General features: G+C 45.8%; 2 protein-coding genes across 4 annotated transcripts; both read left to right on the top strand.

Moving 5' to 3' along the window:
* Window positions 1-37050: 37050 nt before the first annotated feature.
* Window positions 37051-66180, top strand: LOC132396364 (uncharacterized). The gene is made up of 5 exons (XM_059973877.1): window positions 37051-37116; window positions 38345-38701; window positions 39842-40216; window positions 59113-59247; window positions 65688-66180. Exons 1-5 carry the CDS (start codon window positions 37074-37076, stop codon window positions 65738-65740), a joined length of 963 nt encoding a protein of 320 aa, XP_059829860.1. The 5' UTR covers window positions 37051-37073; the 3' UTR covers window positions 65741-66180.
* A 7483-nt stretch (window positions 66181-73663) lies between these two features.
* Window positions 73664-111887, top strand: LOC132396977 (uncharacterized). 3 transcript variants are annotated; one of them, XM_059975141.1, is made up of 8 exons: window positions 73664-73765; window positions 75036-75392; window positions 76511-76885; window positions 79761-79889; window positions 85155-85182; window positions 98399-98445; window positions 104651-104703; window positions 110276-111887. In XM_059975141.1, the coding sequence occupies exons 1-8, from the start codon at window positions 73723-73725 to the stop codon at window positions 110405-110407; spliced, it is 1164 nt and encodes a 387-aa protein (XP_059831124.1). In that variant the 5' UTR covers window positions 73664-73722; the 3' UTR covers window positions 110408-111887. The 3 variants fall into 3 exon arrangements, with proteins under 3 accessions (XP_059831124.1, XP_059831126.1, XP_059831125.1); XM_059975143.1 differs by lacking the exon at window positions 76511-76885; XM_059975142.1 differs by lacking the exon at window positions 79761-79889.
* Window positions 111888-144179: the final 32292 nt, after the last annotated feature.

The following is a 144179-nucleotide window of genomic DNA, read 5'->3' as shown; positions in this document are numbered from 1 at the left end:
TAGGTCATGTTTAACAAATCTATTAGAGTTTTTTGAGGAGGTTACAAGAAAAGTGGATGAAGGGAAGGCAGTGGATGTTGTCTACATGGACTTCAGTAAGGCCTTTGGACAAGGTCCTGCATGGGAGCTTAGTTAGGAAGATTCAGTCATTAGGTATACATGGTGAGGTAGTAAATTGGATTAGACATTGGCTCAATTGGACAAGTCAGAGAGTGGTAGTGGAGGATAGCCTCTATGAGTGGAGACCTGTGACTTGTGGTGTGCCACTGGTATCAGTGCTGGGTCCATTGTTATTTGTCATCTATATCAATGATCTGGGTGATAATGTAGCAAATTAGATCAGCAAATTTGCTGATGATACAAAGATTGGAGGTGTAGTGGACAGTGAGGAAGGTTTTCAAAGCTTGCAGAGGGATTTGGACCAGCTGGAAAAATGGGCTGAAAAACGACAGATGGAGTTTAATACATACAATTGTGAGGTATTGCATTTGGAAGGAAAAATCAAGGTAGAACATACAAGGTAAATGGTAGAGCACTGAGGAATGCAGTAGAACGGAGGGATCAGGGAACAGCCACAAAATTCCCTAAAAGTGGAGTCACAAATAGAGGGTAGTAAAGAGAGCTTTTGGTACATTGGCCTTTATAACTCAAAGTATTGAGTATAACAGTTGGAATATTATGGTGAGGTTGTATAAGACATTGGTGAGACCGAATTTGGAGTATTGTGTGCAGTTTTGGTCACCGAATTACAGGAAGGATATTGATATGGTTGAAAGAGTGCTGTAGTGGTTTACAAAGATGTTGCCAGGACTTGAGAAACTGAGTGACAAAGAAATGTTGAATAGGTTAGGACTTTATTCCCTGGAGCGTGGAAAAATGATGGGAGGTTTGACAGGGGTGTATAAAATTATGATGGGTATAGATAGAGTGAATGCAAGCAGGCTTTTCCCACTAAGGCTAGCGGAGAAAAAAAATCAGAGGACATGGGTTAAGGGTGAAGAGGGGAAAGTTTAAAGGGAACATTAGGGGGGCTTCTTCACACAGAGAGTGTTGGGAGTGTGGAATGAGCTGCCAGGTGAAGTGGTGAATGCGGACTCACTTTTAAAATTTAAGAGAAACTTGGACAGGTACATGGATGAGAGGGGTATGGAGGGATATGGTCCAGGTGCAAGTCAGTGGGACAAGGCAGAAAAATGTTTCAGCACAGCCAAGAAGGGCCAAAAGGCCTGTTTCTGTGCTATAATGTTCTGTGGTTCTACTGTTCTATGGTTCTATGGTGCCATTTGTCCACCTTTGATTCAAGTTCAACACGTCCCTTTTGTACAGGTTGTACCTGCACCAGAAGAGGTCCCAATTATCCAGCAATCTAAACCCCTGCTCTCTGCTCAAATTCTTCAGTCATGTATTTGTCTTCTACTTCAGTCTATTCCTATCCTCACTGTGGCTTGGCACAGGCAGCAATCCAGAGATTACTACCCTTGAGGTCCTGCTTACCAGCTTCCTTCTGACCTCCCTAAATTCTTTTTTCAGGATACTTCCCTTTTTCTTCTTATGTTCCAATCTTCCAATGTTCTTATCTTCCAATATGTATCACGACCTCTGGCTGCGCAGGCCACCCTCCACCTTCTTAAGTTATGGTGGGCACGTGCAGAAACATCTCAGACTCTGGCACCTGGGAGGCAAATTACTATCTGTGTTTCCTTTTTGCGTCCACAGAATCAACTATCTGTCCTCCTGACTATAGAGCCCCTTATCAATGATGCCATCCTCTTCAGTTCCCTACCCTTCTGAGTCACAGGACCCGACTCAGTGCCAGAGGCTCTGCCATGGTAGTTTCCCCAGGTAGGTCATTCCCTCCCTCCCCCAACAGTATTCAACTGGGGTACTCAAAATGGAGACTGCATCCCTGTAGCTTCTGTCTATCACTGCTTCATTTTTCCCAACAAGCCGAAGGTCATTGAGATGTAGATCCAGTTCCCCAACACTGTCTCTAAGGAGCTGCATCTTGAGGTGGCAAACGAGAGACAGGGTGTCTGCTGGAAATCCCACATCTGATACTCAGGACAGAACACTGGCTCTGTAGATATGCCTCCTCTCTAGAATTAAATAAGGAATAGGTTATGAACTTATTTAGATTCCATCTGTTCTTGCCGAAGTCCTGTTTGGATCAAAGCCTTCATCTCTGACTCAGACTGCTCCCATGATGACTGCTTGGCTAGGTGGTACTTCTCCTTTATAGAGACTGGGTTTCCCGTCGAAATTCTTTGTTGGACCTGTGCAAGAACGCTCCAGTCACGTCTGCACAGTCTTCAATCAACGACTCCGATCTGTGTTCCCTGGAGTGCTGCTCAGCGCCATATTCTCAGCACCACAGTGATGTGTATAGATCATTGCTCCCCAAGTCCATCTGTTTGTCACCAATCAGTGTGTACACCAGCAGTCTGTGTACAGCATTGTGCCCAAGACCTTTGCACAGTACTTTAGTAGTTTTATGTATTATACTCTGCTGTGCCAAAAAAAAAATCAAAATTGATGATATAAGTGAGTAATAGACAATAATAGACAATAGGTGCAGAAGTAGACCATTCGGCCCTTCGAGCCTGCATCACCATTCTGAGATCATGGCTGATCATCTACTATCAATACCCGGTTCCTGCCTTGTCCCCATGTCCCTTGATTTCCCCTATCCATAAGATACCTATCTAGCTATAAGATATCTATCTATCTAATGGAATGATAAGCCTGATACTACTCTGTGTTTCTAATGTGGACCAAGAGTCAGAAGGGGGCAGGGAGAGGGGAATTATTGTTGGGAAAAGTGGAAGGCCAAAGGAAAGAGCAAGGAGCAGCAGTGAGACATTCCATAATGATCAATAAAGCAATTGTCTGGAATCAGACTGGACCTTCCCTGGCGTCTCATGGCTGGGTGTGCCTGCAACAGTGCTACCCAGCATTCCTCCTCTGCCACCTTTATTATGTCCCTCCTACAATGCTCCACTCTCAATATTCCATACATCCTTTGCTGCCAGTAGATTTACAAACTCCCGCTCTGCTCTATTTAGACAAACACAGTACTATGCAAAATTCTTAGGCACCCTAGCTACAGTACATGTATGAGCCTAAGACTTTTGCACAGTACTGTTCGGCTGTCACCTGCTTGGATAAGCAGATGTCCTGACTACCAGTCGCAACATCTCTGCCAGTTGAGTTTACACTCAAAAACCCATCTGCCTGTTTCCAGATGCCTACACACAGAGAGTGAAGAAGGAGACAGTCCAGGAGAACCAGCTCTGAGAAAGAATTCTGCCAGACAGTTTCCAGACAGACAGTGTATCCTTGGTCTGGGCACTAACTGATACGGGAGATCACTCATCAATGCAAAGTGAGATCACATCACAGTGACAGAGACTGAAGCAGCTGGAATGGAGGCCAATCTTAGCATCCTAGTGATACTACCTCTTCCAAGAATGTATGGATTATGTGCAACGTCTCAGTGTTATCTGTGTTAGAATAACCCAAAAACCAAATCCAAATATGTGGGATATTTTCATAGCTTGGGTGACCATTACTGTTTAATGATGTTGTCATCAATTTTGAAGTATTTCCTCTTTAGTTTGTGGTTGAATATATTCATAGTGCAATTCCATAAACACAGGGCATTTTAATGTCGCGGGAAATCCAGAAGAACTTGCATACACTGTTGGAGGAGCCCTGCCGGTCAAGCAGCATCAATCAAAATGAATGTACAGTTAGAATTTCAGGCTGAAAACCTTCTCCTACACTGGGGAGGAAGGGGATGACGCAAGAATAAAAAAGGATTCTTCATTTTGTAGCATATGGAGTAGGTCACATTCCTAGTGGCTCTCTCTCTTTTAATATATTTTATATCCCACTAACAGATCCCTTTTAGTTTTGATGATTTACTACTTCTACTGAAGGATTTACAACTTAATTACAATGGCCGAAAAAAGTCGTTCTGGTATTGAACTGAGAAGCGGCAAGACTTTTCCTGAAATGGAGCAAATGGAACAAACCAATAAAACAGAGGAATCTGTTACACTAGCAGGAATATTTTCTTCAATACAAGACACGAAATCGGAATTTGAATCGCTTAATATTAAAATTGATAAGCTGGCCGGTTCAAACGGGAAGCTCGAAAAAGCTATTTCTAAGATTCAAGACTCTTTGAAAAACTTGGACTACCAACTTCAAACACCTCAGCAGACTACAACCTGAATCGAGACTGAGCATGATCTATTCAAGCAAACTATTAAAGATCAAGGAATGAAGATATCTTCGATGGCAAAGAAAATCAATGAAATTACCTCGGAACTATCTAAAACGAAGAAAAGAATGGTTGATTTAAATAGCAGAGGGCATCGGATGAATTTGCGTAGTCTGGGTCTGCCTGAAAATACTGAAGCTGGCGATCTGTTAAAATTCTTTTCAGATATGCTGTACTCACTTTTCAATAAGACCCTTGAAGCTAGCCCCTTAATTGACAGAGCTCACAGAATTCCATTTTCTCGGCATTCAGCTTAATTACGTCCTCGAGCAGTTGTACTTTCTTTGCATTATTACACGACTAAAGAAGCTATTCTTCGAGAAGCCAGAAAGAAACGGAAATTATTATTTAATTCAACACAGATTCATATAGCCGAAGACTATCCTCACGAGATCTTTGCTGAAAGAAAGAAATATCGAGGTTATGAGTGAAATGTATAAATTAGATTAAAATCCCTCCCTTTGCTTTCCAGCAAAGCTGATAATTTTTCCTGAAAAATCTCAATCATTGAGAATCTACTCTCCTCAGGAGGGATGAGAGTACATTAAAAACCTTAAAGTTAAGTCTACTGAATAAAATATTAAAGTTATTCTGATTACTCAATAGGCAATTTTGAAGTATCTGCTGTATGAGTTGTTTATGGAGCTTTTGCGTTAAGTACATTCTATACCTTTTCATTCTTTGGTATGGGATGGGGCTGATTTAATTTTTTTCCCTTATTAATAATTAGTACATATATAACTGTCTTGTAGGTAACCTTTATAGTATTGTACTATTAATAGTCCGTGTAGGACCTGTTGTGTATTAATCTTTTTATTTATTTTATTTGTTTCAATACTTATAGTTTTAAGTCTGTTATATAAACTCATTTACTTTTCTTTTTCGAGAGAAAGATTATTGTTGGTAACATTATTTGCTCGGATTTATTCCTTTTTTTGAATATGTGTTTAAGCTACTTTAGCTGATTCTAAGATGGCCGTTGTTGATTATGTTTTTATTAATGTTAGACATAACATTATAGTAGTTGAATTCTGTTTGTGCCTTTCGTTATGGCTATTTTCAGTGGGATTTTTGCTTTTTTTATTATACGGAGCTGCAAGATGGAGAACGGGGAAAAAGGTTATTAGTTAGCATGGGACCAGCCTATTGGTTCCTTAATTTCTATCTATTGTGTGGGGAGAGGGGGAAGGGGTCTATTAGAGTAGGTTTTTTTTCTTGATTGTGCAATTCTGTTGATGGATTTCTCTTTCATAAATGCGTCACTCCTTCTGGTTGTACCCGCGCCTTTTGGTTTGATCCGTACTTGGGTTTCTATATTTCCTAGTCCCAAAATCCCTTTTGTATCTTTTAATACTACTACCGATTCTATTGGAAGATATTTAATTGTTACTGGTTCATTATGAGAGCAAAAGGTGGCTCTGGTGTGTGTACACGCGCCTAACGTAGATAATTCTGATTTTTTTAAAGAAACTTTTTTCAGTTACCTAATCTCAATGAATATAAGATGATCATGGGTGGTGACTTTACTTGTTGCTTAAATCCGGCGATTGACAGGTCTTCAACCAATCCGTCGCTTCCTAATAAAGCGGCGCTTGTATTAACTCTTTTTTATTAGAATATGGCTTTGTCGATATTTGGAGATATAAACACCCCAATGATAAAGATTTCTTTTTTTTTCTCACATGCCCATCACAAATATTCTCGAATTGATTATTTTTTTAGATACACGTCTGTTAAATTCCGTTGCTGAATGTGCGTATGACATCATTGCGCTCTCAGATCACGTGCCTTTAAAGATTTCGGATAGATTTTTGAAAATCCAGCTTTTGTTAATTTTATTAAGGAGCAAATTTCTATATTTTTTGAATTTAATACAACTGAAGGAATGTCAAATCTGGTTATATGGGACACCTTGAAATCTTTTCTTAGGTTAATCTCATATTCAGCAGCCTTGAGAAAGAAAACTAAAGCGGAATTGTCAGTGATTAATAATAAAATTAAACAGATAGATAAAGCGTATTCAGTTAAACCTACTGAAGACCTGTATAAAGAAAGGCCTATATAAAGAATAATGTTATCTCAAATGATCAAACAGGATTTATTAAAAATAGGTACTCACATTTTAATATTGGAAGATTGTTAAATATCATTTATTCCCCCTGAGCCAAAGAATCTGAATATATTGTATCTTTGGATGCAGAGAAAACCTTTGATAGGGTGGAGTGGCCTTACCTATTTTAGTTTTTGAAGAGGTTCAATTTTGGTCCAGGATTTATTTCCTGGATTAAATTGATTTATCATGCCACGGCAGCTGCGGTTCTAACTAATAATCAAAAGTCTCCTTACTTTAGATTATATAGAGGTACCCGTCAGGGTTGTCCCCTCAGTCCTTTATTATTTAAATTGGCTTTAGAACCACTTGCTATTGCTCTTAGCAATTCTAATTCTGTGCAGGGTATTAGGAGAGGGGATAAATTACATAAGGTTTCATTATGCGCAGATGATTTATTAGTTTACATTTCAAATCCTAAGAAATCTATTCCTTCTATGTTATCTATATTTATAAAATTTGGTATTTTTTCTGGATATAAACTAAATTTACATAAAAGTGAATTATTTCCTATTAATAATTATTCTGATTATAATGATCAAATACCTTTTAATATTGCCAAAAACCATTTTACTTACCTTGCTATCAAAATTACAAAAAATTTTAAAGACCTATCTAGGTATAATTTCTTCCTTTTAGTTGAGTGTACTGAACAGGCGCTCTCTAAATGGTCACCTATGTTGATGACATTGATAGGTCAAATAAATGCTATAAAAATGGTTATTCTACCAAAATTTTTATATATATTTCAAGCAATTCCCTCTTTAGTTCCAAAAAGATTTTTTTGATAAAATAGATTCTCTGATTTTGTCTTATGTTTGGATTAATAAAAGCTCTAGAGTGAATAAACTTCCATTGCAAAAATCAAAAAAAAAGATGGAGGACTGGCTTTATTATTGGGCAATTAATATTTGTTATATTACTTTTTGGATTTATGACAACCAAGATCGCCCTTCATGGTTACAGCTGGAAGAAAATTCAGTAATGGGGTTTTTGTTAGCTTCTTTATTAGGAGCTCCTCTTCCGTTTTCGCTCTCCAGACTAGGTAGATAAGCTCTTAACCCTATTGTTAAACATACTTTAAAAATTTAGTTTAAATTTCGTAGATTTTTTGAATTAAATGATTTTCTACTTTCTAGTAATATTTATTCTAATTTCTTTTTTAAACCATCAACTTTGGATAAGGCTTTTTTAACATGGAAAATTAAGGGAATAAAAACTTCTTTAGATTTGTTTTTACAAGACTGTTTAATGTTTCACAGTTAATGGATAAATATGATATCTCTAATACACATTTTTTAGATATTTACAAGTTAGGAATTTTTTATGTGACTTTTAACTGAATTACCCTGCTCTTTAAATTTGGCTTACGTTATTTTTCAGTTTAAACCTTTTCAAAAATGATTAATAGCAATCATTTATAAACAGTTAATGAATGCTGGCATGTCACCTAATGATAAGGTTCAATGCACCTGGGAAGTAGAACTTCAACATTCACTTTCAGATAATCAATGGAGTCAATTTTATTATTTAGTCAATAATTCATCTATCTGCGAAAGCCATATCTTAATTCAGTTTAAGATAGTACATAGGGCCCATATGTCCAAAGATAAATTGGCGCATATTTTTCCTAATATAAGCCCTATTTGTGACAGATGTAACACAGAAGTGGCTACTCTAACTCATATGTTTTGGTCATGTGTAAGCTTAAATAATTTTTGGAGGGATGTGTTTGGAATATTATCTGAAGTTATAGATATGGATGTTCAACCTAATCCACTTACAGCAATTTTTGGGATTATTCCAGTGGAAGCAAGCATAGTGTCTGCTTCCGCCCAACATGTGATAGCTTTTTCAACTTAACTGGCTAGGAGAGCTATTCTGATACACTGGAAAGAATCTAATCCTCCTACTGTTTTCTATTGGCTCTCCTCCATTATGTCATGTCTAAGCTTGGAGAAAATTTGAAGCCGGACATTTGATACATCCTTTAATTTTGAACAAGTCTGGTGACCCTTTATTCAATATTTTCACATAATTTATCTTATTTTTATATATTTGTTTTTCTTTATTCTCTTTGGGAAAATCCTTATCCATGAAGGTTCAGAGATGACTGGAAGGATGTGTTTTTTTCTCTCTCTCTCTCTCTCTTTTTTTCTAATTTTATCCTCAATTGGACTGCCCAATCTTTCTTTTTCTTTCCTTTTTTTCTTCTCTTTTTTTTTGTTTCAGCTTCGTTAGTGTTTTCGTTTTCTTTATCAATAAAATTTCCAAACTTGTTTTTATGATTGCTATGAGGAGTTGTAGATTTTTTTACCATTGTATATCTAACAGCATAATATTTTACCTATTTGATTTTGACATTATATACTTCCTGTTTTTATTATTGCTGTTTATATGTCTTTTGTATTATCTATTTGCTAAACTCCTCTGATTTGTATATTCTGTATTTGAAAATCAATAAAAAGATTGAAAAATGAAAAAAGGAGGGAGATGGGATTAGGACTAATTAGAAGGTGATAGTTGAATCCAGCAGTGTACGAAACTTATAGGGCTGGAGAACGTGGAATCTGATATAGGAGAGGAGTGTGGATCATGAGCGATAGGGAAGAAGCCTTGCACCAGAGGGAGTTGATTGGACTAGTTAGGAGAAGGGGTAAGAAGCCAGTCTGAGGAATGGAGGGAAAATACTTGAAGGAGAAATCGATGTTCATGCCATTAGTTTGGAGAACACCTCTCACCAACTGGTCTCATGTTAAAGTGCTATCCCGTTTCCTCAGTTCTTTCATCTATGCCATCTGCACTTCGTCCACCACACCTGTTCCCAGGAAGAGGCTTTCCTTTCCAGGACACCAGAGATATCATCATTCTCAAACTGGGTTTGAGTTGATGTTGCCATCACCCACATCCTGTGGATTTCCCGTATTTCCGCACTTGAAACATCTTCCAGTAGTTTTAGCTGGTATAGAGTTCCACATGTCCTCACTTATCACCACATTCGCCTCCACATCCAACACAAAGTTCTCCAGAGCTTCCACCATCTTCAACGGGATCCCGCCGCCATATGCATCTTTATCTCCACAGCCTCAATCTCCACACTTCGCAGTACTCACTCCCTCTATGATGGCCTGACTATTTGTCCCTCCCTATTAATATCCCTCCTGCTGTCCTGGCACATACCCTGAAAGTGAAAGAATTGCTACATCTGCCAATTCAACTTCCTCTCTAACCTCGAGTCAGGGCCCCAAGTAGTCCTCACAGTTGAGGCCACACTTCACCTGCGAATCTTCTGGGCTCTTCCATTCGATACAACTTCATCTACATCATGGTGAGACTGGGGGTAAATTTGCTGACCATTTTCACCAGCATCTCCACTCCATCTGTGATTAACCATTTTAATTCTGATCCCCATTCCTCTTCCAATTGTCATCATATTTGCTATAATGAGGCCACACTCAGGATGGGGGAGCAACACCTCCTATTCCATCTAGGAAGCTTCTAACTGAATATCATGGAGAAGGATTTCTCCATCTGATAAGTTATTCCTCTTCCTTTTCCATCTTCTATTCCCCACTGTGGCCTCCTCCCCCTTCTACACACCTGCCTATCAATTCCCCCTGTGTCCCTCCTCCTCCCCCTTTTCCAAGGTCCATTCTCCTCTCCTATTAGGTTGCTACTTCTCCAGCCTTTTACCTTTTCCACCCACCTAGCTTCACCATCCACCTTCCAGCTCGTTCTCCTTCCCCTACCCCCACCTGTCTACAGTGCAACGTCATACTCTACATCAGAGGCACATCCCTCCGCATCGTCGGTAAAGTCTACAGGAGGCGCCGCTTCAAGAAGGCAACATCCATCATTGAGTATCCGCAGCATCCAGGGCATGGAATCTGCTCACAGACAGGAGGTATAGAAGCCAAAGATCCAATATCACTGAGCTGAAGAAAACCTACTTCCATTCAACCATTAGCATCCTGAACCAACCGGCACAACCCTCATCACTAGAGCTCAGCGACATCTTGACAACTGTGACTATGTGCTGAAATAGACTTCACTTTCTAATGAATTGTATATTGTTTGTGTATAATAAATATTTCACCTGAGCATGCTGCTTATCTGATGCTATGTGTGTGATGCTGTTGTGAGTCAGTTTTTCATTGTATCTGTGCACACACATAAAATAGTTCCACGTTAACCCTCAACATTACATCCTTCCTTTTCTATTCTCAAGAGTGCTTCATCGCATTTGCCTTTCTCACCACAGATTAACGTGCAAATCAGCCTTTAGGAAATCCTGCACGAGGATTCCCAGTCTCTTTGCTGCTCAGATCTTTGAATTTTCTCATCAGTTAAAAATAGTGTCTGCTATTATTTCATCTATCAAAGTTCATGATCGTACACTTCCTGACATCATATTCTATCACCCAATACTTTCCCCATTTTCCTAGTCTGTCTAAAATGACTTAGCATCTCTGCTTCCTCAAACCTGCCTGCCCCTCTACCCATCTTCGTGCCACCTGCGAACTTAGGCACAAAGTCACCATTTCTGTCATCCAAATCATTGACGTTTAATGTAAAAATAAGTCATCCCAACACAGACTCCTGTGGAACGACATTAGTCTCTAGGCAGCAAACTTAAAAGGCTCCTTTTATTCCCAATGTTTGCCATCAGCGCATCAGCCAATGTTTTATCCATGCTAGTATATTTCCTGTAATAACATCCATTCTTAAATTGCTAGGCGTCCTCATGTATGGCACCTTGTTAAAGGCCTTCTGAAAATCTAAGTACACAACATCCATTGGTTCTCCTTTGTTTATCATGTTTGCTGTTTTCTCAAAGAATTTAAACAAGCAAAATTTACCCTGAAGTAAAACCATGCTAACTTTGGTCTATTACATCATGTGACATCAAATTCACTGAAACCATATCTTCAATAATTGACTGCAACATCTTCACAATCACTGAAGTCAGGCTAACTTGCCATTAAAGAAAATAAACTTGCCATTAATTTTCTTTCTTTTGTCTTTCTCCTTTCTTGAAGAGTGGAGTGTTACTTGCAGTTTTCCGGTCCAATGGAACCTTGACGGAGTCCATTGATTCTTGTAAGATTATTACAAAACCTCAACTATCTCTTCTGCCACCTCTTTCAGAACACTGGGATGAAGTTCATCTGGTCCAGGTGACTTATCTCACTTCAGAACTTTCAGTATCCCAAGAAGTGACTCCCTAGTAATGGCAAATTCACCCACCACTGCCCCAGAAACACTTGAACTTCCAGCGTACTGGTAGTGTCTTCCATACTCCCAGAATGGTCATTCTTCTTATTGTACTACTTCATCTTGTTAAGTTTGATGGCGGTGACAGACCAAAATAAGGTGCATTACTGTCACCTGCTGAATGGGAGTGTAAAACAAAGAGACAGGAAGTATAAGTATGAAATCCACCATGCCCCCCCAAAATATGTCAAGTCATTTGCTTTTCAGAAAGTAAAATGCACGTTTATATGCATAATATGATAGGAGTCATATCCTAATAACATTTCCAGCTTAACCTCTGTTCCAATGATTTCAATCTATCAATTTGAAGTTTCCTTCGCTCCTCTTAGGAACTGCATTCAGGCAACATGTATGGCACCAATTCTTGATCATTGCACTTCGTACAGATGATAGTATTGTACAATCATAAGATATTGGAACAGAGTTAGGCCAGTCAGCCTACTGAGTTCACTCTGCCATTTCATCATGGCTGATCCAGATCCCATTCAACCTCATACACCTGCCCTCTCATGATATTCCTTGATGCCCTGACCAATCAGGAATCTATCAACTTCTGCTTTAAATATACCCATGGACACAGCCTCTACCACAGTCTTTGGCAGAGCATTCCCCAGATTCTTTGGCTGAAATAAATTCCTCCTTACTTCTGTTGTAAAAGATTACTACTTATTGTTAAGGCTGTGCCCTCTAGTTCTGGATACCCCCACTAAAAGGCACATCCTCTCCACCTTCACCTTACCTAGTACTTTCAACATTCAGTAGGTTTCAATGAGTTTCCCATGCATTCTTCAAAATTCCAGTGGGTACAGGCCTAAAACTGCCAAAACCTCCGCATACATTATCTCCTTCCTTCCTGGAATCATCCTTGTGAATCTCGTCTGGTATGTCTCCATTGGGAATACATTCTTTCTGAGATAAGGGGCCCAAAACTGCTGCCAATACTCTGTTAGGCCTGACTCTTGTTCTATAAAGCTTCAGTGTTATCTACTTGTTTTATATTATATTCCCCTTTAGATAAATGGCAACATTGCGTTTGTATTTTTGACCACAGAATTAAATATCTGGAAGTCTTCCATGAGGACTCCTTTTTTTTCTTCTTTTTCAATATTTTTATTAATTTCTACATGGAAGAATACAGTGTCCAAGAAAATACGTACTATAAAACAACAGAAATATATAATAATACCAAATACATTATATTTGAGTCACATTAACAAACTCTTTACACTCTACTCATGTAGATGAGATTAATTGGTGTGTTGAGTTATGAATAATTCTATATATAAATTAAAGACCTATACCCACTACCAAAGCTGAAGCTGTTTGGTAAAGAGAAATAAAGGGGAAAAAAAACTTATCAGATAGTGAAATATGCTGTTAACCAGCATCTGTACTTTAAAAGGAAATCAAAGGTTTTGAAAATAATTCAAAATCGGTCCCCACCAATTTTGAAAATCTTGGTTAGATTCAGAAATTGAACAATGAATCTTTTCTAAATTTATGCATGCCATAACATCCCATAACCACTGAGTATGATTAGGTGGAGCAGCATCTTTCCATTTAAGCAAGACTGCCCTCCTAGCCTTAAGAGAGATAAAAGCCAGAATGCGCAAGTCGGATGTTTTCGAAATGATATCTTTCCCTCCAACAATACCAAATAAGGCGGTCAAAGGATTAGGCTTAAATTTTACTTTAAAAAGTACAGAAAAAGTTTGGAATACTTCCTTCCAATATTTTTCAAATCTTGGACATATCCAAAACATGTGATGAATGTAGCTTCTCTATTGTTACACCTATCACAGTAGGGAAATATATCCATGTAAAAATGAGATAACTTGTAGGAGGGAATGATGGGCACATAACGATGAAGTATTAGCCAGTTTAAAAATTTCATTGCAAGTTTCTTCATGAATTGAAGTCTGTAAATCTTGTTCCCAAAGATTTTTGATTTTGCCTAAAGAATCATTTCTCATTCCCATCAACATATATATATTGGATATTGAACCATTCTAAAAAAGGTTTCAAATTAAGAATTTCATCCATTAAGTTCTTATCAGGACTATTAGGAAATGTATATAATTCAGACCGGTGGAAGTCTCTAATTTGTAAGTATTGAAAAAAAGGGGGTTTTTAGTAAACTATCTTTAGTTGACAGTTTTTCGAATGAAGAAATACTTCCTCCCACAAACAGATCCTGTAACAATTTAATACCGAATCCATCTCATTGTTTTTAAAACTACATCAATCATAGAGGGCTTAAAAATAATTAAGAAAAATGGGACTAGAAGGAGAAAATCTCAATAAACCAAAGTGTTTTCAGAATTGTATCCAGATCCTCAAGGTATGCTTAACTACCACCTTTTCAGTTATTTTATTTAAAGATAAAGGAGGTGAATATCCCAAAAGAGAGATGATAGAAAATTTATTAACAGAGTTAGCTTCTAAAGAAACCCACCCTGGACGGTCCTCATGATCAATGTAACATAAACAAAATGTAAGATTCCATATATTAACTGCCCAATAATAAAACCTAAAATTTAGAAAAGTTAAACCTGCATTCTTTTTAACTTTCTGGCCGTGAGCTTTATTCAGTCGAGGACGTTTATTTTTCCATATATAAGAGGACAAAATAGAGTCAAGAGGAACAAAAAAGGATTTAGGAATAAAGACGGGTAAAGCCTAGAAGAGGTATATAAATTTAGGTGAGATATTCATTTTAATGGAATTAATTTGGGCAATCAATGATAACGAAAGAAGCTACCAATTTGATAATGTTCTTTTCATATAATTTAATAAAGTAAGAACATTTTCTTTAAATAGGTATATTATTCTTAGTAATTGTTTGAGGAAAACCAAGAAGATTTAAAGACAAAATCTTTAGCATGGATCATAGTCAGGGATAAGCAATATCTTTATATTCACAAGATCAAACCAGTGGAATCATTTGGCTATCAATAAATAAAAGTCAATTCTGGAATACATACGATGAACATGAGAGAAAAATGAGTATTCTCTTTCTGCTGGATGTAGAAAGCACCATGCATCAACAATACAACATTTCATTAGAAATGAACGAAGACACAAAGCTGATTTATTAAGTGATACTGGTTTTGAAAAAGACCTATCTAAAACTGGATCTCACCAGCAATTAAAGTCCCCTGCCATCACCAATGAGTACAAACTCAGATCAGGCAGAAACGAAACAAAAAACGCTCAAAGAATCCTGGGCCATCTATATTTGGGGCATATACTATATATATATATATATATATATATATATATATATATAATAAATAATAATTTGGGGCATATAATATACATTAGCAAATAATGTATTAGTATCAGAGTCTACCTTGTGTTGAACAAAGATAATTGCATTATCTATAAAAATCATAACTCCACTGGACTTGGCCTGAAACAAGGGTGAAAGTGAAATTCTTTCCATCAGCTAAAAAGGCGTGAATTATCAGTTACATACGTGAGTTTCTAGCAAAACAATAATTGGGAACTTATGTTTCTTAATATAGGCAAAAATCTTATTTCGTTTCCCAGGGTGATTTAACCCTTTCACTTTAAGAATAAGTAAGCTAATAGTATATTGTATCATTGGTCTCCAAGTACCCCGAACCCTCGTCACTAATAACGGACTCCAACACTTTCCCAACCATTGAGATTAGGCTAACTGTCCTAATCATTTCCTCTCTTTTATCATCTCCCTTCTGAAAGAATAGAGTTACATTTGCAATTATTCAGTCTTCCGGGACCAGCCAGAATCAAATGATTCTTGAAAGATCATGACCAATACAACCATCATCTCTTCAGCAACCTCTGACATTAATCTACGATGTAGTCCATCTGCCCCAGGTGAATTATCCACCTTAAAACCTTTGAGTTTACCTTGCACTTTTCCCCTTTGATTCTTTGTAATAGCAAAGGCAGTCACTCCTGCCTCCTGACCCTCACAGACCTCTGGAACACTGCTAGTGTCTTCCACAGTGAAGACCGATGCAAAGAACCCATTTAGTTTACCTGCCATTTCTTTGTCTCTCATTACTACCTCGCCTGCAACATTTTCCAGCGGTCCAATACTCTCATATCGCTTTTACTCTTTATATAACTAAAAATTGGTATCCCGCTTCATATTGTTGGCATGTTTGCCCTCATATTTAATCTGTTCCCTTTGAAAAACTTTTTTGTTGCCTGTTGTTGGATTTCAAAAGCTTCCCAATCATCCAACTTCCCTCTCACTTCTGCTACCTTATATAAATTTTCCTTGGGTTTTATGTAGTCCTTAACTTCGCTTGCCAGCCACTGTTGCCTCTTACTGCCGTTTGAGAACTACTTCTTTTGTGGAACATATGTATCCTGGGCTTTGTGAACTATTCCCAGAAACTTCAACGACCCTTGCTCTGCTGTCAGTTCCGCCAGTATACCCCAGCAGTCCAGCTGGGAAAGTAGCTCTCTCACGCATCTGTAATTTCCTTCATTACATTGCGATACAGATACACGTGTCTTAGGCATCTCCCTCTCAAATTGCGGTATGATCGCTGCCTCCTCGGGGATCCTTTACTTTAAGCGGACTGATGAGATCCGGCTTATTACACAACATTCAATCTAAGATAGCCTTTCCCCAAGTAGGCTAGAACTCAAACTGCACAAAAAAAATATCGTAGGCATTCGACAAATTCCTCTTTTCCGAACCGACACCAAACTGGTTTTACAAATCCCCTTGCGTATTGAAGTTCTCCATTGCAATTCTGAAATTAGCCTTATTAAATGCCCTTTCCAACTCCCTTTGCAATCTCAACACCACATCTTGGCTGCTATTTAGAGACCTATATATGATTCCCATAACGGTTTCTAACACAATTAATATGCTTGATACTGGTGTCTCTGTCTGCAATGAGTTTGGACATTCACCTCGTGACCTAGTAGGTTCCTTCTAGGTGTTCCGCTTGCCTCCCACTTTTCGAAGACGTACTGATTGGTGGGTCATTGTAAACTGTCCGGTGACTAAGCCAGGGTTCAGTCGGAGACTGTTGAGTGGCGCGTCTCGAAGGACTGGAAAGGCCCATTCCGCGCTGTAACTCCGTAAACAAACTATTTAAGAGCACGTCCAATACAAAAACATGTCAGTATAACTTTTCAGAACTTTTATACCAACCTCCCACTTGAATTCCCACCATCCTCTGGATTTCATATAAATGCCATCCTTCGTTTTCTTTATCCCAACCTACTTGTCACAGTGATCCAATAGACTGTTTAATTCTGCATTTCATCTCCCACTCACGCAAAGGCAGCTCTACATTAATATCCTCATGTTGGCAAGAATCAATGGCTGTTCGCAGGCTCCTAACTTCTGTATACTGGCTTCTGCCAATCAACTAATTAACCAATCAATTTTCTCCCAATAATTTGCAAAAAGTGTCTCTTTCGGGCTTCAGAATGTTTGAACTCTGCAAGACGCATCGAGACACAACACTTATCGCAACTCCCGCCTCCTGCTCCAACCTGCGCGTCACACGTTTGTGGTGATGATTTCCCGGTTCACTGACTCTCCCGTTACCAACTGCTCATCGCAGGAGAACTCACCTCACTCCCCACTTTGGACGCACAAGCCGACCGACGTGTAGGGACCGGCCGGTGGGGCAGGAGCAAGGGAAATGACCCGAAGGGTGATGGGATCCAAGAGCTGGACTTCAGTCGGGGGACTGAAGAAAGCAGAAGTGGTGACAGTGACAGGGCAGTCGTGAGTCATAGTCAGTGTTACCGACGGATTTGATCAGGTCCAGAGAGGAAGTGTTGGTGGGGGAGACGCCATGGACGTTTCGCTCTGGTGTTACTACAGTTGACAGTGGGTGAGTAGACCCAGCTTCATCACGTACCGACTCTATCCACATTCCTCATATTCCCTCATGTCAACCAACCCCTCTTAAAGCGCCCTCCAGAATAACCTGTCCGGTGCGGAACCCTCGGAACCCTTGCGGGAAACCTCCCTCCTGTTTCGCCTCTCCATTTCAGAGAAGCGAAATGATGCCTTACTGGATTGGAGGAACAAATGCCTGCATTTGAATAGCAACATCGCCGGAGATGAGGAACAACTCGAAGTGTTTCCCACCCGCTAACGGTATGAAGAGTTGAAATGAGGAACAGGAGGTCCGGGCAAAGGCCTGTTGCTAAAGCCGGGGTTAAAGCTGGAGGGTTGCTGAGGCGCAGGGTTTTATTTTGGAGGGAGACGATTTGTAGCGGCTTGTATGGCTGATCGGAGAGAGGGCAAGGACAGAACGGGCAGGGTGGGCTCGAAAGGCGGCGGTACGAATTCCGAGCTTTGGTCCATAACCGATTGCAGGGCATAGTTACAGGTTGGAATCCAGTAAAATGGTTTAATGTGTTTATACAATGAATAACAGATCCGAAGCATTAGTTGCAGGCTGGAATCTACACACGCAGGATCACACCCACATAGTATTGCGAGGTTCAAAGGTGTTTATAAAGCAATAGCATTGCCGAAGTGTGTAGATTCTGAAATCTAAGCTCTGGGTCCAGGAGTTTATGCCCGTGTTGCCTGATTCCCTATTGGTAGTCATAGGTTCGGAGTGTGAAAGATAAACGTAAAATTTATTATCGATGTAGGTAAACGTCACCATATTTGGGAATAATTTTTCTTGCCGACATTTCAGGAAAATAATGAAATACAATAGAATTTATAATAATCTGCACATGAGCAAAGACTGACAGCCAATACACAAAGCAAGTGAAATTCTTTAAACAGAAATAATACTGAGAACTTGATTTGTAACGAGTGTGCAGATGGGAGAGTGAGTTCACAGATGCAGTGAGTGAAGTTATCCACGCCGGGTCAGGGTGCTGGTGGTTGGTAGTGCGGGTCTGTTGCAATTTGGATTTAATGGGTTAGAGAGGAAAAAGAACTGTTCTAGAGTTCGGTCTATCGATCACAGGGCAGGGAATTGCCTGTCGCTGTGATAATTCCGGGCTGATTATCCGCAAGGTGAGATGCGGTTGGAGGTTCCCAAATGACCATTTGCTCTCTCCGTCTCCCTCAGCATGGAGCAGCGGATGGAGCAGCCGAAATACATCGAGGCTGTAGTGGACGTCCGTCACTCTCACCTGCACCTTTACACACCCGGAAATCTCACTCCGACACGTTGACATCAGATGGAGAGTTCGCCATTAACACAAGACAGATATATTCAGATACCTGGATAACTACACACTCAAAGATTTCAAAAGCCGGATCAATTTCCTGGGTTCGCCACTTAGAGACAAGACGGGCTCCATCCGCCTACACCGGGTCGAAGAAAGGGACAGCAACGTGTACTTCTGCATTGTGGTGATCTTGGGGGAAGAGTACACAGGTCCTGGGACCGTCCTGTCGGTTCAAGGTGAGAACCCCTTCCTCTGTCTGCAGAGAGTGTGGACTTGGATGCGTCTGGAGTTGCTGTCTGGGGTTGCCGTGTTGCAGGTGAGGGAACAACGAGTGGCAAATAGGGGCAGCTACTACGTTTACGAAGTTTACATGTCTCCGTACCGAAGAAGGAATCAGACAGACAGACGAAGCAGATGAAACTGCGGAAGTCTCACGGACACACACAAGCACGAACACACACACCTAGAGATTCCTGACAGTCTGTGGTGAGAGGGGAGCCGGGTCGAGCATACTGTAATTATGTTGGAATACAAACCCCAGGGATTCAATTACTGAAGTGGATGTAACTCAGGCGCTCCGTGGGTTTATTTATCGATTAAGTGATACGTAGCTGTGAGATACAGACGGGGATTTAATCCAGGGGTTTGGGTCCTGTGCAAGAGAGCCCAGAGAGTTAGTAGTGAGTGGAATCTTATCTAGGGGTTCATTGAGTTTATGCTGTTAAATACAGATTTCCATTCGTGAGTTAGACACTGTAATCTCTATAAAATATTTGGGAGTTTAATATAGAGAATAAAAAGTAACCATGAGTTGGGTATGGAGCAGAATCTAATCTGGTGTTCAGATTGTTTACCTGGCAACACACAGATCCCCGGGAGTGAGTTACAGACTGGACTGCAATCGCGCGGTCAGAGAGTTTATATTCAGAAATATATGCCCAGAGAGACTTATAGGCTAGGATCTATTGTTGGATCTTCCGGATTATATGTAACTAATTCATATCTATGGGTTACACGTTGTGATCTCATCCAAGGGTTTAAGTGATATTTGTTGAGAATGGTAGGTCTAGGGAATTGAGGTGGATGCTGATATGTAATCTAGGGGCTCGGGGATCGATGCCTGCTTTGCCTTATTCTCCAATGGTGGTCACAGGCTTGGAGAGTGGAAGATTTAGTCTGCATTGGTCTAGTTTATTAATCAGAGCGGAGGGACTTGTCTGTTGCTGAGAGCATTATGAGATGATTTTCCACCGAGTGAAGTGTGATAGGAGGTTCCCGAATGATCGTTTGCTCCCTTTAGCCTCTGCACGGACCGGTGGCCATGAGTTCCGGGTGAAGCAGATGGGGTACCTGGAGGCTGCAGAGAATGGGTCCGTCATTCTCCCCTGTTCCTTCACTTATCCGAACACTTATACACCCCGAGACATTCATATCATTTGGAGAGTTGGTGGCTTTTTTGGTACAAAGATATTCAATTCTTCACTAAACAACGCATTCGGGGGACCGAGGCCGGGTCGAGTTCCTGGGCTACGCACGGCGAGACAAAACGAGATCCATCCACTTATATCAGTTGAAAGGAAATGACTCTAATTTCTATTTCTGCCGTGTGACAAGTTTCAATGATCATGATAGGCTGCCTGAATGACAAAGCATCTCAGGGATTTCTGTCAGTAAGCGATAAGTCCTGAATCCTTACCCTGACCTCTGCTCTTGTCTGAAGGTTCTTTCAATTAATTCCTGTGCATCAACCCAGCTTCGTGTTTTCACATTCTCATCCTGCAGGAGGTCAGTCCACTCAGTCCATCATACCCCATACTGACCGATTGACCACCACCTGCATTAAGCTGACCTCCAGGGGTTCATCCCTCACCTGTCGCTAAGGTATTGGTATTGGTGTAGATAATTCCAAAAGGATGTCAGTGACTGCAATGCCCCCCCCCTCTCTGGTAGTGTGTTCCAAATACTCACCACTGTCTGAGTGTGAAACTTCCTTCTCAGACTCCCTCCAAGTCCCTTATCCTTCACCTTGATGTTTTATCAAATACTACCTTTCATCCACCCTGTCAATACCCTCATGGGTATGTGCACCTCAATCATGTTCCTGCACAGCCATGTCCATTCCAGAGAATATAGACCTAGTCCCTCCTAATTACTGAAGCGTTCTGTCCCAGATGATATCCTGTGGACGTTCTTCACACTCTCTGTAGCGAGAAGAGTCTCTCCACTCTCTTCTGCGGTATTCCATGTCCTGGCCTCAGTAATGTTCAGAATGTCTTTTAGCACAAACTTCTCTGGAATAAATACCTTCGATGATATCTCAGCCCATTTCACCATCACAATGAGTTTTAGTACTGACAAGTTTACTCTCCACACTGTCAGCAGTATGATTGATTTTTGCATAGTAGAACATAGAACACTACAGCACAGTAGAGGCTCTTCAATTCATATGTAGTATCGGCATTTTGTCCTATTCTAAGGTTAACAACCCAGCTCTCCTACATAGTTCTCCATTTTCTATCATCCTTGTTCCTGTCTATGAGTTTTTTTTTAAGTGCATCTAATGTATGTTCCTCTACCGCCACCACTGGCAGGGTGTTTCATGCACCCACACTGTCTGTATAAATACAAACATACCTCTAAAATTCCCCCGATACTTCCCTCTAATCACTTTACAAGTACACCACCTCCTATTGAGCAATGCACCCCTGGGAATGTCACTGTCTACCCACTGAATACATGTCTCTTATCATCTTGTGTCCCTCTATCAAGTCACCTCTCATCCTGCATTGCTCCAAAGAGAAAAGCATGAGCTCGCTCAACCTACCTTCATTGGAAAGTCTCTCTAGAACAAGTAGCATCCCACTAAATCTCCCCTGTGGCCTTTCTGATGCCTCCACAGCATTCCCGTACAGTGGTAACCAGAACTGAATGTGATATTACAAATGTGATCTAATCAAGATTTTACAGTGCAGCATCTTAACCCCACAGCTCTTGAACTCTTTCCTCCCCACCATGATGGCCCACCGCCCATATGCCTTCCTAACAACCCTTACGACCTGCACAGCACCTTTATGGAATCTCGGCCTGTCTGTGGACTTACTGATCAGTAACCAAGGTCCATGATGAACGATCCACCCAACGGCTTAATATAGTTTTCAGACAGCTACCACGGGGGGAGGTTTAGAGGACTGAAGTCCCACACCAACAGCTTGAAGAATAGTTACATCCCTCCAGACAGCTGGTTCTTCGGGCAACTGACACAAAACTAACCACTACTTTAATAGACCAACTCTATGTCAATTTGGACTGTAATGGACCTCGATTTTTCTTCTTCTAATCCCGTTCTTCATTGTAAAACTCCCTCCAGGCCCTGGGATGCTTCCTAAGGTTTGACACGCTGTTTTCATCACAGTCTTAGAGTCCATCTGTCCTCAAGCTGCGGGACATTGTGTCCGTGCTGAATCGCAACTCACCAGTCGGAAACGCCTCAGGATTATTCAGACCCTCCCTCCTGTGCCGCTGACTCTCCCCTCTCCTGTAGGATTGGGTCATAATCTACAATCTTGACTCTATGTTTTACCCCGGTCCTTCACATCCGTGTGCTCTCTCCTCCCTCTCCTCCTGTGTCTCAGTCACTGCTCTGGATCACAAGTCACAAGAGGTTCATTGACCCCCCACAACGACCACAGTAACTCAGGAGATGCAGAACCTCATCCACGGCTCCGTCCTGATGATCCGAACAGCGCTGGATCTGGGACTGCTGGCAGTGGTGTGGACCGTGGGCATTTACCTCATCAAGAGGATCCCAGTTACAGGTAATCTGCATTCTCTGTCCTTGCAGATCCCTGTCCATCTAAGTGAATCGTGTCAGCCTCCCATTAGAGCAAACACGAGGAAATCTGCAAATGCTGGATATTCAAACAATAACACACACAAAATGCTGGTGGAACACAGCAGGCCAGGCAGCATCTATAGGGAGAAGCGCTGTCCACGTTTCGGGCTGAGACCCTTCGACAGGAGTAACCGGAAGGAAAGATAGTAAGAGATTTGAAAGTAGTGGGGGGGAGGGGGAAATGCGAAATGATAGGAGTAGACCGGAGAGGGTGGGATGAAGCTAAGAGCTGGAAAGGTGATTGGCGAAAGCGATACAGAGCTGGAGAAGGGAAAGGATCATGGGATGGGAGGCCTTAGGATAAAGAAAGGGGGGGGGAGCACCAGAGGGGGATAGAGAACAGGCAAACAACTAAATATGTCAGGGATGGGGTAAGAAGGGGAGGAGGGGCATTAACGGAAGTTAGAGAAGTCAATGTTCATGCCATCAGGTTGGAGGCTACCCAGCCAGTATATAAGGTGTTGTTCCTCCAACCTGAGTTTGGATACATTTTGACAATAGAGGAGGCCATGGATAAACATATCAGAATGGGAATGGGACGTGGAATTAAAATGTGTGGCCACTGGGAGATCCTGTTTTTTCTGGCGGACCGAGCGTAGGTATTCAGCGAAACGGTCTTCCAGTCTGCGTCGAGTCTCACCAATATATAAAAGGCCACACCGGGAGCACCGGACGCAGTATACCACACCAGCCGACTCACAGGTAAAGTGTCGCCTCACCTGGAAGGACTGTCTGGGGCCCTGAATGGTGGTGAGGGAGGAAGTGTAAGGGCAGGTGTAGCACTTGTTCCGTTTACAAGGATAAGTGCCAGGAGGGAGATCGTTGGGAAGGGATGGGGGGGGGGACGAGTGGACAAGGGAGTCGCGTAGGGAGAGATCCCTGCGAAAAGCAGAAAGAGGGGGGGAAGGGAAAAATGTGTTTGGTAATGGGATCCCTTTGGAGGTGGCGGAAGTTACGGAGAATTGTACGTTGGACCTGGAGGCTGGTGGGGTGGTAGGTAAGGACAATGGGAACCCTATCCCGAGTTGGGTGGCGGGTGGATGGGGTGAGAGCAGATGTGTGGGAAATGGGAGAGATGTGTTTGAGAGCAGAGTTGATGGTGGACGAAGGGAAGCCCCTTTGTTTAAAAAAGGAATACATCTCTATCGTCCTGGAATGAAAAGCCTCGTTCTGAGAGCAGATGCGGTGGAGACGGAGGAATTGTGCGAAGGGGATAGCCTTTTTGCAAGAGACAGGGTAGGAAGAGGAATAGTCCAGGTAGCTGTGAGAGTCTGTAGGCTTATAATAGATATCAGTAGATAGGCCGTCTCCAGAGATGGAGACAGAAAGATCAAGAAAGGGGAGGGAGGTGTCAGAAATGGACCAGGTAAATTTGAGGGCAGGGTGAAAGTTGGAGGCAAAATTAATGAAGTCAACGAGCTCAGCATGCGAGCAGGAAGCAGCGCCAATGCAGTCGTCAATGTAGCGAAGGAAAAGAGGGGGATGGATACCGGTATAGACTTGGAGCATGGACTGTTCCACAAAGCCAACAAAAAGGCAGGCATAACTGGGACCCATGCGGGTGCCCATGGCTACACCCTTGGTTTGGAGGAAGTGGGAGGAGCCAAAGGAGAAATTATTGAGAGTAAGAACTAATTCCACCAGACGGAGGAGAGTGGTGGGAGAGGGGAATTGGTTAGGTCTGGAATCCAAAAAAAAGCGAAGAGCTTCGAGACCATCTCGGTGGGGGATGGAGGTATATAGGGACTGGACGTCCATGGTGAAAATAAGACGGTGGGGGACAGGGAACTTAAAATGATTGAAACAATTCTAAGCATGAGAAGTGTCATGAACATAGGTGGGAAGAGATTGAACAAGGGCGGATAAGACAGTGTCAAGGTATGCAGAAATGAGTTCGGTGGGGCAGGAGCAAGCTGAGGCAATAGGTCTACCTGGATAGGCAGGTTTGTGGATCTTGGGTAGGAGGTAGAAACGGGAAGTGCGGGGTGTGGGAACTATGAGGTTGGTGGCAGTGGATGGGAGATCCGCAGAACTGATAAAGTTGGCGATGGTTTAGGAGACAATGGCCTGGTGTTCCTTAGTGGGGTCATGATTAAGGGGTAAATAAGAGGAGGTATCAGAGAGTTGTTGCTGTGACTCGGCCAGGTAGAGGTCAGTACGCCAGATAACAAGAGCTCCCCCTTTATCAGCGGGATTTATAGTGAGGTTGGGATTGGTGCGGAGAGAGCAGTGAGCAGAGCATTCGGAAGGAGTGAGGTTGGAATTGGAACAGGGTGTGGTGAAGTCGAGACGGTTGATGTCCCGTCGGCAGTTAGCAATAAAGAGATCCAGAGCAGGCAGAAGACCAGAGCGGGGTGTCCATGAAGAGGAGGAGGGTTGAAGACGGGAGAAGGGGTCATCGGTGGGGGTAGGAGAGTCCTTGTCAAGGAAGTAAGCTCGGAGACGGAGCCGGCGGAAGAAGAGTTCAGCGTCATGGCATACGCGGAACTCACTGAGGTGTGGGCGAAGGGGGAAAAAGCTGAGGCCCTTACTGAGGACAGAGCATTCTGCCTCAGTGAGTTGAAGGTCGGAGGGAATGGTAAAGACCCGGCACGGATGAGAGATGGGATCAGAGTGGGGAGGGAGGCTGGTGGTGTCGATGGAGAGGGGAGGGTTGGGGTGAGAGGAAGATGGAGCCTCTGAGGGCCCAGGAGCTGACGATGGGATCTGAGGGAGAGGGGATTGCATCGTGGTTGTGGGGGAAGGGGAGACGGGAGTCACAATCGCAGCATGTGAAGACCCGGCCTGGAGTTCAAGGCTGGAGTCGCAGTCGGTGGCTGCGCCATCCCTTTGAAGCTGTCCATGGTCGCGGGAGCACGCAGTGATGGTGCTGGAGTCCGGGTTTTCAACATGCCCTGTGTCGCTGGGGCAGCCGAGATTGACTACCGGGGCCGGTGACGCGATACCAAGACCATGCTCTGGGATCTGCAGATGGAAGATCTTGTGATCCTTGCAGGACGTGATAAAGTCAAAAAGCCTCCAATTAGACTTGGTATACCCTTTATGTACCGTCCACAGTCGAGCATAATCTGAGGCTCTGAATGATGGTTCCAGACTTTGTAACACCCCATCCTCTTTCACTGAAAACTCTACCATGGTGATTCTCGGCAAGCCAAGCCCATCCTTCCCCCTAACATCTTCTTCGGAAAACAGGAGCAGTATTAGGCTACTCGGCCCCTCAAATAAGCCTCAGCTTTCAATGAAACTTCAACAGATGAACCCCAGGCCTCTTATCACTTTTCCTACTACTTGAGAGGAGCCTCAATATCGAAGTGTTGGAAAGTCCATCACTTTCAGATCTGAAATGCTTCAGGTGATTTTGCCAAGAATTCCAGAACTGCCTCAACTTTTAAAGTTTTAAATGACCACCTCCTCCCATGGACATGAAGAGAATGGAGAGATATCTTCATGTAGCCAGGTTAGTTAACTGTGCCGTTACTAGTTTTAGTAGATCAGTGCAACATCATGGGCCAAAGGGCCTTTTTCCTGTGATGTCCTGCTCTTTACTCAGTGGCCACTCTATTTGGTGCAGGAGTGGAACCCAGTGTTGTCTTCAAGTTCAATTTCAACATTAACCATCACACATCCATACAGGTGTATACAGTTAAACAAATTAGCATTTGAAACAGCTCGTCCTGCCCATCCATGTCAAGGTTAGATGTTTGTGCATTTAGAGATGCTCTTCTGCACTCCACTGTTGGAACCACTGTGCATGTAATTCACAGGAGACCAACTGTTTTGGAGATACTAAGTCTAATGTCCAAGTTAGTTCCATCACATTTTTTCCCATTCAGAGATTGGTTTAAACAACATCTGAACCTCGACCAGATCAGCATGCTTTTTTGCATTGAGTTCGTGCCACATAAATGGCTGAGTAAATATTTGCATTAAACAGCAGGTGTACAGCTACATCTAATATGATAGCTACTAAGTGTCCATAAGACCGTAAAACACAGGGGCAGAATGAGACCATTCAGCCCATAGATTCTGCTCTGCTATTTCATCATGGCCGATCCCAGATCCCACCAACCCACCTGCCTTCTCACCTGATCCTTTGATGCTCTGACTGATTATGAAACGATCAAATTGTGCCTGAAGTATACCCACAGATTAGATCTCTCCCTGAGTCTGTAGCAGGGTATTCCACAGATCTCCAACTCTCTGGCTAAAGAAAATTCCTCCTTACCTCTTTTCTAAAGGGTTGCCCCTCAATTTTGAGGTTGTGCCCTCTAGTTCTGGATACACGGACCATAGGAAATATCCTCTCCACTTGCACCCTATCTAGTCCTTTCATCATTCTGTAGGTTTCAATAAGATCCCCATGAATTCTTCTAAATATCAGTGAGTATAGGCCCAAAGCTGCCAAACACTCTTCACATGTTAAATCTTTAATTCCTAGAATTATCCCCATGAACTTCATCTGAATTATTTCCATTGACAACACATCCTTTCTGAATTTGGCGCCCAAAACTGTTCACAGTAGCCCAAGTGCGGCCTGACTAGTGCCTTATTAAGCCTCACCATTATCTCCTTGAAAGAAATGCCAACACTGTACTTGCCTTCTTGACCACAGAATTAACCTTCTGAGTGTACTGCATGAGGACCCCTAGGTCCTTTTACACCTCTTGTTTGAATTATTTCCTCATTTAGCTAATAGTCCACTCTACTGTTCCTTTTACCAAAATGCATTACCATACACTTCCCAACATTGTATTTCATCTGCCGCTTTTTGCTCATTGTCTATGTCCTGCTGCAATTACATTGCCTCCTCAGCACTACCCATTTCTCCACGCATCATTGTATCATCCACAAAGCAATCAATTCCATTATCTAAATCATTAAGAAACAATTTGAAAAGTAGTGGCCCCAAAATTGACCCCCGAGGAACACCACGAGTCACTAGCAGCCAACCAGAAAAGGGTTCTTTTATTCCCAGTTGCTGCCTCCTTCCTGTCAGCCATTCCTCTATCCATGTCATTACTTCTTCAAAGAACTCTAATAGATTAGTAATGTACTCTAACACTTTCCCAGCCACTGAGGCTTGACTAACTGGCCTATCATTTCCACTCTTTTGTCATCCTCCCTTCTTAAAGAATGGAATGACATTTGCAATTTCCCAGTCCTGCAAGACCATGACTCAAGACATGGTTGTGATTCTTGAACAATCACGACCAATGCATCCACCATCGCTTCAGCAATCTCCCGCAGTACTCTGGGATGTAGTCCATCTGGCCCAGATGACTTATCCACCTTAAGACCTTTGAGTTTACCTAGCACTTTTTCCTTTATAATATCAATGGCACTCTCTCCTATTGTCTGACACTCATGGACTTCTGTCACACTGCTAGTGTCTTCCGCAGTGAAGACGATGCAGAGTACCCATTTAGTTCATCTGCCATTTCTTTTTCCCCCCGATACTACCTCACCAGCATCATTTTCTGGTGGTCAAATATCAACTCTAACCTCCCTTTTACTCTTTATATATCTGAAAAAAATTGACATCCTGTTTTATATTATTGGAAACTGGGCTCATAGTTCATCTTTTCCCTTCTTATAGCTTTGAGTTTTGAGGATTTTAAAAGCTTCCCAATCATCCAACTGTCTACTCACTTTTGCTACAGTATACAGTATGTCATTTTCTTGGATTTTATGCAGTTCTAAAGATTCGTTGTCAGCCAAGGTTGCCTACCCCTGCCATGTGAGAACGTCTGTGGGACATATCTATGCTGCACCTTCTGAAATACCCCCAGAAACTTCAGCCATCTCCGCTTGCTGTCAGTATCGCCTGTATCCTCCCCTAATTCACCTGGGCAATGAATTCCCTTTATTCCATTGCGACACTGATACATGTGTTATGCTTCTCCCACTCTCAACGGTATTCAAAGTGGGCTACTCAAAATGGTGACTACATCCCTGTAGCCTCTGCCTATCACTGCTTCACTTTTTCCCAACAAGCTGAAGGTCATTGAAATGTAATTCCAGCTCCCTAACACTTTTTGTAAGGAGCTGCGTTTTGAGGTGGCAAACGAGGAGACAGGGTGTCTCCTGGAAATCCCACATCTGATACTCAGAACAGTACACTGGCTCTGTAGATATGCCTCCTCTCTAGAATTGAATAAGGAATAAGGAATGAACTTACCTACACTCCACCTGTTCTTGCTGTAGCCCCATTTGGGCCAAAGCCTTCAACTCTGACTCAGATTGCTCCCGTGATGACTGCTTGGCCTGGTGGTACTTCATTCTCAGTGCCACAGTGATGGGTATAGATCAGTGCTCCCAAGTCCATCTGTTTGTCACCAATCGATGTGCAGTATTGTGCCTGAGAATACAGTACTGTAGTGATTTTATCTATTATACTCTACTGCACCAAAAAGCAATTTTCATGATATAAGTGAGTGATGATAAGCCTTATTCTACTATGGGTTTCTAATTTGGACCAAGAGTGAGAAGGTCGGCAGAGAGAGGGGAATTATTGTTGGAAAAAGCGGAAGGCAGAGGGGAAAGAGCTGGGAGCAGCAGAGAGACATTCCATAATGATCAATAAGGCAATTGTCTGGAATCAGACTGGACCTTTCCTGCTGTCTCAAGGCAGAGTATGTCTGCAACAGTGCTAATCCAGCACTCCTCTGCCACCTATACTATGCCCCTCCTACAATGCTCCGCTCTCAATATTCTATAAATCCTTTGCTGCCAGTAGATTTACAAACTCCTGCTCTGATCTATGTTGCCAAACAGAGGACTATGCAGAAGTCTTAGGCACCCTAGCTACACTACATGTATGAGCCTAAGACTTCTGCAAGTGTATTGATCGCTGTCACCTGCTTGGATAAGCTGATGTCCTGACTACCAGTTGCACCAAATCTGCCAGTTGAGTTCACAATCAAAAATCCATCTGCCTGTTTCCAGTTGGCTACACTGGACAGTGAAGAAGGAGACAGTCCATGAGACCCAGCTCCGAGAATGAATTCTCCCAGACAGTTTCGGGACAGACGGTGTAACCTTGGTCCAGGCAACAGCTGAAATGGGAGATCACTCATCAGTGCAAGGTGAGATCACGTCACAGTGACAGATGGAAGCAGCAGGGACGGAGGCCAATCTTAGCATCCCAGTGATCCTATCTCTTCCAAGGATGGATGCTTTATGTACAATGTCTCATTGCTATCTGTGGAGTAGAAACCCCATAACTAGCTTCCAAATATGTGGGATATTTTCAAAGCTTAGATGAGCAATAGGTGAGCAATACTGATTGATGCTGCTCGACCGGCAGATCTCCTCCAACATTCTATGCGCGTTCTTCTGGATTTTCTGCGACTTTAAAATGCCCTGTGTTTAGGGCATTACACAATTAATATATTCATCAACAAAACTAAAGAGGAAACAGATCAAAACAGATGCTAACATCATTAAAGTCACAGAAAATCCAGAAGAACATGCACAGAATGTTGGAGGAGATCTGCCGGTCAAGCAGCATCAATCGAAATGAATACACGGTTACTATTTCAGGCTGAAACACTTCTTCTGCACTGGGGAATAAGGGGATGACACCGGAATTAAAAGGTGGGAAATGGGAAATAGGACTAGTTAGAAGGTGATAGTTGAGGCCAGGAGGGTACGAAACTAATAGGGCTGGAGAACAAGGAATCTGATATAGGAGAGGAGTGTGGATCATGAGGGATAGGGAAGAAGGGGTGCACCAGAGGGAGTTGATTGGACTAGTTACGACACGGGGTAAGAGGCCAAAGTAAGGAATAGAGGGAAAATACTGGCAGGAGAAACTGATGTTCTTGCCATTGGTTTGGAGTATACCTCTCAACACCTGGTCTCATGTGAAAGTGCTATTATGTTTCTTCAGCCTCAATCTTTATCTCCGCAGCCTCAATCTCCACACTTCGCCGGGCTCACCCCCTCTATGATCTCCTGTCTATTCACCCCTCCCAATTAACCTCCCTCCTGTCCACCTGGCTCATACCTTGCAAGTGAAAGAAATGCTACATCTGCCAAGTCAACTTCCTCTCTAACCTCAAGTCAGGGCCCCAAATAGTTCTCACAGTTGAGGACACATTTCATCTGCAAATCTGCTGGGCTCTTCTACTTTATGCCACTTCATCTACATCGTGGTGAGACTGGGGGTAAATTTGCTGACCATTTTCACCAGCAACTCCACTCCATCTGTGGTTAACCATTTTAATTCCTATCCCCATTTCCCTCACAATTGTCTCCACATTTGCTACGATGAAGCTATACTCAGGATGGAGGAGCAATCTCTCATTTTCCGTCCAGGTAGTTTCTAAACTGATGGAATGGAGAACAATTTCTCCATGTGGTAATTTCTTTCTTTCCCTTTCCCCTCTTCTATTCCCCACTGTGGCCTCCTACTCCTTCTACTCACCTGCCTATCAATTCCACCCAGGCCCCTCCTTCTTCCCCTTCTCCCATGGTCCATTCTCCTCTCTTATCAGATTACTACCTCTCCAGCCCGTTACATTTTCCACCCAGGTAGCTTCACCTTTCACCTGCCAGCTTCCCCCACCTGTCTATCATGCAATGTCACACTGTACATCACAGTCACATCCCTCTGCACCGTCGGTAAAGTCTACAGGAGGGGCCTCTTCAAGAATGCAACATCGATCATTGAATATCTAGAGCATCCAGGGCATGGAAACTGCCCAGAGATAGGAGATACTGAAGCCAAAGATTCCATATCATTGAGTCAAAGAAGAACTACTTCCATTCAACTATTAGGTTCATGAACCAATCGGCACAACCCTCATCACGAGCACTCAGCGACATTTTGACAGCTGTGACTGCACTGAAATAGGTTCACTTTCTAACAAGTTGCATACAATTTGTGTATAAGAAATATTTTGCTTGTACATGCTGCTTATCTGACGCTATGTGTGTGTGATGTGGCTTCCAGACAGTTTTTCATTGTATCTGTGCACACATGAAGTTCTTTAACATTAATCCTCAATATTGCATCCTTCCTTTTCTATTCTCAAAAAGATGCTTGTCATGGTCCCATCTGGCAATTCCCCATCTTGCTATTACCTCCTTAATTGGGCTTTAGACCCCTTGTCTGATTTCCAAGCATTGCCAGTTCCACTAATTACAGCACACCTGGTTCCCATTAGCGAACATAGGATAAAATTCGGGCTTCATAGCCACGCTTTGCCAGTTCGTTGGTCAACTCCAGAGTGAGTAACCCTCCTTCCCTGATTCCTTGGGACTGTCATTCACTGAGTACTCTATGTAAACCTTCTCTCCGTGTAAAGACTCTCCTGGATAGTGGTTCCCTGTTCATGACAGTGCTAACGTCTCACGACTCTGCCTCCGTGCCCGTGTCCTGCAGTTATCCAGGGTTCATCCTCAGCTTTGTCCTTGCAACAATGCTATCATCGCATTTGCCTCTCTCATCACAGATGGAAGTGCAAACCCTGCTTTAGGGAACCCTGCACGAGGATTCCCAGTCTCTTTGCTGCTCCGATCTTTGAATTTTCTCATCAGTTAAAACTAGTGTCTGCTTTTATTTCAACTACCAAAGTGCATGACTGTACACTTCCTGACACCATATTCTATCTGCCACTACTTTGCCCATTCTCCTAGTCTGTCTAAAATGACTTAGCTTCTCTGCTGCCTCAAAGCTGCCTGCCCCTCCACCTATCTTCGTAGCAACTGCAAACTTTGTCACAAAGTCATCAATTCAGTCATCCAAATCATTGATGTTCAACGTAAAAAGTCGTCGTCCCAACACAGATCCCCATGGAAAACCATTCGTCTCCACGTAGCCAACTTAAAGGCTCATTTTATTCCCAATGTTTGCCTTCGTCCCATCAGCCAATGCTTTATCCATGCTAGTTTCTTTCCTGTAATATCATCAGCTCTTAAATTGTTAAGCGGCCTCATGTATGGCACCTTGTCAAAGGCCTTCTGAAAATCTAATTACACAACATCCATTGATTCTCCTTTGTTTATTGTGCTTACTGTTTTCCCAAAGAATTCAAACAAGCTAGATTTACTCTGAAGTAAAACCATGATAACTTTGGCCTACTGCATCATGTGCCATCAAATTCCTTGAAACCACATCATCAATAATTGACCCCAACATCTGCACAATCACTGAAGTCAGACTAACTTGCCAATCATTTTCTTTCTCTTGTCGTTCTCCCTTCAAGAAGTAAAGTGATATTTGCAATTTCCCAGGCCACTGGAACCTTGCCAGAGTCCATTCATTCTTTAAGATCATTACTAAGCCTCAATAATCTCTTCAGCCACCTGTTTCAGAACACTGGGGTGAAGATTATCTGGTCCAGTTGACTTATCTCACTTCAGAACTTTCAGTTTCCTGAGAAACGACTCCCTTGTAAAGGCAAACTCACTCACAACTGGTCCTGAAACTCTTGAACTTCCAGCGTACTGGCAGTGTTTTCCATACTCCCCGAATGTTCATTCTTCGTATTCTTCTACTTCATCCTGTAAAGTTTGATGGCGGTATAAAATAAAGCCCATTACTGCCACCTGCTGAATGGGAGTGTAAACCAAAGAGACAGGAAGTATAATCACGAAATCCACCATACCTCCCCCCCCCAGAATATGTCAGGTAATATCAAGAAGTCTAATGCTCTTCAGAAAGTAAAATGCACATAACTATGCACATTACAATAGGAGTCATAACCTAATAAAATGTCCAGCTTAATCTCCTCTGTCCCAAGGATTTCAATTTAGCAATTTGAAGTTTCCTTCCCTCCTTTTAGGAATTGCATTCAAACAACATATATAGCACGAATTCTTGATCAGTGAACTTTGTACAGATGCTAGTATCGTACAATCATAAGATATAGGAGTCTAGTTAGGCCAGTCAGACTACTGACTCCACTCTGCCATTTCATCCTGGCTGATCCAGATCCCTTTCAACTCCATAACGTGCTCTCTCAAGATATATCTCACAATATCTCACGATATCTCACTATATATCTATCACTTCTGCTTTAAGTGTACCCATGGACATAGTCTCTATCACAGTCTTTGGCAGAGCATTCCACAGATTCAACATTCTTTGGCTGAAGAGTATTCTTCCTTACTTCTGTTGTTATAAGTTGCTATTCAATGATAAGGCTGTACCCTCTAGTTCCAAACACCCTCACGAGAGGGCACATCAACTCCAGATTCAATTTATCGAGTACTGTCAACATTCAGTAGGTTTCAATGAGGTTCCCATACATTCTACAAAATTCCAGTGTGTACAGGCCCAAAGCTGCCAAACCCTCCTCCTGCTTTAATTCCTTTTATGCTGGAATCATCCTTGTGAACCTCTCCACTGAAACTACACTTTTTCTGAGATAAGGGGCCCAAAACTGTTGACAATACTCCAAGTGAGGCCTGACTAGTGTCTTTTAAAGCTTCAGTATTATCTGCTTGTTTTATATTATATTTCCCTTTAAATGAATGGCAACATTGCATTTGTCGTTTTGACCACAGAATTAAATTTCTGGGAATCTTGCAGGAGGACTTCCAAGTCCTTTTGTACCTCTGATGATTCCTTCCCAATTAGATAATAGTCTGCAATATTATTCCATTTCCCAAAATGCATTATCGTACCTTTCCCAACACCAAATTCCATCTGCCAATTTTTTGCTCATTCTTCCGATTTTTCTAAGCCCTATTGCAATTGCTTTGTTTTCTCAGCACTACCTACCCCTGGAATCACCCACAAACTTTTCTAGAAAGCCATCAAATTACTATCTAAATAATTGATAAACAATTTGAAAAGTACATGTCCAAATACAGATGCCTGAGGAACACCACTAGTCACTGGCAGCCAATGAGAAAATGCCTCCATTATCTCCACTCACTGCATCCTCCCTGTCAGCCATTAGTCTATTGAAGCCAATATCTTTCCTGTAACACTGTAGTTTATCTTATTAAGCAGCCTCATGTGAGGCACTTAATCAAAAGCCTTGTAGACATCTAAGCAGATGCCATTCACTGCCTCTCCTTTGTCCACCCTGCTTGTTACTTCCTCAAATAATTCTAACAGGTATGCTTGGTAATATTTCCCTTAGCAGAAGCCATGCTGACTTCGACTTATTGTATCATTGCTCTCCAAGAACCCCAAAACCTCGTCATTAATAATGGATGCAAACACTTTCCCAACCATTGAAGTTAGAGTAACTGGCCTAATCATTTCGTCTCTTTTGTCATCCTTCCTTCTGAAAGAATGGAGTTACATTTGCAATTATACAGTCCTCTGGGACCATGCCAGAATGAAGTGATTCTTGAAAAATCATGACCAATGCATTCACCATCTCTGCAGCAACCTCTCACATTACCCTGGGGTGTAGCCCATCTCCCAAGGTGGCTAATCCACCTTAAGACATTTGAGTTTAGTTAGCACTTTTCCCCTTTGATTCTTTGTAATAGCAATGGCAGTCACTCCTGCCTCTTGACTCTCACAGGCCTCTGGAACACTGCTAGTGTCTTCACAATGAAGACTGATGAAAAGTACCCATTTACTTTACCTGCCATTTCTTTGTTCCCCATTAGTAGTTCACCAGCATCACTTTCCAGAGGTCCAATACTCTCATATCTCTTTTACTCTTGATATAACTAAAAATATCTTTTCGTATCCTGCTTTATATTATGGGCATGTTTGCCCTCATATTTAAGCTTCTCCCTTCGAAAAGCTTTTTTGTTGCCTTTTGTTGGATGTTAAAGCTTCCCAATCATCCAACTTCCCACTCACTTCTGCTACCGTATATAGCTTTTCCTTGGGTTTTATGTAGCCCTTAACTTCGCTTGCCAGCCACTGTTGCCTCGCCCTGCCATTTGAGAATTACTTCTTCTGTGGGACATATCCATCCTGGGCTTTGTGAACTATTCCCACAAACTTCAACCACCCTTGTTCTGCTGTCAACTCCGCCAGTATCCCCCTTCGATCCACCTGGGAAAGCAGCTCTCTCAGGCCTCTGTAGTTTCTTTTATTCCAGCGCGATACTTATACACGGGTCTTAGGCATCTCCCTCTCAAGTTGCGGTATGATCGCTGCCTCCTCGGGGATCCTTTACTTTAAGCGGACTGATGAGATCCGGCTTATTACACAACATTCAATCCAAGATAGCCTTTCCCCAAGTAGGCTAGAACAGAAACTGCTCTAAAAAAACATCTCGTAGGCATTCAACAAATTCCCTCTTTTGCGAACCGACACCAAACTGGTTTTCCAAATCCCGTTGAGTATTGAAGTTCTCCGTTACAATTCTGAAATTGCGCTTATTACATGCCCTTTCCAGCTTCCTTTGCAATCTCAGCACCACATCTTGGCTACTATTTAGAGCTTCCCATAATGGTTTCAAACAGAATTAATATACTTGATACTGAGGTTGATGTCTGTAATGATTTTGGACATTCACCCTGCGACCCAGTGGGTTGCCTCTAGGTGTTCCCTTTTCCTCCCACAGTCCGAAGACGGACTGGTTGGTGAGTTAATTGGTCATTGTTAATCGTTGGTGATTAGGCTAGGGTTCAGTTGAGTGGCGCATCTCGAAGGACTGTAAAGGCCTATTCCGCGCTGTAACTCAATAAATAAACTAGTTAAGAGCACGCCCAATACAAAAACTTGTCAGTATAACTTTTCAATCCTTTTATACCAACCTCCCACTTGAATTCCCACCATCTTCTGAATTTCATATCAATGCGGTCCTTCGTTTTCTTTGTCCCAACCTGGTTGCCGCAGTGATCCAACGGTCTGTTTAATTCTAGATTTCATCTCCCTCTCACGCAAAGGCACCTCTACATTAATATCCTCATGTTAAGCGATTGTTTGGCAAGAATCAATGGCTGTTTGCAGGCTCCTAAATTATATATACCGGCTTCTGCCAATTATCTAAGTAACCAATCAATTTTCTCCCAACAATTTGCAAAAAGTGTCTCTTTCGTTGATTCAGAACACATGAACTGTGCAATGCGCGTCGAGACGCAACACTTTTCACAACTCTCGCCTCCTGCTCCAACCTGCGCCTCACACGTTTGTGGTGATGATTTCCCGGTTCACTGACTCTCCCTTCACCAACTCTACCTCACCGCAGGGAGAATTCACCTCACTCCCCACTTTGGACGCACAAGCCGACCGACGTGTAGTGACCAGCGGGTGGGGCAGGAGCAAGGGAAATGACCCGAGGGGTGATGGAACCCAAGAGCTGAAGGCGGAGTCGGGGGACTGAAGAAAGCAGAAGCACAGGGCAGTCGTGAGTCACAGTCAGTGTTACCGACGGACGTGGTCAGGTCCAGAGAGGAAGTGTTGGTGGGGAGACGCCATGGACGTTTCGCTCTGTCCGGTGTTACTACAGTTGACAGTGGGTGAGTAGACCCAGCTTCATCACGTACCACCTCTATCCCCATTTCTCACACCCCCCCCCCCCCCCCATATCAGCAAAACCACTCTTAACGTCCTCCAGAACAACTTTTCCGGCGCAGAACCCTCGGCCCTCTTTCGTGAAGCCTCCCTCCTGTTTCAGCTCTCCATTTCAAAGAGGGAGTGTTAGTCCGTGCGATGCCTTCCCGGTTTGGAGGAACAAGTGCCTGCATTTGAATAGCAACATCACCGGAGATGAGGAACAACTCGAAGTGTTTCCCACCCGCTAACGGGTATGAAGAGTAGAAATGAGGAACAGGAGGTCCGGGCAAAGGCCTGTTGCTAAAGCCGGGGTTAAAGCTGGAGGGTTGCTGAGATGGAGGGTTTTTTTTTTGGAAGGAGAGGATTCGTGGCCGCTTGTATGGCTGATCGGAGAGAGGGCAAGGACAGAACGGGCAGGGAGAGCTCAAATGGCGGCAGTACGAAATTCGGGCTTTAGTCCGTAGCGGATTCCCGGGGATAGTTACAGGTCGGAATCCAGTAAAATGCTTTAATGAATAACAGATCCGAATGGTTAGTGGCAGGCTGGAATCTACACACGCAGAATTACACGCACATGGTATTGCGAGAGTTAAAGGCGTTTATACGGTCAATAATATTCTCAAAGTGTGTAGATTCTGAAAGCTAACCCCTGGGTTCCAGGAGTTTATACCTGTTTTGCCTGATTCCCCAGTGGAGGTCATAGGCTTGGAGTATGAAAGATAAACGTAAAATTTATTATCGATGCCGGTAAATGTCACGTAATTTCAGAATCATTTTCTTCCAGACATTTCAGGACACTAATGAAATACAACAGAATTTATAATAATCTGCACATAAGCAAAGACTGACAACCAATACACAAAGCAAGTGAAATTCTGTAAACAGAAATTATACTGACAACTAGATTTGTAAAGAGCTCTTGAGAGTGAGTGTGCAGGTGGAAGAGTGAGTTCACAGATGCAGTGAGTGAAGTTATCCACGCCGGGTCAGGGTGCTGGTGGTTGGTAGTGCGGGTCTGTTGCCATTTGGATTTAATGGGTTGGAGAGGAGAAAGAATTATTCCGGAGTTCGGTCTGTCAATCAGAGGGCAGGGACTTGCCCGGCGCTGAGAGAATTCCGGGCTGATTATCCGCAGGGTGAGATGTGGTCGGAGGTTCCCAAATGACCATTTGCTCCCTCCGTCTCCCTCAGCATGGAGCAGCGGAAGTGGCTTCCGAGTGGAGCAGCCGAAATACATCGAGGCTGTAGTGGACGAGTCTGTCACTCTCACCTGCACCTTTACGCACCCGGAAATCTCCTCACTCCGAGACATTGACATCAGGTGGAAAGTTCGTAAGAACCACAAGACAGATATATTCAGATACCTGGATAACTATACACTCAACGTTTTCGGAGGCCGGATCAATTTCCTGGGTTCGCCACTCAGAGACAAGACGGGCTCCATCCGCTTACACCGGGTCGAAGAAAGGGACACCAACATGTACTTCTGCATTGTGGTGATCTTGGGGGAAGAGTACACAGGTCCTGGGACCGTCCTGTCAGTTCAAGGTGAGAACCCCTTCTTCTGTCTACAGAGAGCGTGGAGTTGGATGCGGCTGGATCTGTTGTCTGGGGTTGGGGTGTTGCAGGTGAGGGAACAACGAGTGGTAAATAGAGGAAGCTACGGGGTTTACGGAATTTATTTGTCTCCGTGCCGAATAAGGAATTAGACAGACAGACGAAGCAGATGAATCCGCGGAAGTCTCACAGACACACACAGGCAGGTACACACACACATCTAGCAATTCCTGACAGTCCGTAGTGAGAGGGGAGTCGGGGCGAGCATACTGTAATTATGTTGGCTAACAGACCCCTTGAATTCAATTACTGAAGTGGATGTAACTCAGGCGCTCCGTGGGTTTATTTATCGATTAAGTGATACTTAGCTGTGAGATGCAGATGGGGATCTAATCCAGGGGTTCGGGTGTTTCTATGCAAGAGACCCCAGAGAGTTAGTATTGAGTGGAATCTTATCGACGGGATCATTGAGTTTATGCTGTTAAATACAGATTCCCGCACGTGAGTTAGACGCTGTGATCTCTGTAAACAATTTGGGGGTTTAATATAGAGAATAACAACTAACCGTGAGTTGGGTATGGAGTAGAATCTAATCTGGTGTTCAGATTGTTTATCTAACAACACACAGACACCCGGGAGTGAGTTGCAGACTGGACTGCAATCGCGGGTTCAGAGGGTTTACATTCAGAAATATATGCCCAGAGAGAGTTACAGGCTGTGACAGATTGTTTGGAGCTCGGGATTATGCATAGAATAACAAATCCCCATCTATGGGTTACACGTTGTGATCTAATACAAGGGTTTAAACCGTCTCTGTTGAGAATGGCAGGATCCCAGAAGTGAGTTTGATGCTGACATGTAATCTAGGGGTCTCCGGATTCAATGTCTGGTTTGCCTAATTCCCCGTTGTTGGTCACGAGCTTGGAGAGTGGAAGCTGCTAGCAGTTAGGAATGGAGACTTTCTAAGTATGCATTTGATGGATTTGTAAGGGGATGGATTTAGTCTGGAGTTTCGTTTATTAAGCAGAGCGCAAGGACTTGTCTGTTGCTGAGAGTGTAAAGGGATGATTTTCTGCCGAATGAAACGTGATAGGAGGCTCCCGAATGATCGTTTGCTGTCTTTTCCCTCAGCACGGACCGGTGACCGTGGGTTCCGGGTGAAGCAGATGGGGTACCTGGAGGCTGCAGAGAATGGGTCCGTCATTCTCCCCTGTTCCTTCACTTACCCGGACACTTATACACCCCGAGACATTCATATCACTTGGAAAGTTGGTGGCTTTCATGGTACAAAGATATTCGATTCTTCACAAAACAACACATTCGGGGAATACCAAGGCCGGATCGAGTTCCTGGGCTCCCCACTGCGAAACAAGACGGGCTCCATCCGCTTAGTTGCATTGAAAGCAAATGACTCCAATTTCTATTTCTGCCTTGTGACATGTTTCAATGATAGTGATAAACCGATTGGATGGCAAAGCATCTCAGGGACATTTCTGTCAGTGAGAGGTGAGTCCTGAATCCTTACACTGACCTCTGCTCGTCTAAAGGTTCTTTGATTTCATGGTTCAGTGTATTTTCTGATGATTTATTGAAGCAACTTCATGTTTTCATACTATTAGGAAGCAATCTCTTCAACCTATTATGTCCATTCTGACTCTTATCCACATGAACCCTGCCTCCCGACCCTTGGCTGCTCACCTTTTGTCCCTGGGTAGTTCGGGTACTCGTCCAGACGCTTCCTAGATGCTGTCACTGACTCGGCTTTTTCAGGCAAAGTGCTGCAGGTGCTCACCACTCTCTGCTTCCCCCTCCCCCATCACCTCCACCCAATCACCCTACTATTGTGATTTCAAGTTTTACTTGTTTATGAGTGCCCTGCAGTCGATACCCCTTGTAGTTTTAAAGACGTTATACATATGTCCCTTTGAAACCTCCTCAACTCCAGGGACAATTGACCTATTCTCTCCTATCATTACAGCTCCATCCCAGATTACATCCTCTGAACATCTCCACCATCTCCAGCAGTACCACATCCTTCCCACTGTTTGACAATACTTAATATTTTCCTACCATTGACACCATGTGTCCTATTCTGATGGATACTGCCAAAACACATTGTCTCACATGGATCCAGACTGAACCCCACCAGCCACTTGCCAAATGCAACAGATTCTGCAGATGCAGAAAATCCAGAGTAACACACACAAAATGCAGGAGGAACTCAGCAGGTCAGGCAGCATCTATGGAGGAGAATAAATAGCCGTTGTTTTGGACAGAGACCCTTCTTCAGGACTGGAAATTAATGGGGAAGAAGCCAGAATGAGAAGGTGAGGAGTGGCGGGAAAGGAGTACAAGCTGACAGATGGCTGTGTCTGGGTGTGGTTTTGGTTGAGGAATCGGAGAGCAGCAGAAACAACAGATGGGGAGCAGTGGGAGAGGCCCCTGTGGGAGAGATGATTAAACTTCTCCAGAGTTGGCATACCCCTAAGAGACATTGCAGTGGTTCAGCAAATTATAAACACAAGATTCTTCAGATGCTGCAGGAACTCAGCACATCAACAGAATCTATGGAGATTTCTCAGACTATTTCATCAAAACATTCCCCATAGCTAACACTTCCCTCCACACTGCCAACATCTCCACACATCTTTTTGTCATCTGAAAACTTACTGGTCATGCCTTCCACATCCACATTCAGATCATTCGTATGCACTCTGAAGCCACTTTATTAAGTACACCTGCTTGTCAATCCATATATATAATTAGCTAATGATGTGGCTGCAACTCAATGCAGACATGGTCAAGAGGTTCAGTGGAACATCAGAATGTGGAAGAAATTTGACTGCAGAATGATTGTGGTTCCAGAAGAGGAAGTGTGAGAATCTTAGAAGCTGCGGATATCCTGGGATTTTTACGCAAAACAGTCGTTAAACTTCAGAGGAGAATGGCCAGACTGGTTCAAGTTGTCAGGAGGGCATTCACAACAGGCTTTTCAACACTGGTGTGCAGAAGAGCACCTCTGGATGCACAACACATTGAACCGTGAAGTGGATGGGCTACAACAGCAGAAGACCATGGATGTACACTCGGTCACCACATTATTTGGTACAGAAGCTGCAAAATAAAGTGGACACTGAGCAGCAAGTTGGATCCTGATGCTTTGAGTCCAAAGGTTCTTCAGAAGTCAAGAATCAGGCGTAAATCATGCAAATAATCATCTCATTTAATATTACAAGAACAGAAAATGGACAAGTAAGAGGAGCTAAAAAAGACTTTGTCCTTCCTCAAAGCTGGAGACCTGAACTGCATACAATAATCCAGGTGGGGTCTCACCAGGGCCCTGTACAGCTGCAGAAGGACCTCTTTACTCCTATACTCAATTCCTCATTGTAAAAGCCAGCATGTCATTAGCTTTCTTCACTGCCTTCTGTAATTGCATGTTTGCTTTCATTGACTGATGTCCAAAAACACCTAGATCTCATTGTGCTTCCCCTTTTCCTAACTTGACTCCATTTAGAAGTAATCTGCCTTCCTGTTCTTGCCACCAAAGTGGATATCCTCACATTTATCCACATTAAACTGCATCTGCCACACATTCGCCCACTCACCTAGCCTGTAAAACTCATCTGCATTCTCATAACATCCTCCTGACATTTCACACTGCCACCCAGCTTTGTGCCATCAGCAAATTTGCTAATGTTACTTTTAATCCCTTCATCCAAATCATTAAAGTATATTGTAAACAGCTGTGGTCCCAGCACCAAACCTTGCGGTACCCCACTGGTCACAGCCTGCCATTCCGAAAGGGACCTGTTAATTGCTACTCTTTGTTTCCTGTCAGCCAGCCAATTTTCAATCCATGCCAGTACTTTGCCCCCAATACCATGTGCCCTGATTTTGCCCACTAATCTCCTATGTGGGACTTTATCAAAGGTGTTCTGAAAATCCAGGTACACTACCTCCACTGGCTCTCCCGTGTCCATTTTCAGAGTTACATCCTCAAAAACTCCAGAAGATTAGTCAAGCATGATTTTCGCTTTGTAGGTCCAGGATGACTCGGACTGATCCTTCTACTGCTATCCAAATGTGTCATAATTTCCTCTTTTATAATTGACTCCAGGATCTTTCCCACCACTGACAGCAGGCTAACCAGTCTATAATTCTGTTTTCTCTCTCCCTCCTTTCTTGAAAAGTGGGATAACATTGCCCACCCTCCAATCCGCAGGAACTGATCCTGAATCTATAGAACTTTGGAAAATGATTACCAATGCATCCACGATTTCTAGAGCCACCTCCTTAAGTACCCTGGGATGCAGACCATCAGGTCCCAGGGACTTATCAGCCTTCAGACCCAACAGTCTATTCAACACCATTTCTTGCCTAATATAAATTTCCTTCAGTTCATCCTTTACCCTAGTTCCTTTGGCCACTATTACATCTGGGAGATTGTTTGCGTCTTCCCTAGCAAAGACAGATCCAAAGTACCTGTTCAACTCATCTGCCATTTCCTTGTTCCCCATAATAAATCCACCTGTTTCTGTCTTCAGTGGCTCAATTTTGGTCTTAACTATTTTTTTTCTTTTCACATACCTAAAGAAGCTTTTACTGTTCTCCTTTATATTCTTGGTTAGTTTACCTTCGTACCTCATTTTTTTCTCAGCGTATTGTCTTTTTTGTTATTTTCTGTTGCTCTTTAAAAGCTTCCCAGTCCTCCAGCTTCACACTCATCTTTGCTATGATATACTTCTATTTTATTTTTATACTGTCCTTTACTTCCCTCATCAGCCACGGCTGCCCCTTACTCCCCTTAGGGTCTTTCTTCCTCTTTGTAATGAACCGATCCTGCACCTTCTGCATTATTCCCAGAAATACCTGCCATTGTTGTTCCACTGTCTTTCCTGTTAGGGTATTGTTCCATTGAACTTTGGCCAGCTCCTCCCTCATAGCTCCATAGTTCCCTTTGTTCAACTGTAATACTAACACATCCAATTTTCCCTTCTCCTTCTCAAATTGTAGATTAAAATATAACATATACTGGTCACTACCTCCTAAAGGCTCTTTTAACTCGAGGTCCCTGATCAAATCCGGTTCATTGCACAACACTAAATCTAGAATTGCCTTCTCCCTGGTAGGCTCCAGTACAAGTTATTCTAAGAATCCATCTCGGAGGCACTCCACAAACTCCCTTTCTTGGGGTCCAGTACCATCCTGATTCTCCCAGTCTACTGGCATGTTGAAATCCCCCATGACAACTGTATCATGGGGGATACAGTTTGTGACATTTTGACATGCCTTTGTGACATGCCAATTTTAACTCTTCATTCAACTTACACCCTACATCCAGACTACTGTTTGGGGGCCTGTCGGTAACTCCCATTAGGGTCTTTCTGCCCTTAGAATTTCTCAGTTCTATCCATACTGACTCTACATCCCCTGATTCTATGTCCCCCCTTGCAAGGGACTGAATATCATTCCTCACCATCAGAGCTACCCCACCCCCTCTGCCTGTCAGTTTGTCCTTTCAATAAGTTTTATATCGTTGAATATTCATTTCTCAGGCCCTGTCCGCTTGAGGCCATGTCTCTGTTATTCCCACAACATCGTACTTGCCAATTTCCAACTGAGCCACAAGCTCATCTACTTTATTCCTTATACTTCATGCATTCATATATAATACTTCTAATTCATTACTCTCCTCACCTTTCATATCAATTCCTACTTCACTTGTCTCATTAATGTCACCAGTCTTTTAGCTCAAACTTGTCCAGAATAAATATCCTCTGTGATATCTCAGCCCATTTCACCAACACAATGAGTTTCAGTATTGACAAGTTTACCCTCCACACTGTCAGCAATATCATTGATTTTCACATTGTAAAACGTATGACATTACAGCACAGTACAGGCCCTTCAATTCATGTATTATGTCGACATTCTGTCCCAGTCTAAGATTAATTTAACCCAGCTCTCCTACACAGTTCTCCATTTTTTTATCATCCTTGTTCCTGTCTATGAGTTTTTTTTTAAATGTCTCCTTATGTTCCTCTACTGCAAATACTGGTAGGGTGTTTCATGCACCCACAGCTGTCTGTGTAAATACAAACATACCTCTCAAATTCCCCCGATACTTCCCTCCAATCACTTTAGAAGCATACCACCTGTTAGACAGCAATGCACCCCTGGGAATGTCACTGACTACCCACTGAATACAGGTCTGTTATCATCTTGTGTCCCTCTATCAAGTCACCTCTCATCCTGCATTGCTCCAAAGAGAAAGGCATGAGCTCGCTCAACCTACCTTCATTGGAAAGTCTGTCTAGAACAGGTAGCATCCCACTAAATCTCCTCTGTGGCCTTTCTGATGCCTCCACAGCATTCCAGTACAGTGGTAACCAGAACTGAATGTGATATTCCAAATGTGATCTAATCAAGATTTTATAGTACGGCAACATCACCTCATCACCCTTGAACTCCATCCCACCCCTCTAGTGATGGCCCACTGACCATATGACTTATTAACCACCCTATCGACCTGCACCTTTGAGGAATCTACGCTTATCTGTGAATTTACTGATCAGCAAGCAACGTCCATGATGAATGATCCAACCAATTGCTCAAAATCATTTTCAGGCAGCTACCACTGGGGGAGGTATAGAGGACTGAGGTCCCTCACCACCAGGTTCAAGAATAGCTGCATCCCTTCAGACATCTGGTTCTTCAGACAACTGTCACAAAATTAACCACTACTTTAATAGACCAATCCTGTGTCAAATTGGACTATAATGCACCTTGATGTTTGTTCTTCGAATCACATTCTTCCTTGTAAAATTCAAGTCCCCTCTCTCCAAGTCCTGTCATGCTTCCTAAGGTTTGACATATCGTTTTCATCACGGTTTTTCAGTCCCCCTCTCCTCAAGGTACGGAAAACCCTCCTGCTTGGGACATTGTGACCCTGTTGAATCACAATCACAACTCACCAGAGTCAGAGACACCTCAGGAATATTCAAATCCCCCCTCCAGTGCCCCTGACTCTCCCCTCTCCTGTAGCATTGGGTCACAATCTCCAACATTGACCTCATGAGTTACCCCATAACTGGTTGCTCTGTCTGCCCTTTCCTCCTGTGTCTCTGTCACTGCTCTGGATCACAACTCACAGGAGGTTTATTGACCCCCACAGTGACTCAGAAGATGCGAAACCTGAGCCACAGCTCCATCCTGATGATCCGGACAGCGCTGGTTCTGGGACTGCTGGCAGTGGTGTGGACCGTGGGCATTTACCTCATCAAGAGGAACTCAGTTACAGGTAACCTGCATTCTCTGTCCTTGCAGATCCCTGTCCAACTAAATGAATCGTTCAGCCTCCCATTGGACTTGCTGTACTGTTATGTACCGTCCACAGTCGAGCACAATCTGGGGCTCTGAATGATGGTTCCAGACTTTGTAACAGCCCATCCTCCTTCACTGAAAACTCTACCATGGTGATTCTCAACATGCCAAGCCCATCCTTCCCCATCACGTCCCCTTTGGAAAACAGGAGCAGGATTAGGCTACTCGACCCTTCAAATATGTCCCAGGCTTTAATGAAACTTCAGCAGAGGTTCCCCAGGTGTCATCTCACTTTCCCTGCCAGTTGCGGGGAACCTCAATATTGAAGTGTTGGAAAATCCGTCCCCCTCCAATCCGTAATGCTCCAGATGATTTTGTCAAGAATTCCAGAGATGCACCAACTTTGCAGCAGTTTAAAATGACCACCTCCTCCCACAGACGTGAAGAGAATGGAGAGATATTCTCATGTAGCCAAGTTAGTTAACTGTGCCATTACTAGTTTTATTAGATCAGTACAGCATCATGGGCCGAAGTGCCTTTTCCTGTGATGTCCTGATCTTTACTCTGTGGCCACTCTATTTGGTGCAAGAGTGGAACCCAGTGTTGACTCAAGTTTAATTTCAACATTAATCATTACATATCCATACACGTGTATACAATTAATTTAATTAGCATTTTTTACAATTGCCCTGCCTATCCACATCAGGTTAGATGTGTTGTGCATTCGGAAATGCTCTTCTGCACTCCACTGTTGGAACGTGTTGGCATTTGAGTCACTGTCGCCTTCAACCAGACTGGTCGTTCTCCTCTCATCTCTCACATTAACAACGTGCTTTCCTCCACAGAACATCTGCTCACTGTTTATTGTTGTGTTATTCACACCATTCTTTGTGAAGCCTAGAGACTGTTGTGCATGCAATCCATAGGAGATCAGCAATTTTGAAGATACTCAGTCTTACGTCCAAGTTAGCTCGATGACATTTCTTCCCCATTCGGAGATTTGGTTTGAACAACAACTGAAGTTTGACCATATTTGCTTGCATTATTTGCATTGAGGTTGTGTCACATAATTGGCCGATTAAATATTTGCATTAACCAGCAGGTGTACAGGTACACCTAATATGGCGGCCAATAAATGACCATAAGACTGTAAGACATAGGAGTAGACCTGGATATGCAGCCCATAGATTCTGCTCCAGTATTCCATCATGGCTGATTGCAGATCCCACCAACCCACCTGCCTTCTTGCCTGATCCTTTGATACTCTGACTGATTAGGAAACAACTTCTGCCTGAAATATACCCACAGATTTGGCCTCTCCCTGAGTCTGTGGCAGAGCATTCCACAGATTTACAATTCTCTGGTTAAAGAAATTCCTCCATACCTCTGCTCTAAAGTGTTGCCCCTCAAATTTGAGGCTGTGCCCTCTGGTTCTGGTACCTGCACCATAGAAAACATTCTCTCCATGTCCACCTTTCAACATTTGGTTGGATTCATTAAGATCCCCAGACATCTTCTAAATTCCAGTGAGTGTAGGCCCAAAGCTGCCAATGCTCCTCATATATTAACCCCCTTCATTCCTGTAATTATCCTCGCAAATCTCCTCTGTACTCTCTACAATGACAATACATCCTTTCTGAGATAAGAGGCCCAAAACTGTTAACAATACTCCGTGAGGCCCGACTAGTGTCTTATAAACCTTCAGTATTATCTGCTTGTTTTATATTCTATTTCTCTTTAAGTAAATGGCAACATTGCATTTGCGTTTTTGACCACAGAATTAACCTTCTGGGAGTCTTGCATGAGGACTCCCAAGTCCCTTTGCACCTCTGATGTTTCCTCCCCACTTAGATAATAGTCTGCAATATTGCTCCTTTTAGAAAAATGCATTATCATGCACTTTCAAACACAGTATTCCTTCTGCCACTTTTTTTGCCCGCTCTTCCAATTTGTCTAAGCCCTGCTTTGTTTCCTCGGCACTACCTACCCTTCCAGCTATCTTCATATCATCCACAAACTTTTCCACAAATTCGTCAATATACTATCTAAATCATTGACAAACAATGTGAAAAGTAGCGGTCCCAATACTGACCCAAGGAACACCATTAGTCACTGGCAGTAAACTGGAAAAGGCCCCCTTTATCAGCACTCAATGAATCCCGCTTATCAGCTATTCCTCTGTCCATGCCAGTATCCTTCCTGTAGCACCATAGTTTCTCTTGTTGAGCAATCTCATGTGAGGCACTTAATCAAATGCCTTCTGAACATCTAGGTAAATGACATCCACAGCCACTCCTTTGTCCACTCTGTCAGAATTATTTTACTTCTTCAAGTAATTCTGACGGGTTTGTCCAGCAAGATTTTCCTTTGCAGAAACCATGTTGACATTGACTTATTTTATCATTCATTTCCAAGTACCCTGAAATCTCATCCTTAATAATGGGCTCCAACACTTTCCCAACCACTGAAATTAGGCTAAGTGGACTATCATTTCCTCTCCTTTGTTATCCTCCATTAATAAAGAATGGAGGGACATTTGCAATTTTCCATTCCTCCAGAATAAATTGATTCTTGAAAGTTCATGAACAATGTATCCACTATCTCTTCAGCAACCTCTCTCAGTACTCTGCGATGTAGTCCATCTGGCCCAGGTGACTTATTCACCTTAAGACCTTTGAAGCTGCCGAGCACTTTTTCCTTTGAAATAGCAATGGCACTCACTCCTGCTCTCTGACACTCATGGACCTCTGGAACACTGCTAGTGTCTTCCATAGTGAAAACAAATGCAAAGTACCTACTTAGTTCATTTGCCTTCTCTTTGGCCCCAGTACTTCCTCACCAGCTTCATTTTCCAGTCCAGTATCAACTCGCACAGCCCTTTTACTCTTTATGTAACTGAAAAAAATATTTCAGTATCCTGCTTTATATTATTTGCAAATTTGCCCTCATATTTAATCTTTTCAACTTCTAAAAGCTTTTTTGTTGCCTTTTGTTGGATTTTAAAAGCTTCCCAATCATCCAACTTCCCACACCCTTCTGCTATCTTATATAACATTTCCTGGGCTTTTATGCGGTCTTTAACTTCCCTTACCATCCACTGTTGCTTCACCCTACTGGTTGGGAACTTCTTTTTCTGTGGGGCATATCCATCCTGGGCTTTGTGAACTATTCCCAGAAATTTCAACCACCCTTGTTCTGCTGTCAACTCCGCCAGTATCCCCCTTCGATCCACCTGGGAAAGCAGCTCTCTCAGGCCTCTGTAGTTTCTTTTATTCCAGCGCGATACTTATACATGGGTCTTAGGCATCTCCCTCCCAATTTGCGGAATGAATTTAATCATATTGTGATCGCTGCCTCTTAAGGGATCGTTTATGATAAGCTGACAGAGAATATCAGGGTTATTACACAGCACCCAATCTAAGATAGCCTTTCGCCAAGTAGGCTGTAGCACAAACTGCTCTAAAAGAAACCATCTCGTAGGCAGTCAACAAATTCCCTCTCTTGCCATCTGACACCAAACAAATTTTCCAAATCCCCTTGCATATTAAAGTTCTCCTTTACAATTCTAACATTACCCTTATTACATGCCCTTTCCAGCTCCCTTTGCAACCTCTACACCAGATCTTGGCGACTATTTAGAGGGCTATACTGTATATGTTACCCATAATAGTTTCTAACTAAATTAATATGCCTGATAGTGAGGTCGACGTCTGTAATGAGTTTGGATGTTCACCCTGTGACCCACTGGGTTCCCTCTAGGTGTTCCAGTTTCCTCCCACAGTCCGAAGACATACTGGTTGGTGGGTTAATCAGTCGTTGTAAGTTGTCCGGTGATTAGGCCAGGGTTCAATCGGAGACTGGTGAGTGGCACGTCTTGAAGGACCGGAAAGGCCCATTCTGCGTTGTAACTCAATAAATAGACATCTTAAGAGCAGGTCCAATATAAACACGTCAGTATTATTTCCTAGGTCTTTCTATACCAACGTCCCACTTGAATTCTCACCATCCTCTGAATTTCATATCAATGCTGGCCTTTGTTTTCTTTATCACAACCTAGTTGCCATGATGATCAAATAGACTTTTTAATTCTAGATTTCATCTCCCTCTCACACAAAGGCACCTCTACATTAATAGCAAGGGAAATGTCCTGAGGGGTGATGGAATACGAGAGCTGGAGGCGGAGTCGGGGGACTGAAGAAAGCAGAAGCAGTGACTCATTGCCAGGGCTGTCGTGAGTCACAGTCAGAGTTACCAACGGACGCGATCAGGTCCAGAGAAGAAGTGTTGGTGGGGAGACGCCATGGACGTTTCGCTCTGTCTGGTGTTGCTACAGTTGACAGTGGGTGAGTAGACCCAGCTTCATCACGTACCACCTCTATCCCCATTCCTCACACCCCTCATATCATCCAAACCCTCTTAACACGCCCTCCAGAATACCCTGTCCGGTGCGGAACCCTCGGCATCCTTTCGGGAGGCCTCCTCCCTGTTCCGCTTCTCCATTTCAGAGAGGGAGCGTTAGTCCGTCTGATGCCTTCCCGGTTTGGAGGGACAAGTGTCTGCATTTGAATAGCAACATCGCCGGAGATGAGGAACAACTCGAAGTGTTTCCCACCCGCTAACGGGTATGAAGAGTTGAAATGAGGAACAGGAGGTCCGGGCAAAGGCCTGTTGCTAAAGCCGGGGTTAAAGCTGGAGGGTTGCTGAGGTGGAGGGTATTTTGTGGAGGGAGATGATTTGTCACTGATCGGAGAGAGAGGGTAAGGACAGAACGGGCAGAGAGAGCTCGAAGGGCGACAGTGCGAGATCCGGGTTGAAGTCCATAGCCGATTCCCGGGGATAGTTACAGGTTGGAATCCAGAAAGAAGGTTTTTATGTAATGATTAACAGATCCTCAGGGGTTAGTTCCAGGCTGGAATCTCATGCGAGGGTCTGAGGTGTTTATACAATGAATAACAGATCCGAAGGTTTAGTTGCAGGTTGGATCTACACACGCAGGATCACACGCACATGGTATTGCAAGGGTTAAAGGCGTTTATACGGTCAATAACATTGTAGATTCTGGAATCTAATTCCTGTGTTCCAGGAGTTGATACCTGTGTTGCCTGATTTCCCATTGGCGCTTTTAGGCTCAGAATGCGAAAAGTAAACGTAAAATTTATTATCGATGGAGGTAAATGACACGTAATTTCAAAATCATTTTCCTTGCAGACATTTCAGGAAAATAATGTAATACAATAGGATTTATAATAATCTGCACATAAGCAAAGACTGTCAAACAATACACAAAGCAAGTGAAATTCTTTAAACAGAAATTATACTGACAACTAGATTTGTAAAGAGCTCTTGAGAGTGAGTGTGCAGGTGGGAGAGTGAGTTCACAGATGCAGTGAGTGAAGTTATCCACGCCGGGTCAGGGTGCTGGTGGTTGGTAGTGCGGGTCTGTTGCCATTTGCATTTCACGGATTTGAGAGGAGAAAGAATTGTTCTGGAGTTCGGTCTGTCAATCAGAGGACAGGGAATTGCCCGGCGCTGAGAGAATTACGGGCTGATTATCCGCAGGGTGAGATGTGGTCGGAGGTTCCCAAATGACCATTTGCTCTCCGTCTCCCTCAGCATGGAGCAGCGGAAGTGGCTTCCGAGTGGAGCAGCCGAAATACATCGAGGCTGTAGTGGACGAGTCTGTCACTCTCACCTGCACCTTTACGCACCCGGAAATCTCCTCACTCCGAGACATTGACATCAGGTGCAAAGTTCGCAATCACCACAAGACAGATATATTCAGATACCTGGATAACTACACACTCAACGTTTTCGGAGGCCGGATCAATTTCCTGGGTTTGCCACTCAGAGACAAGACGGGCTCCATCCGCTTACACCCGGTCGAAGAAAGGGACACAAACATGTACTTCTGCATTGTGGTGATCTTGGGGGAAGAGTACACAGGTCCTGGGACCGTCCTGTCAGTTCAAGGTGAGAACCCCTTCCTCTGTCTACAGAAAGCGTGGAGTTGGATGCGGCTGGATCTGTTGTCTGGGGTTGGGGTGTTGCAAGTGAGGGAACGACGAGTGGTAAATGGAGGAAGCTACGGGGTTTACGGAATTTATTTGTCTCCGTGCCGAATAAGGAATTAGACAGACAGACGAAGCAGATGAAGCTTACAGCGCGTACAGACATACACATAGCAATTCCTGACAGTCTGTGGTGAGAGGGGAGTCGGGGCGAGCATACTGTAATTATGTTGGATAACAGACCCCAGGGATTCAATTACTGAAGTGGATGTAACTCAGGCGCTCCGTGGGTTTATTTATCGATTAAGTGATACTTAGCTGTGAGATACAGATAGGGATCTAATCCAGGGGTTCGGGTGTTTCTGTGCAAGAGACTTCAGAGAGTTAGTATTGAGTGGAATCTTATCCAGGGGTTCATTGAGTTTATATTGTGAAATACAGGTTCCCAGAGGTGAGTTAGACGCTGTGTTGTCTGTAAACAATTTGGGGGTTTAATATAGAGAATAACAACTAACCGTGAGTTGGGTATGGAGCAGAATCTAATCTGGTGTTCAGATTGTTTATCTAACAACACACAGACACCCGAGAGTGAGTTGCAGACTGGACTGCAATCGCGGGTTCAGAGTGTTTACATTCAGAAATATATGCCCAGAGAGAGTTACAGGCTGTGACAGATTGTTTGGAGCTCGGGATTATGCATAGAATAACAAATCCCCATCTATGGGTTACACGTTGTGATCTAATACAAGGGTTTAAACAGTCTTTGTTGAGAATGGCAGGATCCCAGAAGTGAGTTTGATGCTGACATGTAACCTAGGGGTCTCCGGATTCAATGTCTGGTTTGCCTAATTTCCCATTGGAGGTCACAGGCTTGGAGAGTGGAAGCTGCTAGCAGTTAGGAATGGAGACTTTCTAAGTATGCATTTGATGGATTTGTAAGGGGATGCATTTAGTCTGGAGTTTAGTTTATTAATCAGAGCGCAGGGACTTGTCTGTTGCTGAGAGTGTAAAGGGATGATTTTCTGCCGAATGAAAGGTGATAGGAGGTTCCCGAATGATCGTTTGCTCCCTGTTCCCTCAGCACGGACCGGTGACCGTGGGTTCCGGGTGAAGCAGATGGGATACCTGGAGGCTGCAGAGAATGGGTCCGTCATTCTCCCCTGTTCCTTCACTTATCCCGACACTTATACACCCCGAGACATTCATATCACTTGGAAAGTTGGTAGCTATCATGGTACAAAGATATTTGATTCTTCACTAAACAACGCATTCGGGGAATACCGAGGCCGGATCGAGTTCCTGGGTTCCCCACTGCGAAACAAGACGGGCTCCATCCGCTTAGTTCCATTGAAAGCAAATGACTCCAATTTCTATTTCTGCCGTGTGACATGTTTCAATGTGAGTGATAAGTTGACTGGATGGCAAAGCATCTCAGGGACGTTTCTGTCAGTGAGAGGTGAGTCCTGAATCCTTACACTGACCTCTGCTCTTGTCTAAAGGTTCTTTGATTTCATGGTTCAATGTAATTTCTGATGATTTAATTCCTGTGCATTGAAGCAACTTCATGTTTTCATACTATTAGGAAGCAATCTCTTCAACCTATTATGTCCATTCTGACTCTTATCCACATGAATCCTGTCTCCCAACCCTTGGCTGCTCACCTTTTGTCCCTGGGTAGTTCAGGTACTCGTCCAGACGCTTCCTAGATGCTGTCACTGACTCGGCTTTTTCAGGCAAAGTGCTGCAGGTGCTCACCACTCTCTGCTTCCCTCTCCCCCATCACCTCCACCCAATCACCCTACTATTGTGATTTCAAGTTTTACTTGTTTATGATATGAGTATCCTGTAGTCTATACTCCTTGTAGTTTTAAAGACCTTATACACATGTCCCCTTGAAACCTTCTCGACTCCAGGGACAATTGACCTATTCTCTCCTATCATTACAGCTCCATCCCAGATTACATCCTCTGAACATCTCCACCATCTCCAGCAGTACCACATCCTTCCCACTGTTTGACAATACTTAATATTTTCCTACCATTGACACCATGTGTCCTATCCTGATGGATACTGCCAAAACACATTGTCTCACATGGATACAGACTGAACCCCACCAGCCACTTCTCAAATGCAACAGATTCTGCAGATGCAGAAAATCCAGAGTAACACACACAAAATGCAGGAGGAACTCAGCAGGTCAGGCAGCATCTATGGAGGAGAATAAATAGCCGTTGTTTTGGACAGAGACCCTTCTTCAGGACTGGAAATTAATGGGGAAGAAGCCAGAATGAGAAGGTGAGGAGTGGCGGGAAAGGAGTACAAGTTGGCAAATGGCTGTGTCTGGGTGTGGTTTTGGTTGAGGAATCGGAGAGCAGCAGAATCAACAGATGGGGAGCAGTGGGAGAGGCCCCTGTGGGAGAGATGATTAAACTTCTCCGGAGTTGGCATACCCCGAAGAGACATTGCAGTGGTTCAGCAAATCAACAGAATCTATGGAGATTTCTCAGACTATTTCATCAAAACATTCCCCATAGCAAACACTTCCCTCCACACTGCCAACATCTCCACACATCTTTTTGTCATCTGAATACTTACTGGTCATGCCTTCCACATCCACATTCAGATCATTCGTATGCACTCTGAAGCCACTTTATTAAGTACACCTGCTTGTCAATCCATATATATAATTAGCTAATGATGTGGCTGCAACTCAATGCAGACATGGTCAAGAGATTCAGTGGAACATCAGAATGTGGAAGAAATTTGACTGCAGAATGATTGTGGTTCCAGAAGAGGAAGTTTGAGAATCTTAGAAGCTGCGGATATCCTAGGATTTTTACGCAAAACAGTCGTTAAACTTCAGAGGAGAATGGCCAGACTGGTTCAAGTTGTCAGGAAGGCATTCACAACAGGCTTTTCAACACTGGTGTGCAGAAGAACACCTCTGGATGCACAACACATTGAACCGTGAAGTGGATGGGCTACAACAGCAGAAGACCACTCGGTCACCACATTATTTGGTACAGAAGCTGCAAAATAAAGTGGACACTGAGCAGCAAGTTGGATCCTGATGCTTTGAGTCCAAAGGTTCTTCAGAAGTCAAGAATCAGGCGTAAATCATGCAAATAATCATCTAATTTAATATTACAAGAACAGAAAATGGACAAGTAAGAGGAGCTAAAAAAGACTTTGTCCTTCCTCAAAGCTGGAGACCTGAACTGCATACAATAATCCAGGTGGGGTCTCACCAGGGCCCTGTACAGCTGCAGAAGGACCTCTTTACTCCTATACTCAATTCCTCATTGTAAAAGCCAGCATGTCATTAGCTTTCTTCACTGCCTTCTGTATCTGCATGTTTGCTTTCATTGACTGATGTCCAAAAACACCTAGATCTCGTTGTGCTTCCCCTTTTCCTAACTTGACTCCATTTAGAAGTAATCTGCCTTCCTGTTCTTGCCACCAAAGTGGATATCCCCACATTTATCCACATTAAACTGCATCTGCCACACATTCGCCCACTCACCTAGCCTGTAAAACTCATCTGCATTCTCATAACATCCTCCTGACATTTCACACTGCCACCCAGCTTTGTGCCATCAGCAAATTTGCTAATGTTACTTTTAATCCCTTCATCCAAATCATTAAAGTATATTGTAAACAGCTGTGGTCCCAGCACCAAACCTTGCGGTACCCCACTGGTCACAGCCTGCCATTCCGAAAGGGACCTGTTAATTGCTACTCTTTGTTTCCTGTCAGCCAGCCAATTTTCAATCCATGCCAGTACTTTGCCCCCAATACCATGTGCCCTGATTTTGCCCATTAATCTCCTATGTGGGACTTTATCAAAGGTGTTCTGAAAATCCAGGTACACTACCTCCACTGGCTCTCCCTTGTCCATTTTCAGAGTTACATCCTCAAAAAACTCCAGAAGATTAGTCAAGCATGATTTTCGCTTTGTAGGTCCAGGATGACTCGGACTGATCCTTCTACTGCTATCCAAATGTGTCATAATTTCCTCTTTTATAATTGACTCCAGGATCTTTCCCACCACTGACAGCAGGCTAACCGGTCTATAATTCCCTGTTTTCTCTCTCCCTCCTTTCTTGAAAAGTGGGATAACATTGCCCACCCTCCAATCCGCAGGAACTGATCCTGAATCTATAGAACTTTGGAAAATGATTACCAATGCATCCACGATTTCTAGAGCCACCTCCTTAAGTACCCTGGGATGCAGACCATCAGGTCCCAGGAACTTATCAGCCTTCAGACCCAACAGTCTATTCAACCCCATTTCTTGCCTAATATAAATTACCTTCACTTCATCCTTTACCTTAGTTCCTTTGGCCACTATTACATCTGGGAGATTGTTTGTGTCTTCCCTAGTGAAGACAGATCCAAAGTACCTGTTCAACTCATCTGCCATTTCCTTGTTCCGCATAATAAATTCACCTGTTTCTGTCTTCAGTGGCTCAATTTTGGTCTTAACTATTTTTTTTTCTTTTCACATACCTAAAGAAGCTTTTACTGTTCTCCTTTATATTCTTGGTTAGTTTACCTTCGTACCTCATTTTTTTCTCAGCGTATTGTCTTTTTTGTTATTTTCTGTTGCTCTTTAAAAGCTTCCCAGTCCTCCAGCTTCACACTCATCTTTGCTATGATATACTTCTATTTTATTTTTATACTGTCCTTTACTTCCCTCATCAGCCACGGCTGCCCCTTACTCCCCTTAGGGTCTTTCTTCCTCTTTGTAATGAACCGATCCTGCACCTTCTGCATTATTCCCAGAAATACCTGCCATTGTTGTTCCACTGTCTTCCCTGCTAGGTTATTGTTCCATTGAACTTTGGCCAGCTCCTCCCTCATAGCTCCATAGTTCCCTTTGTTCAACTGTAATACTAACACATCCAATTTTCCCTTCTCCTTCTCAAATTGTAGATTAAAATATAACATATACTGGTCACTACCTCCTAAAGGCTCTTTTAACTCGAGGTCCCTGATCAAATCCGATTCATTGCACAACACTAAATCTAGAATTGCCTTCTCCCTGGAAGGCTCCAGTACAAGCTGTTCTAAGAATCCATCTCGGAGGCACTCCACAAACTCCCTTTCTTGGGGTCTAGTACCATCCTGATTCTCCCAGTCTACCGGCATGTTGAAATCCCCCATGACAACTGTATCATGGGGGATACAGTTTGTGACATTTTGACATGCCTTTGTGACATGCCAATTTTAACTCTTCATTCAACTTACACCCTACATCCAGACTACTGTTTGGGGGCCTGTAGGTAACTCCCATTAGGGTCTTTCTGCCCTTAGAATTTCTCAGTTCTATCCATACTGACTCTACATCGCCAGATTCTATGTCCTCCCTTGCAAGGGACTGAATATCATTCCTCACCATCAGAGCTACCCCACCCCCTCTGCCTGTCAGTTTGTCCTTTCAATAAGTTTTATATCGTTGAATATTCATTTCTCAGGCCATGTCTCTGTTATTCCCACAACATCGTACTTGCCAATTTCCAACTGAGCCACAAGCTCATCTACTTTATTCCTTATACTTCATGCATTCATATATAATACTTCTAATTCATTACTCTCCTCACCTTTCATATCAATTCCTACTTCACTTGTCTCATTAATGTCACCAGTCTTTTAGCTCAAACTTGTCCAGAATAAATATCCTCTGTGATATCTCAGCCCATTTCACCAACACAATGAGTTTCAGTATTGACAAGTTTACCCTCCACACTGTCAGCAATATCATTGATTTTCACATTGTAAAACGTATGACATTACAGCACAGTACAGGCCCTTCAATTCATGTATTATGTCGACATTCTGTCCCAGTCTAAGATTAATTTAACCCAGCTCTCCTACACAGTTCTCCATTTTTTTATCATCCTTGTTCCTGTCTATGAGTTTTTTTTAAATGCCTCCTTATGTTCCTCTACTGCAAATACTGGTAGGGTGTTTCATGCACCCACAGCTGTCTGTGTAAATACAAACATACCTCTAAAATTCCCCCGATACTTCCCTCCAATCACTTTAGAAGCATACCACCTGTTAGACAGCAATGCACCCCTGGGAATGTCACTGACTACCCACTGAATACAGGTCTGTTATCATCTTGTGTCCCTCTATCAAGTCACCTCTCATCCTGCATTGCTCCAAAGAGAAAAGCATGAGCTCGCTCAACCTACCTTCATTGGAAAGTCTCTCCAGCACAGGTACCATCCCACTAAATCTCCTCTGTGGCCTTCCTGATGCCTCCACAGCATTCCCGTACAGTGGTAACCAGAACTGAATGTGATATTCCAAATGTGATCTAATCAAGGTTTTATAGTACGGCAACGTCACCTCATCACCCTTGAACTCCATCCCACCCCTCTAGTGATGGCCCACCGACCATATGACTTATTAACCACCCTATCGACCTGCACCTTTAAGGAATCTATGCTTATCTGTGAATTTACTGATCAGCAACGTCCATGATGAATGATCCAACCAATTGCTCTAAACCATTTTCAGGCAGCTACCACTGAGGGGAGGTATAGAGGACTGAGGTCCCTCACCACCAGGTTCAAGAATAGCTGCATCCCTTCAGACATCTGGTTCTTCAGACAACTGACACAAAACTAACCACTACTTTAATAGACCAATCCTGTGTCAATTTGGACTATAATGGACATTGATTTTTTGTTCTTCCAATCACATACTTTCTTGTAAACTTCAAGTCCCCTCTCTCCAAGCCCTGGGATGCTTCCTAAAGTTTGAGACATCATTTTTATCATGGTCTTTCAGTCCCCCTCTCCTCAAGGTACGGAAAACTCTCCTGCTTGGCACACTGTACCTCTGCTGAATCACAATCACAACTCACCAGAGTCAGAGACACCTCAGGAATATTCAAAACCCCCCTCCAGTGCCCCTGACTCTCCCCTCTCCTGTAGCATTGGGTCACAATCTCCAACCTTGACCTCATGAGTTACCCCATAACTGGTTGCTCTGTCTGCCCTTTCCTCCTGTCACTGCTCTGGATCTCAACTCACAAGATGTTCATTGACCCCACAGCGATCACAGTAACTGAAGAGATGAGGAACCTGAGCCACGGCTCCATCCTGATGATCCGGACAGCGCTGGTTCTGGGACTGCTGGTAGCGGTGTGGACCGTGGGCATTTACCTCATCAAGAGGAACCCAGTTACAGGTAACCTGCATTCTCTGTTCTTGCAGATCCCTGTCCGACTAAATGAATCATGTCAACCTCCCATTAGACTTGCTGTACTGTTATGTACCGTCCACAGTCGAGCACAATCTGGGGCTCTGAATGATGGTTCCAGACTTTGTAACAGCCCATCCTCCTTCACTGAAAACTCTACCATGGTGATTCTCAGCATGCCAAGCCTATCCTTCCCCATCACGTTCCTTTCGGAAAACAGGAGCAGGATTAGGCTACTCGACCCCTCAAATACGCCCCAGTCTTTAATGAAACTTCAGCAGAGGTTCCCCAGGTGTCATCTCACTTTCCCTGCCAGATGCGGGGAACCTCAATATTGAAGTGTTGGAAAGTCCGTCCCCCTCCAATCCGTAATGATCCAGATGATTTTGTCAAGAATTCCAGAGATGCACCAACTTTGCAGCAGTTTAAAATGATCACCTCCTCCCATGGACATGAAGAGAATGGAGAGATATTCTCATGTAGCCAAGTTAGTTAACTGTGCCATTACTAGTTTTATTAGATCAGTACAGCATCATGGGCCGAAGTGCCTTTTCCTATGATGTCCTGATCTTTACTCTGTGGCCACTCTATTTGGTGCAAGAGTGGAACCCAGTGTTGACTCAAGTTTAATTTCAACATTAATCATTACATATCCATACACGTGTATACAATTAATTTAATTAGCATTTTAGACAATTGTCCTGCCTATCCACGTCAGGTTAGCTGTGTTGTGCATTCAGAGATGCTCTTCTGCACTCCACTGTTGGAACATGTTGGCCTTTGAGTCACTGTCGCCTTCAACCAGACTGGTCGTTCTCCTCTCATCTCTCACATTAACAAGGTGCTTTCCTCCACAAAACATCTGCTCATTGTTTTTTGTTGTGTTATTCACAACATTCTTTGTGAAGCCTAGAGACTATTGTGCATGCAATCCACAGGAGATCAGCAATTTTGAAGATACTTAGTCTTACGTCCAAGTTAGCTCGATGACATTTCTTCCCCATTCGGAGATTTGGTTTGAACAACAACTGAAGTTTGACCATATTTGCTTGCATTATTTGCATTGAGGTTGTGCCATATAATTGGCTGTTTAAATTTTTGGTTCAACCAGCAGGTGTACAAGTACACCTAATATGGAGGCCACTAAATGAACATAAGACTGTAAGACATAGGAGTAGACCTGGATATGCAGCCCATAGATTCTGCTCTGCTGCTCCATCATGGCTGATCGCAGATCCCACCAACCCACCTGCCTTCTTGCCAGATCCTTTGATGCTCTGACTGATTAGGAAACAATCAACTTCTGCCTGAAATATACCCACAGATTTGGCCTCTCCTTGAGTTTGTGGCCGAGCATTCCACAGATTTACAACTCTCTGGTTAAAGAAATTCCTCCATACCTCTGCTCGAAAGTGTTGCTCCTCAATTTTGAGGCTGTGCCCCCTGGTTCTGGTACCTGCACCATAGGAAACATTCTCTCCATGTCCACCTTTCAACATTCAGTTGGTTTCATTGAGATCCCCAGGCATATTCTAAATTCCAGTGAGTGTAGGCTCAAATCTGCCAAATGTTCCTCATATGTTAACCCCTTCTTTTCTGGAATTATCTTTGTGAACTTCCTCTGGAATCTTTCCATTGATAATAACACTTGAAATTCCAGCATACGGGTAGTGTCTTCCACACTGCCACAATGTTCAGTCTTATTCTTCTTCATCTTGCAAAGTTAAATGCCAGTGACAGACCGACATAATGTGCATTACTGGCACCTGCTGAATGGGAGTGTAAAGCAAAGACTCAGCAGCTATAAGCTCCCCCAAAAATATCTCAAAAATTATCAAGCATTTTAATGCTTTTCAGGAAGACAAATTCACATTCACATGCATATTACAATAGGAGTCATATCCTAATAAAATTTCCAGGTTAAACTCCATCTGTCCCAAAGAAATCAATTTAGCAATTTGATGTTTCCTTGGCTCCTCTTAGGAACTGCAGTCAAACAACATATATGGCACAAATTCTTGATCAGTGCCCTTCGTACAGATGTTTGTATCATACGATCAAAAGATATTGGAGCAGAGATAGGCCATTCAGCCCATTATGACCTCTCTGCCATTTCATCTTGGCTGATCCAAGATCCCATATAATCCCATATTGTGAGCCCTCTCAGACTATCCTTTGATGCCCTGACCAATCAGGAATATATCAACTTCCGTTTTAAATATACCCATGGACTTGGCCTCTACTGTGGTATTTGACAGAGTATTCCACAAATTCTCCACTCTTTGGCTAAACGAAAATTCTCCTTACTTCTGTTGTAAAAGGTTGCCACTCAATTGTAAGGCTGTGCCCTCTAGTTCTGGATACCTTTACCAGAGCGAACATCCTCTGCACATTCACATTATCTAGACCTTTCAACATTCAGAAGGTTTCAGTGATATACAAATGTATTCTTCTAAATTCCAGCGAGTACAAGCTCACTGCCAACGATCCTTATATATTAACCCCCTTCATTCCTGTAATCATCCTTGCGAACTGTACTCTCTACAATGACAATACATCCTTTCTGAGATAAGAGGCCCAAAACTGATAACAATACTCTGTGAGGCCCAACTAGTGTCTTATAAAGCCTCAGCATTATCTGCTTGTTTTATATTCTATTTCCCTTTAAATAAATGGCAACATTGCATTTGCGTTTTTGACCACAGAATTAACCTTCTGGGAGTCTTGCATGAGGACTCCCAAGTCCCTTTGCACCTCTGATGTTTCCTCCCCACTTAGATAATAGTCTGCAATATTGCTCCTTTTAGAAAAATGCATTATCATGCACTTCCAAACACAGTATTCCATCTGCCACTTTTTTTGCCCGTTCTTCCAATTTGTCTAAGCCCTGCTTTGTTTCCTCGGCACTACCTACCCTTCCAGCTATCTTCATATCATCCACAAACTTTTCCACAAATTCGTCAATATACTATCTAAATCATTGACAAACAATCTGAAAAGTAGTGGTCCCAATACTGACCCAAGGAACACCACTAGTCACTGGCAGCAAACCAAAAAAGGCCCCCCTTATCACCACTCAACGCATCCCGCTTATCAGCTATTCCTCTGTGTATGCCAGTATCCTTCCTGTAGCACCATAGTTTGCTGCCAATCAAGTAATTACCTAATCAATTTTCTCCCAATAATTTGGAAGAAAGAGTCTCTTGTAGACTTCAGAACGTTTGAAATATGCAATACCATAACTTCCGCCTCTTGCTCCAACGCTTTCCCCTTTCACTGACTCTCCTCACCGTGTGACTCTCCCGTAATCAACTCTACCCCACTGCAATATTTCCCTCATTCCCCATTTAAGACACACAAGCCGACCCCCGTGTAGGTACCGACATGTGGGGCAGGAGCAAGGGAAATGTCCTGAGGGGTGATGGAACCCAAGAGCTGGAGGCGGAGTCAGGGGACTGAAGAAAGCAGAAACACTGACTCATTGACAGGGCAGTCAAGTCATAGTAGTGTTAACAACTGATGCGAGCAAGTCCAGAGAGGAAATGTTGTTGGGGGAGATGCCATGGACATTTTGCTCTGTCTGGTGTTGACAGTGGGTGAGTAGACACAGCTTCATTGCATACCACCTTTATCCCCATTTCTCACCTCCCCTCCTCATATCAGCCAACCCCTCCGAGAATACTCAGCACCATTTATGGAGGGCTCCCTCCAGTCCCGCGTCTCCATTTCAGAGAGGAACCCGTGCAATGCCTTCCCGGCTTGGAGGGACAAATGCCTGCATTTGAATAGCAACCTCACCGGAGATGAGGAACGATTTGAAGTGCTTCCCACCCGCTAACGGGTATGAAGAGTAGAAATGGGGAACAGGAGATCCGGGAAAGGCCTGTTGCTAAAGTCGGGGTTCACACTGGGGGGCTGCTGAAGGGTATGGGTTTTTCCAGCAAGACCATTCGTTGTGGCTTGTATGGCTGATTGCAGGGAGGGCAAGACAGATCGGGCAGAGAGAACTTGAAGGGCGGCAGAGTGAGATCTGGGTTTTAGTCAAGAACAAATTCCCGGGGATTGTTACAGGTTGGAATCCAATACAAGGTTTTAATGTGTTTATAAGTGAATAACAGGCTGGAATAATAACAGGCTGGGATAATAACAGGCTGGAATCTACACATGTACAAACACACACTCACACATAGTTTTTCAAGGGTTTGCAGTATTTATACAGTCAATAACAGATCCCAAGGGTGGGGTACAGGCTGGAATCTAATCCCTGGGTTTCAGGAGTTTATACCTGTGTTGTCTGATTCCCCACTAGAGATCAAAGGCTCAGAGTGTGAAAGGTAAACATAAACTTTATTGCATACTTTTACAGCTTGAGTTGCTGCTACATAATTGGCTGATTAAATATTTGCATTAACCAGCAGATGTACCGGAGATCCTAATAAGGTGGCCACTGATTGTCTGTTCAATATCGTATGGAAGGCTGCTCACCACTATATTCTCAGTGCCACTGTTTTGGGTATAGGATGTTGCTCCCCACGTAATTCTGTTCATCACCAATCAGTACACAGTATTGAGCCTGGTAATTTTGCACAGCACGTAGTAATGTTATGCATTATACTGTACTGCTGCCAAAAAAAATCATGAAGGGAGAGAGAAAGGGTAAGTTAGATAAGTCAGCAGAACCAGGTGTGATATACCCCAGGTTACTGTGTGAAACGAGGGAGGAGATTATTCAGCTTCTAACAATGATCTTTGAGTCATCAATAGGGACGAGAGAGTACCGGAGGATTGTAGGGTTGAAAATGTCGTTCCCTTGTTGAAGAAAGGGAGTAGAGATAACCCAGGAAATTATAGACTAGTGAGTCTGACTTCAGTGGTGGGCAAGGTGTTGGAGAAGATCCTGAGGAGCAGAATTTATGAGCATTTGGAGAGACATAATCTGATTAGGGATTGTCAGCATGGCTTTGTCAAGGGCAGGTCATGCCTTATCAGCCTGATTGAATTTTTTAAGGATGTAACAAAACATTGATGAAGGTAGAGCAGTGGATGTAGTGTATATGGATTTCAACGAGGCATTTGATAAGATTCCCCATGCAAAGTTCCATCAGAAAGGAAGGAGGCATGGGCTCCAGGGAGACCTTGCTATGTCAATCCAGAATTGGCTTGCTGACAGAAGGCAAAGGGTAGTTGTAGATGGTTCATATTGTGCATGGAGGTCGGTGACCAGTGGTGTTCAGCAGGGCTCTGTTCTAGGACCCCACCTCTTTGTGATTTTTATAAATGACCTGGATGAGGAAGTGGAAGGGTGGATTAGTAAGAAGTTTGCTAATGACACAAAGGTTGGGGGTGTTGTCGATAGTCTGGAGAGGTGTCAGAGGTTACGGTAGCAGATCGATAGGATGCAGAACTGGGTAGTGGCAGATGGACCAATGTAGATAAGTGTGAAGTCATTCATTTCGGTAGATCCAATTTGTAGACAGAATATAGTATCGATGGTAAAACTCTTGGCAGTGTGGAGGGTTTGAGAGATCTTGTGGTCCGTGTTGACAGGACACTCAAAGCTGCTGTGCAGGTTGACAGTCTTGCTAAGAAGAAGTACGGTGTGTTGGCCTTCATCAGCCGTGGGATAGAATTCAAGAGCCGTGAGGTTATGTTGCAGCCACATAGGATCTTGATCAGACCTCACTTGAAGTACTGTATTCAGTTCTGGTTACCTCACAACAGGAAGGATGTGGATACTATAAAGAGTGCAGAGGAGATTTACAACGATGCTACCCGGATTGGAGGACGTACCTTATGAGAATGTTGAATGTACTTGCCCTTTTCTCCTTGGAGCAACGGAGGATGAGGCGTGACCTGATAGAGGTGTGTAAGATGATGGGGGGGGGGCACTGATTGTGTGGATAGCCAGAGGCTTTTTTCCAGTGCTGAAGTGGCTAGCATGGGGTGGGCGTCATAATTTTAAGGTGCTTGGAAATAGGTACCAAAGGGATGTCAGGGGTAAGTCTTTCACTCAGAGTGTTCTGGGTGTGTGCAATGCACTGCGGGCAGAGGTGGTGGAAATAGATACAGTAGGGTCTTTTAAGAACCTGTTAGGTAGGTACATGGAGCTTAGAAAAAGTAGAGGGCAATGTGCTAGGGTAATTCTAAGCAGTCTCTAGAGTAGATTACATGGTCAGCACAACATTATTGGCCAAAAGGCCTGCAATGTGCTGTAATGTTCTAGGTTCTATGTTCACTCCAGGTTGACAAATACAGTATTGCACAAATATCGTCATCTCCCTAGCTACACTACACTATGTAAATGAGTCTAAGACTTCTGCACACTATCTTCGGCTGTCACCATCTTGGATAAGCAGATGTCCTGATTTCCTGTTGCACCATTTCTGCTGGTTCAGTTCACAATCAAAAATCCATTTGCCTGTTTACAGATGCCACCTCTCGGGGACTGAAGAAGGAGACATTCCAGGAGACACAGCTCTGAGAATTAATTCTCCCAGATGGCTCGGGGACTGACAGTTTAACCTTGGTCTGGGCACCAGGTGAAATGGAAGATCTCTCATCAGTGCAAAGTGAGAGCACGTCACTGTGACAGAACTCGAAGCAGCAGGGACAGGGGCTAATCTAAGCATTGTGGTGTTCCTATCTCTTCTGGGTATTTATGGTTTATGTGCAACACCTCAGCGTTACCTGTGTAATAAAACCCTAGAACTAATTCCCAAACATGCGGGATAATTTCACGGCTTGGATCGCCAATACTGTTCAGTGATGTCAACTATTTTGAAAATTCCCTCTTCAGTTTTGTTGATGAATATATTAATAGTGCAATGCCATAAACACAAGGGGTTTTAAAGTCACTGGAAATCCAGGGGAACATGCACAGAATGCTGGAGGAGCCCTGCAGGTCAATCAAAATGAATACACAGATTCGGTTTCTGGCTGAAACCCTTCTACCGGACTGGGGAGGGAGGGGATGGAGCCAGAATGAAAAGGTGAGGGATGGGGCAGAGGGCTAGTTAGAAGGTGCGAAACCTATAGGGCTGGAGAACAAGGAACCTGACCTAGGAGAGGAGATTGGACAATGATGGCTAGGGGGAAGGAGTCCAACAGGGGGAGGCTATTGCGCTGGTGAGGAGAAGAGGTAACAGGTTAGGCTAAGGTATAGAGGGAAGGGCCATCTGCACTTCATCCACACCATCTGTTCCCAGGATGAAGCTTAACTTTCCAGGACATCATATATGTCTTCATTCTCAAACTGGGTTTCTCTTACACAACCATTGATGTTGCCATCACCCACATCTCCTCAATTTCCTGAATATCCACGTTTACACCATCTTCCAGCAGCTTTAACAGAGATAGAGTTCCACATGTCCTCACTTATCACCACATTCTCCACCACATCCAACACAAACTTTTCCAGAGCTTCCATCATCTTCATACACAAATTATATCTCCTCACCCTCACTCTGCACACTTCGCAGGGCTCGATCCCTCTATGATTTCCTGTCTATTCATTCCTCCCTATTAATCTCCCTCCTGCCCTCCTGGCACATGTCCTGCAAATGAAAGAAATGTTACATCTGTCAATTCACTTCCTGTCTAGCCTGGAGTCAGGACCCCAAGTAGTCCTTACAGTTGAGGCCACACTTCACCTGCCATGGAGAAGAATTTCTCATTCTGGTATTTTTTCTCACTGTTTCCCCTCTTCTATTCCCCACTGTGGCCTCCTACCCCTTCTACTCACTTGCCTGTCAATTCCCTGGTGCCCCTCATACTTTCCTTTCTCCCACGGTCTATTCTCCTCTCCGATCAAGTTCCTTCTCCTCCAGCCCCTTCCATTTGCTACTTACCTGACTTCAAGTTTCAACTTCTCGTGCGTCCTTGTCATGATCTGATCCGTGAAATCCACATTCCGGTTCACGGTCTGGTCAAAGAATCCTTATTCCAGGTTTTCTGGTTTTCCCTGGTTCCATTGAGGCACCTGATTCTCATTTCGGGCTGGCACATAAATACCTCTGCAAAGCAGGGATCGGTCACTGGACTGTTCTCTCCCTATTCCTTCTGAATCCTTGGCAGTTACTTCGGCACTGGCCTTCGTCTGCTACCTTACCTGCAACCGTGCTAGCATCGCTGTGCAGCTCAACCGCCGGAGTGAGACAGGAGCCTTGACACTCCAAGATAAAGAACTATCTATCGTTGAGTTTGGAACTGTCTCTATGTGACCCCATGTTTAGTGTCCCTGTCAAAGAAGAGTTCCGGCCCCAAGTCCGCTTCACAAGGAGGGGTCCTGTCTCTGTGTTCTGTGTTCCTGTGCTCAGGTCCAAGGCTCTGTGTTCCTGTGTTCCAATGTCTAGTCCAGGCGCCGTGTTCCAGCCCCATCCAACTCTGAGCTCTGTGTCCTCATCCAGTTTTGCTGCCTCTTCCAGTTCATGTGCTTCGCCCAGCCCAGGAGAACCTTGCCCAGTCCTGTGCTGGAGATTCCTCGTCCAGTCCAAGCCTAGTCCTAGGATCTCGTCCAGTCCCAGTCAAGGCTTCGTATTCCCAGTACTATCTAGTGTCTAGACTGTTCCTAGTCCCGAGTCCTCGCCTGGATCAAGACCCATGTTCCGGGCCCCCTGTCCAGTCTCTGGCTCGAAGTCCTAGTCCAGGCTCCTAGTTCCAAGTTCCTTGTCCAGGTCCCGTTTTCCTAGTCTGGGTCCTAGCCCAGGCCCAGTCTCCTTGTCTTGCCCAAGGCCTGTGTCCATATCAAGCATAGTTTCCTCCCGACTTCCCTTGCTTTCTCGATAAACCTAGCCCCGTTCCTGGTACCTCTGTGTCCTGCACGTAGGACCGCTATCACTGACCCCCTTGCAACAGTCCTCCCTCCCCTCATCCACCTGTCTACAGTGCAATATCATACTGTATATCACAGGCACAGCCCTCCGCACCATCAGCAAAGTCTACTGGAGGCGCCTCTTCAAGAAGGCAACATCCATCAGTGAATATCTGTAGCTTTCAGGGCATGCCAGCTGCTCACAGACAGGAGGTACAGAAGCCTAAATTCCCACATCACTGGTTAAAAAAGACCCACTTTCATTCAACCATTACGTTCCTGAAACAACCGGCACAATCCTCATCACTCGAGCTCAGTAACATTTTGACAACTGTGACTTTGCACTGAAATAGACTTCACTTTCTAGTGAATTGTATATAATTTGTGTATAATGAATGTCTTGCTTGCTGCTTATCTGATGCTATGTGTGTGATGCAGCTGTCAGCCAGCTTTTCATGGTATCTGTACACACATAAAATTGTTCCTCTGACAATAAACGTGACTTTGGGCTCGACTTTGACTTTGAGCAGGACTGAAGCAAGATGTGTGCTTCAGTGTGCTTCTCAGCGCATTCTCCTGTGATGCAGCCCACAGCTCACTGTGGTGTTGGGTGATATATTACATATATGATATAGGAGCAGAATTGAGCCATTTTTCCCATTGAGTCAGCTCCCCCCCTCAATTTCATCATGGCTGAACCATTTCAGTCTCAGCCCCAATATCCTGCCTTCTCCCCGATTCCCTTCATGCCATGACTGACCAAGAATCTGGCATCCTGTGCCTTAAAGCTACCAAAGCTGCCTCTGCAACATTTTCCACAGATTCACCACACTCTGTCTAAAAATAATTCCCTCTCTTCGCTGTTCTAAATGGACATCCCTCCAATCTGAGGCTATGTATCTTAGGTTTTCATTCCCCCACCACAGCAACATTGCCAGTGCTTTAAAAAACCTCAATGTTACATCCTTCCTTTTCTGATCAAGTCCTCTCAAAGGAATTCTAGCATCACACTTGCATCTCTCATCGCAGATGGTAGGCAGCCGTCAATCCCAGGGGATCCTGGGTTTGGACCTCTGTTGGACTGCCCTCTCCAGGGTGCAAGCCTGGGCAGGAAGTTTCAAAGAACTGCCCCTGTTGCCCATGCAGCGGGTTCACCCTCTCCGTGTCACTGATGTAGTCCAAGGGAAGGGCAAGCACCGACACAGCTTGGCACCAGTGTTGTAGCAGGGATTGCCAGAGTGAAGTTGTAAGCAACATCAAACTAATTCAGGGACCCTGGCTCCAGATTTCTTCCTCAGGGTTTACTCCTGAGCCATACCGATGAATAGGTATGGTTGCAAGGCAGCAGAGATTTAAAAACTGCCATCCAAGGCTGATGATGTAGAAGTAAGTTGTCCCAACACAGACCACTGTGGAAAGCCTCTAGTCTCAAGGCAGCCAACCAGAAAAGGCTCCTTTTATTCCCAATGTTTGCCTTCTGCCCATCAGCCAATGTTTAACCCATGCTACCATCTCTCCTGTAATACCATCTGCTCTTAACTTGTTAAGCAGCCTCACGTGTGGCACCTTGTCAGAGGCCTCCTGACACTCGAAGTACGTGACATCCACTGATTCTTGTTTGTTTACTTTGCTTGTTGTTTTCTCAAAGAATTCTGACAGATTTGACAGGAAAGATTTCCCCTGAATGAAACCAGGCTGACTTTGGCTTATTTTATCATGTGCCTCCAAGTGCCTTTCATCTACATCTGTACTAATCAAGTTCAGCATCTTCCCAATCACTGAAATCAGACAAACTAGCCCATAAATTCTTGTCTTTTCACTTTCTTCCTTCTTGAATATTGGAAATATGATATGTTAAATCATGCCAGGCTTTAGATGTTTCAGAAAGGACAGGGAGAGAGGCAAAAGGGGTGGGAGTGTGGCACTGCTGATCAGAGATAGTGTCACGGCTGCAGAAAAGGAAGAATTCATGGAGGGATTGTCTACTGAGTCTCTGTGGGTGGAAGTTAAAAACAGAAAGGGGTCAATAACTCTACTGGGTGCCTTTTATAGACCACCCAACAGTAACAGTGACATTGAGGAACAGATAGGGAGACAGTTTCTGGAACGGTGCAATAATAACAGGGTCGGCGGGATGGGAGATGTTAACTTCCCAAATATTGATTGGCATCTCCCTAGAGCAAAGGGTTTAGATGGGGTGGAGTTTGTTAAGTGTGTTTAGGAAGGTTTTCTGACACAATATGTAAATTACGCCTACAAGATGAGAGGCTGTACTTTATTTGGTATTTGGAAATGAAGCTGGTCAGGTGTTGGGTCTCTCAGTGGGAGAGCATTTTGGAGATAGAGATCACAATTCTATCTTCTTTAGCATTGGAGAGGGATAGGAGTAGACAAGTCAGGAAAACGTTTAATTGGAGTAAGGGGAACTATGAAGCTATCAGGCAGGAACTTGGAAGCATAAGTTGGGAGCAGAAATTGTCAGGGGAATGTATGGAAGAAATGTGGTAAATTCCATTCCTCTGGGACCATGTCAGACTCAAATGATTCTTGAAAGATCATGACCAATGCATCATCCACTCATCTACAGCATCTCTTTCAGGACTCTGGGATGTAGTCCACCTGGTCCAGGTGATTTATCCACCCAGACATTTCAGTTTGCCTGGCACTTTTGTCTTTGTACTAGCAACGGCACTCACACCTGCTCCCTGACTCTCTGTCATGGTCCGGTCCATGCAGACCATGTTCCGGTTCATGGTCTGGTCTGTGGACTAGAGACTTCAGGTCTTCCGGCTGTCCCTTGTTTCATTTGGGCTTATTCATAGGCACCTGATTCTCATCTTAGGGCTGGGAATTTAATTGGCCCTGGGTTTGAGTGTAGGTGCTGGTTTGTCTTGACAGGATCCTGTCCTTGCCTCTGTGGGGTGTCAGGCCCTCTTTGCTGTTACCCTGAGGTTGGATCTGTCCCTCCCTGTCCTTGCCTCCTTTGGGTAAGCCAGGCCATTGTTGCCGTTACCCTTAGGCTGGAATGTTGCCTTCCCATTCTTTCTGCAACCCACTCCTGAAGCCTTGCCTGGAATCCACACCTGAAGACTTGCCTGTATTGCTGTTTTCAGCTGCCAGAGTGAGACCAGAGCCTTGCCATGCCAACAGAAGTAACTATCTATCATTGAGCTTGGAACTGTCTCTTTGTGTCCCTGTGTTTAGTGTCCACGTATGAGTCCCAGCCCTATGTCCTGTCCCCAAGGAGGGGTCCGGACTCTGTGTTCTATGTTCCTGTGCTCAAGTCCAAGGCTCCGAGGAGGTCCTGGCCTGTGTAAAAGGCTCAGGGGAGGTTCTGGTCCATGTTCAAGACCAAGTCATAGCCCAGGCCCTGCCTGAGTCCTGATCTCATCCAGGGCTAGTGTCCGTGTCCAGCTACGCCTCTGCCTGCTTCTGCTTTGCTCTCCCTCGACCAAGACCAAGTCTGAGCTTCATGTCCTCATCAGCCCTGGAGTCCTGCGTCCTGCCCCCATGTCCAGTCCTCGCCTGGATCCGGAGTCCCAGCCCGAGTCCAGACCCAGGTTCTGGGTCTCTGTCCAGGTTCCTAGTTCCTCATCTAGGTTCCACTTTCCTACTCTAGTCCTAGCCCATGCCTGTCTCCTAGTCTTGTCCAGGGCCTGTGTCTTGTCCAGCATTGTTTCTCCCTCACTTCCCTTGCTTTCTTGATACACATAGTCCTCTCCCTAGTACTTCAGTGTTGGTGTCTTGCATTTGGGTCTGCTCTCAACGCCCACTGTATGACACTCTGATGGTCCTCTGGCACACTGCCAGTGTCTTCCATAGTGAAGCCTAATACAAAGTACCCATTTAATTCATATGCCATTTATTTTCCCCCATTGCTATCTCACCAGCATCAGTTTTCAGTCGTCCAATATTCACTCACCTCCCATTTTCTCTTCATATAGCAGAAAAATACTTGTAGTGTCCTGCTTTATATTATCTGGTAGTTTCCCCTCACATTTCATCTTTTCCCTCATAGATTTTTGGCTGTCTTTTGTTGGATTTTAAAAGCTTCCCAATCATCCAATATTCCACTCGCTTTTGCTACCTTAGATACCCTTTCCTTGGCTTTTATACAGTTCTTAACTTAGCTTGTCAGCCACCGTTGCCTCTCTATCCCATTTGGGATCTTATTCTGTGGGACGTATCTGTCCTGCACCATGTGAACTAATCCCAGAAACTTCAGCCATCTCTGCTCTGCCGTCATCCCCGCCAGTCTCCTCCTCCAGTCCACCTGGGCAAGCTCCTCTCTCATGCCTTTATTCCATTGCGATACTGATACACGTGACTTACGCTTCCCCCTATCAAATTGCAGTATGGATTCAATCATATTAGGATCACCGCCCCTTAAGGGTTCCTTTACGTTAAACTGACTAATAGACAACACCCAGTCTAAGATAGCCTTTCTCCTAGTAGGCTCAATAACAAGCTGCGCTCAATAGGGATTTAACAAATTCCATCTTTTGCGATCCGACAGCAACCTGATTTTCCCAATCCTCTTGCATAGTATCGGAGTCGTCTATTACAATGCTGATCTTACCCTTACTACAAGCCCTTTCCAGCTCCCTTTGCAATCTCAGTCCCACATCTTGGCGAGCACTTGGAGGCCTGTGATTCCCATCATGGTTCCGGAACAGAATTAATACGCATGATACTGACGTCGATGTCCGCATTTATCTTTGACGTTCACCCCGTGACAGAGTAGGTTCCTTCTGGGTGTTCCCACAGTTCGAAGATATACGGGTTGCTGGATTGTCCCGTGATTAGTCTAGGGTCCCTCGGGGGCTGCTTCTTACGTCCTTTTATACCGATCTCCTAGTTGAGTTCCCACCATCCTCCGAATTTCATATCAATGCTGTCCTTCGTTTGCTTTATCCCAACCTAGTTGCCACAGTGAAATAGACTATTTAATTCTGGATAAAAAACACAAAATGCTGGCAGAACTCAGCAGGCCAAACAGCATCTATGGGAGGAGGTAGTGACGACGTTTCGGGCCGAAACCCGTTATCAGGAGGGTTTCATCACTCATCACTCGTGTTGCCATTTAATTCTGGATTTTATCTCACTCTTACGGAAAGGTGTCTCTACATTTATATTCCAATGCTAAAGCGATTGTTTGTCAAGAATCAATGGCTGTTTGCAGACCCCTAACTTCCGTATACAGGCTGCTGCCAATCAACTAATTAACCATCAATATTCTCGCAGTAATTTGCAAAAAGTGTCTCTTTGGGGCTTCAGAACGTTTGAACTCTGCAATACGCGTAGAGACACAACACTTATCACAACTCTCACCTCCTGCTCCAACCTGCACCTCACACATTTGTGATGATGATTTCCCGATTGTCTAACTCTCCCGTCACCAGCTCCTCACCGCAAGAGAATTCACCTCACGCCTCACTTTGGACGCACAAACCAACCCACATGTAGTGACCAACGGGTGGGGCAGGAGCAAGGGAAATGTCCCGAGGGGTGATGGAATACGAGAGCTGGAGGCGGAGTCGGGGGACTGAAGAAAGCAGGAACACTGACTCATTGAGAGGGCAGTCGTGAGTCACAGTCAGAGTTACCGACGGACGCGATCAGGTCCAGAGAGGAAGTGTTGGTGGGGAGACGCCATGGACGTTTCGCTCTGTCTGGTGTTGCTACAGTTGACAGTGGGTGAGTAGACCCAGCTTCATCACGTACCACCTCTATCCCCATTCCTCACACCCCTCATATCATCCAAACCCTCTTAACACGCCCTCCAGAATACCCTGTCCGGTGCGGAACCCTCGGCATCCTTTCGGGAGGCCTCCTCCCTGTTCCGCTTCTCCATTTCAGAGAGGGAGCGTTAGTCCGTCTGATGCCTTCCCGGTTTGGAGGAACAAGTGTCTGCATTTGAATAGCAACATCGCCGGAGATGAGGAACAACTCGAAGTGTTTCCCACCCGCTAACGGGTATGAAGAGTTGAAATGAGGAACAGGAGGTCCGGGCAAAGGCCTGTTGCTAAAGCCGGGGTTAAAGCTGGAGGGTTGCTGAGGTGGAGGGTATTTTGTGGAGGGAGACGATTCGTCACTGATCGGAGAGAGAGGGTAAGGACAGAACGGGCAGAGAGAGCTCGAAGGGCGACTGTGCGAGATCCGGGTTGAAGTCCATAACCGATTCCCGGGGATAGTTACTGGTTGGAATCCAGAAAGAGGGTTTTTATGTAATGATTAACAGATCCTCAGGGGTTAGTTCCAGGCTGGAATCTCATGCGAGGGTCTGAGGTGTTTATACAATGAATAACAGATCCGAAGGTTTAGTTGCAGTTTGGATCTACACACGCAGGATCAGACGCACATGGTATTGCAAGGGTTAAAGGCGTTTATACGGTCAATAACATTGTAGATTCTGGAATCTAATTCCTGTGTTCCAGGAGTTGATACCTGTGTTGCCTGATTTCCCATTGGAGCTTTTAGGCTCAGAATGCAAAAAGTAAACGTAAAATTTATTATCGATGGAGGTAAATGACACGTAATTTCAAAATCATTTTTCTTGCCGACATTTCAGGAAAATAATGTAATACAATAGGATTTATAATAATCTGCACATAAGCAAAGACTGTCAAACAATACACAAAGCAAGTGAAATTCTTTAAACAGAAATTATACTGACAACTAGATTTGTCAAGAGCTCTTGAGAGTGAGTGTGCAGGTGGGAGAGTGAGTTCACAGATGCAGTGAGTGAAGTTATCCACGCCGGGTCAGGGTGCTGGTGGTTGGTAGTGCGGGTCTGTTGCCATTTGCATTTCACGGATTTGAGAGGAGAAAGAATTATTCCGGAGTTCGGTCTGTCAATCGGAGGGCAGGGAATTGCCCGGCGCTGAGAGAATTACGGGCTGATTATCCGCAGGGTGAGATGTGGTCGGAGGTTCCCAAATGACCATTTGCTCTCCGTCTCTCTCAGCATGGAACAGCGGAAGTGGCTTCCCAGTGGAGCAGCCGAAATACATCGAGGCTGTAGTGGACGAGTCTGTCACTCTCACCTGCACCTTTACGCACCCGGAAAACTCCTCACTCCGAGACATTGACATCAGGTGGAAAGTTCGTAAGAACCACAAGACAGATATATTCAGATACCTGGATAACTACACACTCAAAGATTTCAGAGGCCGGATCAAGTTCCTGGGTTCGCCACTCAGAGACAAGACGGGCTCCATCCGCTTACACCGGGTCGAAGAAAGGGACACCAACATGTACTTCTGCATTGTGGTGATCTTGGGGGAAGAGTACACAGGTCCTGGGACCGTCCTGTCAGTTCAAGGTGAGAACCCCTTCCTCTGTCTACAGAAAGCGTGGAGTTGGATGCGGCTGGATCTGTTGTCTGGGGTTGGGGTGTTGCAAGTGAGGGAACGACGAGTGGTAAATAGAGGAAGCCACGGAGTTTACGGAATTTATTTGTCTCCGTGCCGAATAAGGAATTAGACAGACAGACGAAGCAGATGAAGCTTACAGCGCGTACAGACATACACATAGCAATTCCTGACAGTCTGTGGTGAGAGGGGAGTCGGGGCGAGCATACTGTAATTATGTTGGATAACAGACCCCAGGGATTCAATTACTGAAGTGGATGTAACTCAGGCGCTCCGTGGGTTTATTTATCGATTAAGTGATACTTAGCTGTGAGATACAGATAGGGATCTAATCCAGGGGTTCGGGTGTTCCTTTGCAAGAGACCCCAGAGAGTTAGTATTGAGTGGAATCTTATCGAGGGGATCATTGAGTTTATGCTGTTAAATACAGATTCCCGCACGTGAGTTAGACGCTGTGATCTCTGTAAGCAATTTGGGGGTTTAATATAGAGAATAACAACTAACCGTGAGTTGGGTATGGAGCAGAATCTAATCTGGTGTTCAGATTGTTTATCTAACAACACACAGACACCCGGGAGTGAGTTGCAGACTGGACTGCAATCGCGGGTTCAGAGGGTTTATATTCAGAAATATATGCCCAGAGAGAGTTACAGGCTGTGACAGATTGTTTGGAGCTCGGGATTATGCATAGAATAACAAATCCCCATCTATGGGTTACACGTTGTGATCTAATACAAGGGTTTAAACAGTCTTTGTTGAGAATGGCAGGATCCCAGAAGTGAGTTTGATGCTGACATGTAATCTAGGGGTCTCCGGATTCAATGTCTGGTTTGCCTAATTCCCCATTGGAGGTCACAGGCTTGGAGAGTGGAAGCTGCTAGCAGTTAGGAATGGAGACATTCTAAGTATGCATTTGATGGATTTGTAAGGGGATGGATTTAGTCTGGAGTTTAGTTTATTAATCAGAGCGCAGGGACTTGTCTGTTGCTGAGAGATGATGGGATGATTTTCTGCCTAATGAAACGTGATAGGAGGCTCCCGAATGATCGTTTGCTCCCTGTTCCCTCAGCACGGACTGGTGACCATAAGTTCCAGGTGAAGCAAATGGGATACCTGGAGGCTGCAGAGAATGGGTCCGTCATTCTCCCCTGTTCCTTCACTTACCCGGACACTTATACACCCCGAGACATTCATATCACTTGGAAAGTTGGTGGCTTTCATGGTACAAAGATATTCAATTCTTCACAAAACAACACATTCGGGGAATACCGAGGCCGGATCGAGTTCCTGGGCTCCCCACTGCGAAACAAGACGGGCTCCATCCGCTTAGTTCCATTGAAAGCAAATGACTCCAATTTCTATTTCTGCCGTGTGACATGTTTCAATGTTAGTGATAAGTCGACTGAATGGCAAAGCATCTCAGGGACGTTTCTGTCAGTGAGAGGTGAGTCCTGAATCCTTACACTGACCTCTGCTCTTGTCTAAAGGTTCTTTGATTTCATGGTTCAATGTAATTTCTGATGATTTAATTCCTGTGCATTGAAGCAACTTCATGTTTTCATACCATAAGGAAGCAGTCCCTTCAACCTATTATGTCCATTCTGACTCTTATCCACATGAACCCTGCCTCCCGACCCTTGGCTGCTCACCTTTTGTCCCTGGGTAGTTCAGGTACTCGTCCAGACGCTTCCTAGATGCTGTCACTGACTCGGCTTTTTCAGGCAAAGTGCTGCAGGTGCTCACCACTCTCTGCTTCCCCCTCCCCCATCACCTCCACCCAATCACCCTACTATTCTGATCTCAAGTTTTATTTGTTTATGATATGAGTATCCTGTAGTCTATACTCCTTGTAGTTTTAAAGACCTTGTAGTTTTAAAGACCTTATAAAGACCTTATATCCCCTTGAAACCTCCTCGACTCCAGGGACAATTGACCTGGTCTCTCCTATCATTACAGCTCCGTCCCAGATTATATCCTGTGAACATCTCCACTATCTCCCGCAGTACCACATCCTTCCCTCTGTTTGACGATACTTAATATTTTCCTACCATTGACACCATGTGTCCTATCCTGATGGATACTGCCAAAACACATTGTCTCACATGGATCCAGACTGAACCCCACCAGCCACTTGCAAAATGCAACAGATTCTGCAGATGCAGAAAATCCAGAGTAACACACATAAAATGCAGGAGGAACTCAGCAGGTCAGGCAGCATCTATGGAGGGGAATAAATCACCGATGTTTTGGACAAAGACCCTTCTTCAGGACTGGAAATTAATGGGGAAGAAGCCAGAATGAGAAGGTGAGGGGTGGTGAGAAAGGAGTACAAGCTGACAGATGGCTGTGTCTGGGTGTGGTTTTGGTTGAGGAATCGGAGAGCAGCAGAAACAACAAATGGGGAGCAGTGGGAGAGGCCCCTGTGGGAGAGATGATTAAAGTTCTCCAGAGTTGGCATACCCCGAAGAGACATTGCAGTGGTTCAGCAAATTATAAACACAAGATTCTTCAGATGCTGGAGGAACTCAACACATCAACAGAATCTATGGAGATTTCTCAGACTATTTCATCAAAATATTCCCCATAGCAAACACTTCCCTCCACACTGCCAACATCTCCACACATCTTTGTGTTATCTGAAAACTTACTGGTCATGCCTTCCACATCCACATTCAGATCATTCGTATGCACTCTGAAGCCACTTTATTAATCCATATCAATCCATATATATAATTAGCTAATGATGTGGCTGCAACTCAATGCAGACATGGTCAAGACGTTCAGTGGAACATCAGAATGTGGAAGAAATTTGACTGCAGAATGATTGTGTTTCCAGAAGAGGAAGTTTGAGAATCTTAGAAGCTGCGGATATCCTAGGATTTTTACGCAAAACAGTCGTTAAACTTCAGAGGAGAATGGCCAGTCTGGTTCAAGTTGTCAGGAGGGCATTCACAACAGGCTTTTCAACACTGGTGTGCAGAAGAGCACCTCTGGATGCACAACACATTGAACCGTGAAGTGGATGGGCTACAACAGCAGAAGACCATGGATATACACTCGGTCACCACATTATTTGGTACAGAAGCTGCAAAATAAAGTGGACACTGAGCAGCAAGTTGGATCCTGATGCTTTGAGTCCAAAGTTCTTCAGAAGTCAAGAATCAGGTGTAAATCATGCAAATAATCATCTCATTCGATGTTACAAGAACAGAAAATGGACAAGAAAGAGGATCTCTAAACACAAAGAAATGGACAAAGAGAAAAGCAGTTTTAATCACCTCAGTGATAACACAATCTCTAGAGTCAAAGACTAGAGGTAACTCAAATTCCAGTGATAACAATTAGCCCATAAAAGTCAAACACAAGAAATTTGGATGCTGGAAATCTAAAGCAACTCAAAAAAATTTGCTGGAAGAACTTTACAGATCAGGCAGCATCTATGGATATGAATTAACAGTTGACATTTCCAGCCAAGTCCCTTCTTCAGGGCTGGAGAGTAAAGGGGAAGACGACAGCATAAAACCTGGCAGACGTGGGGGGAAAGGAGGGTAGCTAGAAGGTGATAGGAGAAGCCGGGGGGTAGGAATGGTAAAGGGTTGGAGAGGAAGGAATCTTATCGCAGAGGAGAATGGACTATAGATGAAAGGGTTAGAAGATGGGACCTGTGGGAGTTAACAGGCTGGCAAGAAGAGTTAAGGAGCCAAAGTGGGGAATAGAAGAGAAAGATAGGGGGGAGGATTTTTTTGTTTAGCAGGAGGAAAATCTATATTCATGCCATCAGGTTGTAAATAATTTATATTTAAATAATATATTTCTTATGAGTGTTTTGTGCCTGGTGCTACATACTTGTGATGCTGATGCAAGTAGGTATTTCATTGTACCTATGCATTGTACTTACGTGTACCACTTAACAACACATTGCTCTGCGACGACACCAGTGCCAAGCTGCTTGGGTACTAGTGCCCTTCCCTTGGAAAACATCAGTGGCATGGAGGGGAAGGCTTGCAGCTTGGGCAACTGCCAATCTCCCATACAACCCTGCCCAGGCCTGCACCCTGGAAACCTTCCAAGGCGCAAATCCATGGTCTCACGAGACTAACAGATGCCTAAAGAAAAGAATGCAGATGAGAATAAACTTGAATTTGACCCTTCTCATAAAACAAATGCTCCCTCTTTGTGGTGGACTTGCCCTGGGCATTTGAGGAGGCAAGTTCTTCAAGGCTACTGACCAGGGGCGACGCATACCCTCCCTAACATGGGAGGGGTAGTTCAAGGAATAGAGATTGTAGAAGGTGGGCTAATCTCTTCTCTGCTTGAAGTCTTCACAGCTGGATCAGCTGACCCCAGGGGCACTCTGACCTGGCTCTACATCCTTTTGGGGGTCTGTGGGCTAGCACTATGTGTCGGACTGGTCTTCGGGATTTGGATCGTCAAGAGAAAGAGGAGTGGTGAGTAATTCTCCAGGATATATATGAAAGCCCTTTCCGTGGGAGATCCCCTTCTGGAAGTCATCATCTCTTTGGGAGATCCCTCTCACTGTCAGTTCCCTCACTGATATACGCCTTTGGGAGATGACTCTCTCTGGGAAGATCCCTCTCACAGAGTTCCCTAACTCCCTGTGAAATTCCTCTCACTAGGAACGCTGACTGGAAGGTCCCCTGCCCTCCCTCCCTCTGGGAGATACTCCCCCCCATGCTCTGGGAGATTCACCCCTCCCTTCCCTACTCTGGGAGATTCATCTCTCCCTGCTCTAAGAGATTTGAGATTCCTCCCACCCCAACTTTGGGACATTACACCCACTCACCCTGCTCTGGAAGGTACCTCTCCCCCCGCACTTGTGGCACCAGAGATCCAGATTCAATCCCCACCTCCAGTGCTGCCTTTCTCTGCGCGGAATTCTCTGCGTGGACGTTCTCTCTGTGACTGCATCAGCTTCCCTCCCCCCTCCCCCATCACAACCTCCACGTTCTCTGGTTTCCTCCCACATTCCAACAATGAGCTGGGCTGTTTGTTAACTGGCTGTCGTAAATTGCCCTGAGTGCACTGGTAGGGATGAGAGAGCATGGGAGGAGGAGAGCAGATGGGAATATGTGAGGAGAAAATTAATTTCCTAAGTAGAGGAGTGGAATTGTTCTGAGAGGCAGCAGAGCCTTGAGGAGCCAAATGTCAGTACAGAATACAAGTGGCAAATCAGCTCATAGCTAAAGGAAGGATGTAAGCATTTTGAGCTTATGAACAACCTAACTCTAACATAATGAGCGTCAGTGCCCTGCACCCCTCCCGTGCAGCTCAGTTGCAGTTGTAGTTAGTTCTGCAATATGAATATTTGCATAATAAATGGGAAGTCATGCGTTTAGGGCAAAGCAACGGGAAATGGACATGAAATTCTACAGCTGTTGGAAATCTTGAGCAACATGCACCAAACATTGGAGGAACACAGCAGGTCAGGCAGCACCTATGGAGAGGGATTAACAGTTGTTCTAGGTTGATGTTCTAGGCTGAGACCCTTCAACAGGACTGGAAAGGAAGGGGACAGAAGGTAGGGCCACAGTTAAGGAGTACAAGCTGGCAGGTGATAGTTGAGACCAGGTAGGGGAGCAGGACAGCAGGTTGGTCATTTCTGGTAATTTATCACCCCCCTCCCCTTTCCCTCTGTTTCCATTCCTCATCCTGGACACCCTTTTATCCCTTCTCTTCTCCTTACCTGCCCATTCCCTCCCTCTGGTTCTCTACCTCATTCTCTTTCTCCCACAGTCCACTGGCTCTCCTTTGGGATTCCTTCTTCTTCAGTCCTTTACCTCTCCTTCCGATCACTTCCCAGCTTCTCACATCATCCACACTTTCCCCACCCGCTCACTTTCCTCCCCACCAGGGTCTCACCTGTCACCTGCCAGGTTGTACTACCCCCTCCCCCACATCATTCTGACTTCTGCCCTCTTCCTTTCCAGTCCCAATGAAGAGTTTCAGCTTGAAACATCAACAGTTTATTCCCCTCCATAGATGCTGCCTGACTTCCTGAGTTTCTCCAGAGTTTTGTGTGTGTTGCTCTGGAAGTAGACGAATTGAACAGATCACAGGTGCATGCAAATGGAGCAAATTTCCTTCAGGGTCTCTCTCATTCCACAGCTCGATGCAACCCCACTTCTGACAGATGGATGGAGTGGAATGGAAGAGAGAGAATGGTAGGAGAGGGAAAGGGACACAGCAAGAGAACAGGGCAGAGTTAGATAGGGAGATGGAGATGAAGAACAAGTGAGCAAGATGGGAGGGAGACAAAGGGGGAGAGAGACAAAGAGGGAATGAGACATAGTGAGATGGGGAGTTAAAGTGAAAGCGAATGAGGAAGCAAGAGAGAGAACAAGAGCAAGCAAGTCACGAGATGGAAAGAGAGAGATGAAAGGACAAGTTCTAAGCAGAATTGAAAGGAAGATTAATGATAATGGAGAAGATCGTTTGGTCCATTGTGTTCATGCCAGCAACATGCCTCACCCCAGCTTCAGAAGTGGATCTGTAGCCCCCCCACTCCCTCCCCAGAGGTCATAATTCCTCAAGTACACTCTGTAATTGTGACTGCTGTCTCCTTCTCCACCAATTCCTCAGGCTGTGAGTTTCAGAGCCCCACCACCCTTTGGTGTGGAGCACATCCCCCTCCGCCACCACCACCAATCCCTTTAATCTCCTGCACTCTAAGGGTTCACTGCTCTAATAAGGGAAATGCATGACTTCCCATTTCCAGGAACAGGTAGTTTTAGAAAGTGCATGATTTTTGAAATCCCACATAAAATTGGAGAAATGAAAGAAGACTCATGAAATGTTTTCCATGAATCACAAAGCAAATGTAGGGCAGAGATTCTTCAGAGACCCGCACACTAAGATCCGTATACTCCCATTCACGGTCTAGCATCTGAAACCCCTTGGGCTTGTGTCAGCCTAGACTATTACTTTATCCAGTGGCTAGGTGTCCAGTTGCTAATAGTGGTGTTGCAGGTACATAGGGTTGAAAAGAAATCTTTTGGCACATTGTTCTTCATAACTCAAAGTATGGAGCTGGGATGTTATGCTGAAGTTTTATAAAACATTGGTGAGACCACATATGCAGTTCTGGGCACCTATCAATCAGGTTTATTATCACCTGCATGTATCGTGGAATTTGTTAACTGAGCAGCAGCAGCAGTTTAATGCAATACATAATATAGAAGAAAGAAAAGTAAATCAATAAATAAATCATTTACTGTAGACACACATTGAATAGATTAAAATTGTGCAAAAACAGAAATTATATATAATAAATCAGTAAGGTAGTGTTCAAGGGTTCAATGTGCATTTAGGAATCAGATGGTAGAAGGGAAGAAGCTGTGCCTGAATTGCTGAGTGTGTGCCTTCAGACTTCCATACTTCCTACCAGATGGTAACAGTGCGAAAAGGGCTTGTCTTGGGTGCTGAGACTCTTTAATAATGGATGCTGCCTTTTTGAGTCACCACTCCTTGAGAATGTCCTGGGTACTTTGTAGGCCAGAAACCAAGATAGAGCTGACTAAATTTACAACCCTCTGCAGCTTCTTTCAGTCCTGTGCAGTAACCTCTCCCCCACCATACCAGACAGTGATGCAGCCTGTCAGAATGCTCTCCATGGAACATCTATAGAAGTTTCTGAGTGCTTTTGTTGACATACCAAATCTCTTGAAACCCTGAATGAAGTAGTCACTTTCTTGCCTTCTTTATAGCTGCATCAAAGTGTTGGGACCAGGTTAGGTCCTCAGAGATCCTGACACCCAGGAACTTGAAACTGCTCACTCTCTTCACTTCTGATCCCTCTATGATGATTGGTATGTGTTCCTTCATCTTACCCTTCCTGAAGTCCACAGTCAGCTCTATCATCTTACCGATGCTGAGTACAAGGTTGTTGCTATGATACCACTCTACTAGTTGGCATATCTCGCTCCTGTATGCCCTGTCGTCTCTGTCTGCAATTCGACCAATGGTTGTATCATCAACAAATTTATAGATGGTATTTGAGCTGTGCCTAGCCACACAGTCATGGGTGTAGAGAGAGTAGTGGGCTAAGCACACACCCCTGAGGTGCACCAGTGTTGATCGTCAGCGAGGAGGAGATGTTATCAGCAATCCACACAGATTATGGTCTTCTGGTTAGGAATTCATGGGTCCAAGAGCAGATGGAGGCACAGAGGCCAAGGTTCTGTAACTTCTGGGAATGTTGGTGTTAAATGCTGAGCTATAGTCAAAGAACGGTATCCTGCCATAGGTGTTTGTCCAGGTAGTCTAAAGCTGTGTGAAGAGCTTGAGATTGAGTCTGACATTGACCTTTTGTCCTAGCTGAGGCAGGAGTTCAGACTATTCATGACCAAACTCTCAAAGCATTTCATCACCGTCAATGTGAGTGCTACCAGGCGATAGTCATTAGGACAGCCCACATTATTCTTCTTTGGCACTGGTATAGTTGTTGCCTTTTTGAAATAAGTGCGAACTTCTGCCCGTAGCAGTGAAAGGTTGAAAATGTTCTTGAATACTCCTGTCAGTTAGTTGGAACAAGTTTTCAGAGCCTTACCAGGTACTGCATCTGGGCTCCTGTTTTGCCAGGGCTCACTCTCTTTAAAGACAGCCTAACATCAGGCTCTGAGACAGAAATCACAGGGTCACAGGGTGCAGCAGGCATCTTCGCAGCTGTAGTTATTTTCTCCCATTCAAAGCGGGTATAGAAGGCATTGAGTTAATCTGGTAGTGAAGCATCGCTGCCATTCATGCTATTGGGTTTTGCCTTGTAGAAAATAATATCTTGCAAACCCTGCCAGAGTTGTCATACATCCAACGTTGTTCGAAATTGTCTCTTCATTCTTGAAATAGCCCTCCGCAAGTCATACCTGCTTTTCCGGTATAGACCTCGGTTGCCCCCCACCCCCTGGATGCCACAGATATCAATAAGATTGAAAAAGTACAGAAAAAATTTACAAGGATGTTGCTGCAACATGAGGACCTGAGGTTTAGGGAAAGGTTCAACAGTTAAGACTATATCCCTGAAGCATAGCAGAATGAGGTGAGACTTGATATAGGCATTCAAAATTATGAGGGGTACAGATATGGTAAAATCAAGCAGGCTTTTTTCACTGAGTCTAGAGGTCATGGGTTAAGGGCAAAAGGTGAAATATTTAAGGGGAACCTGAGGAGAACTTCTTCACTCAGGGGGTAATGAGAGTGTGGAACGAGCTGCCAACAGAAGTGGAGGATGCGGCTTTGATTTCAGCATTAAGACAAATTGGGATGAGCACACGGTTGACAGGGTATGGAAGGCTAAGGTCCAGATGGGACTAGACAGAATAATAGTTTGGCCTTAGACTAGGTGGACAGATGGATCTGTTTCTGTCATATAGTGCTCTATGACTCTATGTTGTTGAAACCGGTGGTTAGCAGGTCCCCTCCCCAAAGGTATTTCAATTCTCTCCCACCCACGGATGCCAAGTGCCCCGTCAGCCCAGTTCCCGCAACAAAACATCTCAGAGGGATATCGACATAGTTTCAGACAGGATGACTTGGCCAACAAGGTTCTGCAAACCGTGGGGTAGTGCAGGTGCCAACAGTGACCGCTCAGAATTGTCCAGGAAGTCCAAGCTTCCACAGACCAGTATGAGAGAAGCTGGAACGCTGCCCAGTGTTCACCATCTCCAAACTTACTCTCTTCCTGTCCTGTCTCTCAACAGCGAATATAAAGAAAGAAAACTACAATCTGTGAGTATACAGTTCTAATACCCTGTTTTATTTTCTCAACGCTGCTGTTCATTGTATATTATTTGCACTCAGTGTACTCTGTATTAAGGACACCTTTACATTTGTCATTAATGCAAATATTTAATCAGCCAATCATGTGGCAGCAACTCAATGTGTAAATCATGTAGATATGGCCAAGAGGTTCAGTTGTTGTTCAGATCAAATATCAGAATGGGGAAGAAATGTTATCTAAGTGACTTTGACCATGGAATGATTGTTGGTGTCTGACAGAGTGGTTTGAGTATTTCAGAAGCTACTGTTCTCATGGGATTTTCACACACACTAATCTCTAGACTTTGTAGAGAATGGTGTGGGAAAACAAAAGAACATCCAGGGAGCAGCAGTTCTGTTGGCAAAAATGAGAGGTCTGATGAGTTAATCAGAGAAGACAGAGGAGAATGTTTCAAGCTGGCAGGAAGTTGCCAGTGTATTACATAACCACATGTTACAACAGTGGTGTACAGGAAATCATCTCTGAATGCACAACACGTCGAACATTGAAGTGGATGGCCTGCAGCACAGAAGACCACCAACATTAGGCATCTTCGGTACCTAACAAAGTGGCCACTGAGTGTAATTAACTGAGTTGCTGACAGTGCAGTTTCACTAGCTAACACTTACCACAGCATAAGCTACAATAGCTTCCTGCTTTTCTCCTGCTCGTCTGTGGAAGCTTAGGCTTCCCAGACAATTCTGAGATGTCAGCACCCATGGGTTGCAAAATCTTATTGCCAAAGTTGTCATGTATGACCCGCAGATCTCCCTGTTCCAGCCTCTGAGTTCCTCCAGTTTATTGTGGGAACTGGGCAGCTGGAGGACCTGGAGCCCATGGGGAGGAGGGAATCAAACCCTCTCTCAGGTGCAACAGCATAGAGTCATAGAACACTACAGTGCAGGAACAGGCCCTTCGACCCATCTAGTCTGTGCCAAACTATTATTCTATCTAGTCCCATCGACCCACACCTTGACCTTAGTCCTCCATACCCCTCTCAACCATGTACTCATCCAAATTTCTCTTAAGTACTGAAATTGAAGCTGCATTCTCCACTTCCACTGGCAGCTCGTTCCACACTCGCACTACCCTCTGGGTGAAGGTTTCCCCTCAAGTACCCCTTAAATCTTTCACCCTTAACCCATGACCTCTAGTTCTGTGGAAAAAGCATGCTTGGATTTACCTTGTCTATATACCTCATAGTTTTGTTGTACCTCCTTTTCATCTTCTATATTCCGAGGAATGAAGTCCTAACGTGGTCAATCTTTTCTTATAGCTGATGTCCTCCAGACCTAACAAATTTTCTCTGTACTCTTTTAACCTTGTTTACATCTTTCCTGTAGGGAGGTGACCAAAACTGCACTCAATACTCCAAATTAGGCCTCACCAACATCTGATACAACTTCGACATAACATCCATGTACTCACTACTTTGATTTATGAAGGCCAATGTGTTAAAAGTTCCCTTTACAACCCTGTCTGCCCATGACATCACTTTCAATGAATTATGTACCTGTATTCCCATTGTTCTACACACTCCTCAGTGCCCCACCATTCACTGTGTATGACACACTCTAGTTGGTCCTACCAAAGTGCAACTCTCTGCATTAAATTCCATCTGCCATTTTTCAGGCTATTTTCCAGCTGGTTCAGATCAGCTTCAAGCTCTGATAATCTTCCTCGCTGCCCACTAAACCCCCAGTCTTGGTGTCATCAGCAAATTTGCGGATCCAGTTAACCATTTTATCATCCAGACCATTGATATAGATGACAAACAACAACGTACCCAGCATCAATACCTCCTCTAGTTACAGGCCTCCAGTTAGAGAGGCAACCATCTACTACCACTCTCTGTCTTCTCCCACAAGGCCAATGTCTAATCCAATTTACTACCTCATCATCAATGCCAAGCAAATGAACTTTCTTGACTAACCCCACATGTAGGACCTTGTCAAATGCATTGCTAAACTCCATCCACAGCCTTGCCTTCATCAACATCCTGGTAATATCTTCAAAAACTCTGTAAGATTGGGTAGACGTGACCTACCATGTACAAAGCCATGCTGACTATCTCAACCAGTCCAAATCCATCCAAATAATTATCTACCCAGTCCTTTAGAATACCTTCCGATAACTTCCCCACTACTGATCTCAGGCTCACTGGCATACAATTTCCTGGTTTATTTTTGGAGACTTTCTTAACCAGCAGAACAACATTAGCTTATCCCCCAATCCTGTACCTCACCTGCCACTAAGGATTATTTAAATATCTCTGCTAGGGCTCCTGATATTTCTGCACTTGCTTCCCACTGGGTATGAGTGAACACCTTGTCAGCCCTGAGGATTTAGCTACCCCAAATTTGCCTCAAGACAGCAAATACCTCTTCCTCTGAAATCTGTGTAGGGCCCATGACTTTGCTGCTGCTTTGCCTCACTGTTATAGACTCTGTGTCTGCCTATTGAGTAAATACAGATGCAAAAAAAAATCCATTTGAGATCTTCCCCATCTCTGTTGGCTCCACATATAGATTAGCATTCTGATCTTCTGGAGGACCAGTTTTGTCCCTTGCAATCTTTTTTGTTATTAACATTTCTGTAGAATCCCTTAAGATTTTCATTCACCTTTTCTGCTAGGGCAGCCTCATGCCTTCTTTCAGCCTTCCTGATTTATTTCTTAAAGGTTCTCTTGCTTTCCTTATATTCCATAAATATAAATATAATGCCTATAATAATATGCACCTCCTTTTATTCTTAACCAGATTCCCAATATCTCCTGAAAACCAAGGTACCCTAACCTTACTATGTTCACATTTTTAATCTGACAGACACACACAAGTTTTGTACTCTCTAAGTTTCACATTTGAGGACCTACCACTTAACAAGTACACACTTGCCAGAAAACCACCTGTCCTAATCCACACTTGCCAGATCCTTTCTGATACCATCAAAATTGGGCTTTCTCCAATTTAGAATCCCAACCTGTGGATCAGATGTATCTTTCTCCATATTTACATTAAGATCACTAGTTGCAAAGTGTTTCCCTACACAAACTTCTGACACTTGCATTGTCTCATTCTCTAATCAGAGAACAATTATTGCACTCTTGCTCTCTCTCTCATTGGGTCTGCGATGTACTGATTGAGGAAACTTTTCTGAACACATTTGACAAACTCTATCCCATCTAGGACTTTTACAGTATGGGAGTTCCAGTAAATATTTGGGAAGTTACTATTTCCACTATAACAGACTTGTATTTCTTGCAACAAGCTGCGATCTTTCTCCAGATTTGTTCTTCTAAGTCCCATGGACTGTTATCTAGTCTATAATAAGGCATTATTAACATGGTCATACCTTTCTTATTCCTCAATTCATAAAGCCTCTTTAGATGAGTTCTCAAGGCTGTCCTGACTGAGCACTGCGGTGATATTCTCCCTTTCTAGTACCACCGCCCCTCCCCATTTAATCCCTTCTTCTCTGTCGCATCTAAGCTAATGGAACCTTAGAATACTGAGCTGCTGGTTCTGTGCCCCCCACCTCCTGCAACCAAATCTCAGTAATGGCTACAATGTCACAATTCCAGGTGTTGATCCATGCTCTGAGCTCATCTGCCTTTCCTACAATACTTCCTGCATTGAAATATGTCCAGCTCAGGACACTAGTTCCACCATGCTTAACCTTTTAATTCCTGACTTGTCTGAGGTCTTACCAACATCTGGCTCCACAAACTCTCCACTATCTCTCGGTCCCATCCCCCTGCAACTCCAGTTTAAACCCCCCCCCCCGCCCCCATGCAGCATGAGCTAACCTTCCAGCTAGGATATTATTCCCCCTCTACTTCAGATGCAAGCCATCTCTTCTGTACAGGTCCTAACTTCACTGGAAAAGAGCCCAATTATCCAAAAATGCACTCCCTCCTACACTAAGTTCTCAGCCACATGTTAAAATGTATGATCTTCCTTTTTCTGGCCTCAATAGAGTGTGGCATGGGTAGCAATCCTGAGATTACAACCCTGGACATCCTGCCCTTTAACTTAGCACCTAACTCTCTGAACAGACTTTGCAGAACATTGTCATTGGTACCTACATGGACCATGATCTCTGGCTACCCAACCTCCCATTTAAGAATGTTAAGGACTCAATCTGAGATATCCCAGACCATGGCACCTGGGATGCAATATAGTATTCAGGAATCTCATTCTTGTCCACAGAGCCTCCTTCCTGTCCCCCTAACTACCAAGTTCCCTATCACAACAGTTCACTTCTCTCTTTTTCCCTTCTGAGTCACAGGGCCAGGCTCAATGCCATTGACCTGACCACTTTCCTCTGCTAGGTCATTTTCCCCGTGCCCCAACAGTATCCAAAGTTGAAGAGTATGGCCTTAGGGGTATTCTGCATGGGCTGTTTAATCCCTTTCCCTTTCCCTTTCCCTTTCCTGACTGTCACCCATTCTCCTGTGCGCTGTACCTTGGGTGTAACTCCCTCTCTATATGCCCTACCTATCAGCCCCTCAGCCTCCCAGATGATCTGGAGTTCACTCAGTTCCAGCTCCAACTCCTTAAGGTGAGTGTTAGAAGCTGCAGCTGAATGAGGAGAGATTGAGTGAACTAGGGGTTTTCTCTTTGGAGTGAAGGAGAATGAGAACTGATTTGACAGAGCTGTACAAGATGATAAGAGGTGTGGATAGACTGAACGTCCAGTCAGTTTTTCCCAGGACAGAAATTGCTAATACAAAGGGGCATAATTTCAAGGTAATTGGGAGAAAATATGGAAGGGATGTCAGATGTATGTTCTTTACACAGAGTGGTGGGTGCATGGAAAATGCCGTGCTGGAGGTGGTGGTAGAGGCAAATACATTAGGGGCTTTTGAGAGACTGCAGGTAGGGACATCGATTGTAAAATGGAGGGTTATGTAGAAAGAAGGACTTAGATTGCTCTTTGTTTAAGTTAAAAGCTCACCACAAAAGCGGGAACTGTGCTGCAACATTTTTATGTATTATGCAATGTCAAACATCATTGTTCTATAGTTAGATCTGTCACATTTTAACTGTAGTGTGTCATATCGCAGACTAGTAGGACTTTTGACCCAAATGCCTGCACTTGGTGCATTTCCTTCTCAACAGTTTCCATCCTATATCTTTATCCTGCCTGCCTCATATGCACCACCCTCTGCATGAAGAAATTGTCCCTCAGGTCCCTTATAACTTTTTAAAACTATTTTTGAGGTACAGCACGGTAAATGGCCCTTCTGGCCAATGAGCCCATGCAACCCAATTGCACCCATCTGACCAAATAACCTACTAATCTGCAAGTCTTTGGGACGTGGAAGGAAACTGGAGCACCTGGAGGAAACCCATGTCGTCACAGTAAAAATAGTACAAACTTCTTACAGACAACAGCAGGAGCTGAACACAAGGTACTGGCATTGTAATAGTAATGTTATGGTAACTGCTGCATTGCCGTCCACCTGGTAAATTCCTTTCCCCTCCCATCTTAAATCTATGCCCTCTATTTTTGGATTCCCTTTCCCAAGGAATATGTGAAACTGAGCGTTCACCCTATCTATGCCTCAAACAAATTTCCTCTCAGCCTCCTTCGTTACAGCCTGCTCAGCTTCTCCCTATAACCACAAGTCCTGGCAATATTTTCATAAAATCTTCTTTGCACTCTTTCCTGCTTAATTTCTGAGAGCAGGAGTGACCAAACCATACACAATACTCCTATACACGGTCTTACCAATGACTTGTATAATTGAAACATTTCAAGTCCTATACTCAGTGCCCTGTCTGATGAAGGCTAGCCTGCCAAATGCCTTCTTAACCAATCTACCTGTGACGTCACTTTGAGTGAACTATGCATCTGTGCTCCTGGGTCTCACTGTTCTACAACATCTTCCAGATGCCTACCATTCTCAGTGAATGTCCTTCCTTCTCCTATTCGGAATTTCTGAATTAAACGCCATTTGCCACTCCTCCGCCCAATTTCCTAGATGATCAACACCTGCCAGTAATTTTGATAGCCTTCTTCACTTTCTACAATATCACCTACAGAATTGCTAACGATCTGCTGGGGGTTCTAATGGGTCAAGCAACATCTGTGGGAGGAAATGAATTGTCTGCATTTTGCATCGAAGCTCTATAGGAATCAGAATCTGAATCAGGTTCAATATTACTGATATATATCATGCAATTTGTTGTTATGTAACATAATACATCGCAATGTATAATAATAAAAAGCTGTAAATTACAGAATTTTTACAAATATAGTGCAAATAAGAGAAAAAAATGTAGTCAGGCAGTGTTCATGGGTTCAATGTTCACTCTGATGGTAGAGGGCTGTTCCTGAATAGTTGTCTTCAGTCTCCTTTACCTCCTCCCTGATGATTGCAGTGAGAAGAGGGCATGTCCTGGCTGTTGGGGGTCCTTGATGATGGATGCAGCCTTTTTGAGGCATCGCTCCTTGAAGACGTCCTGGTTGCCGGAAAGGCTAGTGCCCATGATGGATCTGTCTGAGTTTACAACTTGCTGCAGTGTTTCTGACCCTGTGCATTGCACACTCCCCTTGCCCTCACACCAGACGGTGATGCAGCCAGTCAGAATGCTTTCCACGGTACATCTGTAGAAATTGGCGTGTGACTTTGGTGACATACCAAATCTCCTCAGACTCCCGATGAAGTAGAGCCTCTGTCATGCCTTCTTTGCAACTGCATCGGTAGGTTGGGTCTGGTTCAGATCCTCGGAGATGCTCTGACACCCAGGAACTTGAAATTTCTCATTCTTTCCACTTCTCATCCCTCTATGAGGACTGGAGTGTGTTCCCTCATCTTACCCTTTCTGAGGTCCACAATCAGTTCTGTGATCTTACTGACGCTGGGTGCACAGTGTTGCTGCAACAACCCTCAACCAGCTGATCCACCTTGCTCCCATGCTCCTCCTCATCACCATCTGAAAGTATACCAACAGTAGTTGAGTCACCAGCAAATTTACAGATGGCATTTGAGCTTTGCCACACAGTCATGGATATGGAGAGAGTAGAGTAGTGGGCTATGCACACATCTTTGAAGTGTGCCAGTGTTGATCATCAGCAAGGTGGAGATGTTATTTCCGATCTGCCAGTGGTTTTCCGGTAAAGAAGTTGCGGATCCAGTTGCAAAGGGAGGCACGAAGGCCTAGATTTTGGAGTTTTTTGAGCATTGCTGTAGGACATGAAATGTTGACATTTCCTTCCTCCACACAGTTCCTTCCATCCAGTTACATAGTTAGCTCTCCCTAGATTGCCTGCGATGTAACCTTCCAGACTAGTCTTCCATGTGGTACCCTGTCAAAGTCTTTGCTGAAACAACACCTCATCAATCCTCAAGGTTACCTCTTCAGAAACAGATTTGCGACACAAAATTCCCACACACAAAGCCACACTGACGGCTCCTAATAGGCCCTTGTCTATTCAAATGCTGGTAGGCCTTGCCCCTCAGAATCCCCTCCATTAAATTACTGACATTAACAGGAGTTGATGTTGGTCTCAGTGGCCTGTAGTCCCCGGATTGTCTTTGCTGTCCTTCTTAAATTATGTACAACACCAGACAACCTCCAGTCTTCCAGAACTTCTACTGTGGCTAAAGAAGAAGCAAATATCTCAGCAAGGGCCTCTGCAATTTCCTCCCCAGCCTCCCACAAGGATTGAGGTTGGAACTTTGTAGGTTCCAAGATGGCTACAGTATTGGATAATAAACCACTGTTTTGTCATTGTATAAGGAGGCCACTTGACCGATTGTGATATGATATCCCAGTTACTCCATCCCTCTCCGCCCCTCTGCCCCCTCTGTGGGAGGAGATGGTAGCACCTAGGGGAAAATGCATGCACACACAACATCATCAGCACTGGAGAGGAAGGGGAGGAGTCAAAGTAAGAAGGTGAGGGGAAGGGAGAAAGAAGTACAAGGAGTTAGATGATAGGTGAAACTGGGAGATGTGGAAGCATGGATGGAAAACAATCAGCGTTTTGGGCCGAGACCTGAAAAGAATGAACAATCAACATCTCAGCCGAGGCCCATTCACTGCTTGAGTTGACAGTGAGGATAGACGTTATATACCTTCTTTTTTTGTTAGTGAAGGGGTTTAAAGGGGTCTGGGATGGCACGATAATGTAGTGGTTAGCATAATACAGTGACAGCGACCTGGGTTCATTTCCCACCACTGCCCGTAAGCAGTCTGTGTATTCTCCCTGCGACTGTGTGGGTTTCCTCTGTCTTCCTCCCACACTCCAGAGATGTTCTGGTTAATAGATTAATTGGTTATCTGGGTACAACTGGGCAGCGGGGCTCTCTGGGCAGGAAGAGTCTGTTTCTGTGATGTGTCTTTAAATAAAATAAAATAAAGTAAGTGAAATGAACCAAGCGGTGGCATTATGTGCCATGTGCCAACAATATTTTTGTACCTGCCATTGGTCCACCAACCCTGGTTGAACATACGCTCAGTAGCCACTTTATTAGGTACAGGAGTGGAACCCACTGTGGTCTTCCACTTCAAAGTGTGACATGTTGTGCATTCAGAGATGCTCTTCTGCACACTACTGTCATAACTCGTGGTTATTTGAGTTACTGTTGCTGTTCCAACATCTTACCATAGAACACTACAGCACAGTACAGGCCCTTCAGCCCTCCATGTTGTGCCGACCCATATAATCCTTAAAAAAAGTACTAAACCCACACTACCCCATAACCCTCCATTTTTCTTTCACCCATGTACCTGTCTAAGAGGCTCTTAAATACCCCTTATGTTTTAGCCTCCACCACCATCCCTAGCAAGTCATTCCAGGCACTCACAACCTTCTGTGTAAAAAAAACTTACCCCTGATGTCTCCCCTAAACTTCCCTCTCTTAATTTTGTACCCATGCCCTCTGGTGTTTGCTATTGATGCCCTGGGAAACAGGTACAGACTATCCACCCTACCTATGCCTCTCATAATCTTGTAGACCTCTATCAAGTCCCCTCTCATTCTTCTGCACTCCAAAGAGAAAAGTCCCAGCTCTGCTAACCTTGCTTCATATGACTTGTTCTCTAATCCAGGGAACATCCTGGTAAATCTCCTCTGCACCCTCTCCACAGCTTCCACATCCTTCCTATAATGAGGTGGGTGACCAGAATTGAACACAATACTCTAAGTGCCGTCTCACCAGAGATTTGTAGAGTTGCAACATGACCTCTCTATTCTTGAACTCAATCCCCCTGTCAATGAAGCTGAGCAATCAATAGGCCTTCTTAACTACCCTATCAACCTGTGCAGCGACCTTGAGGGATGTATGGATTTGAACCCCAAGGTCCCTTTGTTCATCCACACTCTTAAGTAACTGACCATTAACCCTGTGCTCAGCCTTCTGGTTTGTCCTTCCAAAATGCATCACCTCACACTTGTCCGGATTGAACTCCATCTGCCACTTTTCTGCCCAACTCTGTAGCTTGTCTATATCATCTTGTAACCTTCAACCACCTACAGCTCCATCCACAACTCTTACAATCTTCGTGTCTTCCGCAAACTTACTCACCCATCCTTCCACCTCTACATCCAGGTCATTTATAAAAAATCACAATTAGCAAGGGTCCCAGGACAGATCCCTGCGGCACACCACTAGTCACCGACCTCCAGGCAGAATACTTTTCTTCCACAACTACCCCCTGCTTTCTTCCTTTAAGCCAATTTTTTATCCAAACAGTCAAGGTTCCACTTATCCCATGCCTCATGACTTTCTGGATGAGTCTCTCATGAGGGACCTTGTCAAATGCTTTGCTGAAGTCCATGTAGACCACATCCACTGCCCTACCCTCATCAATTTCTTTTGTTACCTCTTCAAAAAACTCAATCTGGTTCATGAGGCATGATCTTCCTTTCACAAAGCCATGTTGACTATCCATGAGTAGACTGCACTTCTCCAAATGCTTGTAGATCCTATCCTTAAGAATCCTTTCCAGTAGTTTGCATACCACCGACGTAAGACTTACCGGTCTATAGTTCCCAGGTTTCTCCCTATTACCTTTTTTAAACAAGGAAACTACATTTGCCATTCTCCAGTCTTCCGGCACTTCCCCTGCAGCCAAAGAGGATTCAAAGATCATAGCTAATGCTCCTGCGATCTCTTCTCTCAATTCCCACAACAACTTGGGGTGTATCATATCTGGCCCTGGGAATTTATAAATCTTAATGTTTTTAAGAAGATCCAGTACTTATTCTTCCTTAATCTCCATATTGTCGGCACACAGGCCCGTTCTACTTCAACCTCATCCTGATCAAGATCCTTTTCAATTGTGAATACTGAAGCAAAGTATTCATTTAAGATCTCCCCAACCTCCTCTGCCTCCAGGCACATGTTGCCCTCTTTATCCTTTAGCGGTCCCACCTTCGTTCTCGTCATCCTCCTATTCTTCACATACGCATAGAACGCCTTGGGGTTGTCCTTAACCCTACATGCCAAGGCCTTCTCATGCCCCTTCAAGCTCTCTGAAGTCCTTTCTTTAGCTCATTCCTGGCTACCCTATATTTCTCATGAGCCCCTCCTACTTCCTGCTTCTTATATCTAACATATGCTTCCTTTTTCCTCTTGACAAGTTGCCTCATATGTTTCATCAGCCACAGTTCCCTTTTCCTACCATTTTTTCCTTGCTCAGTGGGACAAACCTATCCTGAACCCAGCTCAAGTGGTCCCTAAACTTCTCCCACATTACTTCTGTGCTTTCCCCTTTGAGCATCTGTTTCCAATTTACTCTGGCTTGTTCCTGCCTCAACCCTTCAAAGTTAGCCCTTCCCCAGTTAGGCACTTTACTATTTTGTCTGATTTTATCCCACTCCATAGCTATGCTGAAGCTAAGGGAGTTGTGGTCACTCTCACCAAAATGGTCCCCAACCAAGAGGTCTGTCACCTGACCAGGTTCATTACCCAGAACTAGATCCAGTATGGCTTCTCCTCTTGACAGCCAGTCCACATACTGTGTCAGGAATCCTTCTTGAACACACTTGACAAATTCAGCCCCATTTGTCCCCCTTGCACTCGGGAGGTGCCAGTCAATATGAGGGAAATTGAAATCACCCATAACTACTACCCTGTATTTCCTGCACCATTCTAAGATCTGCCTGCTTATCTGCTCCTCAGTGTCCTAAGGGCCATTTGGGGGCCTATAGACTACTCCCAGCACAGTGATTGATCCCTTCCTATTTCTGATTTCCACCCAGACTGACTCCGTGGACGCTCCTTCTGCAGCGTCCTCCCTTTCTATAGCCGTGACACTATCCCTGACCAGCAATGCCACTCCCCCACTTTTCTACCTCTCATCCTATTCCTTTTAAAACACCTGAACCCCCGGACCTGCATCATCCAATCCTGGCCTTCATCTAACCAAGTTTCAGTAACGGCCACAACATCGTAGTTCCATGTATTAATCCATGCTCTAAGTTCATCCTCTTTGTTTCTAATACTCCTAGCATTGAAATAGACACATTTCAACCCCTTTAACTGGCTACAATTATGTTCTGTCCCCTGCCTGTCCTTCCTCATCAACTCAGAACTTTTAGCATTATGCCCTTGTCCTTCACCCTTAATCCCTGCACTCCCATTCTGATTCCCACCCTCCCGCCAAACTAGTTTAAACCCTCCCCAACAGCTCTATCAAACCTGCCCACCAGGATATTGGTCCCCCTGGGATTCAAGTGCAAACCGTCCTTTTTGTACAGGTCACACCAGCCCCAGAAGAGGTCCCAATGATCCAGAAATCTGAATCCCTGCCCCCTGATCCAATCCCTCAGCCACACATTTATCCTCCACCTCATTCTATTCCTATTCTCACTGTTGCAAGGCACAGGCAGTAATCCTGAGATTACTACCTTTGAGGTCCTGCTTTTCAACTTCCTTCCGAACTCCCTGTAGTCTTCTTTCAGGACCTCTTCCCTTTTCCTTCCTAAGTCATTGGTACCAATATGTACCACGGCTTCTGGCTGTTCTCCCTCCCACCGCAGAATATCTTGGACACAATCAGAAACAACCTGGACCCTGGCACCTGGGAAGCAAACTACCATCTGCATTTCATTCCTGTGTCCACAGAATCGCCTGTCTGACTCCCTAACTATAGAGTCCCCTATCACTACTGCCTTTCTCTTCCTCTCCCTACCCTTCTGAGCCACAGGGCCAGACTCTGTGCCATTGTCACTTGCCCCAGGTAGGCTGTTCCCCCCCCACCAACAGTTCTCAAACAGGAGTTCTTATTGTCAATGGGTACAGCCACAGGGGTACTCTCTAGCACCTGACTCTTCCCCTTCCCTCTCCTGACTGTGACCCATTTCTCTGTCCCCCGTGGCCCCAGAGTAACCACCTGTCTGTAACTCCTCTCTATCGCTTCCTCACTCTGCCTGACCAGACGAAGGTCATTGAGTTGCAACACGGTCCCTTAGGAGTTGCATCTCGATGCACCGGGTGCCAATGTGGCCGTCCGGGACGCCAGGAGACTCCAGGAACTCCCACATCTGACACCGACCACAGAAAACTATCCTCACACACATACTAACTCCTTGTGCAATCAACAATCTTGAACCAGCCTGACCATTCTCCTCTGACCTCTCTCATTAACAAGATGCTTAGACCCACAGAACTGCTGCTTACTAGATTTTTTGTTGCTTTTAGCTTAATTTTCTGTAAATGCTTGAGACTGTTGTGTGTGGATATCCTCGGAAAGCAGCAGTTTCTGAGATACTCAAACCACCCCATCTGGCACCAAAAATCATTCTATGGTCAAAGTCACTCCCATCACATTTCTTCCCCATTCTGATATTTGGTCTGTATAGCAACTGAACCTCTTGGCCAAGTCTGCATTCTTTTATGCATTGGGTTGCTGCCACCTGATTGGCTGATTAAATATTTGCATTAAGAGCAGGTATATAGGCATATGTTTATGCTCTATGGAAAACTGCTCACCGCCATCTTCCCAGTGCCACAGGGTTGGATGTAGACCATTGCTCTCCATATACATCCTGTCCGTTATCAATGGATGTATGGCTGTCACCTGTAATGAGTTGGCTAACATGTGATTGGCTAATTAGATAGTTGCATTAATGATCAGGTCTATGGATGTACTTAATGAAATGGCCACTGAATATATAAGCAAGCATATATTGTTCCACATTTAATATTATTCTCTCACTTTTTCACAGTGGGCCAGCTGTAAGTGGAGACAAGAATGTTCGTCAATGTCAGAAAGGTACAGTGGCACCTGGTGAAGTATTAATATTGGGGTTGGTGTTACCCAGATCTCAAAGTCTAAGTTGCATTCTGATGGGTTAAGGGTGTGCTTATGCACTCCTCAGACTCCAGAAGATCAAACCCAGCAAAGAGCCACCAAACTTACTTGCTCCCAATGTGGCCTCCTCTTAAATTGACAAGACCAAGGAGGAGACTAGATGACCGTTTTGTCAACACCCATGTTGAACCCGCAGTGGCCATCCTGGACTCCCAGATGCAGACTATTTCAACTCCCCTTTCTTTTCCTACACTGACCCGTCCGTCCTCAGCCTTCTCTTCTGCCAGGATGAACCTCTACACAAAATGGAGGAGTAACACCCCAGTACCACCTGGATAGTCTACAAATCAATGGCAGGATCATTGAGTTTAGGTAGCCTGTTTTCTTACCTCCACTTCTCTCCTTCTATCCTCCAGTCCTCACATTTTTGTCCTTCTTACCACACTCCCTACAACCCCTCCCCTCACTCTCACTTCATCATTCTCCCCCACCTGGTTGTCCTCCCTCCCTCCCCATCTTGTTCCAGACACATACATCTCTCCCCTAATGATCTCCATTTTCACCTACTTTGGTTATAAGAATCCATCATTCTGTTCCCGCTTATCTCCCTCTAGCAGTTGCCTCCAACCTTCACTCTGCTCTCCCCACACCTCACTCCATCGGGTTGATTCCTGCTTTTCTCTTTCTCTCTCTGTCGTTCACCTGCCAATCCATCGTCTCTGTCCCCACTCACCCTCCCACCTGGCACAGCCTTCCCATCATCTCGCACTCCTCCTCAGTCCACCAATCACTTCAGAATCCCCTCTCACATTTCCCCTTCTCATTATAATTGGCCATCTCACCTCTCCTCTGCCCGTCCTCGTGCAGAATTTTGACCCCAAACATTGATTATTCCTTTCCTCCCACAGATGCTGCGTGACCCGCTGAGTTCCTCCAGCAGATTGCTTTGTGACCCACATTACCCTCCCTCTGGCCCTCCCACACACCCCTGGCAAACCATCTGGTCAAAAGGAATTTGGCTCAAGCAAAGAAACATTCAATATCATCATTACATGTCATGTTGTGTGGGTGATCATGATTGTTCTTGGCAATTTTTTCTACAGAATGTGGTTTGCCTTCTGCTGGGCAGTGTCTATACAAGATGGGTGACCCCAGCCATTATCAACACTCTTCAGAGATTGTCTGCCTGGTGTCAGTACTCGCATAATCAGGACTTGTGATCTGCACCGGCTGCTCACATGACCGTCCACCACCTACTCCCGTGGCTTCACGTGACCCTGATCAGGGAGAGGTCGGGGGGGCTAAGTAGGTGCTACACCTTGCCCAAGGGTGACTTCCAGGCTAGCAGAGGGAAGGAGCGTCTTTCACCTCCACCCCAGAGCAGGGGAGACTGAGGATCAGTCTACAGCAGGGGGTTCCCAACCTGGGATCCACGGACCCCTTGAGTAATGGTATTGGTCCATGGTATAAATAAGATTGGGAACCCCGGTCCATATTCTGAGCCCAGCATCTACATGTGATCTTATGTCCATAGACATAGGAGCAGAATTAACCGTTAAAAAATGCTCACAATATTCCAAATGCATTCTGACCAAAGTCTCTGCAGAACATCCTTGCCATTATATTCTAGTTCAAGTTTGAGTTTATTGGCAATTAACCATATACAGGTACACCACCAATCAAGGCAGTGTTCCTCTGGACCAAGGTATGCAACACAGTACACATAATTCACACACATAACACATAACTACCACAGATAAATTAGCAAATAATAATGTACATACATGATGTTGTTCATCGACTATAGCTCAGCATTTTATACCATCATTCTCATAATTCTGATTGAGAAGTTGCAGAGCCTGGCCTCTGTACCTCCCTCTGCAACTGGATCCTCGACTTCCTAACTGGAGCGAGATATGCTGACCAGTGGAGTGGTGCCACAACAACAACCTGGCACTCAACATCAGTAAGATGAAAGAGCTGATTGTGAACTTCAGGAAGGGTAAGACGAAGGAACACATACCGATCCTCATAGTGGGATCAGAAGTAGAGAGAGTGAGCAGCTTCAAGTTTTTTGGTGTCATGATCTCTGAGGATCTAACCTGGTCCCAACATATCGATGTAGTTATAAAGAAGGCAAGACAGAGGCTATACTTTATTAAGAGTTTGAAGAGATTTGACATGTCAACAAATACACTCAAAAACTTCTATAGTTGTACCATGGAGAGCATTCTGACAAGCTGCAACACTGTTTGGTATGAAGGGGGATGGTACTGCACAGGACCAAAAGAGGCTGCAGAATATTGTAAATCTAGTCAGCGGTGTCTCAGAAAGGCAGCGTCCATTCTTAAGGACCTCCAGCACCCAGAACATGCCCTTTTCTCACTGTTACCATCAGGTAGGAGGTACAGAAGCCTGAAGACACACACTCAGTAATTCAGGAACAGTTTCTTCCCCTCTGCCATCTGATTCCTAAATGGACATTGAAGCTTTGGACACTACCACACTTTCTTTTCAATATACAGTATTTCTGTTTTTGTACACATTTTAAAAAATCTATTCACTACATGTAATTGATTTACTTGTTTATTTATTATTATGTTTTATTTTATTTATGTTATTTTCTCTCTCTGCTAGATTACATATTGCATTGAACTGCTGCTGCTAAGTTAACCAATTTCATGTCACATGCCGGTGATAATAAACCTGATTCTGATACAAGTTTAAAAAGTAAGCAGTATAATGCTAGTGGCACTTCATATGTGATAAGACCTGTGTGGTGGCAAGGAGTTCAGTAGTCTTACAGCGTGGATTAAAAAGCTGTTCCTATCCAAACAGTTCTTGTCCCAATGGTGGGGGGATATTTAGATAGTGATTGTTGGACAGGTGGGAGGGATCATTAACAATGCTAAGTGCCCTGCATATGCAGCACTCCTGATAATATGTCTGATGGGCAGAAGAGAGACAATGATGATCCCTTCAGTAGTCCTCACAATCCTTTGTTGGGACATGGACTCAGATACTTTGTAATTCCCACACCCAATGGTGATGCAGCTTCTCAGGACATTCTATAGATTGTAAAAATTGGTTAAAATAACGAGTGGTGTTAGTGGTTGGAGGTGAATGGGAAGACCCAATTGCCTCAATCTCCTCCGGAAGCGGAGATGCCGCTGTGCTTTCTTGACTAAAGAGATGGCGTTGAGGGACCAGGTAAGATTACCCATTACATACACTTGCAGAAACATGGTGCTCCTAACTATCTTTCTGCAGAAGCTGTGTACATGCAGTGAAGGGTGATCAGCTTGCACATTACTGAAGTCCACAATCAATGCCTTGGTCTTGTCCATGTTGATATTCAAATTGGTGCACTTTCACCATTCTACCAGCCCCTTTCCCTCATTGTTGAGGTCAACCACTGTTGTGTCAACAGTGAGTTTGATGATTTGCTTTGACCGAGCATGCAGCTCTGGGGAGTGCCAGTTCTCAGTGTGGTGGAGCTAGAGGTGTTTCTGCCAACACCGACTGGCTGTGACCTTTCTGTCCAAATTCCAGAATCCTGTTATAGAAAAAGGTGTTGAAACCCAAGGAGGACAGCTTCTGAGGTATGATTGTACTGAACACCAAGCTGAAGTCAATGGTGCAAATGAGGCACCATTTTCCAGGAGGAGCAGGATGGAGTGGAGTGCAGAGTCTATGGCATCATATCAGAGTCTATGGATCTATCTGAGCAATAAGCGAACTGCAAAGGGTCCAAAGTTCTAGGAGGATGAGATTTAATGTGATCCATAACTAGCCGCTCAAAACACTTCATTATTGTTGAGGTCACTACCAGTGGATGGTAGTTGTTGAAGCAGGTTATTGTCACCTTCTTGGGTATCAGGATGATGGTGGTCACGTTGAAACCTGAGGAGATAGTGAACTGTTCCAGATAGAACCGTCATGGTCAGAGAGTACCGTGGTACAGAAACAGGCCCCTTGACCCATGTAGTCCATGCCAACCTATTTCTCTGCCCAGTCCCATCGACCTGCACCTGGACCATGGCCCCCCATGCCCTTCTCATCCAAGTACTTACACAAATGACTCTCAAATGTTGAAATTGAACCACCACCCGCCAAAATAAATGCCAATATTGCATTTGCCTTCATTCCTACTGACTCAGTCAAGAAGTTAGCCTGAACGGAATCCTGCACTACAACTCCCAAGTCCCTTTGCAGCTCCAATTTCTGAATTCTGTCCCTGTTTAGAAAAGAGACCATAATGCTTAGAAGCAAAATTAGACAATTCCACCCTTCGAGTTTGCTGGTCGATCACAGCTGAATTACTTTCCCTTTAATGTCATTGTCCTGCCTTCTCACCATAACCCTTGATGTCCTTACCAATCAAGAACCTATCAACCTCCGCTTTAAAATAGTCTACACTTTTATTCTTCCTGCCAAAGTTCATAACCTACACTTTCCTGAGTTGAAGGCCAGGAGTCAGAGTGTGTGTGCCATTTATCATCAAGATATCCACCATCCAGGTCATGCACACTACCAGATTCAGCAACAGCCATAACCCTACAACCATCAGGCTCCTGAACCAACAAGGATGACTTCACCAAGCACAAGTCTGAACAAAACCTATGGACTCACATTCAAGGACTCTACAATTCATGTTCTCAGTGTTATTTACTTATTATTCTTATTTTGTATTTGCATGGTGTCTTCTTTTATGGATGGCGGGATGGAAATATGTCTCTACCAAGGGAGGCATAAGGTGCTCCTTCCCTCCGCTAGCCAATGGGTCACCCTTGGGCAAGTGTAGCACCTGTTTAGCAACCCCCCTCCTCCCCCCCCCACCCCCAACCAGGGTCATGTGAAGCCACAGGAGCAGGTAATGGGTGATCGTATGAGCAGCTGATGCATATCATCACAAATCCTGGCTATATGACCACTGATGCCAGGCAGACAATCTCTAAAGTGTATTGATAATGGCTGAGGGTCACCCATCGAGACATTGGTCACAAGAAGGCAATGGTAAACTGCTTCTGTAGAAAAATTTGCCAAGAACAATCATGGTCAGGAGACCACGATCACCCACATCAAATGACATGGGACATCATTTGCACTGTGTGTAATTTTTAAATGATTCTATTGTATTTTTGCTCTACTGTGAACGCCTGCAAGAAAATTAATCTCAGGGTAGTATTTGATGACAAATTCACTTTGAATTTTGGATGGACGGACTTGAATGAATTGCAAGGACATTTTCAACCATATTGTATGAAATGCATGCCTAACTGAACAAGGAAAGCAATGGTTATTGAACACAGATTCAATGCAGGAACTGTCAGCTCTATGAAATGCTACAAGAGGATATCTCGAACACCACCCAGGACTTTGAAGGCACCTTTCACCTGAGTGGTACACTCAACAGTGTAGGCTTCCCTCGCTCCTGTACTGGGCTGTCAGCCTTTGGTCTTGTGTTCATGCACCACTGAAGCACCAACACCTCTCTTTTCCAAGATGGCACCAAGCTAGTCTCCATCAGTGTTGCAGTTTATGCTTGGTTGCTTTAAAGGATTTGGGGGACACAGGGGTCAGGTTAGGGTTTAAGGACAGGGATGTGAAGGGATTATGTCAGACCAGATTCTAAGTGTCCATTACGTGCTTGAAGGCCAGCGATGTTGGACATCCACAATTGGATTTCAGGCAGACAGACATGTATAAGGGCTAGTACCCCCCCCCCCACCCCCATGTCAGCAAGTTGATGGTGTGTGTTCTGATGGATTTCTAAGTGGGCAGGAAGAATGAGATCTGATGAAACCCTGAGGTAGCAAATTGGTGTGACCGGAGTTCAAGGCCTAGTGTAAACGTTCCCAACATTGGCCAGTCCAGACTTTGAGGCATAATTTTTAGTGATTGGTGTGTCCTGGGTCAAGGCTGAGGATTGAAGCCAGGGGGTCAAATTGGAAATTCAGAAGTCAAAGCCTGCTGGCTAGTATACATGAGGGAAACTCGTGCAGTCACAGAGAGAATGAGCAAAATTCTCTCTCTCAAAACACACACACACACATACACACAGTTGTGAAGGAAGCAATCGAACTGGATCTCTGGAGCTGTACCAACAGTAAGTATGTGAGTGGTTGAATGAGTTTCTAATAGGTTTTCTGTGATTATATTTCAGATGGCTCTGGGCTGCCTCATAATTATGACATGCCTAACATGGTTGCCACTGAGGTAAGACATCTTTCTTGGCTGGTTGAACTGAGAACACAAGTAAATTGATTATATCCCTGGTGATAACCTACAGACCCAGACTAGAATCATGGCACATGGTGGTTATTTTAACCATTGAATGGAGTAGAACAAGGCCATTCTGCCCCTTGAGTCTGGACTGGCTCCTAGCAGAACCAAATGGAGACACAAGAGACTGAAGATGCTGAAATCTGACCAACATGCAAGGTGTTGGAGGAACTCAGTGAGTCAGGCTGGCAATCTTTTGGGCTGAGGCTCTTTATCTGGATGGAAAGAAAGGAGAGAGATAGCCAGTACAAAGAGGTGGAGGGAAGGGGTGGAGCAATAGCTAGCAGGTGATGGTGAGGGAAAGTGGGTGTAGTGGCAGAGGCTGGGAGGTGAAAGGATAAGGTGACAAAGGACTGAAGATGGTGGAATTCAATAGGAGAGGAAGGTGGAGCGTGGAACCAAGTGATGGAGGTAGAGACGGCAGAGTGGAACCTATAGAGAAGGGAACTGCACGTTCTCATTCATCTGTCTAACCTTCTCCTTATCTGGATCCACACATCACCTACCAGCTCTTCCTCCATCCCTTTCTCTTCGATCCCCCCATCACCTACCAGCTCTTGTTCCATCCTTTTCACTCCCCACCCCCCCCCCCCCACACTTATTTATTCTGGCCACCACCACTCTCTCTTTCAATCCCAAAGAAAGGCCTCAGCCCAAAGCGATGACTGTCCATTTCCCTCTGCAGATGCTGCCTGACCCGCTGAGTTCCTCTGGTGTTTTGTTTCTCACCTAGTTGGGCAATCCCTTAAATTATAACAAACTCCTCCCTCCCCAACACGTTGTCCATCCTTCTACAAATGCTTCTCCCTCAAAATGTCTTCGGATCCTCTCAAAGCTTCCAGATGATCCAATGACCAATTAACCTACTTACTGGTACGTCTTTGGACTGTGTGAGGAAACCAGAGCACCCGGAGGAAACCCACATGGTCATGGGGAGAAAGTAGAAACTCCTTACTGGTATTGTGAAGCATTTTGCTAACCATTATGCTACAGTGCCACCCTACGGTGTTGATGTTTTGAGCCAAGGCCCTTCATCGGGACTGAAAAGGATGGTAACTCTGGCTTCAGGCCCATTCCTCTCCAGTCCTGATGAAGGATCTTGGTTTGAAATTCAATGATTTATTCCCATCTGTAGATGTTGTCTTACCTGCTGAGTTCCTCCAGCATTTTAGAGATAGATCACTTGTTAACTTGTCCACTTATGATAAGAAGTATCTACCCGCATAGTCCCTTGAAATAAGGACTAACCTTATCCATTATCTTGTCCTCTTGACCTCCCAAACTACTTGGTCATGACCCTTGCACCTTCCTGTCTACTTGTACTGCACTCTCTCTAACGCATTCTCTATTGCTATTGATTCACCCTGAGCTACCTTAATGCACTGTGTAATGAACAGATCTCAAAGGGCAATATGCAAGGCTGGTAGATAGGCATCACAGGTTGATAGGGTCATAAAGAGAGCTTTTGGCACATTGGCCTTCATCAGCCAAAGTACTGCATATGGGAATTGGGATATTATGTTGAAGTTGTATAAGCTGGTGGGGCCTAATTTTTGGCCCAAGTCTTGCTTGCGGTTCTGGTCACCTTCCTGTAGGATGGATATCAATAAGATTAAAAGAGTACAGAGAAACTTCACAAGAATGTGGCCTGGACTTGAGAACCTGGCTTATAGCAAGAAGGTTGAATAGGTCAGGACTTTATTGCTGGAATGTAGGAGAATGACAGGAGGTTTGATAGAGGTATACAAATTATGAGGGGTATCAATAGGCAAGCAGGTTGGGTGAGTCTAGAATTAGAGGTCATGGGTTAAGGGTGAAAGGTGAAATATTTATTTAATCTTAATTTTATTTAGTTAGTTTAGTGATACAACATGGACTAGGCCCTTCAGCCCTTCAACGCCCCCATTAACCCTAACCTAATCACAGGGCAATTTACGATGGCCATTTAACCTACCCAGTACACCTTTGGGCTGTGAGAGGAAAACCACACACTCCCAGCGGAGGACGTACAGAGACTCCTTACCGAATGGCACCAGAATTAATCTCCGAACTCCGGACACCTCGAGCTGTAGTAGCATGGTGCCCGTGTGTTCAAGGGGAGCAAGAGGTGGAGCTTCTTCACTCAGAATGTGGTGAGAGAATGGAACGAGCTGCCAGAGGAAGTGGTGGATGCAGGTTTGATTGCGGCATTTAAGAGAACTTTGGATAGGGTTATGGATGGGAGGGGGATAGTGGGCTATGGTCCAGGTGCAGGTCAGCGGGATGAGACAGAATAATAGTAATAATTAGGCAGTAATAATAATAGAATACACCTGAAGGACCTATTTCTGTGCTGTAGTGCATTATGACTCTAAGACAAGGTTTTCTCTGTGCCTCAGTACATGTGACAAGAATAAACCTATAGTAATGATTTATGGCAGAGCTGACGAACGGAGACAGTTTGCTGTGCAAGAGCAAGGATGCCAGCAGGTGGCAACACAAGTAAATAAATTGGTGAAGAAGGCACACACAACACTTGCTTTCATTAGTCAAGGTAGAGAGAATGAGAGGTGAGTGGTTTCAGTATAACCCCATAAGATATTAGCTAGGCCTCATCTGTTCACACTATCGAGTGGACGGGGCTGTGCCGGAGAGGGCACAGAGGAGATCTGCCTGCAATAGAGTCCTTTTGGGTAAGTTTGGTTTGAAACTGGGGGAAGCTGACATCTGTAGACTGAATTGTGAGGGCATAGGTAGGATTGCAGGTGGGAAACTTTTCTCTGGAGCAGACCTGCTTAACACTAGAAGATTTTGGCTTAGGGGGAGGGATAAGAGTTTTTAAGGGGGGGGGGGCGAGTCTAAGGAAATTTTCCACCCAGAGGTGGGGTTGGAATCTGGAAGTCGCTGCCTAAGGATGTGGTGAAGGCAGAGACTCATAAGCTTTATCTAGACAAGCCCTTGGACCCAGTGCTGGTAAATGCGTTGTAGATGGGTCAGGACAGATGTTGTGGGCCAAAGAGGCTGTTTCCATTATGCGTGAGAATAAGATAAGAGGGGGACATGTTAAGGTGAGAGGGGTAAAGTTTAAAGGAGCTTAATTAATTCATTCATATCTTGTTACGCCGCTGTCATTTAGGGCAGAACTGAAGGTCCCCCCGTCTCTGTCTGTCCTTGGCCAGATAGAAGGAATCTTCATTACTGTTTCCATAAGATTTTTTGACCATTCAGGGTTGTTGGTCCTGAGATGAACCCCCAAACCTGGAGGACTGTTGGACCTCATCAGCATCTCCTCCATTTCCTGAACATCTGCACTCACCCCATCTTCCTACAGCATTAACAGTGAGAGGGTTCTTCTTGTCCTTACCTATCACCCCATGAGCTTCCACATCCAACACATCATCCTCTGCAACCTGCTATTTCCACAGGGATCCTACCACCAAGCATAGCTTTAGCTCCCCTCCCTCCATTCTCTGCTTTCTGCAGGGATCGATCCCTCTGTGATTCCCTTGTCCACTCGTCCTTCCGCACTAGTCCCCCTCTAGGCAAGCAGCCAAAGTCCTACAACTATCAAGAATCACTAGTCTCTAGCATAGGTCCGGAGGACTGGAAAAGTGCAAATGTCATTCCACTCTTGAAGAAGGGAGGAGAAAAGCAAAAGAAAGTAAATTATATGTCAGTTAATCTGACTTCAATGGTTGAGATGGTGTTGGAGTACTTGGAGGCACATGGTAAAATTGACCTAAGTCAGGTCAGCATAGTTTCATCAAAGGGAAATCTTACCTAACAAGTCTGTTGGAACTTTTTGAGGAAATAGCAAGCAGGATAGATAAAGGAGAAACAATGGATGTTGCGTACTTGGATTTTCAAAAAGCCTTTGACTAGGTGCTACATTGAGGCTGCTTGGCAAGATAAGAGCCCACGGTATTACAGGAAAGATACTAGCATGGATAAACATTGGCTGATTGGGTGGAGGCAAAGAGTGGGAATAAAATGAGCCTTTCTTGATCAGATGCCAGTAGGTAGTGGTGTTCCACAGGGATCGGTGTTGGTACTGCTACTTTTTCCATTATATGTCAATGATCTGGATGATGGAATTGATGGCTCTGTTGCAAAGTCTGCAGATGATATGAAGATAGGTGGAGGGGCAGATAGTTTTGAGAAAGTAGAGAGGCTACAGAAGGACTTGGACAGATTATGAGAATGGGCCGTGTTGAGAAGCTTATGGTCATGCACTTTGGTAGAAAGAATAAAAGCATAGACTATTTTCTAAACAGGGAGAAAATACAAAAATCTGAGCTACAAAGGGATTTGGGAGTCCTTGTGTAGGATTTCCTAAAGGTTTACTTGCAGGTTGAGTAAGTGGTGAGGAAGACAAATGCAAAGTTAGTGCTCCTTTTGAGACAGCTAGAATATAAAAACAAGAATGTAATGCTGAGGCTTCATAAGGCAGAGGCGAGACCTCATGAAGTATTGAGGAGTTTTGGGCATCTTATCTAAGAAAAGACGTGTTGATGTTGGAGAGAGTTCAAAGAAGGTCCTTGAAAATAATTCTGCAATTGAATGGCTTAATATATGAGGAGTGTTTGATGGTTCTGGGACTGTACTCATTGGAATTTAGAAGAATGAGGGGGAATCTCACTGGAACATTTTGAATGTGGAAAGACCTCGATAGAGTGGATGTGGAGAGGATGTTTCCTGTGGGAGGGGAGTCTGAAATCAGTGAATACAACCCCAGAATAGAAGGGCATCTATTTAGAATGATGAGGAGGAATTTCTTTCACCAGAGAGTGGTAAATCTGTTGAATTTTTTGCCATGGGCAGCCGTGGATGCCAAGTGATTGGGTATATTTAAGATGGAAGTTGATAGTTTCTTGATTAGTCAGGGTGTGAAAATTTATGGGCTTGAGAGGGAAATGGATCAGTCATGATGAAATGGCAGAGCAGACTCAATGGGGATAATTCTGCTCCAATGTCTAGTCATCTTATAGTCTAATAAATTTCTTTATAATCCCTCACATCATCTGGAGGCTGTTTGGCCCTTGAGCTTATGCCAACTCTGAGAGCATTTCCATCAGTTCCATCGCTAAGCTTAAAGCATTTCTCTCCTCTGCTCTTACTGACCAACACCAACTCCCTGCACCACTGAGATTCTACCCGTCACCGAAGCACGAAGTGGCAACTTACAGTGGCCAATTAACCCACCAACCCTGCACACTGTTGGGGTGTGGAGGAAACCCAGGCAGTCACAGGGCAAATGTGCAAACTCTACACACACACATGCGCACGCACACATACTTAGGGATGCACACACACACAAACATACGTGCAAGCTTGGGCTCACACTTGCACACTCACACATATATATGCTCTCCCTGGAGCTGTAAGGCAGTGACACTGATTATCACACCACTGTGCTGACTCAGGATCACTGGATCTCTCGACCTGCCTCACCAACTCATCGATTATTGCCGTCCCCTTGATGAGAGCTCTGCTCAATCTCCTGTGCTGCCCTCTTCTTCTTTTGCAGGGTGAGAGTCCAGAGGGGATCGTCTACTCGGTCGTACAAGCCAAGGAAAGGCCAAAAACAGTCAGAAGCGTCGCCCATTCAGAAGAGAAATGTCTCTACATGGATGTTAAATTCCAGGCTGAGACACAGTAGCCCTTCCATGTCACCAGGATATCTGTCTTCACAATCTGAATTAGTCAATATATTAACAAGCACAGTTACTCAGACGTACATGTATAAATATCACTCACAAGCACGTTACCAGACACCACATACAAAACATGAAGAAACAGGACTCATTGCCCATGATGTACTGGCTGGGCACAGGGATAGACTGCTCCCCATCTCACTCTGCCCCCTGCCCAACCATTCAAAAGCACATTAGAACAGACTTGGAATCACTGGCTCACATCAGCTGTGCTCTCAGAACTGAGCCGGCAGCGAACAGCCAGGGATCAGAGCTTGGGGTAAAACAGTTCCAAGCCAACAACTTGCATGGTGCCTCTTGCTTCTCCACTCTGGGACTCCAAAACGAGTGTGTAAAAGATGCAGAAATACAATAGGATAAAGGGAGAGAGCAACTCAGAGACCACAGTTGGTCTGCAAATATCCCCCTGAGAGAGAGGGACTGAGAGACACCGGTCAGTGTACAGATATCCCCTGAGAGAGAGGGACTGAGAGACACTGGTCAGTGTACAGATATCCCATGAGAGAGAGGGACTGAGAGACACCGGTCAGTGTACAGATATCCCCTGAGAGAGAGGGACTGAGAGACACCGGTCAGTGTACAGATATCCCATGAGAGAGAGGGACTGAGAGACACCGGTCAGTGTACAGATATCCCCTGAGAGAGAGGGACTGAGAGACACCGGTCAGTGTACAGATATCCCCTAAGGGAGAGGGATTGAGAGACACCGGTCATTGTACAAATATCCCATGAGAGACACGGTCAGGGTACAGACATCCCCTGACAGAGAGGGACTGAGAGACACCAGTCAGTGTACCGAAATGCCCTGAGAGAGAGGGACTGAGAGACACCGGTCAGTGTACAGATATCCCCTGAGAGAGAGGGACTGACAGACACTGGTCAGTATGGAGATATCCCCTGAGAGAGAGGGACTGAGAGACACCGGTCAGTGTACAGATATACCCTGAGAGAGAGGGACTGAGAGACACCGATCAGTGTACAGATATCCACTGAGAGAGAGGGACTGAGAGACACCGGTCAGTGTACAGATATCCACTGAGAGAGAGGGACTGAGAGACACCGGTCAGTGTACAGATATACCCTGAGAGAGAGGGACTGAGAGACACCGGTCAGTGTACAGATATCCACTGAGAGAGAGGGACTGAGAGACACCGATCAGTGTACAGATATCCACTGAGAGAGAGGGACTGAGAGACACCGGTCAGTGTACAGATATACCCTGAGAGAGAGGGACTGAGAGACACCGGTCAGTGCACAGATATCCACTGAGAGAGAGGGACTGAGAGACCCGGGCAGTGTGCAGATATCTCCCTATTCACAGATACCCACCTATAACAAGACATTATGGTGAGGCAAACTAACAAGGGGCTGTTCACTTTCTTCTACACCTTGAACTAAATAAATTGGCTGTTACTTCAGATGGCACTTAAGTGTCTACCCTGCATGGTGTTCTTATGCTGATTGTCAAAAGTCACCTTCTTTGAGATTGGTCAGTTTAGAAGCTGCTGCTGCTTTTCCCATTGGATAGGAGCCTGGTGTTGAGTTTCAAATATCCTGGGTGTATGAAAAGGCCCTGCTCACTTCTTCCTATGTTTAAGGCAAGGACGCACATGCCAATTGGCATGGTATTCTCTGCACGCAGTTCTGCTGAGTATTTGGCTTTGTAGTGTCTTAATGAATGTTTGGTCAAATTTTTACTGTTTGTACATAAGTGATTAATATACCTGTTCGAAGTCAGCGCATTTCATGTCTCACTTTGCCAACCCTCCAAACCTGATCCAAAATTATCAGATCACACAATAATACACGATAAACTCCCTCTACACCATCCCATTGCACATTCCCAGGGTCAGACACAGAGTGAAGCTCCCTGTACACTGTCCCATCACACACTCCCAGGGTCAGACACAAGGTGAAGCTCCCTCTACACCGTCCCATCACACACTCCCAGGTTTGTATATATTGTATAGCACCGAAATTTGTAATAAAGGATTTTGTAATAAAAAAAAGGGTCAGACACAGAGTGAAGCTCCCTCTACACCGTCCCATCACACACTCCCAGGGTCAGACACAGAGTGAAGCTACCTCTACACCGTCCCATCACACACTCCCAGGGTCAGACACAGAGTGAAGCTCCCTCTACGCTGTCCCATCACACACTCCCAGGGTCAGACACAGAGTGAAGCTCCCTCTACACTGTCCCATCACACACTCCCAGGGTCTGACACAAAGTGAAGCTCCCTCTACACTGTCCCATCACACACTCCCAGGGTCAGACACAGAGTGAAGCTCCCTCCACACTGTCCCATCACACACTCCCGGGGTCAGACACAAGGTGAAGCTCCCTCTACACTGTCCCATCCCACACTCCCGGGGTCAGACACAGAGTGAAGCTCCCTCTACACTGTCCCATCACACAGTCCCAGGGTCAGACACAGAGTGAAACTCCCTCTACACTGTCCCATCACACACTCCCGGGGTCAGACACAGAGTGGAGCTGTTCTGATTGCGCTGGGAGAAATCGGGGAAAAACTACTTTATGAAGGTCTTGAATGGCTTGGAAATTGGTTTCCAACGTCCCTTGAACTTCTAAGTGAGCGGCTGGTTTAGAGTGGAAGCTTCGTTTGGAGTTTTTCTGCCAGTTTGGACGGGGTTCGTTGACGGCTTCGAACTGCGTAGCAGTCTGCTGTGGCGGCTGGCAACTCGCCGTGAAGCAGTTTCGCTCCCAAAACCGGAGGCAAACGACGTTGTTTGTCCCCACTGACATCGGGGCCACCTCCTTCCATCTCTATCGTCGGGATTCTCGTTCGGTGTTGGAGCCGAACCGTCGTTTGAGACGTCACGACCTCTCACGGCCTCGAAGTTTCTGCAGGACTAACGGAGCCTTTCCTGGCGTTGGAATTTCTGGCATTGGGCCAGCAAGGTACCGTCGAGTACAAACTTTTCCCGCCAGTTACTCAACTCACTCCGAGACTTTATAACCAGCACCACCGTATCATCCTCGGTTCGGACACACAAGTAACATGCCGGACCAGTCTGCGGGGAGTCGCAGGCCTTCGGGGAGTTATGCAAAGGCGGCTGCCTCTCCGGCCTCGGACAACGCCCTGTTTCGGACGGTGAAAGTTGAACGCGGGGTGCAATGTATTTTGCGAACTGGAACTACCCTGGAAAAGTGCGCGGAGGCCATGGAGGACTTGTTGGGGAGAGATGGTGTTTTGGCCGCTGAGAAGGAGTTCGGGAAGGCGGTGTTTTACCTGAGGAATGATGAGTTGGTGCATCGGGCCCTCAGTAGAGGGATCACGGTGGAGAACATCTTTTTACAGATGGAGCTAGTGACAGCTCCCACACAACGCATCGTCCTCGGTCACGTACAGCCTTTCATCCCCAACGAGGACCTGCTTCCCGCACTGGCCTGCCTGGGGCAAGTACGGTCAGAGATAACTGCCATCAGGCACAAATTCAGGAGGCGCACCCTCCGGACCGTAATCTCTTTCCGGCGACAGGTATTCATGAAACTGGAACGGGAGGATGAAGTTGAGGGCCGGTTTACTGTCCGGCACGGGGGGGTAGATTATCAGGTGTATTGGAGCTCTGAGCGCCCACGGTGCCATGCGTGCGGGGAGGTGGGGCACTTTCGGAGGGACTGTCCTAGCACCCGAAAACCCAGGGAGTCCACTTCGGGAACCAGTACCCCAGCTACCTCTGCCCCTGATCCCATCCCTGCTCCAACACCTGTGCCGACCCCTGCTCCTGCTCCTGCTCCTACCCCTGACCCTGTCTCTAACCCTGCCCCTATTCCTACGTCTGCTCCTACCCCTGTGGTTCAGGCGGGTGATCCTGGGGCTACGTGTGGGGAGGTTCAGGCGAGGGACGGGGTGGAGTCCGGGCGGGGCAAGAAAGCGAGGAAGAAGTCGAAACACGTGAAGAAGTCGGCCCCCGAGACCGCAGAGCTCACGCCCATTTGCCCTGAGGTGGAGGGGGAGACTCGGGGAAGCGTACGGTTGGACGGGGCGATAGGAGCGGAGAGTACCGCGCTGTCGGTGAATTCCGCACCTGTGTGCTCCTCCGGCTTGAAGAGGAGATGGGATTGTTCCCCCAAGAGAGCAGAGAATGCGGATGAGGGGGAGTCCCAGAAAGGGGTGGGGATCCAGGTGGGAGTTGTGTCTAACCCTGAATCCCCAGATGTAGACACCAGTCCTGGGGTGGGTGGTGTGGTTATGCATGCAGCTAGTGCTGGGCCTGTTTGCACGCCTAAAACAGACCTGGAGCCCTCCACCCAGGACTTAGCAGTCAGCGCCTCCCTGGAGGCAAATGTATTAAGTAGTACAGGTGGAGAGGAGACCAGGCTCTCTCACAGTCAGCATCAGGCTGCCAGTGAATCCATTGGGCCAGAGCTCCTGGGGTCCCCTTCATGCCTGTCTCCTGGGGAGGGTGATGTAACCTGCATGCCGACCCCATCAACTAATGGCCTGCAGGGAGTCCCTTGGGATTTTCCCTCCATCGTCGCAACTGTGGGTAAGACTGATGGGACGGTGGAGCGGGAAGGTATAGGGGAGGTACCCACTGTGCAGTGTAGGTTACAGGGGCAGCCACCTTATACACCACATGAGGAGGACGGTGGGGGATCTGTCTGCAGTGAGGGGGATTCATTTGACAGCGAGACAATGGACATCCTCACCCCTCCAGAGAAGTCCCCATTGATACCTGTGGAGGAGATCAGAGAGTTTATTCACTCCTCCGTTGGTGCAAAGCATCGGCCTAAACTAGCCTCGCTTCGCTGGCCTAGCATGCCGAGGCTGGTGAAGTCCCTGAGGGTCATCCTCAGACGGAAGGGGAAGGGGAAGAGGAATGCTGTGTCAGGGAATGACAGGCGGCAGCTGAAATCCTTCCTGGATGACCTGGTGCGGGACATCAGGATGAAAAGCAGCCTCGCTCCTTCGGGAGATGGTGGGTCACAGGGTAGCGATGGTAGCAGTCGGGCTCGGAAAGCCAAGGATATTCTCGGTTTTCTTCGGGAGAGTGCGGCTGAGGGCGCCATCGCTCTCAGTGGGAAGGGGACTGGTGCTGAGGCCTAGTGTGCTTCCGACATGAAGCTTACCATAGCTAGTCTCAATGTAAATGGTAGCAGGGGCTCTCTCCGCAGATATAACAATCTCTCAGTCCTCAGGGACGGGAGATACGCGGTGAGTTTCCTGCAGGAAACCCATACCACCCCGGGGGACGAGACCGCTTGGCTCCTGGAGTGGCAGGGCGGGGTCTACATGAGTCACCTTAGCTCCAACTCTAGTGGGGTGGCGATCCTGTTGGCCCCAACCTTCCGGCCAGAAATCGTAGGAGTCCAAGATGTTGTGCCCGGCCGTCTGCTCCACCTGGCTGTGCGCCTGGATGGTGTACCGTTACATTTTATCAACGTGTACGCTCCGAGGCGCGGGGTGATGCAGACGCGCCTATTCTGTCAGCTGTCCACCTTGCTGAGTTCCATCGACCCGGGGGACTGCGTCGTCCTCGGGGGAGACTTCAACTGTACCCTCGAGGTGGAGGACCGCTCGGGCCTCCAACGCGACCCGGCATCAGCGAAAAAGTTAAAGGAGCTAGTCGGCTCCTTTGACTTGGTGGACAGCTGGCGGAATCTTCACCCTGACTCTAGCGCCTTCTCCAGAAGATCGAGAGAGGGGGGTTCCCGGATAGACCGCCTGTATATCTCTCGGGCTTATGTCTCCCGCGTGTCGGCTTCCTCCATGCGGCCGGTGTCGTGCTCGGATCATCACCTTGTGTGGATGGAATTTACTCCTCTGCACCCTCGGGTGGGATCCGGGTATTGGCACTTTAACAACCGGCTGCTGGAGGACAGCCGATTCCGGGATTCATTCCGAGCGTTCTGGGCCGCCTGGAGAGAGAGACGGAGAGAGTTCTGCTCCCTACGGCTGTGGTGGGATGTGGGCAAGGGCCACATCCGGTTTTTATGTTGGGAGTACACTAGGGGGTCGACAAAGAGGCGGGACTCTGAGATTGAGCGGCTTGAGAGAGCGTTGCTTGACCTGGAGACCCGTCTTGGTTCGACCGGTGGAGACCATCAAACGTGGCAGGAATACCAGGAGAAGAAGGACGCACTCAGGAATCTGCAGCTTCAGCAGTCCCGAGGTGCGTATGTGAGGTCGCGGATCCAAATGCTGCAAGATTTGGACCGCGGCTCACCCTTCTTCTACTCGTTGGAGAAGTGGCGGGGAGTTCAAAAGCAGCTGGTGGAGCTATTGGCTGCTGATGGCTCCTCCATCACGGATCCTGACGAAATTATCGAAGAAGTCCGCACTTTCTATCGGTCCTTATTCTCACCGGATCCGTCAAATGCGGGGGCGTGCAGTGAGGTCTGGGGAGATTTACCAAAGGTCAGCCCAGATGACGCAGCGCGTCTGGACGCCTCCCTGACTGGGGAGGAGCTGTCTACTGCCCTTCGGCAACTCCGGAGGGGTAAATCCCCTGGCTCAGATGGTCTGAGTGTGGAGTTTTATCAGGCTTTTTGGGATGTCCTGGGGGTCGATTACAGCCTTGTTCTAGGGGAGAGCCTAGCCACCGGGGAATTGCCCCTCTCATGGCGGAGAGCAGTCGTGGTCCTGCTGCCCAAGAAGGGAGACCTTCGCCTGCTAAAGAACTGGCGCCCGGTCTCCCTCTTGTGCGCGGACTACAAGATCTTCGCCCGGGCAATGGCCAACCGTCTTGGTTCAGTACTGAGACAGGTGATTCATCCTGACCAATCTTACACAGTCCCGGGCCGCTCCATCCAGGACAATGTCCACCTAGTACGGGACCTGATCCATCTGTACCAGGAGACTGGGACCCCGGCAGCATTTCTTTCTCTTGACCAGGAGAAGGCGTTTGACCGGGTAGACCACAGTTTCCTGGTGGGCACTCTGCAGGCCTTTGGGCTCGGACCACACTTTGTGGCCCGAGTTCGGCTCCTATACTCTGCCGCAGAGTGCCCTGTTAAGGTCAATGGATCACTGGCAGCACCCATTCCCTTCAGGAGAGGAGTACGTCAGGGATGCCCCATGTCCGGTCAATTGTACGCGATCTGTGTCGAGCCATTCCTGAGCCTCCTACGGCGAAGGCTGACAGGTCTGGTTCTGCGTGAACCGGACATGGAGGTCGCCCTCTCGGCCTACGCCGATGATGTACTCCTCATGATGACAGATCCCAATGACCTGCGGAGGATGCGCGAGTGCCAAGACATTTTCTCGGCAGCATCCTCCGCCAGGATCAACTGGGCGAAATGTTCCGGACTCTTAGTGGGTCAGTGGCAGGTGGACTCCCTGCCGGAGGAGATGAGAGCTTTTGAGTGGAGTACTCGGCGTCTCCTCTATCTGGGAGTCTACCTGAGTCCTTCTGGGGAGACCTGGCTGGCGAACTGGCGGGACCTGGAGATGAAAGTCATGGCCCGGCTGGGGCGCCGGTCAGGCCTTCTCAGGGTGCTTTCCTATCGAGGCAGGGTGGTGGTCATAAACCAGCTGGTGGCCTCCATGTTGTGGTATCGGATGGTCACCTTGGCCCCTCCTGCCTCGTTTGCTGCAAGAATGCAGAGGAAGTTAGTGGACTTCTTCTGGGGCAACAGGAAACACTGGGTCTCTGCAGCGGTCTTGAGTCTCCCAGTGGGAGAGGGCGGACAGTCGCTGGTATGCGTCCGAACGCAGCTGGCGGCTCTCCGCCTCAGGACTCTGCAGAGATTCCTGTACGCCGAGCACCCTCCCAGGTGGCACGTGTTGGCGACTTTCTTCCTCTGGAGGGGCTGCTGTCTTCATGAAGACATGCGGCTACCACCGGCGGGTGTCAGCCGTACTGCTTTGCGGAGTCTGCCCGGCTTCTATCAGGACCTACTGAGAGTCTGGAACATGGTCGCCTCAGGCCGGGAATCCCCTCCTCAGGCGGAGGGCGGGGTCCTGGCCGGCCCTTGCCCTACCTCAGTGGCTGTCGGTGCGGCTCAGTTGTGTGGACCGACTCAGGCCGAGCTGCTGGTCGGGCCCAGACCCCGCAATCTTCTCCGGGAGCCGTGTCCGCACAACTTGAGCCGTCTCTCATCGATACCCACAGTCCCATTCAGGGATGCAAGTAGGAGGTATCTGTATGGGCTGCTACTCCACATCCTCCACTTCCTTGCCCTTGTACACCGTCCCGACACGCCATGGCGGTCGGTCCTTCCACCCAGAGGTGAGGAGGGTCCCCACTGGAAGTCCCTTTACGCCGGGGTTCTTCCCATGCACCTGGGGGATCTCGGCTGGAGGGTACTGCATAGGGCAGTGCCCTGCAATAAGTTTTTCAGTTTGTACATGGACTTCCCACCCGCATGCCACTTCTGCGGGCTGGAGGAGACCGTGTACCACATGTACATGGAGTGTGTGAGGCTGCAGCCTCTTTTTGCATATTTGCGTGGGCTGCTTCTCGCCTTCTGGCTGCATTTTAGTCCCACCCTGTTTATATATGGTCATCCAGTAAGGAAGGGGGCACGGAGGGATGAGGATGTCCTAGTCAACTTGCTCCTGGGGCTGGCGAAATCCGCCATCCGAGGGTCTTGGAAACGGGTGGCGGGAGGATCTCTCCGGGCAGACTGCCTGGCAATGTTTAGGGGGTATGTTCGTGCTCGGGTAACTATTGAAAAGGAACACGCGCAGTCCACAGCGGCCTTGGAGGAGTTTCGAGACCGTTGGGCTCCGCGGGGTGTAAATGCCATCGTGGATAGGGATGGCAACATTCTGGTGTAATGTCTATTGTCTATTTGTATTGCAGTAATTGTGTTTGCCACTGTTTTGTATATATTGTATAGCACCGAAATTTGTAATAAAGGATTTTGTAATAAAAAAAAGGGTCAGACACAGAGTGAAGCTCCCTCTACACTGTCCCATCAGACACTCCCAGTGTCAGACACAGAGTGAAGCACCCTCTACACTGTCCCATCACACACTCCCAGGGTCAGACACAGAGTGAAACTCTCTCTACACCGTCCCATCACACACTCCCGGGGTCAGACACAGAGTGGAGCTGTTCTGATTGCGCTGGGAGAAATCGGGGAAAAACTACTTTATGAAGGTCTTGAATTGCTTGGAAATTGGTTTCCAACGTCCCTTGAACTTCTAAGTGAGTGGCTGGTTTAGAGTGGAAGCTTCGTTTGGAGTTTTTCTGCCAGTTTGGACGGGGTTCGTTGACGGCTTCGAACTGCGTAGCAGTCTGCTGTGGCCGGGGGCAACTCGCCGGGAAGCGGGTTCGCTCCAAAAACCGGAGGCAAACGACGTTGTTTGTCCCCACTGACATCGGGGCAACCTCCTTCCATCTCTATCGTCGGGATTCTCGTTCGGTGTTGGAGCCGAACCGTCGTTTGAGACGTCACGACCTCTCACGGCCTGGAAGTTTCTGCAGGACTAACGGAGCCTTTCCTGGCGTTGGAATTTCTGGCACGGAGCCAGCAAGGTACCGTCGAGTACAAACTTTTCCTGCCAGTTACTCAACTCACTCCGAGACTTTATAACCAGCACCACCGTATCATTCTTGGTTCGGACACACAAGTAACATGCCGGACCGGTCTGCAGGGAGTCGCAGGCCTTTGGGGAGTTATGCAAAGGCGGCTGCCTCTCCGGCCTCAGACAACGCCCTGTTTCGGTCGATGAAAGTTGAACGCGGGGTGCAATGTATTTTGCGAACTGGAACTACGCTGGAAAAGTGCGCGGAGGCTATGGAGGACTTGTTGGGGAGAGATGGTGTTTTGGCCGCTGAGAAGGAGTTCGGGAAGGCGGTGTTTTACCTGAGGAATGATGAGTTGGTGCATCGGGCCCTCAGTAGAGGGATCACGGTGGAGAACATCTTTTTACAGATGGAGCTAGTGACAGCTCCCACACAACGCATCGTCCTCGGTCACGTACAGCCTTTCATCCCCAACGAGGACCTGCTTCCCGCATTGGCCCGCTTGGGGCAAGTACGGTCAGAGATAACTGCCATCAGGCACAAATTCAGGAGGCACAAACTCCGTACCGTAATCTCTTTCCGGCGACAGGTATTCATGAAACTGGAAAGGGAGGATGAAGTTGAGGGCCGGTTCACTGTCCGGCACGAGGGGGTAGATTATCAGGTGTATTGGAGCTCTGAGCGCCCACGGTGCCATGTGTGCGGGGAGGTGGGGCACTTTCGGAGGGACTGTCCTAGCACCCGAAAACCCAGGGAGTCCACTTCAGGAACTTGTGCCCCAGCTACCTCTGCCCCTGATCCCATCCCTGCTCCAACACCTGTGCCGACCCCTGCTCCTGCTCCTGCCCCTGACCCTGTCTCTAACCCTGCCCCTATTCCTACGTCTGCTCCTACCCCTGTGGTTCAGGCGGGTGATCCTGGGGCTACGTGTGGGGAGGTTCAGGCGAGGGATGGGGTGGAGTCCGGGCGGGGCAAGAAAGCGAGGAAGAAGTCGAAACACGTGAAGAAGTCGGCACCCGAGACCGCAGAGCTCACGCCCATTTGCCCTGAGGTGGAGAGGGAGGCTCGGGGAAGCGTACGGTTGGACGGGGCGATAGGAGCGGAGAGTACCGCGCTGTCGGTGAATTCCGCACCTGTGTGCTCCTCCGGCTTGAAGAGGAGATGGGATTGTTCCCCCAAGAGAGCAGAGAATGCAGATGAGGGGGAGTCCCAGAAAGGGGTGGGGATCCGGGTGGGAGTTGTGTCTAACCCTGAATCCCCAGATGTAGACACCACTCCTGGGGTGGGTGGTGTGGTTGTGCGTGAAGCTAGTGCTGGGCCTGTTTGCACGCCTAAAACAGACCTGGAGCCCTCCACCCAGGACTTAGCAGTCAGCGCCTCCCTGGAGGCAAATGTATTAGGTAGTACAGGTGGAGAGGAGACCAGGCTCTCTCACAGTCAGCATCAGGCTGCCAGTGAATCCATTGGGCCAGAGCTGCTGGGGTCCCCTTCATGCCTGTCTCCTGGGGAGGGTGATATACCCTGCATGCCAACCCCATCAACTAATGGCCTGCAGGGAGTCCCTTGGGATTTTCCCTCCATCGTCGCAACTGTGGGTAAGACTGCTGAGACGGTGGAGCGGGAAGGTATAGGGGAGGTACCCGCTGTGCAGTGTAGGTTACAGGGGCAGCCACCTTATACACCACATGAGGAGGACGGTGGGGGATCTGTCTGCAGTGAGGGGTTGGAGGGGGATTCATTTGATAGTGAGACAATGGACATCCTCACCCCTCCAGAGAAGTCCCCATTGATACCTGTGGAGGAGATCAGAGAGTTTATTCACTCCTCTGTTGGTGCAAAGCATCGGCCTAAACTAGCCTCGCTTCGCTGGCCTAGCATACCGAGGCTGGTGAAGTCCCTGAGGGTCATCCTCAGACGGAAGGGGAAGGGGAAGAGGAATGCTGTGTCAGGGAATGACAGGCGGCAGCTGAAATCCTTCCTGGATGACCTGGTGCGGGACATCAGGATGAAAAGCAGCCTCGCTCCTTCGGGAGATGGTGGGTCACAGGGTAGTGATGGTAGCAGTCGGGCCCAGAAAGCAAAGGATATTCTCGGTTTTCTTCGGGAGAGTGCGGCTGAGGGCGCCATCGCTCTCAGTGGGAAGGGGACTGGTGCTGAGGCCTAGTGTGCTCCCGACATGAAGCTTACCATAGCTAGTCTCAATGTGAACGGTAGCAGGGGCTCTCCCCGCAGGTATAACAATCTCTCAGTCCTCAGGGACGGGAGATACGCGGTGAGTTTCCTACAGGAAACCCATACCACCCCGGGGGACGAGTCCGCTTGGCTCCTGCAGTGGCAGGGCGGGGTCTACATGAGTCACCTTAGCTCCAACTCTAGTGGGGTGGCGATCCTGTTGGCCCCAACCTTCCGGCCAGAAATCGTAGGAGTCCAAGATGTTGTGCCCGGCCGTCTGCTTCACCTGGCTGTGCGCCTGGATGGAGTACCGCTGCATTTTATCAACATGTACGCTCCGAGGCGTGGGGTGATGCAGACGCGCCTATTCTGTCAGCTGTCCACCTTGCCGAGTTCCATCGATCCAGGGGACTGCGTCGTCCTTGGGGGAGACTTCAACTGTACCCTCGAGGTGGAGGACCGCTCGGGCCTCCAACGCGACCCGGCATCGGCGAAAAAGTTAAAGGAGCTAGTCGGCTCCTTTGACTTGGTGGACAGCTGGCGGAATCTTCACCCTGACTCTTGCGCCTTCTCCAGAAGATCTAGAGAGGGGGGTTCCCGGATAGACCGCCTGTATATCTCTCGAGCTTATGTCTCCCGCGTGTCGGCATCCTCCATGCGGCCGGTGTCGTGCTCAGATCATCACCTTGTGTGGATGGAATTTACTCCTCTGCACCCTCGGGTGGGGTCTGGGTATTGGCACTTTAACAACCGGCTGCTGGCGGACAGCCGATTCCGGGATTCATTCCGAGCGTTCTGGGCCACCTGGAGAGAGAGACGGAAAGAGTTTGGCTCCCTATGGCTGTGGTGGGATGTGGGCAAGGCCCAAATCCGGTTTTTATGTCGGGAGTACACTAGGGGGTCGACAAAGAGGCGGGGCTCTGAGATTGAGCGGCTTGAGAGAGCTTTGCTTGACCTAGAGTGTTGTCTTGGTCCGACCGGTGGAGACCAACAACTGTGGCAGGAATATCAGGAGAAGAAGGACGCACTCAGGCATCTGCAGCTTCAGCAGTCCCGAGGTGCATATGTGAGGTCGCGGATCCAAATGCTGCAAGATTTGGACCGCGGCTCACCCTTCTTCTACTCGTTGGAGAAGTGGCGGGGAGTTCAAAAGCAGCTGGTGGAGCTACTGGCTGCTGATGGCTCCTCCATCACGGATCCTGATGAAATTATCGAAGAAGTCCGCACTTTCTATCGGTCCTTATTCTCACCGGATCCGTCAAATGCAGGGGCGTGCAGTGAGGTCTGGGAAGATTTGCCAAAGGTCAGCCCTGATGACGCAGCGCGTCTGGACGCCTCCCTGACTGGGGAGGAGCTGTCTGCTGCCCTTCGGCAACTCCGGAGGGGTAAATCCCCTGGCTTAGATGGTCTGAGTGTGGAGTTTTATCAGGCTTTTTGGGATGTCCTGGGGGTCGATTATAGCCTTGTTCTAGGGGAGAGCCTAGCCACCAGGGAATTGCCCCTCTCATGGAGGAGAGCTGTCGTGGTCCTGCTGCCCAAGAAGGGAGACCTTCGCCTGCTAAAGAACTGGCGCCCGGTCTCCCTCTTGTGCGCGGACTACAAGATCTTCGCCCAGGCAATGGCCAACCATCTTGGTTCAGTACTGAGACAGGTGATTCATCCTGACCAATCCTACACGGTCCCGGGCCGCTCCATCCAGGACAATGTCCACCTAGTACGGGACCTGATCCACCTGCACCAGGAGACTGGGTCCCCGGCAGCGCTTCTTTCTCTTGACCAGGAAAAGGCGTTTGACCGGGTAGACCACAGTTTCCTGGTGGGCACTCTGCAGGCCTTTGGGCTCGGACCACACTTTGTGGCCCGAGTTCGGCTCCTCTACTCTGCCGCAGAGTGCCTCGTTAAGGTCAATGGATCACTGGCAGCGCCCATTCCCTTCAGGAGAGGAGTACGTCAGGGATGCCCCATGTCCGGTCAATTGTATGCGATCTGTGTCGAGCCATTCCTGAGCCTCCTACGGCGAAGACTGACAGGTCTGGTTCTGCATGAACCAGACATGGAGGTCATTCTCTCGGCCTACGCCGATGATGTATTCCTCATGATGACAGATCCCAATGACCTGTGGAAGATGCGCGAGTGCCAAGATGTTTTCTCGGCGGCATCCTCCGCCAGGATCAACTGGGCGAAATGTTCCGGACTCTTAGTGGGTCAGTGGCAGGTGAACTCCCTGCCGGAGGAGATGACAGCTTTTGAGTGGAGTACTAGGCGTCTCCTCTATCTGGGAGTCTACCTGAATCCTTCTGGGGAGACCTGGCTGGCGAACTGGCAGGACCTGGAGACGAAAGTCATGGCCCGGCTGGGGTGCTGGTCAGGCCTTCTCAGGGTGCTTTCCTATCGAGGCAGGGTGGTGGTCATAAACCAGCTGGTGGCCTCCATGTTGTGGTATCGGATGGTCACCTTGGCCCCTCCTGCCTTGTTTGCGGCAAGAATGATGAGGAAATTAGTGGACTTCTTCTGGGGCAACAGGAAACACTGGGTCTCTGCAGCGGTCTTGAGTCTCCCAGTGGGAGAGGGCGGACAGTCGCTGGTGTGCGTCCGAACGCAGCTGGCGGCTCTCCGCCTCAGGACTCTGCAGAGATTCCTGTACGCCGAGCACCCTCCCAGGTGGCACGTGTTGGCGACTTTCTTCCTCCGGAGGGGCTGCTGTCTTCACGAAGACATGCGGCTACCACCGGCGGGTGTCGGCCGTACTGCTTTGCGGAGTCTGCCCAGCTTCTATCAGGATCTACTGAGAGTCTGGAACATGGTCGCCTCAGGCCGGGAATCCCCTCCTCTGGTGGAGGGTGGGGTCCTGGCTGACCCTTGCCCTACCTCAGTGGCTGTCGGTGCGGCTCAGTTGTGTGGACCGACTCAGGCCGAGCTGCTGGTCGGGCCCAGACCCTGCAATCTTCTCCGGGAGCCGTGTCCACACAACTTGAGCCGTCTCTCATCGATACCCACAGTCCCATTCAGGGATACAAGTAGGAGGTATTTGTATGGGCTGCTACTCCACATCCTCCACTTCCTTGCCCTTGTACACCGTCCCGACACGCCATGGCGGTCGGTCCTTCCACCCAGAGGTGAGGAGGGTCCCCACTGGAAGTCCCTTTATGCCGGGGTTCTTCCCATGCACCTGGGGGATCTCGGCTGGAGGGTACTGCATAGGGCAGTGCCCTACAATAAGTTTTTCAGTTTGTACATGGACTTCCCACCCACATGCCACTTCTGCGGGCTGGAGGAGACCGTGTACCACATGTACATGGAGTGTGTGAGGCTGCAGCCTCTTTTTGCATATTTGCGTGGGCTGCTTCTCGCCTTCTGGCTGCATTTTAGTCCCACCCTGTTTATATATGGTCATCCAGTAAGGAAGGGGGCATGGAGGGATGAGGATGTCCTAGTCAACTTGCTCCTGGGGCTGGCGAAATCCGCCATCCGTGGGTCTTGGAAACGGGTGGCGGGAGGATCTCCCCGGGCAGACTGCCTGGCAATGTTTAGGGGGTATGTTCGTGCCCGGGTAACTATTGAAAAGGAACACGCGCAGTCCACAGCGGCCTTGGAGGAGTTTCGAGACCGTTGGGCTCCGCGGGGTGTAAATGCCATCGTAGATAGGGATGGCAACATTCTGGTGTAATGTCTATTGTCTATTTGTAGTTCAGTAATTGTGTTTGCCACTCTTTTGTATATATTGTATAGCACCGATATTTGTAATAAAGGATTTTGTAATAAAAAAAAAGGGTCAGACACAGAGTGAAGCTCCCTCCACACTGTCCCATCTCACACTCCCAGGGTCAGACACAGAGTGAAGCTCCCTCTACACTGTCCCATCACACACTCCCAGGGTCAGACACAGAGTGAAGCTCCCTCTACACTGTCCCATCTCACACTCCCAGGGTCAGACACAGAGTGAAGCTCCCTCTACACTGTCCCATCTCACACTCCCAGGGTCAGACACAGAGTGAAGCTCCCTCTACATTGTCCCATCACACCCTCCCAGGGTCAGACACAGAGTGAACCTCCCTCTACAGTGTCCCATCACACACTCCCAGGGTCAGACACAGAGTGAAGCTCCCTCTACACTGTCCCATCACACACTCCCATGATCAAACAGAGGGAAGCTCCCTCTACACTGTCCCATCACACACTCCCAGGGTCAGACATAGGGTCACCCTCTGTCCCCATATTTTAGTTACATATTCACATTTCACTGAAACCTGAAGACACAGGGGACTGCAGTTGCTGGGGGACCTCTGTGGGACAGGCAGCAGAAGGCTGGTCAGTATTTCTGGTTGAGACTGTGCTTCGGGACTGAGAGTGGAGAGAGATGATGAAGAGGGGAGAGGGATAGTTCAGAGGAGACTGACAGATGACAGGAGAAAATTGATGACAGTGGGGGATGACATACAGATGACGGGTGAAATTCAAAGACAGAGGCTGAAGTTGATGTGCAAGTGGATACGCTGTCCACTTCTCCTGCTCCACTGCTGCCCCCTCATACTGAAAGTTCATTTCTGTTTCCGGCTGCAGTTTCTGCATCCGCAGTGGAGCAGTCGCCATAACCAAAGGTCCCTCCCGCTCCAGGCATTCCCCGTTTTGCCCTCTCCCATCAGGCAGAAAATACATACTGCCGGGCTCAAGGACATCTTTCAGGACAGGATGAAATAGCGATTAGTGCAACACTTTACAGTGTCAGTGTCACCGATCAGGGTTCAATTCCTACTGCTGTCTGTAAGAGGTTTGCACAGTATAGTGGTAAGGTCTTTGGCACATATATTTAACTGGGGTGCCTAAGACTTTTGCAGTAGTACTGTATTACTGTACTGTATTTGTCAACATGGAGCACAGAGTGACTGTGTAAATCTGGTGGGTGCAAAGGATGGGTGTGGGGCAGGTAGCAGAGAAGAAGTGCCGGGGTGGGGCACGGGTGCAGACACACCCAGCCCTGAGGCAAGGTCATTTGATTCCAAACAATTGGTTTGTTGATCATTACAGAATGTCTGACTGGTGCTTCCTGCTCCCTTCCCTCTCCCTTCCTCTTTTCCCAATCAGAATCAGGTTTATGAACACCGGCATGTGTTGTGAAATTTGTTAACATAGAAACATAGAAAACCTACAGCACAACACAGGCCCTTCAGCCCACAAAGTTGTGCCGAACATGTCCCTACCTTAGAAATTACTAGGGTTACCCATAGCCCTCTATTTTTCTAAGCTCCATGTACCTATCCAAAAGTCTCTTAAAAGACCCTATCGTATCTATCTCCACCACCATTGCCAGCAGCCCATTCCATGCACTCACCTCTCTCTGAGTAAAAAACTTACCCCTGACATCTCCCCTGTACCTACTCCCCAACACCTTAAACCTGTGTCCTCTTGTGGCAACCATTTCAGCCCTGGGAAAAAGCCTCTGACTATCCACACTATCAATGCCTCTCATCATCTTATACACCTCTATCGGGTCACCCTTCATCCTCCATCACTCCAAGGAGAAAACGTTGTTCACTCAACCTGTTTTCACAAGGCATGCTCTCCAATCCAAGCAACATCCTTGTAAATCTCCTCTGCACCGTTTCTATGGTTTCCACATCCTTCCTGTAGTGAGGCAGCAGCAGGAGCAGTTCAATGCAATACGTAATATAGAAGAAGAGGGAAAAAATAAAATAATAATAATAAATAAGTAAATCAATTATGGTGTGCGTATACTGAATAGAATAAAACGTGCATAAAACAGAAATAGTATATATATTAATAAGTGAGGTAGTGTTCACGGGTTCAATGCCCATTGAGGAATCGGATGGCAGAGGGGAGCATGCTTTTCCTGAATCACTGAGTGTGTGCCTTCAGGTTTCTGTATCTCCTACCTGATGGTAACAGTGAGAAAAGGGCATGCTCTGGGTGCTGGAGGTCCTTAATAATGGACGCTGCCTTTCTGAGACACCGTTCCTTAAAAATATCCTGGGTACTTTGTAAGCTAGTACCTAAGATGGAGCCACCTAAATTTACAATCCTCTGCAGCTTCTTTCGGTCCTGTGCAGTAGCCCCTCTGCCCACCATACCAGACAGTGATGAAGCCTGTCAGAATGCACTCCATAGTATAGCTATAGAAGTTTTTGAGTGTATTTGTTGATATTCCAAATTCTTCACACTCCTAATGAAGTATAGCCACTGTTTTGCCTTCTTTATAGCTGCATCTATATGTTGGGAGCAGGTTAAGTCCTCAGAGAGCATGACATCTAGGAACTTGAAGCTGCTCCACTTCTGGTCCCTCATCTTACTCTTCCTGAAGTCCACAATCAGCTCTTTCATTTTACTGACATTGGGGAGTGCAAGGCTGTGACACCACTCCACTAGTTTGCACATTTCGCTGCAGTATGTCCTCTCGTCTCCATCTGACAGTCTACCAACAATGATTGTATCATCAGCAAATTTATAGATGGTATTTGAGCTGTGCCTAGACACACAGTCATGGGTGTAGAGAGTAGAGCAGTGGGCTAAGCACACACCCCTGAGGTGCGCCTGTGCTGATCGTCAGTGAGGAAGTGATGTAGATTGTGGTCTTCCAGTTAGGAAGTCGAGGATCGGATTGCAGAGGGAGATTTGGAGGCCCAGGTTCACCCTGCCCCCGTCCCACTCTCAATTCACAACAGAGACCCATATCAGAATCAGGTTTATCAGCACTCACACATGTCATGATATTTTTCAGGGGGGGCAACACAGTGCAATACATAAAATTCCTGCAGAACAGTGCAAAGGACTTGGGCACCCTAGCTATGTATATTTGCCTAAGACTGTTGCATAGTACTGTATGTTATCGCCTTGTGTGTTCAGTTGTGGGCAAGGTTATTTAATTGTGGACATTCTATGTTGGCGCCTGAAGAAAGACGCACTTGTGGGCAGCCCCCAGCTTCATCCTTGAAGTTGACACAGATGACATAGTTCTCTGAATGTTTTGACGTGCATGAAACAAATAAAGATAATCTTTCATTCTTCCTACTCTGCTGTTAGCAGACTCTACTCAGTGGCCACTTTATTAGGCACACCATAGTACCTGCTTGTTAACTTCAAAATTCGGGATGATAAATTCAGAAAATGCCAAGAAGCCAGAAACAATCCAATGCATCACAGGATCCTGCAAGAGTTTAACTCAATCTGATTGATCAAGAGGGAAACATCATTCGCCAAAATCTTGCTTTAAAATGCAAACTCATGCAAGAAACAATCCCTTACTATAAATACAAGCTCCATCCAGTTTAAGTCCAAGAGTCCGACAAATTATATTACAACCGATCCATTATTACAGATAGAACAATCCATCATAACAGTCCAGATATAACAATACAGGGTGAACAAGCAAGAATAGCTTATTTAATAGATATAACCATTCCAAATACAAATTTTACAGGAATCAATAAGGGAAAAACACCAGAAATATGCTGATTCAAAAGAGGAAATGGAAAGGCTTTGGAACAATAGTAGTAGGTATCTACAACTGGCATCATCCCAGAGTCTCTACACAATAGCATTTAAAAATTAGGCCTACACATCAATATTTAGGCAAATCTCCAGAAAGCCACAACACTAAGCATAACTAACATAGTCTGGAAGTTGTTAGCGATTGAGAAATGAAGGTGCTTGGCTATACCCTTACCTCAGTTTTGACCAGCCTGAACTGAAACAAAACAACAATACTACTAACAATAGACATTACCTCCCTGGGGAAAAGTGTATCTATTCTTTCTATGCCTCTCAAAGTTTAAAGTAAATTTATTATCAAGGTACATATATGTCACCATATACAGCTCTGAGATTCATTTCACAGTAAATCCAAGAAACACAATAGAATCAATGAAAGACCACATCTAGCGGGATGAGCAAACAATCCATGTGCAAAAGAGAGAATCTGTACAAGAACATGGAACACCCTGGGAAAGGTTTCACTGATAATGTAATGGTCTTTCTGTGGAAGCAGCGTTGGGGTTATGGTTAAAGATAATGGGTGCTTTGGAACGTGAGTTTCTGAGGATGGGAGGGTGTTTTAGTGCCGTGTGCCTGATGCGGAGGTGATCTGGGTCATTTGTTGGGCAGGAGATGAAAAGTGAAGCCCTCGGAGCTGAGCCATGACCCGACGAATGCCGAGGAGATTGAAAGAAAATCCACGAACTCCAACTGGTGCATGTTAGACCGTTTGTCATGGTCCGGATCGGTTCCCCTTTAAATTTAGTTAGGTTGCGATCCGCACCATTGACTCTTTGTTCCCTTCTAATTCCGTTTCACGTGTCCCTTGGGCTTGGCAATTAAGGTGATCTGCTCTCGACCCAAACCGGCAGCTTATAAGCCCCTGGCGTCAGCCGTTTAGGGCGAGAGTGTTAAGAAGCCTTCGCAAGTTGTCACGACAAGCCAGAGTTATCCAGCCCGCATCGGAGTAGCAGCAATTCGCCTTCCGCCACCAGAGTGGGTCCGGGCAAGGTCAATCTGCCAGGGGTGAGTGGAAGGTGGAGTCCTGGCTCAATGTTCATGCCCCTTGTCCGTGTCTACCCCTCGAAGAGTCCCGGCTCAGTGCCTGAGTGGAAGGCGGAGTCCTGGCTTGACTTTCGTACCCCTTGTCCATGTCTACCCCTTGAAGAAGAGTCCCAGCTCGGTGCCTGATCTGAAGGCAGAGTCCTGGCTCAATGTTCCTGTCCTGTGTTTTGGTTTCCACGTTTCTGGCTGCTGTGAATCAAGGTCCTAGTTTCCTAGTCCAGGGTCCGCGACGACCCGGGTTCCCACTGTCCAAGGTCCAGGGTCCGCGACGACCCGGGTTCCCACTGTCCAAGGTCCAGGGTCCGCGACGACCCGGGTTCCCACTGTCCAAGGTCCAGGGTCCGCGACGACCCGGGTTCCCACTGTCCAAGGTCCAGGGTCCGCGACGACCCGGGTTCCCACTGTCCAAGGTCCAGGGTCCGCGACGACCCGGGTTCCCACTGTCCAAGGTCCAGGGTCCGCGACGACCCGGGTTCCCACTGTCCAAGGTCCAGGGTCCGCGACGACCCGGGTTCCCACTGTCCAAGGTCCAGGGTCCGCGACGACCCGGGTTCCCACTGTCCAAGGTCCAGGGTCCGCGACGACCCGGGTTCCCACTGTCCAAGGTCCAGGGTCCGCGACGACCCGGGTTCCCACTGTCCAAGGTCCCCTAGTCTGAGGTTCGTATTCCTCTTTGTCTTCCTTGATTTCCCAATTTTCTGTGTAGTGACTAATAAACACTATTTTATTGAACCTAAGAAAGACGTGTTTGTGTCCTGCATGTGGGTCCTCTCCCAGCACCCTTGTCCCCACCTCGTGACACCGTTTCATTAAACTGGGCCCTTTACTCTTTTTACTTTCTCTTCACTAACCCTATAGTCAAATTAAGAATTACAGAGACATAGAAACGTAAAAAATCTTGCAGCAGAATACAGGCCCTTCGGCCCACAAAGCTGTGCTGAACATGCCCTTACTTTAGAACTGTCTGGCTTACCCATAGCCCTCAATTTTTCAAAGGTCCATGTACCTGTCCAGGAGTCTCTTACAAGACCCTATTATTTCCACCTCTACCACTGCTGGCAGCCCATTCCACACACTCACCACTCTCTGCATTAAAAAAAACTTACCCCTGACATCTCCTCTGTACCTACTTCCAAGCACCTTAAAACTGTGCCCTCTCGTGCTAGCAACTTCAGCCCTGGGAAAAAGCCTTTGACAACCCACATGATCAATGCCTGTCAATATATTGTACACCTCTATCAGGTCACCTCTCATCCTTCTTTGCTCCAAGGAGAGATGGCCAAATTTACTCAATTTATTTTCATAAGGCATGCTCCCCAATCCAGGCAACATCCTTGTAAATCTCCTCTGCACCCTTTCTATGGTTTCCACATCCTTCCTGTAGTGAGGCGACCAGAACTGAGCACAGTACTCCAGGTGGGGTCTGACCAGGGTCCTGTAGAGCTGCAACACTACCTCTTTTGGCCGGCTGGTGGTGTAGTGGCAGCATTGTCAGATTCCAGAACGAAGGCTCCCAAGTTCGAATCCAAGTTGGGCCACCCTGAGCACGCTTTCCACCCATGCCAGGTCGAGCATTGAGCTAGCTTCTCGGCCTCAAAAAAAAAAAGTCGAGTCAGGACCTCGAGTGAGGTCCTGCTTCTCAACTTCTTTCCTAAATCCCTGGAGTCTATTTTCAGGACCTCCTCCCTTTTCTTATCTATATCGTTGGTTCCAATATGTACCATGACCTCTGGCTGTTCTCCTTCCCACTTCAAGATATTGTGGACATAATCAGAAACTTTCCGGACCCTGGCACATGGGAAGCAAACTAGCATCTGCATTTCTTTCCTGCATCTGTCTGACCCCCTAACTATAGAGTCACCTATCACTGCTGACATCCTCTTCCTTTCCCTACCCTTCTGAGCAACACGGCCAGAGTCTGTGCCAGAGGTGTGACCCTCTATTGCTTCCCCCAGGTAGGCCATCTCCCCCAACTTTACTCAAAGAAGAGTACTTATTGTTAAGGGGGACAGCCACTGGGGTACTCTCTAGCACCTGCTTGCCCTTTCCTCTCCTGACTGTTACCCACTTGTCTGTTTCCTCAGGTCCCGGAGTGACTACCTGCCTATAGCTCCTCTCTATCACCTCCTCACTCTCCCTGACCAGACAAAAGTCATCAAGCTGCATCTCCATTTCCCTAATGGGGTCCCTTAGGAATTGTAGCTCAATGCACCTCATGCAGGTCTGGCTAAATCATTTAATTGTATGTGGTGTACGGCCTGTTATTTCATGGTACTGATTTGTAACAAGGTAACATCTGCACAAACGGGGAGGGGGTTTTGGGCTGGGCTCGCATCTCAATCTCACCAGTTTGGCAGCGCCAGAGATTGTCTTCCCTAGACTTGTGCAGCCAACAAAACTTAAGGGTCACATACAGAAGAGAGGAGAAGTGGTAACAAATAAGCAATAAATATTGAGAATAAGAGATGAAGATTCCTTGAAGGTGAATCGATAGTTTGTAGGAACAATTCATTGATAGGCTGTCCAGCAGCACCGTGGAAGTCCATAGCGGGGGTATTCCCTTCTGCCGCCTGCGTGGGATGATGAGTCTACCGGGACCCTGAGGACTTGTGGAAACTGTGTGGTGGTTTCTTTCGAACTTATAGTCCTTTAACATCTTTGGACTATTTTTACTGTGCCCATGGTCTGTTTTTTTATCAATTATGGTATTGTTTGCACTGTTGTAACTATTTTGTAACTATGTGGGTTTGTGTAGGTCTTGTATCTTTAGTTTGTGGTTTGTTGGGTGGTAGAATTGGTCTCCTGACTTGGTGTGTCTGGTTAGTCTTGTTTTGTCTGGTGGGTTTGGAGCTCTTTTTTGGAGATGCACTAAGATGGTAGCCCGATATTAATACGCAGCAGCCTCTCCGGACTCTGGATTGGGGATTGCCAAACATTATGTGGACTTTCTGGTGTAGTCTGTTTTGTCGTGTGCTTTTGTGATATCATTCTGCAGGAACGTTGTTTCATTTTTTTAACTGCATTGCAGTTGTGGTTTCTAAATGACCATAAACCAAAATTCAATTCAATTAGCAGAGCTGAGTGAAGTTAGCCCCAATGGTTTAAGATCTAGATAGTTGAGTGGTAGTTATTTTTTCTGAACCTGTTGGTGCAAGTCCTGCAGCTCCTGTACCTTCTTCCCGATGGCAGCAGTGAGAAGAGAGCATGCTCTGTGTAGATGTGCTCGCTGGTGGGGCTGTAGTACCTGCTGTGGCTCCAAGCCAATTTCCCATGTGTTGGACAACCAGATCCCTCTGTGGAGCCTTCTCAGTCCTTTGATTGAATCAGTCTTCTGTTTACATTCCCTCATCCCTAAGTATTGAACCTTGCCTTCCCCATCTCATCCTCCACTGATCAAACCATCCCCCTCTCATTTGGTCTTTACTAGGTATATTCGATATATTAAAAGCAGAGGTCGATAGATGCTTGATTGCTAAGGTCACGTGGAGAAGGCAGGAGAATGGTGTTGAGGAAGATAGAATGGCAGAGCAGAATCAGTCAGCCGAATGGCCTTATTCTTCTACTATGTGTCCTTCAGTCTTGTGGAAGCTTCCTGACTCTCTCAATTGATTGTAGACTGCAGCTCAGCACGCAACACAATCGTGCCCTCAGTTCTAATCAACAAGCTCCAAAACCTGGGCCTCTGTACCTCCTTCTGCAGCTGGACCCTCGACTTCCTCATCGGGAGCCTGCAGTCAGTACAATGTTGGCATTCATTTCAAGGCAACTAAAATATAAAAGCAAGGATTTAATGCTGAGACTTCATAAAGCACTGGTGAGATTTCACTTGGAGTATTGTAAGCAGCTTTGGGCCCATTATTTTAAGATAAGATGCGGTGACATTGGAGAGGGTTCAAAGGAGGTTCACAACATTTAATCAGGGATTGCAAGGGTTGCAAATACTCCTGAGGAGCATTTTATGGCCCTGAGCCCGTACTCACTGGAGTTCAGAAGAATGAGGGAATCTCATTGAAACCTATCGAATGTTGAAAGGCCTCGAAAGAGTGGATGTGGAGAGGATGTTTCCTGTTATGGGGGAATCTAAGACCAGAGCGCACAGCTTCAGAATAGAGGGATGTGAGGAGGAGTTTTTTGAGTCAGAGTGGTGAGTCTGTGGAATTCATTGCCGCAGATGGCTGTGAAGGCCAAGTCATTTGGTATATTTGAGGGAGAAGTTGATGGTCTCTTGATTAGTAAGGGCATGAAGGGTTACTGGGAGAAGGCAGGAGAGGGAATATGAATCAGCCATGATGAAATGGTGAAGCAGACTTGTTGGGCCAAATGGCCTAATTCTGCTCACATATCTATAGTCTCATGGTCTAACATCTCTTGCTAGTCAAGACTCTTGATCCTATCATCTCAGCCATACCACAAGGAAACAGGCCGGTCAGCCGACAAGTCTGAATTGACCTTCAACAGCCCTCTCATACCGATTTCACCTGGTTTTCTTCCCACATCCCCCTCAACTCCTCCACCTTCCTCTGCACCCCTGATTCTACCCCTCACCTACTCAGGGAGGGCAGTTTACTCAATGAACTCACTTACCCTGCATATCTGTGAGTGGGATATGGGAGGAAGCCATGTGGTCACTGGGAGAATGTGCGAAGTACACACACAAACACAAACTACACACAAACACGCGCACACGTGCTCCACTATTCCCCCCCACTCACACTCATGCGCGCACAGACATGTGCTCACAAGCGCACCCTGGAATTGAACCTGGGCCTCAGGAGCTGTGAGTTGGAGGCTCTGTTCACTGAGGCACTGAGTGCCCCAGTCTGATGTGATAATGAGGAAGAGGTTCTGCTTCCCACTTCTGTAAATAAATGTGACACATGCACGTAACAAGATTCTTTGGCTCTTGTTTCAGTGAGTCAGTTGTCAGCCACACCCAGATATTCATCTTCGACATAGGAATTCCTCCAGAATTTTGTACGTGTTATTGTATGTAGGAGGCATTGCAGGGAGTGGCAGAAGGAGGGCAAGGAGGCAGAGTGGAGAGGGTGAGGAGTTGGGCCTGAAGGAGGTGGGGAGTGGTGGTAAGGTACACATACTGTGCCCACAACCACATCATCTGAATGGGCTTATTCTGTGTCAGTCTATAAGTCCTAGAATACTACAGGACAGAATGGGCCCTTTGGCCTATCTAATCCATGTTGAACCATTATTCTGCCTAGTCTTATTGACCTTCACCTGGACCATAGCCCTCTATAACCTTCCCATCCATGTACTTAACCAAGAACCCACATCCACTACTTGCTCCAGCAGCTCATTCCAGAATCTCGGAGAAGTTCCTTCTCATTTCACCTTTCACCCTTATGACTTCTGGTTCTAGTCTCGCCCAACCTTAGTGGGAAAAGCCGGCTTGAATTTAATGAGCAAGGGGATTCTTTCAGCGGGAGATTCAATTGGGAAAAGTGCGCAGACACAGTAGCTCGTCATCGTGCAAGGCCACTGAGAAGGTTCCAGGATAAAAGGAGTGGTCATCGAAGGAGTGGTTGTCAGAGTAGCGTGAGTCAGAGTAGTAGGCCTTTGGCTCATTGTGACTTTGGCGAGGATGCACCTAAGTGAAGTAAGGAGGTAAGTTTCATATCTTTTTCCCTCTAAAGAATAGTGTGTATGACTGAAAGGCCGGTTTTCTGCCCTGATGTGGGATATCCGAGAAACCTTCCAGCCTCCCTGATGGCCACATCTGTACCAGGTGCATTGAGCTGCAGCTCCTTAGAGACAGAGTTCAGAAAATGGAGCTGCAGATCAATGACCTTTGACTTGTTAGGAAAAGTGAGGAGGTGATCGATAGGAGCTACAGGCAGGTAGTCACAACGGGGACACGGGAGACATAAGTGGGTGACTGTCAGGAGAGGGAAGAGAGAGCATCAGGTAGTGGAGAGCATACCTGTGGCCATCCTCCTTAACAATAAGTACTCCATTTTGAGTACTTTGAGGTGACAACTTACCTGGGGGAAGCAGCAGTGGCCGTGCTTCTGATCCTGGCCCTGTGGCTCAGAAGGGTTGGGAATGGAAGAGGATGGCAGCAGTAATAGGGGAGTCTGTAGTTAGAGGCACAAATAGGCAACTCTGTAGGCACAAAAAAGAAACATGGTTATGGTTTGCCTCCCAGGTGCCAGGGTTCATGATGTTTCTGAATGCGTCAACAATATCCTGAAATGGGAGGCTGAGCAGCCAAAGGTCGTGGTACATATTCGTACCAATGACATAGGTAGAAAAAGTAACGGACATCGAGGAGCAGATAGGGAGGCAGATTCTGGAATGGTGCAATAATAATAGGGTTGTTGTGATGGGAGATTTTAACTTACTTAAAATTGACTGGCATCTCCTTAGAGCAAGGGGTTTAGATAGGGTGGAATCTGCTAGGTGTGTTCAGGAAGGTTTCCTGACATGATATGTAGATAAGCCTACAAGAGGAGAGGCTGTACTTGATCTGGTATTGGGAAATGAACCTGATCAGGTGTCCGATTTCTCAGTGCAGGAGCAATTTGGAGGTTGTGATCACAATTCTATATCCTTTACCATAGAGCTGGAGACAATTTGGGAAAACATTTAATTGGAGTAGTGGGAAATATGATGCTTTTAGGCAGGAATGTGAGAATAAATTAGGAGCAGGTGCACTCAGGGAAATGCACAGCAGAAATATGACAAATGTTCAGGGCACATTTGCATGGTGTTCTGCATAGGTATGTTCTACTGAGAACGTGGTGTACAAAGGATGTGGAAAATCTAGTTAAGAAGAAAAGTTTACAAAAGGTTCAAGAAGCTGGGTACTGATAGAGTACCAGAAAATTACAAGGTTGCCAGGAAGGAGCTGAAGAATGAGATTAGGAGAGCTGCAAGGGACCATGAGAAGGCCCTGGTGAGCAAGATTGGGGAAAACCGCAAGGCATTCTACAAGTATGTGAAGAGCAAGAGGATGAGCTGTGTGAGAATAGGACCAATCAGTTGTGATTGTAAAAATGCATGTCTGGAATCGGAGGAGGTATTTAATAAATACTTTGCTTCAGTATTCACCAGGCTAAAGAACTTCGGCAATTGTGGGGATGACTTACAGTGAACTGAAATGTTTGTGCATATAAACATTAAGAAAAAGGATGTGGTGGAGCCTTTGAAAAGCATTTAGTTAGATAAGTCGCTGCGACCAGATGGGATGTACCATGGGCTACTGCGGGAAGTGAGGGAAGAGATTGCTGTGCCCCTGGTGATGACCCTTTTATCATCAATAAAGATGGGAGAGGCTCTGGAGGGTTGGAGGGTTGCAAACATTGTTCCCTTGTTCACAAAAGGGAGTAGAGATAACCCAGGAAATTGTAGACCAGTGAGTCTGAATTCAGTGGTGGGCAAGTTGTTGGCAAAGATCCTGAGAGGCAGGATTTATAAGCGTTTGGAGAGACATAATCTGATTAGGAGTAGTTAGCAAGGCTTATGAGCCTGATCGAACTTTTTGAGGATGTGACTAAACACATTGATGAAGGTAGAGCAGTAGATGTAGTGTATATGGATTTCAGTAAGGCATTTCATAAGGTACACCATGCAAGGCTCCTTGAGAAAGTAAGGAGGCATGGGATCCAAGGAGACCTTGCTTTGTCAATCCAAAACTGGCTTGGCCTCAGAAGGCAAAGGGTAGTTGTAGATGAGTCATATTCTAAATGAAATTTGGTGACCAGTGGTGTTCCACGAGGATCTGTTCTGGAACCCCTCTTTGTGATTTTTATAAATGACCTGGATGAAGAAGTAGGAGGGTGGGTTAGTAAGTTTGATAATGACACGAAGGTTGGGGGTATTGTCGATAGTCTGGAGGTTGTCGAAGGCTACAGTGGGACATCAATAGGATGCAGAACTGGACTGAGAAGTGGCAGGTGGGGTTCAACCCAGTTAAGTGTGAGGAGGTTCATTTTGGTAGGTCAAATTTGAAGGCAAAATATAGTATTAACGGTAAGACTCTTGGCCATGTGGATCTTGTGGTCTGTGTCCATAAGACACTCAAAGCCACTGTGCAGGTTGACAGTGTTGTTAAGAAGGTATATGATGTGTTGGCATTCATGAACTGTGGAACTGAGTTCAAGAGCCATGAGGTAATGTTAGAGCTATATAAGGCCTTGGTCAGACCTCATTTGGAGTATTTTCATTTCTGGTCATCTCACTACAGGAAGGATGTGGAATATGAGGATGTAGAAAAGGTGCAGAGGAGATTCACAAGGCCGTTGCCCGGATTAGGGACCATGCCATGAGAATAGGTTGAGTGAATTTGGCCTTCTCTCCCTGAAGGATGAGAGGTGACCTGAAAGAGGTGTATAAAATGATGAGGGGCATTGAGTGTGTGAAAAGCCAGAGGCTTTTTCCCAGGGATGAAATAGCTAACATGAGGGGGCATAGTTTTAAGGTGCTTGGAAGTAAGTACAGAGGGGATATCAAGGGTAAGTTTTTCACACACAGTGTGTGGAATGCACTGCCGGTGACAGTAGTGGAGGCGGGTATTAAAGGATGGGGTAGTGAGGGGACAGTAGAATTAGACTGGGTGTGAACTATTATTTGAGGAGCATGGACAGTGGGATGAGATGTGTTGGATGTTTGGAATATGAGTGCTGAGCAGAGCGACACTGGGCTGAAGAACTGATCTACTGTATGTAGACAAAGTTCCTTCTCTTTCCACACCACTTCTGCACAATTGGGCCCTATGTGAATGTGGCCATTTATGCAAACACTTTCCTTCCTGTAACACACAATTCAAAAGTAATTACAGGAAAATGGAACAAAATGACTCCTAGCCCTGACCAAAAAAACAACAAATACTGAAAGCAGTAACTGCTGCCAAGATTCAACAGGTCAAGTAGCACCTCTAGGAAAGCAATTCCATGAAAATACTTCAGGACAACCCTTCATCCTTACAGATGCTGCCTGACCTGCTGAGTATTTCCTGGGTTTTCAACTTTTATTTCAGATTTTCAGCATCTGCAGATATATAAATATACCTTGCTGAATTTAAATCCCCAGATTAAAATCTCAGAATCAGGTTTAGTTTCACTGACATAAATCATAAAAAAATTAGATTCAACTTTACTGTTGTGCTGAGTACAGATGTTGTGCAATGAAATGCAGTTAGCATCAAACCAGAAATGTAAAGAATAGTGTCATTTACAAAATAACTGCAAATAAAAAGTAAGTGCTACAGCACACAAATATAAAAGTACTGAGACAGTACAATATGGGTGCAATACTGCTTGGCGCTGTGATGTGAGGTTCAGCAGGGTCACAGCCTCAGGGAAGAAGTTCTTCCTGTGCCTGCTGGTGCGGGAGCGGAGGCTCCTGTAGTGCCTACCAGATGGGAGGAGAGTAAAAAGTCCACGGTTAGGGTGAGATACATCCTTGATAATGCTTTTCGCCCTGCCCAGGCAGTGTTTATGGTAGATGTTCTCAATGGTGGGCAATTGGGTGCCGATAATCCGCTGGGCAGTTTTCACCACCCACTGGAGTGCTTTGCGGTCCGATATGGGACAATTCCTATACCACACTGAGATGCAGTTGGCGAGTATACTCTCAGTGGTACAGCGGTAAAAGTCTGTCAGTATCCTGGGACAGAAGTAAGCTTTCTTGATGCTCTGCAGGAAATAAAGGCACTGTTGTGCCTTTTTGATCAGGATGGAGGTTCAGGGACCAGGTGAGATCCTCAGAAATGTGGACACCAAGGAATTTGAAGCTTGATACACGCTCCATTACAGCTCCACTGATGTAGATGGGGATGTGAGTGTGGCTCCTAGCATGCCTGAAGTCCACAATGATCACCTTGGTCTTCGGGTGTTAAGGACCAGGTTGTTGTCGGCACACCACGCGGCCAGGTGCTGAACCTCATCCCAGCAGACCTTCTTGTCATCCCCTCTGATCAGGCCAATCACCGTCGTGTCGTCTGTGAACTTGATTATGGAGTTAGAACCATGTACAGGAACGCAGTCATAGGTGAAAAGGGAGTACAGACGAGGGCTCAGCACACAGCCTTGAGGCACGCTGGTGTTCAAGGTGAGAGTGGAGGAGGAGAGGTTGTCTAACTTAATGGATTGGGGTCTTAGTCAGAAAGTCCAAGGTCCAATTGCAGAGGGATGAGCTGATACCAGCTTGGATCAACTTAGAGGGGATCACAGTATTGAATGCCGAACTAAAGTCAATGAACAGCATTCTGATGTAAGAGTTGGGGCTGTCCAGGTGGGTCAGGGCAGAGTGTAGTACCATGGAGATGGCATCCTCCGTTGACCTGTTGGTGCGATAGGCAGATTGATGAGAGCCCAGAGTAGTGGGCAGACAGGATGTTGCTTAATGGCGGCAATATAGTGTAACATAGAAATATTTCTATATTGATTTTAATTACTATAATAGCACAATAGAGGAATAGTGAGGTAGTGTTCATGGGTTCAGACTGTTTAGACATTAGATGGCAGAGAGGAAGTGGCTGCTTCTAAACATTCAGTGCAAGTTTTCGGTTCCTGTACCTCCTCCATGATGGTAGCAATGAAAAGAGGATATGCCCCCTGGTGGTGAGAGCTTCCAGTAATGGATGCCACCTTCTCAAGGCACTGCTTTTGGAAGTTGTGTCCGTAAGGAGCTGCCTGATCTATAGCCCTCTGCAGCCTCTTTGAATCTCACCTTCATGCCAGACCGGGACATAACCAGTCAGATTGCTCTCCACCGTACATCTGTAGAAATTTTGCATCTATATTTGGGGACGTACCAAATCTCCTCAAAGCCTTCATGAAGTCTAGCTGCTGGCATGCTTATTTTGTGATTGCATCAATGTGTTGGGCCCAGGATAGATTCTTTGAGATGCTGACGCCCAGGAACTTGAAGCTGCACTTGGATCCATTTCCAGTGATTTAATTGAGCCATTGTATCACACAGGATGAAACAGGCCTTTTGGCCCAGCTGGTCCATGCTGACCAAGATGTCCAGCTAAGACAGTCCTATTTGACTGAGTTTGGGACATACCCTTTCCCATCCACATAACTTTTCAAGTGTCTTTTAAATGGCTCTAAAGTACCTGTTTTAACCACTTCCTCTGGCAGCTTGTTCCATTTATTGACCACCTACTGGGTAAAGAATATCCCTTTTAACTGTTCCGCTCCCACCTTAAACCTACACCCTCTCATTTTTAATTCCCCTTCCCCTTCAAGGATCCCATCATCCAGGCCATGCCCTCTTCTCACTGTTACCATTGGAAAGAGGGTACAGGAACCTTAGATCCCACACCATCAGGTTCAGGGACAGTATTGCCCTACAACCATCAGGCTTCTGAACCGTGAACTGATTTCACAATTTACAGGCTCATTTTCAAAGAACTTACAAGTCATGTTCTCAGTATTATTTATTTATTTTTAATATGCCCAATTTGTTGTCTTTTGCACATTAATTGCACTACAGACTGATATGGAAACAGCATTGCCCTTGAACAGAAAATCCTACAAAAAGCAATGGATATGGCCCAGCACATGGGAAAAGCCCTCACCACCATTGAACATACCTACACATCATTATCAATGACCCCCACACCCAGGTCTTCTCCCTACTGCCATCAGGAAGAAAGTACAAGAGCCTCAGGGCTCACACCACCAGGTTCAGGAACAGTTACACACCCCTCAACCATCAGGCTCTTGAACCAAAGGGGATAACTTCACTCAACTTCACTTGCCCCATCACTGAAATGTTCCTTCAATCAATGGATTCACTTTCAGGGTCAGTTCATCTCATGTTCTCAGTATTTACGCATATTTATTGTTTGTTTTTCTTTTTGTATTTGCACACTGGTTGAATGCCCAAGTTGGTGCAGTCTTCCATTGATTCAATTATGGTGATTATTCTTTTAAGTAGGCCTGGAAGTAAATGAATCTGTGTTGTATATGTTGACATATGTGTACTTTGATAATAAATTTAATTTGCACCTTGATTGTTTCAGTCTTTGTTTATGTATAGTTTTCAGTAAGTTCCATTGTACTTTTTTGCTGTAAATGCTGCAAGAAAATGAATCCCAGGTAGTACATGGTGACATGTACATACTTTGAATTTGTTTTTTTTTTCAAATTTAATTATATATTTCCTAGTTTTTAAAGTTTAATTATACAAATGTTTGTATATTTCCTATAACAAGCATACAAAATAGCATGAGTCTCTAGTTTTGGTCTTGCCAATGTCTTGTAGAATTGCAACATAGCATCCCAATTCAGTGCACTATGGCTGATGAAGGCCACAGTGCTGAAAGCAATCTTCACCACCCTGTCTTCTACCTGTGACACTGCATTCAGCCAACTGGGTTCTTGCACAAGTAGGTCCCTCTGTTCCACAACACTGCAGGCTGCTAACATTTGTTTTTTTCCCCTGTGTGGAGCGATCTGTTAGTATTTTTTGTTCAAGGGAAGGGGTTGGTGCTATGGGATTTGATGTTGCAGCTGCCATTTCTATATGGAGCAATCTGTTAGTATTTTTTTGTGTGAGGGAGGAGAGTTGGGGTGTTGAGGTTTGCAAGGGGTGAAGTCGATGTTCTTTGAAAGACTTCCGTGATCTTTGTTTCATGGCTGTCTGGAGAAGACAAATCTCAGAGTTAACAACTGCATACATATTTTGATAATAAATGAACCTTTGGAAGTCCAAAATGAAAGGACACTTCACCCTCAAACTGGCACAGTGAAGATTTTGCTGTTTACAGGGAGTTTGATTAGCTTACATGGAGTAAGGAGCAGAGATGGGTCTTAGTTGTGTAATAATTCCCCCTGCCAGGAGGTGGCAGCAGAGAACCCACTCTGTGTTTGGAAAGATCCCTCATTATGTTGGAGCATTTGTCACATCTACCAAGATACAATGAAAAGGCTATGCATGCTTGCGTGCCATAGGAGTATTAAGGCAATAAGTAAACAGAATGCAAAATATAGAATTACAAGGAAAGAGCTGTGCATATAGACAAAGAGCCATGACGAGGTAGATTAGGAGATTAAAGGATTATTTTTAAGTACTGAGAAGCAGCATGGAATAGCTCCTTCTGCCTTTCGAGACATGCTGCCCACCAATTTAATCCTAGCCTATTCATGGGAAAATTTCCCAATTGACGTACCAACCGGTGGTTCTTTGGACTGTGGGATAAAACGGGAGCATCCAGAGGAAACGCGTGGTCACAGGGAGAAGGTACAGTCATCCTACGGGCAGCAGCAGGAATTGAACCGAGGTCGCCAGTAGTGTAAAGCATTCTGCTAACCATAAAGCTGCCGTGCCTCCCGTTTTTTAAGGGTACGAGAGGTTGGTTCAAGAATCTGATAGCAGTGGGAGGGAAGCTATCCTTGAACCTGGTGGTGTGCGCTTTAAGGCATTGGTACTTTCTGCCCAATGGGGGAGGGGGGAAGAGAGAATGACTTGGGTGGGAGGGGTCCATGATTGTGTTGGCAGTTTTGCCTGAGGCAATGTGAAGTGTAGACAGAACTGATGCAGGGGAGACTGACCAGAGAAAGCCACTGGCTTCTTAAACCA

Source organism: Hypanus sabinus, chromosome 7 (genome assembly GCF_030144855.1).
Source record: "Hypanus sabinus isolate sHypSab1 chromosome 7, sHypSab1.hap1, whole genome shotgun sequence".
NCBI lineage: Eukaryota > Metazoa > Chordata > Chondrichthyes > Myliobatiformes > Dasyatidae > Hypanus > Hypanus sabinus.
This window is presented reverse-complemented; position numbering and strand designations above follow the sequence as displayed.

What these genes read in the sequence shown, in the direction of transcription:
- LOC132396977 (XM_059975141.1), top strand. Translation starts at nt 73,723, where the DNA reads ATGGACGTTTCGCTCTGTCTGGTGTTGCTACAGTTGACAGTGG. An exon ending in AAGAAAGAAAACTACAATCT is followed by an intron (nt 85,183 to 98,398) that starts GTGAGTATACAG and finishes ACTTTTTCACAG; the next exon opens with TGGGCCAGCTGTAAGTGGAG. An exon ending in TGTTCGTCAATGTCAGAAAG is followed by an intron (nt 98,446 to 104,650) that starts GTACAGTGGCAC and finishes ATTATATTTCAG; the next exon opens with ATGGCTCTGGGCTGCCTCAT.
- LOC132396364 (XM_059973877.1), top strand. Translation starts at nt 37,074, where the DNA reads ATGGACGTTTCGCTCTGTCCGGTGTTACTACAGTTGACAGTGG. An exon ending in GACATTTCTGTCAGTGAGAG is followed by an intron (nt 40,217 to 59,112) that starts GTGAGTCCTGAA and finishes TTGACCCCACAG; the next exon opens with CGATCACAGTAACTGAAGAG. An exon ending in CAAGAGGAACCCAGTTACAG is followed by an intron (nt 59,248 to 65,687) that starts GTAACCTGCATT and finishes GCCTGTTTACAG; the next exon opens with ATGCCACCTCTCGGGGACTG.